The sequence below is a fragment of the Mchenga conophoros genome, linkage group LG14 (assembly GCF_057382185.1).
Source record: "Mchenga conophoros isolate Kocher_MC1m ecotype Shallow Benthic linkage group LG14, M_conophoros_male_GT1.1, whole genome shotgun sequence".
Lineage (NCBI taxonomy): Eukaryota > Metazoa > Chordata > Actinopteri > Cichliformes > Cichlidae > Mchenga > Mchenga conophoros.
The window spans coordinates 14,511,523-14,655,701 of NC_140539.1; the positions used below are offsets into that span (position 1 = coordinate 14,511,523).

At 39.6% G+C, this 144,179-nt stretch overlaps 2 protein-coding genes across 4 annotated transcripts; both read left to right on the forward strand.

Annotated features, from left to right (window-relative positions):
- Window positions 1-14,189: 14,189 nt before the first annotated feature.
- Window positions 14,190-23,455, forward strand: slitrk3a (SLIT and NTRK-like family, member 3a). 3 transcript variants are annotated; one of them, XM_085245442.1, is made up of 4 exons: window positions 14,190-15,784; window positions 16,097-16,158; window positions 16,407-16,493; window positions 18,340-23,455. In XM_085245442.1, the coding sequence occupies exon 4, from the start codon at window positions 18,398-18,400 to the stop codon at window positions 21,110-21,112; it is 2,715 nt and encodes a 904-aa protein (XP_085101568.1). In that variant the 5' UTR covers window positions 14,190-15,784; window positions 16,097-16,158; window positions 16,407-16,493; window positions 18,340-18,397; the 3' UTR covers window positions 21,113-23,455. The 3 variants fall into 3 exon arrangements, with proteins under 3 accessions (XP_085101568.1, XP_085101569.1, XP_085101567.1); XM_085245443.1 differs by lacking the exon at window positions 16,097-16,158; XM_085245441.1 differs by lacking the exons at window positions 16,097-16,158; window positions 16,407-16,493.
- A 24,015-nt stretch (window positions 23,456-47,470) lies between these two features.
- si (sucrase-isomaltase) lies at window positions 47,471-109,621 on the forward strand. The gene is made up of 48 exons (XM_085245444.1): window positions 47,471-47,619; window positions 49,020-49,140; window positions 49,330-49,415; window positions 49,602-49,722; window positions 50,341-50,450; window positions 51,021-51,172; window positions 56,325-56,496; window positions 56,767-56,866; window positions 57,539-57,651; window positions 57,775-57,900; window positions 59,907-60,038; window positions 60,298-60,417; window positions 63,432-63,545; window positions 63,747-63,831; window positions 66,318-66,435; window positions 68,747-68,918; window positions 71,480-71,596; window positions 72,929-73,083; window positions 74,514-74,598; window positions 79,457-79,513; window positions 81,497-81,621; window positions 81,788-81,876; window positions 82,154-82,203; window positions 82,561-82,743; window positions 84,603-84,737; window positions 85,182-85,388; window positions 85,488-85,642; window positions 86,312-86,480; window positions 89,773-89,869; window positions 90,499-90,611; window positions 90,901-91,026; window positions 93,461-93,589; window positions 93,792-93,908; window positions 94,052-94,114; window positions 94,249-94,365; window positions 94,477-94,567; window positions 94,714-94,852; window positions 95,532-95,665; window positions 95,835-95,869; window positions 96,489-96,605; window positions 100,151-100,299; window positions 101,071-101,155; window positions 101,251-101,307; window positions 101,735-101,859; window positions 102,194-102,282; window positions 104,451-104,500; window positions 106,640-106,804; window positions 108,206-109,621. Exons 2-48 carry the CDS (start codon window positions 49,020-49,022, stop codon window positions 108,281-108,283), a joined length of 5,445 nt encoding a protein of 1,814 aa, XP_085101570.1. The 5' UTR covers window positions 47,471-47,619; the 3' UTR covers window positions 108,284-109,621.
- Window positions 109,622-144,179: the final 34,558 nt, after the last annotated feature.

The following is a 144,179-nucleotide window of genomic DNA, read 5'->3' on the forward strand; positions in this document are numbered from 1 at the left end:
AGGCAGGCAGGCAACATGCTCAAATAGCGCAAAACTTCAGTTTTTTTATTTCTACATGATAATTCTACATTATTAAGCAATATGAACAAGTAGTCTGATGTCCTGTAATCATTATGAAGCTATATTATTACGATTACATAATACAATTATATATTGTATTATGAAATACAATGAAACATTAAGTTTTTGTACAGAGTATCGGTATCAGATCAGTATCGTCGATACCACTCTGAATTTTACTTGGTATTGGATAGGAAAGGAAATCAGTGGTATCACACATCACTAATGATGATCTGAGAGGGCGGGAAACAGTGGTGATATGGAGCAGGTCACACAAATATGAAGGAGCAGATTTATGGATACACTTGTATGTAAGAAGTAAGATTTTAAAATTTATCTTGGCTTCTATGGGCAACCAGTGAAGCTGCTGAAGAACTGGGTTAATATGAGCTCTTAACGGAGTACGGGTTGTGATCTGAGCTGCAGAATTTTGAAGAAGTTGGAGTTTATGAAGGGACCTTTTAGGGAGACGAAATAGGAGGGAATTGCAGTAATCAATACGGGACGTAATAAGACTATGGACAAGGATGGCAGCAGCATGGGGGGTATGGAAGGGACAGAGTCGGTTAACATTACGTAAGTGGAAGTAAGCAGACTGGGTTATGTAACTAATGTGAGACTGGAATGAAAGAGTATTATCAAGTAGGACACCCAAACTCTTAACCTGAGGGGAGGGAAGGGTAGGAGAATCTTCAATGTTAATGGAAAAACTGTAGGATTTAGTTAAGATAGATGGTGTACCAACAAGTAAAACTTCAGTTTTATTACTGTTAAGTTTGAGAAAATTGGAGGAGAACCAGGATCTAATCTCAATAAGACAGTTTGAGAGGGATGTAGGTGGGAGGGATGAATTGGTTTTAGAAGAAATGTAGAGCTGGGTGTCATCGGCATAACAGTGAAAATTTATATTATATTTTCGGTATATATGACCAAGATGGAGCATATAAATAATAAATAAAAGAGGCCCTAATACTGAACCCTGGGGCACACCAGCAGAAACGGGATAGAGACTTGAAGAATGGGATTTAAATTGGATAAACTGAGTGCGGTCTGAGAGATAGGAGGTGAACCAGGCAAGGGGGGTATGACTAATGCCAGTGGATGCTAACCGGTTCAGGAGGATATTGTGAGAAATGGTATCAAACACCGCACTAAGATCAAGAAGGATGAGGATTGATAGGAGACCAGAATCAGCTGCCATCAGAAGGTCATTGGTAATCCTTAACAGAGCAGTTTCTGTGCTATGATTGGGGTGGAAACCAGATTGAAATTGTTCATAGAGATTATGGTCATTGAGACGTAAATGAAGCGAGGAGGCAACAACTTTTTCAAGAATTTTTGAAATAAAGGGGAGATTTTATATAGGGCGAAGATTATCAAAGTTTTTGGGGTTTGCACCAGGCTTTTTGAGAATTGGAATAAAAGAAGTATTTTTCAGAGATGAAGGGACGATTCCAGTGTTAAGGGAGGAATGAATAATATTGGTTATGAGAGGTGCTAACGAGGGAAGACAGGCTTTAACTAACACAGTGGGGAGAGGGTCAAGTTGACAGGTGGATGACTTAGATTTTTTAATAAGATTAGATACATCAGTTATGGAGGGAAGAGTAAAGCTTGAAAATAACTTGTATGTTTTGGATACTTACTAAAACAATATATGAAAGTAATGAGAAAGTGGCCACTTTCATGAGTAAATCATATAAGCCTTATATGATTCACTGTATGAAGTAGGCCACATCTTATGCAAGTCTTTTATAAGTTTTTTCTATTTCTTTTCCATATGGGACACCTAACTCAGTATTTTTTTTTCAGTGCCATTAATGACACAATGTGGGAATGTGAAATCTGTAAATCTTTGGTTAGGGAGAATTTCTAAAGCTGTCTGGAGCACCCAAGGTCAGTTACTCAATGGTAATAGCTTACATACATATAATTTTGAATATTTGACTGTGTTTTGCTCTTTGTTGTGCCTTGACTTCTATCAAAGATGCATAAATCTGGGGAATAGCATTCAAGACTAATGAAAACCTAATGGAAAATGAAAGCCAAGATTCAGTCAAAAATGAGCTCTAATGAATTCCAATGCCAATTATCAAAAGGCTGCAAAAAGTTTTTGATTTACTGTTTTCCTTTTCATAAACTAAAGTTTAGTTTGGATTTTCCATCAATGAGATGGTTGTGCTATGATTTATGCTTACCAGGCTAAAGTAAAACCATTGGTCTTTTCCCTCGTTCTCTCTCTCTCTCTCTCTCTCTCTCTCTGTGGTTCCCCTGGGAGAGCAGCGTGCGAGAATTAGGTCTCTCAGCAGACATGTGGGTATTTTTGCTTCGACAGTTTTAGGCTATAGCCAGTAGAATGAGATGGGATAGTGGATGGTATGGTAGCCTCCTGGACTCTGTTTGTGTGTTTGTGGCTGTGTGTTTCTAAGACAGACACACACAAAGAGAGAGAGAGAGAAAGAGGCAGAGGTAGAGCAACAATGTGTGCCACAGCACACGCTTTTGGAGAGGGCACCATCTGGCCATGCGCTCAAAAAGTCATCTAGCACAAATGCTAGGAAATGGAAAATAGTGGTTGTGGTACATGTTCTTATAAATAAAATTTGTTCTTGAAATTCTGTTTATTTGCTTATTGTTAAGCAACCTGACCAACTTTTGTTAGCTGAATCAGAAAACTGCTCATGCCTTCTTTCCACACAGTGATGCGTTAAGTTAGCTTTACAAGATAATGCAATATAAACAACACTGCATAAAGGAACCTGGGCATTAAATTGCAGAACATACTTGCTCCAGAATGCCTGCCATATTGGACTTTTTAGATTCCCAGGCCAGACTGCTCTTTTGCCTGTGTGGTTTTGTCTAGGCTACTTAGCCTATGTGGCCTCGTTCAAGCTGTGGTGACTTATGCTGCTCTGCTGATGTGCTTAGGCCAGGCTACTTCACACATGCTGCATGGATTAAACCATTTTAACTGGTCTTCATTGGTCTTATACTGTGGGATTCTTAATTTATTATTTGTTCTTTGTTTTCTCTGATATCCCAAAAAGTTGATTAAGTTGAATAAGTTAATCTGGATGTTGCATTTTGAGTGGGAGAAATGTTTTGTTACTCATCCAAGTGACTTCTTCAGTCTCAGCTGACTGCAGGTTTCCCCAACCTTATAAACAGTACATATACATATTGACTGAAACTACCACCATTTACGAAAAAATAGGCTGTGAGGTCAGAGGCAGACAAGGGTAGGTGCACGGTTTTGCAAAAACTGTCATGGTCCTGGGTCGTGCGACCCGGTGTTTTGTGTTTAGTCTATTTTGATGTTTATTGATTGTTTAGGTTCATTAAGGTAGTCCAGCCATTTGTATATATCACCCTTGCATTACGTCTCCCTTGCCCTTCGTGTGTTTATGTCTGTGCGTCTTGTACTGTCAAGTTCATGCTGTCAGTATTGTCACCTCCCCCTGTACTACGTCTCCCCGGTTCATGTCTCATGTTTCCTGTTTTACTTTGAAGGCCTGCATTCACTGTCAGTGTATTCAGTTTCACCTCTCCTGTCCTGTCGTTAAGTTCATGTGTGTCAGCTGCGTTCCCATGTGTGGCCACTTCCCCTGATCATCCCTCATGTGTATTTAGTCTCTGTTTCTTACAGTCTGTGTCGCGTCGTCTGTGTTCCCACCCTCCTTGTTTCCATGCCCGGTCTGTTGTATTCTAAGTTTAGGTTTCTGTTTAGTTATTGCTTTTGTGCTGCCCTTATTCTTGTTTGTTTCTCTTACCAGCCACAATAAAAGGCTCGCCTTCTGTTAAAGCTCACTCCCGTCTGCTCACTTGTGTACGCACCTGGGTCCATTACACGCATTCTCCACTCGGTCCGTCACAGCGGACCGTGACAGTACGACACGACACAGACTGTAAGAAACACAGAGACTAAATACACATGAGGGATGATCAGGGGAAGTGGCCACACATGGGAACGCAGCTGACACACATGAACTTAACGACAGGACAGGAGGAGTGAAACTGAATACACTGACAGTGAATGCAGGCCTTCAAAGTAAAACAGGAAACATGAGACATGAACCGGGGAGACGTAGTACAGGGGGAGGTGACAATACTGACAGCATGAACTTGACAGTACAAGACGCACAGACATAAACACACGAAGGGCAAGGGAGACGTAATGCAAGGGTGATATATACAAATGGCTGGACTACCTTAATGAACCTAAACAATCAATAAACATCAAAATAGACTAAACACAAAACACCGGGTCGCACGACCCAGGACCATGACAAAAACAGAAAGACTGTCATGAGAATATTTTGTCACTGCTCAGTGACAAAAATACTTGAAATAAGACCCAGGAAGTGGTTACAGGAAGAGGGTGATAGATTGTCTTAAGCAGTTACAACAAGACAATGGTATTGACTGGACCTCATAAGACAGGCTATACCCAGTGGAAGCTACACCAAGTCTGTATCGTTTACCAAAGATACATAAACTTGGTTTACCTTTAAGATCATTTGTCTGAATGATCAACTTGGTCACCTATAACATCTCAAAGATGTTAGGCAGCTCTAAACACCATATCCAGAACACCACTGGATTTTGTTGAGAAGCTGAGAGATGGCATTATTGAGACAGATGAAACAATGGTCTTGTATGATGTTACATTTCTCTTCACTGACCAAGTGTGTTTGCTCTTGGAACTGTGTCTTCCTTCCACCTATTTCACATACAAGGGTCAGACCTACAGGCAGAAACATGGGTGTGCCTGTCATAAGCTGTGTGCGGCAGGCAGAAATGGAGGACCCAAAATGCAGACTCAAAGGCAGAACTAAACTCAAACCTCAGCTTTATTGCTGGAATCCAGGATAACAAAACAAACTGGAAAATATGTGAACTAAACAGGCAGGCAGGCAGAACACACACAGCGGGAAATGAGGGAGAACACAATGCTGAACAGAGGGACTAAACTAGGAACAAGTCACACAGAAAAAAATATCATGAATAAAGAAAAAAAGACTAAAAAACCATAAACACAACAACACTGAGTGAACGACCCAGGTACCCTAACAGTGTTATGGGTTCCCCATTTTCACTCATTGTGGCCAACTCGTACATGGAAGAAGTGAAAAAGAGGGCTGTGTTATCCTACCCAGGAACATCATCAAGTGATTGGTTCAGGGATGAAAATCCAATCTCAGGACGTACCAAAATTCACTGATCACGTCAGCGTGGTGAACCAACACATCAAGTTCACCAGAGAGAATATGAAAATTGACAGTTTAGCCTTCTTGGACTGGGAATTTTCCATCAGTAATGGGGGGCATTTAAAAAGTGATGTGTACTGTGTATAGGAATTTCTTTTATTTATGTATTAATCACATTATTTTATTGTATAATGCCTTGGTGCCACTGGATTTTAGCATGTCTCACACTCATACAGTTAAACAGATGGTGGGGGTCTGGTAAGGAAGTTGGGGGAAGCAGACAACTCCACAGGAAGAATCTTTTGTCTCTTTGAGGACTCTGGGGGTAGCAAGGGAATGTGAACCTTAAGGTGCGAAACAGCTGTGTACTGCCTTTTGTTCCTGAAGAAGGTATTTAACTGAGAGTCATGCTAGGCTCAGGGAGACTTTGCTGACTGTCTGCCCCGCAATCATGCAGGCTCTCCACCAAGCTGGGTTTTTCTGTTCTTTGTGTTTTGATTAAAGACTGTTAGCTACCGCTCACCGCTTGTCTGCAGGCTTTATTTAATGGAAAACTTCCACAACAACTTTAAAACAACACATTTGGATCGTTATTTAAGGTTTGACTTTATCATCCACTGGAGCACAAACGGTGTGTCATCAGGATGCTACAACACAGAGCGAACAACAGCCCCACAGACAGAGCATCGAGGGAAACAGAAGAACATCACATCAAGAAGGCTATGAGTAAATGTGATTATCCCATTTGTCAAAGCTGGGAAGGCACCTAAAGAAAGCTCCAGGAGAGAAGAAGGACAAATGCTGCCTAAGTGAAAACTCTTAGTGACTGCTTATATTTCAAGAGTACGGTAACAGCTGAGATGCATTTCCTTTAAACACAACATCTCTGTTGCTTTCAAACCCCAAAATATGTTCTCCCAAAATTTGGTCCACCCCAAGGATCAGGTCCCCTGGCACAGAGTAATATAGTGTATGCTGCTAAGTGCCAGTAGGATTGTCTTGAGTTATACGTCAGGGAAACCAAACAACTCCTGGCTAAGTGGATGGGCAACATAGAAGAGCTAACTCGTCAGGCCAGGACTCCGCAGTCTATTTACACCTACAGGCCAGTGGACACTCTTTCAATGATGAGGATGTATACATCCTGGACAGGGAGGAATGCTGGATTTAGTGGGAAGTTAAGGAGACTATTTACGTGAAAAGGGAAAGACCATCTCTGAATCAAGGAGGGGCCTAAGGGTACATCTTTCACCATCTTTCAATGCTGTGACTGCAATAATTCCTGAGCTCTCTGTGAATGCTACCCATGGCCATAGATCAATGGAAGTGAGAGTCTTTGATCAGTGGTTGTTGATCAGTGGTCATGACAATTTGCATATTAATGATCAAGAAACTGATCTCACGGTCCACTGTTCATTCAGTGGTCCTAGTTTCAGTCATTATGCAGATGAACTGTTTATAAGGTTTCTCATGGCCCCTTGCATGCAACACCATTGTGACTGAATGGTGGTGGGTACTTGACTCTTTTGACAGATTGTGGATCTTTGGGGTTGCACTGCAAGTTCATATGTGAACACACTGCAGGGAGAATAAAAATTAAAAAAAAAAAAAAAAAAAACCCCACACCATAAGTATCCTGCCTGTTTCTGCCTGAACAATGACAAAGGAATTCTATTTTACTCTATTATATTCTTTTCATCAAAGTTTTTTTTAAGTATTTAGCATTTAAATGATTGAATATACAATCTTTTTTTACATTAACGGTTTTGCTTTTTTGTAATGGTTTGAACATATGTGTTCTTATAATGATGAAGCTCATAATTTCTAAAGTATATGTGTGTCAAGGATTCTTCATCAACCGACGGTAATGGAACTGACGTTAATGTGAAATATGTCTATCTGACTTGTAAAAGGTTGAATCTCCTTGTACCTCCAGAACTGCCTTAGATCTTCATGGCACTGATGTAGCATTTGTACAAAGCTCAGGCAGACCTAAAGTGCCCAAAACAAACCAAGGAAATATCCCCACTCCATAACGTTTCTCCCACTGAAAACATTGCATCTAGATGTAAAGAGACAACTTTTTGGGAATTCCCAACATCATTAAATGACCACCAGGTTTTTTTTTTTAATCTAATGGTACAATGGACAGATAAAAATTCAAAAGTAGAAAATTACAGTGTGCACAAAGACAATACTGATAATGTGGATTATATAAGCTTAATTTCAGACAATACTTTAGACAGAAGACAGGTTGGCCTGACAAGATATTATACCAGGGCTGGATTAGACATGTAATCTGGCATACTGGGCATTTTGCTGGTGGGCCAACCCACCTTTGGGCGTATGGACCAGCCCAAAGGGCCAATCCTCACCTGCTGTACAAGCATTAATGTCAGCGGATTCATTTACTTTCGTTACTGACACTGGATTGGCCAATCACATCTCTTAATTCAACCGGTACCTTCCCTATTTTTGCTGTTCTCTCATGGAGCTTGTAGAAAAAAAGTTTAGTGTGGAAGAAGTGGTGAGAAGGTGGAGCTGAACAGCTGAGAGAAGACAATACAAAGAAAGTCAAAATAAATGCAGCAAAATGTGCCAAATTAATCAACATGTTAGATGTTGGAGCTGCTGCACCATAAGTAGTAGTACCATGACTCACAGTCACAAGAGGCTCCTGCTGCTAGCACCAGCTGTGAAGAAGTGAACAATAGATGGAGGGATATAATTAGGAAGGGAAAGATTCGGTGATTCAGGTAAAATGAAGGGCTATTTTCACCATGAGCCACTGCTAAAAGCTAAAGTAGGGGTGTCAAACCTCCACGGCAGCTGTGCAGGAATAAAATATAAATTGTAAGATGGCAGAAATAAATAACAAACGGGAGAAATATATACAATCAATAGGAATATATACAGAACAAGAGAAAAGCACACAATAGAAAAGCCTCACATTGCAGAGCAAAGTACTTGGAAGAAAGACTTGGTCTCAAGGACTTGAGAACTAGGAGTTAAGACTGACTGAAGCTAATGTGAAGCTAGTATGACAAGCAGCTGTTGACTACCAAACCAGACACAATAGTGGTTGACAAGGAGCAGAAGAGGGCTGTTGTGACAGCTTTGACAATCTCAGCTGACAGTAACATCCAAAACAAGGAGCATGAGAAGATGCACGGAAGCCTCCAACTCCCATGCCTCTGGTAGAGGAACTGAGCATCAGGGTGACACACACCACCCGTGGTTGTGAAATGGAAATCGAATTTACATAAGCCTGCCTTTTATGCACCATCGTGATCTCTGTGTTGATTTGTGGCTTCTGACATGACATGACATGAAGTGAGGACACAGTCTTCAGTAAACAGGGCTTTGATATCTTCTTTCTGTTATATTTTAAAGATCAGCTTTTTCTTTCTTTTTTTTTTTTACTCTTAAGACAGAGGTAGAGACTTTTAAAATTGGAGTGTTTGTTATTTTATTGTGAAACTACCCACATGTTCTGTGCTCTCTTCATCTGGTCTGTCCAGTTGCTTCTGTCAAAAGATATGGCCAGTCTCTTTTTATTTCTTGGATTTCTCTTAATACCATTTTGCCAAAGTACCTTTTCAGTTTACTCATGAAACTTAATCTCCTGGCAAACATGTCATTTATGCCACCAATCCCTACCCACCTTTTTTTTAAGACTTTGCAGACTCGTAAGCCTCTAAAATGGCACCACCAGTGTTGCTTTGGCCAGCAAGTCAAACCACTGAATCCAGCAAACATCTTGAGTGTAACAAGGACACACAAGTGACATCTCACAAAAAAGAAAAAAATATTGTATCATGCCCTGGGATGATAATGCATTCGCTTGACGTGTATTTTAGAGACACAGAGCAGAGGGTTTCTTCTGTGGAATCACAAGCACTGGCTTGAATGAGCACTAACCGTGCTGACAGCCACATTTAAGACAGAAATTGACGTAAACACCCCTGGTGGGATTCAGGCATCAATCTTTCTCAGGTCATTGTCTCTTTATTCTGGCATTCATACATTTTCCCCTGCTAGCAATCTGCCTTTGGTTAGTTCTGGTTCTGTTAGGTTTTTGTTAGCCTATTGGAATTATTTGACAACTATGTGGCATGATTGATTGTTTTCAGTGATACAGTTAAGTACCTTCTCCATTAACAGCCTGCCAGCTTGCCTCTGTTTTCAGCCACTTTATAAGTTGAAAATGTTACATGTACACTCTGTAGTGTAGAATACTGTATGTGTGGTTTTCTATATCTAGGAACGTGGAAGAAGCAGAAGCATAGACTAGCGAAATGTAGTGACAAGGGCAGACAAAACAGTGTCCAGTTAAATCATTATTCATTATCTAATTATGTAAGCACTTTACAATAAACTTTGAATTACCACAGGCAGGCTACTGGTTTCCTGTAATGCTGTCAGACGTTTCAGTAACAGTGACAATATTCATACTACGTTTTACAGTAAGAGCGCTATAAAGATGTTACAAAGCTGTAATGTTCTCGCCAGACAATGACACCTACACTTGCTCTGTTTCACTCAGATTGTGTGTGAGAGAACAAAATGTCGACATCTGTTTTATATTTGGATGCTCTTTTGTCCTGAACTTCATCCGCACTGTTGGGCCAATCACTCAGATGTGACCACATTAAAGTGCTGCTCAGTGGCCAGCACACACAAGCACACAAAGAGAGAGGGAGAGAGTTCATAAACTTAGAAAGAATTCATTGAAGCAAACCCCAATGTGACATTTAACTTCTTCTCTGGCCCTGTATATTTGCAGTGTCTAATCCTGTGAGAGTCCACTTTACAACAGAAACTTATAATCCTTATATCTTTAGCCTCTTACTGTAGGCAATCAAGACCTCTTATTATGTTCAATGGATCTGTGAGCCACTGCATAAAGTATTAATTTTCCATCCATCCGTCCGTCCATCCATTTGCAGGAGTCACCAGACTAATGAGAGATGCAAAGACCTCTCTCCCCTGCCAAAAGCTCCTCTAGGTCAATAACATAATCTGTATCCCACAATGGCCATTGACAATGGGTGCAATACACTGCACTCCTGGAGCACCCCCCACAGGATACTCTGAGGGAGTCAGTGAAATGCGCTCTCCAAGTCCACAAAATACATTTAGACTTGCTGGGAAAATATCACCTCAAGTATCCTTGAGGTCTAAACAGATTGTCCAGGGGTTCACAACCAGCCAGAAAGCAGCATTGTTCTTTCTGATTAACATGTGAACTTTCCTCTTTTGTGCCCCACCCTAGACTTTCCCGTGGAAGTTGAAGAGTGTGATTCAGTTGAGGCACCCCTTCTGGATTGCATTCTTAAAAAGGGGGACTTGAACCCCAGTTTACCAGCCAGAGCCATTGGTGCAGGGATGCCAGGAAAACCAGGATGATTCAACAAAATACAGAGCATTGTGAATATTATCCACCAATGGGATTGAATGCTATGAAGTGAATACTATACTATGAATAAATTAAAACGCTATGTACTATACAATATATATACATAGCTTTCTTTCCAAGTATTAATAACATGCATGTGGACTTTAAACAATGTCTGTTCTTTTCATAAAAAAAATTCAGTGCAAAGCATGCAGTACTTCTGCAAGTACTGAGCACGTGAAAAGATATAAAATATAGAACAACAGCTATTTTGTGTCTCTAGTACAGCGGAGAGTACATAGATGTACTACACAAAGCTAGATGGTAAATGGCCTGCATTTGTATAGCGCTTTTCTAGTCCATAGGACCCCAAAGCACTTTACACTACATTCAGTCATTCTCCCATTCACACACTGGCGATAGCAAGCTACATTGTAGCCACAGCTGCCCTGGGGCGCACTGACAGAGGCGAGGCTGCCAGACACAGTAGGCACCAGTAGGCAAACAAGGGGTTAGTATCTTGCCCAAGGATGCAGCCTGGGATCGAGCCACCGATGTTTAGTGGCTGACCTGCTCTGCCACCTGAGCTACAGCCACCCCAGTGTGTGAAACTTACAAAGAGTGTAGGTCTTTTTTATTATTTAATAATAAAAACCTACCATTAGAGAACACAATAGTTTAACAACGTTTGTCACTAAGAATATTTTGAACATAGGACATATTCTTAATGACAAACACTTCTGTGTAAAGTAAGCTGTTTTTCCCAGCCAACATCAGACTCAAACAGAAAACAAAAGAAAAATATACAGACTTCCATGGTAATGAATATTGTGCATACTGATTTTAGATTTTCTTATAGGTGATGATAATAATAAAGAAATACATTGTATGTTTGTATTGTATGATACAAAATATCAAACTAAATCATGCTATCGTGTGGCACATAAATCTCAGATGGGTTTTTTTTCCTCTCCATTTTTTACCCACATCTTCTTTTGTCAATCTGTCCTTGTTAGTAAGTATAAATATAAGACAAGATAGAACTTGTAGGTGCCTAAAGGAAATCTGTCAGTCATGTAGTAACACTGACAGGCTCATAGGCAAATGGGTATAGCGGCACGGAGACAGACGGACATGAAAGAATGCAGCAGGTTGGCCAAATAAGCAGGCTATCAGGTAGAAAGACTGGCAGGCGGGTGGTCTGGTTGGCAGGCTGCCAAGTTGTGGTGTATGTGGACAGTGAGAAAGGCAGACCAGTGACACATTGGACACACTGACTCCCAAGCAGTCAGGGAGACTGGCATGAGGAGAGACAGCTAGATAGATAGACAGACAGATAGATAGGGAATTATTTGACTGTGCCTTCCACCATCCCTTGTGGTTCACAAAGGACATGAGGTATGTCACTGAAACCCCTGATGACAAGCAGAGAAACGGTAATGGAAAGTTTCAAAAGGTGAAGGCTGAAAAAGAAGGAAAGTTTTTGATGGACACAAAACTTTTTTTAAAACTTTTCTTTTTTTAACAATGCAATAACCCATTAGCTTTTAAAACTGTCAGTTTAAATGCCCAACCATTATCTTAATTTCATGGATATTTTGCATATTTACATGTTATTTAAGCAGTCCTGCTAATCAACCCTTTGATAGGAATGTTTGGTTATAAGTTGCTAAAGCACTGAAAAAATACTTGACATATTATTATTGCTGTCATGTATTATTAAGCATTTATGAAATAAAGACACCCCTTTGCTGTTGTGGGTGCATCCTTTTGTCTATTCATTGGCAGCAGTTTACTACAATACTCTTTATTGTCTCTGATGATTGATGTTGTCGGTGAGGTCAGTTTATTATTCAGTGATAACCTTAATATGTTACCCGAATTCATACTCATATTTTTGCTTTCTCGATCAGCGTCCCTAGAGTGATTACATTGCTTGACAGTGCACTCACCCACTGACCTTTATAAACATTAACAGACCTACCATACCTTTCTAACTGAGAGAAAATATTTTTTTTAATAAATGGAGTTATAATACACCAAATAGATTTAATAGCAGTACACCAGGTAAAGAAACAAAAACCTCAACCAAAGCATTTTTTCTGGTAAATTTAAATCTTGTTTTCATATCTTAACTGATAGTTATGATTTAGCACTACAATACTTTTGCTTCAACATCCATAAACGTATGTCATGGTCCCCTGGTCTTCCTGTGCCAACTTTCTGTTTTCTAGTTGTTTCTCTTCCCTGTTCTTTCTCTCTATCTGTCTCCCTCCTTTCTCAGTATATGTGTACGCATGTGTGTCTGTTTCAGGGGCGAGTTTCCTCCAGGAGCACCTGCCCTCCTGATCTGTACAACGGGAGTTGTCATCAATGTTCTCACCTGCGCACAACTGTTCGTTTCCTGTCTGCTACTTGAGGCTGAAGAAATCCCTCAGTTGATGCCAGATGTTGTACTAACAGTGTTATCCCCCCAACAAACAAACAAACACACACAACCCTGACAAGGATAAGCGGAAGAGGATGGATGGATGAATGGATGGATGCTTCCAGTCTTTGGAGACTTTGAGAGATAAATATATGGACTTATCTGCCTGTTACCTCATTCCCCAAAACAGCTTTATGAACTTGTTTACTTCCAGTGCTCACATTAAACCTGTTGAGCATTTTTTTCATCTTAGCCTTGACATCGTGACCTCATGTCTTTGTGTTATACAGATTACATTTTTATTATTTACTGTCCTTCTTTGCCCTTCCTGTGACATGATACTTGTCAAACCCAAGCATATCAATGTTTTGCTGTAACATTCAAAGTGGAAGCTCTAACTAGTAGTCTCATTAGCACTGATCTCCAAAGTGTATGTTAGTGCAGCTGTACTGTGAAAAACTCTGGCCATCCATGTCCAGTGAGATGAATGAAGGGTTTGTAGTGGCCTTATGTCAGTCTTTTTGACAGTAGCTGACAGTCTGAAAGGGTGAATGATGGCTACTCATGAAGAAGAATGGCAGTTTTACAGTCCACCAGATGCTCTCACTTTTTTCTATTCTCCTATCTATTTTTGTGTGTCCAATATGTGTCTGTCTATGGGTGTGCACTGCCTAAGGCTTGTGTGTATTTTATTTATCGTTATAGAATGGTGACTGGTCTGGAAAACCAAGGGAAAACACATCAGGCAAAACATTTCCATCATGTCCCACTAACACGTCTGTAACTCCAGAAGTAACTCTTGATAGATGTTTTTTTCTTTGTTGACACCACTGTGTGTTGGTGTCAGTTATTTTAATATGACATGGCGTGAGACAGGCACTGAACTGTGCAGAAATTGGGAAACACATTTACAATATGAATAGGAAGGTTCTCTGTACTCCAAGATTCAACATTTTTTGCTATGAACATCACTATTTATTAACATTGCATATGTGCAGAAAGCATGAATGTCCCCAGAGCTCAGTTTAGCCTGGAGTAATCCACCATGACATGCGTGGTAAATCTCTACAGGATTGTCAAATGGGGAGGTTTGCTTGTCTAATACCATGACAGGACACTTTCAAAAATGACTAAAAAAATAAAAACAAAAAATACAGTTGCGCCTACACAAATAGACTTAATGATTATCAATTTTAGCTAACTTATCCTGCTTTACTCGGAGAGGTACTGAATAATTTTAATAAGACTTGCTACAGCCTTTAAAATACCTGCGCACATTTGAAGTATCCTTTCTCTAAAGTGACTTTAATGTATCATAAATATAATCAGCAGTCGTGTTATGAGAGAAGGATTCCAGCAACCCGATATCGTCGCTGATTTTAGTGACGTTTCATTGCGTAAACTTTTTTTTTTTTTGCCTTGTGCTGCAACCACAGCTACTGTAACGATAATTCAGCAGTCCGCAGCAATCATCCTTCTCCTTGCAGAGATACAAGAACTTTGCAAGTGCATCCCAGTCGTCTTCGTGAGCTGTGGCTTGGTTTGCCGCTCACAACACGGGCTTGTGTTGCCCGCTGGAGGCGAGGCGGGGGAAGGCACGCAAGTGGATGAGAAAAATGAAGCTTTCTGTGCTTCTCTGTCTCTCTCCCCCGCCTTCTGTAGATAGTCGTGGCCACCCTCTGCGTTTCCACAGCAGTGAGAGGAGGTATTGGCAGGGTGAGGGGCTGCAAACTCCACAATTTGCTCTCGCAACTAACGCCGAATAAATATGCTCAGCGAAAGAACTGAGTATCATTGTGATTATAATTAGATAAGCCTCATAAGGAGAGAGAGAGGGAGAGTCCTGACTGTCATCCACAGGTTTCGTAGTTTCACCCAGCCCGCACGGCTCTCGCTCCCAGACTCTCACTCATTTATTTATCTATTTATCCGTGACGCGCGTCCCCGCCGCGAAAGCCCGAGCGCTCCCCACTCTCTCTTCCCTTCCTCTTCTCCTCTCGGCAGCATCCAGAACCATAGAGCAGCCGTCCCCATCACTCGCTTTCCTCCCCTCCTCCTCTTTCTCTCGCCGCCAGATCGCTCTCTCTCTTTCTGCGTCTCTCACCCCCTCACCCCATCCACCTCCCCAGCTCTGTCCCTCATTCCTCTGACGCACGACAGGGAAACATACCCGAGGAAAAAAAGAAAGGGAAAGAAAAAAAGATAGCAGCTGACCCAGCCACAGTCGATATGATCCACAGATTCCTTCTACTGCTGAGCCGGAAAGAAACGCGGTCCTGAAACCGAGAGGAAAATACTTGCACCCAGCTATACCGTTGTTGAGCGCGCACCCGGGGGGCGGCTGTGGAGAAGGAGGGAGGGGGTAAAGTGGTGGAAGGGGAAGTGGACGGACACAAGCCGAGGACTTGCATTTTAAGCAAACTGCTTTGAGAGGGAAAAAATGTAGAGGAGAAAGAAGGGAAGAGAGTCAGAGTAACCGGAGAGTGAGAGTGGCAGAGATCGCATTCCTATCACGTCTTCATTTCTTCTCTCTTTTGCCTCAGCCACTGAGAGATCGAGAGAGAAGAAGAAGAAGAAGAAGAAGAAGAAGAAGAGAGGGCGAGAGATAGAGAGAGAGGGAAAAGGAGAGGAGGGGAGAAGGAGATCTAACAAGATTCAAACTAGTGGTCTTTCCCCGATGCTTTGCAATTGGTGAGTGGTTATAGGCTGTTTCCATGTGCATGTGCATCATATGGGGAGCCTTACGCAGATGTGTGCATGAATGTGTGTGTGTGTGTGTTGCCGTGCTTATCGGTGTCTGCATAGCCACAGACTTCAAAATGGGACAACAAGCGTTCTTCATATATCGAGGATAACGGATCACCGGCATCTAGTTAACTGATCAGTGGTGAACCGATTCGTTCTTTATTCGGAAATTTCCTGCCAATGTCACGACGAAAGCCTACTGCATTATGCTTGGCATGTATTTCAATAAGCGCTCTGCTCTCTGCTCTGTCTTGACAGCAACGGTTTCGTGTGTGTGCGCGCGCGCGCGAAGAGGGCATATTCTCTATTTTTTTTGGACTGTAAGTTGTGCAGTATAATAATTTCACCATAACTTAGTATGATTTAAATTCAAGTTTAATCCTTTTCCAGGTTGTACTGGAATTACCACGCAAGATAAGCAGTACTTTTAACTCATCCCCGGCTCATTTACATGCGCATCTCTTCCTCTTTCCATCCTCAATGCCCTCCTCTCTCTCTCTCTGTGTTTCCTCCTGTTCCTTTCTTACGCCTCGGTCACCCCCCCCATTTCTCTTTCTCGTCCTCACAGCCGGACATCGGACGCTAAGCGGGACGCACCGGCAACAACAGGACACACTGCAGGAGGATATGTGAAGTTGGAATCCTATTAAACTAAGTACGTATGTTAAACGATCTGATACACCCCAAGGGAATATAAAACGGCGTTTAGTATATACATATATTTTTTTAAAATTTTCTTTAAATTTTATTACTACCTTTTTGGCATCGCATCGGCGCTTTTTTGATCCCCACTACAGAAGTTGAAACGATAAATCGTGGAGGATTATGCACAGAGTTGGGAATGAAAACAGTGATTTTTTCAACGAGGGAATTGCATGAAGGATTTTTTCCCTACTTTTTTCCGTCACATCATTTTTGGGGATTACAAAACATGTTTTCCGTCTTTTTTTTCTTTCGTTTTTTTACCCTTGTCGCTGGGCTTTTGATTTCAGCACCACGGACAGCGTCTTCACTCCCACAGACAGTCGTAGGGCATCTCCCTGGATTTTTTAATGCCTTCGTTTGAACGGAGAGCGCTGTGCGTGCATGTATGAAAAGTCACAGCATTAAGACAAGACGTTCTGTGTGTGTGTGTGTGTGTGTGTGTGTGTGTGTGTGTGTGTGTGTTCGAAGGGAGAAGGATGGAGATACTTTATCCCTATTACCATAAAGATTTGGAAGAATCTTTGATAAGTTTTTTTTTATTATTCCTTTTAGATGACTGGCTCTATTATTTTTATATAACAAAACATTTTTTTTTGTTTTGCAACTGGACATTTTACAATATATATATATATATATATATATATATATATATATATATATATATATATATATATGATCTTATTAATCATATGACGGTTGGATCCACGAAGATACCGCCTTACATCTTAGCTTCTCGGAGCAGCAGATTCGGCCACTGCGTTATTTCGCTTTACTTTTTCCGATTCACATCCAGTCTTCAAATGTTTTCAGTAGCTGAAAAAAAAGTTCAATTGAGGGCATTTTAGGAAAAAAAATACAGGTTTAACTACGCTGGAATAGACACTAATGTTTCAGTTATACAGGGAATTAACCCCAGGCAAAGGGCTGTAATTTCTCGTTTTCTGCAGATCGGATTAACGAAACTATTTTACCTATTTCAACACGTTACTGACGTTTTTACATTTGACAGTGAAGCTGTAGTGGCGTTGTTTACGTATTTTTCAGGCGTATATATTTCTTCTGTCACATTTGCTTGAGTCATAATAGTGATATTTAATTGTGCTGATATTTAATTTTAAGGAGAAAAAAAAATAAGAAAGCGTCACAATAATCCGTATTTAGCCCCACTGTGGATACCAAGCGGGCACCTTATCCCGTCTTCATCCAGCGTTAGACCTTCAAAGCACCTGCTCCCATTTCCACCAAGCTTTTCTGGACTCTAGTTTATTGAAAGAGGGATTGATGTCCCTGTTATGCAATAAATACTGCGAAGGGGCAACTTATACTCACCACTAACCTCACCCTGCTGTGGTTACCTTCTTTATTCAATGTGATAAAAATATCTCAGGTGATTTTCTGCGTGCTTACCAGCATATTTGCTCCATAACAAATGACTTTTTCCATCCTATTTGGTAAAGTTAACTGTCTTAATGTAGAGATTTGTTTGTGCAGCATATTAGCCCTACAAAGATGCCTCACACATATTTTTTAAATACTCTTCAATATTGCAAAATTGAAAGTAGGGTTCCATGATTTTCTAATTCATTGGTATTATTTTCAAGATTTGCCTTGCATTCTACTGAAACTAATGTGACCTCCTCTTCTCTCCTCTCTTCTCTCTATCCCATCTGCCTGTCTTTTTTGACACAAACATTTCTTGGTTGAGGGCATGCGTGTACCTGTATGTGTAATTACGACACCCGCTTCCCTCCCCCACCCCCGCCCTTCCTCCGCTCCTTCTCTGTTTTCTGTTGCAGTGTTGTGAAGTGGCTCTGTCCCTGGAGCCAAGACTTCATCCCTTTGGTGTCAGCAAGGATGCTGTGGGTTACCTTGCTGAGCACCATAGCCTTAGGATGGACCACGCCGATCCCACTACTGGAGGACTCGGAGGAGATCGACGAGCCCTGCTTCGAGCCCTGCTACTGTGAGGTCAAAGAGGGCATCTTCCACGTCCACTGTGACAATAAAGGATTTACAAATATCAGCCAGATCTCCCAGATATGGAGCCGGCCCTTCAAGCTCAACCTGCAGAGAAACTCCATGAGGAAGCTTTACTTTAACAGCTTCCTCCACCTTAACAATGCCATATCCATTAATCTGGGCAACAACGCCTTGCAAGATATTCACGCCGGAGCGTTCAGTGGCTTAGGAATACTCAAACGGCTGTTCCTGCATGAAAACAAACTAGAAGTTTTCCGGAATGACACTTTCCTGGGCTTGGATAGTTTAGAGTATCTCCAGGCAGATTACAATGTTATCAAAAGGATTGAAAGTGGTGCATTCAGACACCTTCACAAATTGAGAGTACTTATATTAAATGACAATCTGATTCCTGTGCTCCCAAATTATCTTTTTAGGTCTGTGTCACTCACACATCTGGACTTGAGAGGAAACAGACTAAAGACATTGCCATACAAGGGCACACTGGAGTATATTGGGAGGAGCTTAATGGAAATCCAGCTAGAGGAGAACCCCTGGAACTGTGTCTGTGAAATTGTCCAGTTAAAAACATGGCTGGAGAGAATTCCCTACACAGCTTTAGTGGGTGAAATCACATGTGAATATCCTTTCCACTTACATGGGAAAGACTTAAGGGAAATCAAACGCAGTGAGCTCTGTCCTTTGCTCTCGGATGCAGAGATAGAGGCCAAGCTGGGAATTCCCAGGATTCCATTCAACAATGAGAACACATGGCCTACTAAACCTTCCTCAATGCTCTCCTCCTTTCACAACACAGCCTCTTCTGTGGAATACAAGGAAAGAGTTGTAAAACCCACCAAACGACCTCGACCCACAAAGAACCCCCCAACTCCTCGTAGCATCTACCCAGGCATCAACCAGCCCCCAATTGCAGGTTATCAAACAAGGCCCCCTATTCCAATAATTTGCCCTGCTGGATGTATTTGCAATCTTCATATCAATGACCTGGGGCTAACGGTAAACTGTAAAGAGAAAAGCTTTCATAACATCTCAGAGCTTCTTCCACGGCCCCTCAATGCCAAGAAATTGTATCTCAGTGGAAACCTAATACAGAAGATCTATCGTTCTGATTTCTGGAACTTCTCAAGTTTGGATTTACTGCATTTAGGTAACAATCGGATATCTTATGTCCAGGAAGGCGCCTTTATCAACCTACCGAACTTGAAAAGTTTATATTTGAATGGGAATGACATTGAGAGACTCACCCCTGGGATGTTTCGGGGGCTTCATATGTTGAGTTATCTTTACTTTGAGTATAATGTCATTCGTGAAATACAGCCTCATTCCTTTTCCCTGATGCCAAATCTCCAGCTGGTTTTTCTCAATGACAACTTGTTGCGTTCCCTCCCCACTGATGCCTTTGCTGGAACCAACCTTGCACGTCTCAACCTCCGCAACAATTACTTCCTTTCCTTGCCCGTGCATGGTGTACTGGAGCATCTGACCTCGATTGTCCAGATTGATCTCCATCAGAACCCCTGGGACTGCTCCTGTGATATCATTCCCCTCAAACAGTGGTTGGAAAAGCTCTCCTCTGTTATTGTAGTTGGAGATGTCATCTGTAAGACACCAGAGTTTGCTTTTGGGAAGGATCTGCGTTCACTTGAGGTTGAAGTCATCTGTCCCGAGCTTAAATATTCTTCAGGCCCATCCCCAGCTCTGCCTGGTGGGAATGACTTCACCACAGGGAGCTCTGACATGGGGGTGGCAGGTGGGAGAGGTGCTGTCCCACTGTCTGTCCTCATCCTTAGCCTATTAATCCTCTTCATATCTGCTGTGTTTGTGGCCGCTGGGCTTTTTGCTTTTGTTCTTCGTCGCCGGAAAAAGTTGCCCTTCCGGAAACGTTCTGAGGTAGATCTGACAGGGATCCAAATGCAATGCAGAATTTTTGAGGACCCACCAAGGCAAAGCAGTTCCGGGAACACTGGCACACCAGAGAAACCTACGCAGAGTATGCACACACACACCCATGCTAGTCACACACATGCTCATGGCCACGTCTATGATTACATCCCTCATCCTGTGACTCAGATGTGTAACAACCCCATTTATAAACCTAGAGAAGGGGAGATAGCAGAGGAGGAGAGAGCACAGTTTTCTGAGAAGAAAGACAATGGGAGCAGTAGCAACAGTAACTACAGAACCTTATTAGAGAAAGAGAGAGAGTGGACCCTGGCTGTCTCCAACTCTCAGCTCAACACCATTGTTACAGCCAACCACACCACGGCTGACATGGCAGGATTTCATGAGAATGGAGGGCTCTGCCCAACAGTGATTGACAGTCAGAGGCCCACACCTACTGTTGGTTTTGTAGACTGTTTGTATGGGACAGTACCCAAATTAAAGGACATGCATGTGGCGCATGCACACCCACCAGGCATGCAGTACCCTGATTTGCAGCAGGATGCACGGCTAAAGGAGACGTTGCTTTTCACAGCGGGAAAAGGTTGCTACCCCGACCCGTCCCAAAGTGATTACCTTGAGTTGAGGGCCAAACTTCAAACCAAGCCGGATTACCTCGAAGTCTTGGAAAAGTCTTATCGGTTTTAACATCTCTAGCCCATGGACAAAAAAAAAAAGACACAACGTCAACTTATTCACTTTGCCACCCTCAAAACAAACTCACCCAAAATCCATGTTAAAAAAATGAAACAAAACAAGCATAAAAAAACCAACTTGAAAATGCAGCATGATATAAAATAAAATATTATATTACAGTCACAATGTTTCCCCCCCAAATCACTTTGGAGGAGAGGCCATTCTCAGATAATTCAATTAAGTGCCTTTTTTTCAGAGTAGCCAGCAATGTCAACAGCCGTTATTTTTATAATATATAAATATCTCAATAAGTCCACGAGAGAGGAAAAGAGAAACAAGAGGGGCACTGGGGAATAAAACATACAAACCATCCTACATCTGTCACTAAAATCCATTTTTATGGAATTACACGATGCTGTACCAGATTCACTGAAGACGCACGGGAGCTGGACGTCTCCCTGATTTTGGGGTTTTTCTTTCTCTCTTTTTCCCCTGACTAGGATGTACAAACACCCGGAGGCCGTGCACATTAAGTTTGTAGGAAATGATCAAAAGAGAGAAAAAAAGAATATATATACATATATATATTAAAATGAACTGCAGTTTGCTGCATGCACTTGCTTCGGTGCAGGAAGTGAGAGGATTTTCTCAGAACTATCCAATGACATTATGAACAGAGATACTGCAACGCATTTACAGTTCAGTGTTCTATTTAATTTTTATATCTTATTAATATGGTTATTACTATTAATGAGGTCTTCTGTCTATATCAGGGTGCTTCTCGTAAAAAGGATGCGCCGACGCACGGATGGCAAAAACATTTGTGAATATTACTATAAGACAATGCCGAAGGTTTTCTGGATATTTCCACACACTTTGTTAAGACCCAACCCTTCTCCCCCTTCTCCCCAACCCCCCACCCCACCCCTCCATTACTTCTGGATTCCCCATCGCCACCCACTAACGGCTTTGTAGGAGGCACTTTTAATGTTTTCTCTCTCACAAAGATTTGAAGAAAAATGTGCATATATTTATTCTGTAATTTCAGTGAAGAATTTAATTGTAAAGGTAATGTTAAATCAGTGTATAGTGATTATGCGTCTGGTATAGCCTTCTTAATAAAAACAAACTCTTCAATCAAATGATGAAAGGCTGAATTGGGCAGGGACGTGTGTGTGGAGCACTACTGACAGGGACTATATTGGGTGTCCTGTTACAAAAAGGCATGATGAAGCTCTGGTCAGCCATCATGAGAAAATGCTGCTAGAGTCAGAATAACAGTGTGCTAGACAAGAATGTAGCGGGAAAAAACATTTAAACTAAGTTCAGCTTAGTGATATTTTTCAGATTAGTACTAAATTTATATACGTTTTAAGTTAAGTGTTGGTAAGATAACCAGATTTATTTATTTTTCCTAAAAATTTTTATGTCTATTCATAGTATTCCCTATGGTCTTTACCTGCTGAATGTCTTAGTGTACCGTTTTTTTCACCTCTACATTGCTGGTCTCAGTTGGATAATACCTGGAGCAAAAATCAAGTGCAATGCCACAACACGTCACGTGAATGCTGTGGGGTTTGAAGTGGATATAGCAGTTGATACCAAATCAGTGAGGCATGCTGCGATTGTCATTATCTAAACGGGTATTGCTGATGTAGGCTAATAAAGAGTAATTGAGAGGGTGAATGAAAACGTGATTGGAAGATGCTCTTTGAATTTGCACATCTAATTTCTGTGACTCCCTCCACAGTAGCAGTGTGGATTCGCTCCACTGGAGGGCGATAAAAAGGTGTTCAGATTCAGTTGGGCATTTATTAGATTTGATGCAGTTATGAGGTGATGCACAAATTGTTCATCCTAAAAGGTCATACAATCTCATATTCAGATGAATGGTCATATGAATTATTTTTAAAGTATATATATATATATAAAACAAAGAAATGTGAATAAAATGCAGTGACATAAATTTGATTAACTTCAGTTTCATAACCGCTTAATTTTTTTCACATTTGTTGCCCTTTTGCTCCACAAACATGTGCGTGTGTGTGCACATGCACATATACATATACATATATATTTATTTGTTGTTGACAACTAATAAATGGTTTAAGGTAAATTAACCTCCATTATTCTGCTCCACAGGACTCAACGTTTGATTAATTTAATGTTTTGTAATAATTCAAATGTCCATGTTTAAGCCTCATTCATTTCTGGGCCCATGGCAGACAAAAAAGAAAAATTAAGAAATATATGGTTGAACCTGCTACATTTGGGTGAAGATGCTATAGAACAGATGCTGTCATAGGATCTTGTGAAATTCTAATTATTAAAAGAAGAAGTTCTGTGTTTTTGATACATTTGTGATCATCTATGGAAGGAAGCCGTGTTTACATTGTTTTGAAAATGGGGATGATATGTACTGGGTTTTGTAGGAATGGTGAGAGTTGGTTCATATGTGTCAGCCTACATTAAGTGAAAGAAAAGTAGCGCACCTGATATTTTCCTGTTAAATAAGAATGCCCTTAGCTAGTCAAACAGTCATCTCCAATATCAGTGATCTGGTCTATAAACTCGCATAGTATGTAACATTTTACATTGTGTTGTATTCATTGTTTATTTTCAAATAATTATTGCTCAAATGTGTAGAAGCCACACTCACATAAAGCCTGTAGACGCATGGTTGCATAAAGTCAAGGGTCTTTGTTTTCTGCTTCAGAAAGCTTTTCACTGCTCCCTGATGAAATTTGCTCTTGCTTTAAATTGTATCACTTACACACATATGCAGATACATTTATGCACAAATGCAACTACACACACACACACACACACACACACACACACGTATATATATATATAGCAACACACATAAAAGCTTCCTTTATCTGACTGACCCTAAGGTCAAAATATATGATCAGCATTTTTAGTGTGCACTCAATTTGATTAAAAATATAATGCATTACATTGTCGACTCGCAAGTCACACCATCATTTCTTTTTTAATGATTCATAAAAAAAATGGGATCACTAATAATTTTGCTTTACCCCAGTATCTTGGCTACCTTTTATCCTAACCCACCCACCATAGTATTTCACAAATGAGTGCTGGGCTTTGTCCCATTATCTCATGCTGAGTGGTTTTATCCCAATAAATCCTCTTGTTATCCTGCGCTAATATCTCCAAGTGATTTCATACTTTAGTGGAATGCTAGATAAAGGCGACCAATAGGAGAACAGGATTGATGCATGTTTCTTTTCCATGTGGAAAATTGCTTTTACCTATTGATGTTGAAATTGGCATTTGAGTTAACCTATTCCTTCTCTCAAGGTTTCTACACCAGCAAGGCTAATGTGGGGTTTTTTGGTGCTGTTTTGGTTTGTTCTTTGCTTTCACTGTGTTACCGTATCTCTGTTTTATGGATTCTTTTCTCTACTTATGTTTTACTGCCTGCCTAAATGCTTCATTGTGATTCTGGGCTTTGGCTCCATTGGGTATTGGGATCACTGAAAATTCTGAAGACTTCCATCTAATTATTTAAACAAATTCGAAATCATATTGAAGGAGAAGATCTGTGCTGATATTGCAAGAGCTTTTGTTTGTTTCCACCTTAATTTTATCAGGCTATTGATGAAAACTGATTGGTAGTTTACTGGTAATTTTAGACTGACTGCCTTTTTTCATCATGCAGTTATCACAAAAATGTATGAAGTATAATATAATATAGGCAAATGCAAGCAAACGAACACAAATAACAGATAATTCTATTTTAATTGACTGATTTAATCCTTGACCATGGCCGTGCTGTTTCATATGAACTCATTTAAGCTATACCACAAGTTTATTAGATAAGCTTTTGTGGGCTCTCCAAACTACTGAGTTTATTCCAAGCATTTGATGTAAATGTAAGTGGAAAATCTTTATGTTGTATGGAATCAGTAACCCAAAAGTGACTGTGACATGCAGACTTTTATTTGATCTCAAATGGTGTTAGGTATGGTGTTATAGGTGGTATAGTTTGCCAGAGGAGAAGGCAGAGGACATAATGATAGGATGATGGAAGATAGATAGAAAGACACACAGTCAGCCTTGAAGAGCCTGAAATGAAAGAGTATAAAGTACAGAGACAGCGTGTTAGGAAGCAAGGGTTGTGACCATGTATATTTTGCATTTGTGTGTGTGTGTGTGTGTGTGTGTGTGTGTGTGTGTAATGCGTGATATGCTTTCTCCATTTGGGAAACAGAGAATTATCTCCAGTTTGCTGAAAAAGCCAATCTGTCTCTGACCATGGTGCTGAAGTTGCAGTCTATTGCAGGTGCTGTATACAAAGGCACGTTCTACTTTTTATGCATATGTGTGTTGGTGTGTGGTGGGAGACTTGGGTAACGCTCTCTCTAGCCTTTCTATATTTATTTTGTTTCTCAGAGCTTATCTAAGTTTTCTGTGATAATGCTGATGACTCAACTAACTTCTGGTTGTCTTTGTGGTGTCATGAAAGTGCTAAATTTAAATCTGCTGTAGGTTTGGCCATAGCACTAGCATCTGTGAACAGAAAGACTTTTCTTTTACATGATATAAGCACATTTCATTCAATAGTGATGAGCTTAAGTGATTTAAAATAAATCTGTTCTGTGTAGGAATAGAACCTTTAAATATTTATGCCCTCATTTAGAGCTTTGATGTCTGTAACGAAGCATGTTCTCTAATATATGAGCCCAAAATCTCCCATAAGCGTTCAAATGGGTGGAGCTCTGGTGATTGCAAAGCAAGTAGCATATCATTTTCATACTCACTGATGACCTCTTGTGCCTTGTGGATGTGGACATTATTGTCCTAGAAGACTACATTTTCATCTGCATAGAAACATTTCATCACAACAACTTTGTGATGATTTCCAGTGCCTCTGCAAATTAATATAAGCATTAATATAATTAATATAAGGTTTAAGATTGTCCTTTTCCATAAAAAGAGAATTTAAAAGCATAATGAAAAGCCCCCCCCCCCCCCAAAAAAAAAAAAAAAAAAGCTATAGTTTGCTTACTACTGAGATCATGAAAAACCCTTTAACACATCACTCATCTATGCTGCAGTGCAGGAGCTCAGCTGACCCAGTATGTTGGAGAGAAAGTGAGAGGTGGGGGAGAAAGAGAGAAGAAAGGGGTGCAGAAAATTGTACAGTGAGAGTGAGGGAGAGAAGGTGAATCTCAACCCTCTGCAAGTTCTGCTGCCTTTGCTCTAAAGCTCTGCATTCGTATTGTTTGCTAGTGAATTTCAGGTCCCCTGAGACCATGGCCCACTCTCCTTTCTGAAAATACTGCAAGTTTGGGAAAAGTTGCAGTCATTTGTGCTGCTCAGCAGTGTGCCACAGTTTTAGCTATTGTATGTAAGAAAGATTAACAAATCTGTGTCGTTGTCTCTTTTTTTTTCAGAAAAGAGGAGGGGAGGACAAGAGGCATAATTTCATAAAATAAAATATGGAGCATGGTGTCCCTGGCTGGTGTTCTGAACAGTCCATCTCTCTCTCTCTGTTCCGCAGTGTGGGGCCTACTTTGTGCTTTAGCGTGGAGTAAATTTACTATGGACTGCTGCAGTTGCCTTCTCGTTATTCTGCTCCCTCTTTCCCTCCTCCTTCTAATGAGATGACATTTGCACAAAGTCACTCATCTGTTTCCTCCCATGAGTCCTGATTTCACATGGTTTTCATTTTCCTCTGCCTCACTTTCAACCTGTTTGTTTTTCCATCTAATATTCTACCCTTCTGCCCCCTGGTACAGCTACCCATCCATGTATGTGTTATTTAGTACATATCTACACAAACAGCAAACGGTTTACCTACCGACCTTGATGGTTGTCTGTATGTCTTGGATGGGCAATATTTGACCAATATAAAATGAGTTCAGTTGTAGAGTTGCTTTTCTTTGTCTGACATGGTGGAAATACGTTTTCTAGTAATCTCCAGGGATGAGGCTAGATTACTGAGTGTTTCTGTCTATACAGTGCTAGCCAGGTGCATTGCATTTTAGGGGTTTACAAGTGACCCAACAAAATAGGCAACAATGCTTGAAATGAGAGCCTGCTACCTGAGTAGTTTATTTTGGACATCAAATACATGACTCTCTGCTGGGCTGCTGTGTTTCTTGATGTTGCAGACAACAAAAAAAAAGGTACATATGATTCCATGATGTTATTGGAACTTTAAATGGAATTCTTTCATCGACTATTTATACTTTTTTTAGAGAGAAATTAAGTTCAATATAAGGGAGACTAGTTTCTCTTGTGCTTCTGTGTAGTGGTTTGACATTCAGCTGCTCCACTCAGATCATGAATAGTTTAGTTGGCCAAGGTCACCCGCTGGTTGCTTGTTTAGCTGATGTGCCTGGTTGTTTAAGTGCATAATGTAAAAGCTGCCTTCAGGGGGTTGATTGCTGATGCAGATTTAGAGATGTTTGGCATTCAGAGATTTAGTGAAAGCGAAATGTAGCTGCTGATTTAAAGATAAAAGCATCAAAGCATGTGTTTAATTTCTGCCAGTACACCCAGCCTTGAATGGTGCAATGCCGACCTCTGTGCCAGCATACCGTGCTTATTTGAGTGACATTGCAATTGTGAATGAGGAGCAAAAGAAGTTAGAGGGAAGCAGAGATGATGACTGAAGAAGAAGCGAGAAATGGAAGAAAAAAGAGGGGAAGTAGAGATGAAGGGAGAGGGTCGGGTCTTTCTCTATCTGCTTTTTCCACAGTACAGATTATGGTGCACTTGCTGGCTGCTCAAGTTGTGTGACTATGGATGGAACATCCCACACTAATGCTTTAAATATGTACTGCAGAGTAAAGCAAATTAGATTTGCATGTGATATAAATGATTTATGTTTTTTCCAGGGTTACCGTCGAGCAAACCTGAATTTACGAGGTCAATTGATGTATACATTCAAATGTAATTATTCTACATGAATATTGCTTTTATACATATGAATAGAATTTATAGCTTATTTGTGTGTGTGTGTGTGTGTTTGTGTGTATGTTGTTGGCTTGGACTGTTCAATTGGCTTGCTTACTTCCATTAGTCTGAGGCTATGGCAATTGTACAGAGAGAGGGCAAGTGGTGGAGGAGGAGGCAAGTGAGCAGTAATAGGGGGAAAAGAGTGATGTAGGACATATGGCAGAAGACAGAAAGGGCAGAGGTATGCCTAACAGGCTGGCATAGAGGGAATAAATAACATGTGTGTTTTGATCTTTCACTGGAATATCTGGTATCTGTTATGTTTCCCCCATGAGGCACAGCACGTTGTTCATTTGCGTCTACTGCTAATGTCGTAATGTCTTAAGAAGCCTAATGGTAGTTAAGTTACTGTGTTACAGGTTGTGTTTTAGAGCCCCGGTAGAGCTGCAGATATTTTTATTTTATTTATTAATGTGGGTGTGTGTATGTGTTGATAGGGTGGGCTTGTCAGGGTGGGGGGTTCATTTGACTTACCAGTGAAGAAAACTGGTGTGTTCCCCACTGATCTAATGTTAGTCAAACATTTCTGCTTGGTTAGTGAGCATAATGATACTCATATATTATGTGTGTGTGAGTGTGTGTAATGATGTGGAGCTGTTATGCTTGTTAAAGTGCTCTGTAAAAACTACTACAGCAGAGAGAGAGAGGGGTTTGTGGAGAGTTTTGCCTAATGTGCAGGGATTGCTTGTGTTGTTAGTGTCATCTGAACAATGGAGGAGTTAGCTTAATTAAGGCCTGGCGGTTTGAGAGGATCAGCGCACCCTCACAAACACACTTCGATACACTTCAATAGGTTATAAGAGTAGTGTACCCCCTCCCCACCCCCCGCAATATCATCTTTGGAATTTATGGAGAAGCCTACAAGTGTGAACTCAGGAGAGCTTGTGTTTCGTATGGTCACTGTTAAGTGATTGTATCATTTCTGTGGTGGTGTAAATAGAGTCACACCAACAGGGTGAACTTGAAGGTAAGCGATTTTTTTTTTTCATTTAAAGGCATCACAGATGACTCTTGGTGAGGTTTCTGCTGCTGCTGTGTGTTGCTGGTGTGTTGCTGGTGTGTGTGTGTGTGTGTGTGTGTGTGTGTGTGTGTGTGTGTGTGTGTGTGTGTGTGTGTGTGTGTTTCTTTGAGCAATGTCTAGAGATTGTGTGGGTTGTGGAGAGAATCCATAATGCAGCCCTATAATTCAGGCAGAATGCTGATTCACAGTAACAGGTAGGACAAAGGCAGTATGCTTGCATGGGATGGAGTGGGAGGGGTGCAAATGCCTGCATGGGCTGCATGTTCCTTTGCTTACAAATGTAGAGCGTGCGTTTTTACAGATATTTTTTGTCAGTGTACATTCCTGTGTTTCCCTGCAGGTTTTATGTGAACAGTTGTATATAGGCAGGTGCGCATTCAAGGTATCCATTGTGTGTGCGCATGTCTGTGTGTGTGTGTGTTAGAGAAGCCGAGGACCCTTAGACATACAGAACTCGACAGAAAAGACCCTTGGATTACGTGTGTGTGTGTGTGTGTGTGTGTGTGTGTGTGTGTGTGTGTGTGTGTGTGTGTGTGTGTGTGAGAGAGAGAAAGAGACAGTTGGATAGTCAGATAAAAAAAAAAACACACATACACAGGAAAAAAGCCCCCATCCAATTCCCTGTAAGCTGCTGTCACTCTTCTTCCCACTATCTCTTCTTCCACCCTGGTCTGTTTTCCCTCTCCTTTCCTGCCTGGAGATGAGAGGGCAGGGTGTGATAAGAAACCAGGGGAAAAGAGGAAAGAGTGATGAGATGGAAGGAGGAGAGAAGAGAAGAAGGGAGATAAACAATGTAGACACTGCAGACAAGTGAAATTATCGACACCATACTAAAGGATGAAAGGGGAGATGGGGAGGGGGGTACTGTAAAGAGTATACAGTATTTCCCAATGTCCAATGTATATGCATGCTTAACTACTCTGAGTAATTTTTGGAGCTTCTTGGCTTCAAGAATGAGTGAACGGCGAAGAGAAGAGTTGAGCAGATGGACATGTAAATGAAGAGGTTGAACTGTAAAATGTAAGGCTGTATATTTTATCAATGCAATCTGAACTTGCACGGAAGGCAAAAGCTAGGGTAATTTATCACAATTTTCACTGGTCATTACACCAAATTATTTTGTTTTGAAAAAAAAAACGAGAGAGAGCGAGAGAGACATCACTTGGGATTTGCAGAGAAAGATTGCTGCTTCATTTAATTGGAGCATTTAGCATTTTTGCTTGCATCAGTTTTCTGAAAGTGAAAAGAAATGGAGGCAAATTAGTAGTTAGGCAAAGGGGAACAGGAGGTGCGGTTATACCAAAAATAATGAAAAACAGGGATGGACATATAAACATTTGTCAGTTCCTCAGTGGCCTCAGGCCCCTTCTTTTGGTCAGCCAGTCCATTGTCTTCTTGTATCTCAGAAGTAGCTTTGAAAGTGGACTCCCTCTTTCTGACCAGAGTCTCTTCGTCCTCTCTCACATCCTTATCCTTCCCTCCATCTCTTGGAGCAGCAGAAGCAGCATTTGATGGATCGTTTGGGTCGGTAGGGTTGACAGGCAGGTTGATGTAAGAGACAGAGAGAAGGAAAGACATGGTGTGCATTTGTGTATGTGTGTGCTTCTAAAAGACAGAAAGAAAAAGGTGGTGAGGTGGCCGCCCTCTTTCTCCCCTTCACCTGTTTTTCTTTTTCTTTTCATCTCCCTTTGAGGGCCTCATACTTTATGTCACTTCTATCAGATGCTAATACTTTGACCCCAACAAGCTTCTGCCCCACCCTTCTTTGTCTTTCTGTATCAGATTATTGTTTTATAGGTGAGATGACTGCTGCTAACCTGTGGGAAACATAACTTCTAATATATTTACTCACTGAACAGAACAAAAATAATTACTCACAACAATGGCAGCATTATGATTAAGAAAACAGTGCTGATCATCACTTTACAAATCCAATGTTGTGTTGGGGAATTTTCAATTGTGACGGTCGTGGTGGCCCACCCACCACGACACTGTTGCAAACCAAACACAAGCCAGTGGCAGGATCTTTGGCCGTAAACAAAAAGCCCATGCAATCCTGATACTGCAGAACACCCCCACATAGGTCCTGTTTCTGAGATCCAGTGGTTCAGCCGTGTCCTGGCAGCTGGTTTTAATGTTGTGGCTTATCTGTATTAATCCTATTTTCTCCTAAAATGCGTATAGCTTCAAGCCATTGTATTATCGTTGTATTATATACCACCCATTTGCAATATGAAGTGCCAGCCAGGCGATATCTATCTAGCTTAATTTAAATGTGATTACACTAATCACATTATAGCGCTTTTCCTTAAAGAAATGCTTTTCACCTTTAATTTAATCCAAGAGCACCCTGCCTTGCACAATTAACCCTTTGACACATATAATTTAATGCATGAGATGGAAGTGTAGTAGTCTCAGCAGAGCACACGTTTACATGAAATGGCAGAGAGCTGTTGATAGTGCTTTTATGTTACGCTTATCTATGGTGAGCCAAAACTCAGAGCAGAAAACTATTGATTACAGTCATGGATACCTAAACTGTGCTTTGTGTCTAAGAGATAAAACAGCGCTTTAATGTCATATACTTCCCTTAATGTCTTATACAAGCTCTTACCTTCACTTTACTATCATGACTCTGTCTGTGTTGTAACACAACACCCAGACTGATCACATATTGTTCAATTGTTGAGTTTAGAGAGAAACAAGAGGACATGGATATACCATCTTTATTTTCTGCATTTTGAACTCTTAAATGGGTGAATGAATGCTCAAGTATGCATGAGTACACAGATCCAGGGTCTTTAAGAGCTTGAAGTGGACTGACACCGAGATTGTGGCCAGGAGCTGTTGGTTATCTATGTATGTCAGAGGGAACTATTATGCCTCAGTGGGCCTCAGTGGGTCTCAGTAGGATATAAAGGACTGAGAATGACTTGCAAATGTATTGCACTTGTATCTTCCACGTTAAGACAGAAACACACACACACACACACACACACACACACACACACACACACACACACAGACACATATGACATTAGAGTCAGAGCGTATTGTTTTACATTCCTGAGAATGTTGTGTTCATGGGTTTATACTTTGACATCCTCAGCATCTTGTTCCTGTTTTGGTTGTTCAAAATACATGTGAAACACTCATGAAATGCGACTATCTATAGGTAAGCAGGTGAAGCTGTTTGCTGTTTTTTTGTTTTGTTTTGTTTGCCCAGATTTCGCTTAAAAATGTATGTGGGATCTTAAAGGTGACTATCACAGTGTAGGATGAGTTTCACTCATTTGTCTGACAGCACACACTTGAGAGAGCTAAATTTATGATTGAGTTCTCAAAAGACATTTAAAATTGAGAAGGGTGTTTTGTAATCTTTACCTTTACCACTATTGTCCTCTCCTATTTATATTCTGTGCTAACCCTGCTTAATTAGCTTTACTTCACTGTTTTTTTTAATGTCATTGTGAAAGAGTTACATGTCATCTATTCATGTGTTGTCACAATAACTAGCTTTTAAAAGTGTAGCCAAAAGTGAAAAGAAATAGTTCAGTCATTTGAACAAGATTCTTTTTTAAAAAATAGTAACAACAAGAGAAACAGAAAACTAATTTTGAGAAAAAGATGGAAAAAAATGTACTTTCTCATAACTTTGTGTCTGTGTTTGTGTTGATGTCTGTGTTTGTGTGTTTTCCTGTGTGTTCACATTGTAGATCTGAGTTTAGGCTGTTGCTTTGCAGACCTGATTGAATCACTCCCCTGGATTGGTCGACACATCAGTAAAGCCTGACATGGCAAAGGGCTGCTGCTGAGCTCGCACTGCTTTATTTATCACCCCAGTGTGTGTGTGTGTGTGTTTGCATGTGTGTGTGTGGGTGTGTGTTTGTGTGTGTGTGTGTGCGTTCTTGAATATCATGGTTTCTCACAAGGATATCTTTGGTATGGATGCATGTGTGTGTGAGAGAGGAGCTGGAGTAAGTTTGTGCGAATGTGAAAACATCCACATATATACACACGGGCATTCAGGACTTTGGACTCAGTTCAGCTTCTGTGTTCTTTGTTGTATATGTGATATTTATACCACAAGGACAATGGTGAAGTCAGGAACAAAATTCCAATGAAGTGTGCGTTTATTTGCATCTATGTGTGTGTCAGAGTGTGTGTGTGTATGTTTTTACAACACAAGGACAGTGATGTGGAGAGGAGCTGCATACTGATTAACTGAAGTCGAAGAGAGGGCCTTTGTGTTGGCAGGCAGATCCACACAGCAACAACAAGTCATTCACCTAATTTAGGACACACACACACACACGCGCACACACACTTCTGAATCACAGATCTCACCCCTGAATCTTTCTCAAAATGCTGCAGAAGCTGCATGACGAGACACTTTGAGAGGAACATTTTTTGTCACCAGCTGCTGTGCTGTACTTATGCTGTTTATCTTTCAGTAGTCTAATAGTTTTTTTCAGCTAATTATCGTTACAGCTATATAGATATGCCATAACTCTTCATTGTCTCTGAATCAGCAAAGAGGTCATTAGAAAAGAAGGAGGGGGATAGAGTTGAATGAAGGGAGGATAATGGATAGAGGGAGACATGGGGTGAATGAGAGGGAGGACAGAAAAGATCAATGCAGTCTGTACTTTGAGAGAATCTGCATATCATGGAACAATGCAAGGCGGGAGTGTAGTTACAGAAATACAGGAAAGCACACAGCAAGTTTTCTTGTTTTACTTTCATGGAAGGAAACAGGAAGACACCGGCAGGAGAGGAGTTGAGAGCAGAAGAGGTGATGAGAACGTAAAGTCTCTTTATGTCAACTTCAGGGAGGGTGAAAGCATGTGGCAAGGGTGTATCTGAATGAAAGATAATCGAAGCTACGGAAAGTGTGGCTGAGAAAGAAAGAGAGTCACGCTGCTGGAGGAGTGAGAGTGACAGACCGAAGGGGGATTTGCAGTCTTCTTCAAAGATAAGCACACTGTTTTCTTTCACACATACTCATGGTGACACCATGTGCAAGTGTGCACGTACATTAAGACACACAGACACATGCACACACAACCAACACTTTCTGTTGGAGCAAGCTCTTGGCATCTGACAAAAGTTCACCCTCTCACGTTTCCATAGCAACGAGGACATCGTTGTTGCTGCACATACGGCCCAACAGCCAGCCTGACGAGAGAAAAAGAGTGAGAGAGCAAAAGATAATTAAGGTTTAAATGAATATCCTAATTTGATTGGAAAAAAGAAATGATTGGAATGTCATGGAGGAAAAAGTGTGTGCTTTTTTAAAAACTGACATTTAACCAACATGTCATTTGGTAACAACAGAGATAGACAATAGAGATAGTGAAGTTAGCTGGGGTAAACCATCCAAAGCAAAGGTGCACAAGAGAAGTGAAGAAGAGAGTTTAGGTCAAAGTGGAGCAGGTGGAGACGAGTGTCACAGGTGATTTATGACAGAAGAATAGAAGCGAGGTTTAAATGGAAGGTTTGCAAGAAGGTGGGGGTTTGGAGACTGTGGCAATGACACAAAGACAGAAGGTGAAGCTGCAGGTGGCAGATTTGAAGATTTTTGTATGGAGTGACCAAGAGGGACAGGATTAGAATGAGTAGAAGCATAGTGGACATATTGGAGAAAACATGTTGAAGATGGAAAAGAAGAAACCCACAGAGAAAATTCATGAATGTAGTGAAGGAGGACATGAAAAGAGTTGGTGTGACAGAAGTGGATGCTGTGGATAGAACACAGTGGAAGCAGATGATGCACTGTGGTGACCTCAATGACTGTATAAAAGATGGACGACGCAACACCGCCTCCTCCCATTGTGCAAAAATGAAGCCAACATATCCCGCTTGTGGAGGCTGCCATCTTGCAAATTTGGAGCCAGAGTCTGTGCAGTAGTGACTTGAGGTGGAGCGACTGTGTAACGCTCCCGCTCACACACCCGCTGGACGTGACCGCAAACACGCCCCACTACACTTTTTACGTAGCCCGGCTCGAGTTTTTTGCTGGTTTACCGCGACTGACGACTCGTTTAATTAAGGTAAATACAACCATGTCACTGTTTTTAAAAAAAGACACACAGCTTATCGTCTTATAGTTCTGAAACATCTAAAATCATTCTGTTGTTAATTTGTTTGCTAGATTAGCCACTAGCATACGCATTGTGTTGGAGGCTTGTTGCTAGCTAGTTAGCGATGCTACACACCTGTTACTCTAATAGTCTGTGTTATTGAATGATTCAGCACTCCTTATGTTTTTTTTATCCATTTTTAGACAGCGATGAGATCAGCTGCACACTCCACAGATGCCCAGAGTTACTGTTAATATCAAAAATATAATGCTGTCCTTTGAGATTTTAACATAAGACTGTGAGTGTAATGGATCTAAAACTGTTTAAATCTTCAGAGCCCTCTACAGCCTGGTAAAAACATCAGCAGAACGTTTCAGTAGTGTAGTCTAATTTTTTTTTTTTCATTTAATAATATAATCCATATTATATCAACAGCTACATTCACTCTGGGGCGAAACTAGTGAGGGAGACCATCAGGACCAAGCTGGGTTTCTAGGTCCAGAGGTTTGGAGAAACTTCTTCCCTTTCTTTCATCACAGCTGTCCTGTGCCATAAGTTCTGTTGACCCACTGTAGGAGGCATCATTTAAGAAACACCAGGACCACTGAAGCTCATCACACTGATTAAGCAGGACTCATGATCTTTACCAGCAGCTCCCTCACAGGGAAATCTTCAGCACTCCTCTGTAGGCCCGCCCCAGGAGATGGATGAACCCAGCATTTCATGAACACTGTGATGGAGACCTTTGGTTTGTGTAATATTATAAATACTCGGATACTCCCCAGAGGCTCCAGTCTTTTACATAAAGATATTATATTCAGTCCTGTAGAAAGTTATATATTTAAAAATATATTATTCTCTCTGGTTACTCTGGTATGAATAACTCTGAATCACTTTATGGTAAATAACACACCATCTGCAAAAAACTGTGAAAGAATTCCAGATGACAAGTTTGTAGTTCAACATACAAGTGACGACCTTTGACCTTCATCAGGTTTTATTTAATTGTGTCAGAGAAACTCAAACGTGCTCTTCATGCAGCTGAGTACATCAAGTGTTTAAAACAGAAGCTTTGCAGGTCTGAGATTAGCAGCTCTGTGAAACACCAAACTGAGGTCCTGTTAATGCTAGTGACACAGTTACATGGATGATTAATCCTTTTATTTTTTTGTCCTTAACTTTATCAATAAAACAGCTGCAGCTTTCCCTACAGCACATGTGGTACTTTAACCTTTGTACTGTTTTCATCAGTTCATTTTGCAGTTAACATGTGAACATGTTGGATGATCTGTCTGCTGTCATTGGGTGGTGCTGAGGTCTGAATCTGAGGGCAGCCCTTGTAATTACAAAGAGAACAGAACCATCAAACTTAAATATAAATTTTATCCCTCAAAGTTTAAATAAAGCTGATTCTTCTGTCCTCACACACTCAGGATCTGAAGTTCTTTTACATTTTTTCAGTATTACAGTACACTACAGTACTTTAATCCATAGTTCCTGATTAATGAGTTACTGAAGTACAAGCTTTTAAAAAAATGTTACTGTCTTTACAGATGTGGCAAGAGACTGAAAACATGCCGTGTTTTGCACATCTTTAATATTCAGCTCTGCACAGGAACTGAAGCAGGGTGCAGCCTGTTGCTTTTACAGTATAATACTTGTAATAAAAGTACAGTAACAGTAATTAGTGACTGAGTAGCCCGGAGCGTTTCTCTTGATTTCTTTAGTCAGGGTAAATTCATTCACCTGCACGGGTTAGCTAAACGAACCACCACAGCCGAGTGCTCATTTTAGCTAGCTAGGTCTCAGGACCTAGCTAAGGACGGTAGTTACAGATTAGCTTACAAACACGTTTAACTTACCAAAAAAGTGCAGCGGGGCCTCGGGTCCTTCTGTCGGGTAGTCCAGTTTACTGAAGAACACCTCAGGCTGTCAGGTTAAAACACTCGGTCGTGTTTTCGTAGAGTAAATGCTGGCCCTCCTCTCAGAGCCTACGTTCTATCTGCTATTCCCGAACAGAGATACGCAAGTTTCTCCGTGACTGCAGCTGTCAGTCAAAGCTGTTATGATGACGTTTCACCCCAATTTAACATCACCGCGGTAGGAATTAGAATCAAACTTATGGGAAAGGAGACCCCTTTGGACATCAATCAGCATGATGAGAACTATTGAAAACAAAAGAAAGAATCTTTGGAAAAATATTATCTGAGGAGAATAAATTTATTTTAGTCGGACCCCGACTAACATGGAGGAGGCGGGGTTTATGACCTATACTGCAGCCAGACACCAGGGAGCGATAGAGACGTTTCAGCTTCATTTTTGGGGATATATACCAAGTATCAGACTGTTATAAAAATATTGTAAAATTGGACTGTTAACAAGGGAAACTTGCATTTGATTATTTTTTTTATTTTTATTTTTTACAAAAATCTATACAGGCTGAACTTTTGTAAAGCATATACAGAACCAGAAACACCTTGTCTCAGCAACATGTCAGCTAGTTTCTTGATGTTTAGATTTCCTTTGATCTCTTCTTCTTTGAGTTTGTTTCGCAGGCAGAGAAGATGAGTGAGTGAAGCTGTGGGTGTTTTATAAGGCTGAAGCTGCCAAAAGTAACTGTTCTACAAGTCTCTCTGTACTTGGCAAGATCACACACAAATATAGTATTACATGTATTATTACGTGCCGTATTACATCTTCTGAAGAAAACTGTATGCAAGAAAGCATAATTAGTTTTAACATATAAATATATTAGATAAAAGCAATTTACTGTATATGTAAAATTCCCTTTCTTCAGTTTAATCAAATATGTGTTTGTCCAAACCTACTTTCAAACTCTTTCATTTGCATTCCAACTACACACATGTAAAGTTTTGCTAATCTTTGCTTGTCTACCACATTAGCAAAATCATCCATAAAGGATTTCAAAAGTACTTCTCCCTACATTAGATGTCTTTAAGACCTGCATTTTGGCAGAATGACAGATTTCAGTCATAGAGTGAATACAATACCAGCCTTACAGTTGCAGTTAATGGTTATAACCATCATTCTCTATCACCAATGAAGATATGCTTTCATCTTTTTACAGGCGAGTTGAAGGACAGGATCAACAGCACAGCCACACCTCCAGATGAATGATTTTTACAGGGAGTCATGTATGTTATTCCAGTAAAGGTATCTCAAGTGAATGGTGGTCTTTTGTAACAACCACTATAGGCAATGTGCATTCTTCGTATTACACTCATTTCAGATGTTTAAGTTTTGATTACACCAAATATCAACTCACACTGATTAACTGATTTCATGATGCATAAAACAAGCTTTATTTAAATTTAGCGTTATTTAATTTTGGGTGCCAAAATAGCGCTCTTTAGATATTATTGAAAACCTCATAGATGAAGAATTTTGATGTGAGATTAAGTATGCTAAGGATGCATGCTCAATTTAGGTTAGTATAACGATTATACTATCTTCTGGTATCTGACAACTAAACTGGGGAAACTGACAGAGCAGTCTAAGCCCTAAAGAGTATTTTATATGCACATACATAGGAGCCATAAATATACACAACACTTTCCTCCTCTCCTGAAGAAAACAGATATGAAATAATGAAACTCTGCTGATACTCCACAGAAGAGCAGTGTATCAGCAGTAAATAAATCTCAGCAGAGAACACAAACTTTTTCTGTATTTTTCAACTTTTCTAGTTTCTGTATAATATCCTTATATTCCACTGAACCTCAGGTCTCCTCAACTTTATAAAGTCACTAGCAGGTTTTATAGGACTGTATAAGACTTACAGGGAGAGGAAGGATATTCACACTTTGACCATTTTCATACTCGATACCAGCATCTGGTGATCTTTCCATCCAACCATCAGTCACACAAACATCCACACCAAGATAGCGGTTAATCATTATGCAGCAGTTAAAATAACTGTCACGCTGCACACTGACAGCTGCTGTCATACTCTTGTTTTATAAGCACGGGTGTCTACACGTGGACAAAACACCCCTGCTGTTTTAGAGAAATGGCACATATTAGCCTAAGATATGATGCAGCCGAAGCTTGGCTTGTGTGTGTGTGCATGTGCGTGTGCACACACTCATATATAGTTAAAGTCACACATATGGGTTGTTCTCCTCATTTACTTTGCTGTTTGTTCCCCCACAGGGGTGTAACATCTGTGCCATGCTTATGGGGGAAAACGGCATAATGGGAGCACTTAGATAGGCCACCTGCATATTACGGCTTGTGCGGCCATTTGTGGAATAACAGCTACAGACATATGCACGCCGACAATCACACAGTGAGAACAACCACAACACCACAGTCTAATTGCTTGATGACTTTGTCTCCCAGGAGGTTGAATAACTATATCAACATGGGCAGTTCTTTGTCATGCCACAATTTAGTGGGCCTGATTTCAGTGAGACAAACAAAACAAAACAATATAAAGATTTCTTTTCGATCACTAAAAACAAATGCGTTATCCCTTTGGCAAAGGAACACAACATAGTGTGGGTAAGGTAGATGTTTTGGGAAACACGGCACAGATTATCACAGTCAATTGCGTTTATTGTTTATTAGAAAAGTTTAGCTATTTTGACCAGGATTCATAATTTTTTCTATTTAATTAGCCTGTTGTAACTCAGCAGCACATGGGATCTATAAGACTGTTGCCACTATTTAACAAACAAGCTGAGTTGTATTGGAAAATTACATTATTGCTTTGTGCCATAGTTGACTTCAGCACCTTGGAGACATTCTAGTTATGCAACAGTGGGATTACTCAACAATGGAAAAAGACAGAGAAACTGTGGCACCAACAACATTATGAGTCCAATACATATAATTAGCTGTGTTGGTAAACTTTTATCTGCCTGCTATTGACACTTTTTTTCTTAAATGACAGTAGGGATAACATAACTACTGGAGTGAGTGTGACTCAGGAGGTAGCACAGGTCATCTAATAATCTGAAAGGTTGGTGGCTTGATGCCTGTCTGCTGCAGTGTGCATGCCAAATATCAAATGTAGTGCTAAGCAGAATAATAATGCACTATAATAATATTTTATTACAAAAAAGTAAAAATGGTACTTTGAAAGGTTTCTGTTGGGTTTTACCAACACTATCTTCCACCTGACTTAGGTATCACTAAGACTTTCATTTTAAATGCAAAAATCTAGGACAACAGGTTAATTATTGGTGCTGCTGTCTGAGTGCTCAGTACCATGTTTGCATGGACTGTGATTATATCGCACCTTTAAGCTACCAACTGAATGTAGGTACTTGTTAGGGAGGCAGACCCACATTAAAGTAAGCAAAGTGGTAAACTGTGGAGTCCTTAAGAGCTTCTGTGTCACAGGAGTTACGTTGAGTGTGAATGTATAAAGGTACTTGTTGAAAACATTAAAACAATGGTTATATTATAGTAAGCATAATGATGGTAAGTAGCAGGATCATAAAAAGGTGTTCACAAAGGCCACTCTGCACTCAGTGGAATATTATTTTTACCACCTGGTATTAATAATACCCAACACTACAACAAGGTATTTTGCCAATTGTACATATGCGTGTAAGAGTATGTTGTAATAGCATATACAAAATGCAACTGGCTATGAAGACTGAGAAAATTCATGACTGTTTAGAAAATCTCTCAATCTAAGAAACTCCACAGAAGGATTTTGACAAATGGAACCCTGCTAAGAAGAATCAACAACCACATCCACTCTCACAACAAAACTTAACAACATTCAACCCATGTGCACATACTACATGACAATATTTGGAGAGAGCTCATTTGGTAGAAGCAGAGATACAGAATTCAGTTAAGCTATTTGGCAGAAAGAAATCCGAATTTGATAAGAATTAGGACATGACTCCCAGGAATCTAGATGTTGGTGGTGGTGAATATGAAGATGGAAGCTAGAATGGAGCTCTGAGTGACTGGGATCAGGCAGAGATGCAGGGGAGGCAGGCAACTTTATAAAGTCACTAGCAGGCTGCCTGAAAGGAAGAATTACAGAAGGGCACTGAGATTTAAACTACGCAGAATGAAGGCTGATTGGCTCAGGAGGTAAGAAAAAGATTAGACTAGAACAGGGGTCGGCAAACCTGGGCACGTGTACCACAGCTGGCACACGAAGGGTTAACTGGCACAACATTAGCTGGACTGGCTATCTGGGCCGATGGTGATTTTTCGTTTTTATGGGCCGAAGATTTTTATTTATTTATTTTAAATTTAGTAACGGTATAAACAATGAAAGGTGGTGGATTGGCCAGATGCTGGCAGATGTGTAAAAATAACTCTGTTGTTTGGTGGTGACTATGGCGGAGCTTCCACAGAGGCCAGCAGGTGGATGAGGGAAAGAGGAGGCAGGAGGCAGAGACTCGAGGCAGCTGTCAGTCCGAGTGTCAGGTGAACTGAACTTCAGGTAAGAAGTTATGACCTGCAGTCTATCTGGGTCAGATATAAACCAAGTTTAGGTGGAGTTTATTTTTGTTGTGCTGACTTTTTACAATCAGTTACAATAACTTGTCCTGCTTACTAGCTAGCATGACAGAGTTTCTATACAGCTGGGTGGGTGCTGTGATGTTACTGATAGTGAACTTTATTTTATTCATAAGCTTAGTTAGTAGAGTTGCCAACCGCCCCTTAAAAAATGGAATGGTCCCGTATTCAGAGAAAATATGTGTTTTGTTTTGAGCTGAAAAGGAAAGCAGTTTATCCCTTACTTCAGCTAGAATGGAAAAAGACACAAAGCTGGAGATATTGTGCATCTTAAGCTGCACAGCTGTCTCTTCTTCTCTCATTCTCTCCCCCTCCCTCTCCTGTTGCTAGAGGAGATCATAAAACTGATCAATGATCAGCTGATCGGCTTTTCTCTCTTGTTTGTTTATCGCCCACTTTGCGCCAGAAAGAGGAAATGCTAAACAACAGCAGCACGTTTAAGCTTAATTAGCTGTTTGAAAAAACAGCGGCCGACAGCGCTGTAAACAACGGTAGACTTGTGTGTAACAAGCAAGCGAATAATGCAGAAAACAGATTTTTAGACGAGAAACTGTTCTTGAAGTACACAGAGAATGCGAGAGAGAGAGAGAGAGCTGTGCATGAAGTGTGGTGGAAGCAAAACAGCAAAGTAAGAGGGAATTCGTGACGATGTTTTTGTGAAGCGTAGTTTGGATCTTCTTTTGCTGCTGGTTCGGTCAATAATGTTTGGAGAGAGATAAAACTAACAGCTTTAGAATCAGCGCAAAAAGGGCGTAAACACAAAGCGCAGACCGGTGAAACATCGGAATCAGTGAGCTGTCGGCTTTCAGCCCCGACCGTGTCCGTGCCGTCGGGTGAGAAAGGCGACATCTAACTGATTCTGATCCGTCGGTGGGTCTGAGCTTTGTGTTTACATCTTTGTGCAGAATCTGTGTATCTGCTCTCATTTACTGTTTTAGCTGTTTGGTGGTTCTTGAAATTTTCTAAGGTTTAACCTGAGATTCTGGCGTTTCCGGCAAAATTAATTAATATTAAAAAAATCGAGTCAGGATTTTAATGAATCGATATCATGTTATCCAAGCCAGAATCGATTTTAATCGATAAATCGATTATCAAAACCCACCCCTATTTTCGAAGTAGCTGAAAGCTGGTAACTGTGAAGGGGCGGGTCTAGCAAAGTTTTGCCAGGGGGCCAGGTAGGGCATTAACAGGGAAAGGGGGGCACAAAGAAATACCTTTCTTTCTTGTTCTCATTTAAAATGTCTAGCTTTTAATAAATAATTATCTGAAGCTTATAACCAAAGTTTTTATCTGATGTAAAATGTATAGAAATCATGCATATACCAACAAGACTGTACATCACTGTCACAACAGCATTTGTTTTCATTCAAAGGCTTTATGGCTTTTCCTATAATACCTGGTGGGCCGGTCCCTAGTCAAAATGCCCGGGTCGATTTTTTGTCCCAGTCCAGCTCTGGGCACGACACGCAGTGAATTAATCTAAGGAGGTGCATTAAAAAATAAATGGCCGGGCCAGCGGTGCACATCGCAAATTAGCTCGCATAGACACATTAGTTGTGCCGCTTCTTAATGACGGTTCAACTTGTAATTGGCTAAAAATCACTGAGAGGGATGTTGCTAGCTGGCAGTTTTTTCAAGCGATGTTGAAATTTCCACATTCCAACTCTTCAAATGCTTCAGGAGCTCTCCGCTCAGCGCAGCATCAGCACCGCGGAAATACACGGATGCATCCATAGACTCGAGACAGAATTCACTATGCGTCTTCGGGACTTTCTGTCACGGTCCGCTGTGACGGACTGAGTGGAGAATGCGTGTAATGGACCCAGGTGCGTACACAAGTGAACAGACGGGAGTGAGCTTTAACAGAAGGCGAGCCTTTAATATAGCTGAAAACAAGGTGTGCAAATACAGCAGGGATGGCGTGGCTAAACAAAAACCTAAACTGGGAACAAACTATGGTGAGGCTATGGCTTGGAAGACACCAGACCAGGCATGGAAACACGGAGGGTGGGAACACAGACGACGCGACACAGACTGTAAGAAACACAGAGACTAAATACACATGAGGGATGATCAGGGGAAGTGGCCACACATGGGAACGCAGCTGACACACATGAACTTAACAACAGGACAGGAGGAGTGAGCTGAATACACTGACAGTGAATGCAGGCCTTCAAAGTAAAACAGGAAACATGAGACATGAACCGGGGAGACGTAGTACAGGGGGAGGTGACATAACTGACAGCATGAACTTGACAGTACAAGACACACAGACATAAACACACGAAGGGCAAGGGAGACGTAATGCAAGGGTAATATAATTACAAAAAGGACTGGACTACCTTAAAGAACCTAAGCAAACAATAAACATCAAAATAGGTTAAGCATAACACACTGGGTCACACGACCCAGGACCATGACACTTTCAGGTGTATGGACCAATGTATTCTTTTCTGATCAAACCAGAAAGCTTTAATGAGCAGCTGGATTTGTCTCGCATTAACTGGCTGGACACAGATGACATCGAAATGCAGCTGATTGAACTGAAAAGCTCGACTCTGTGGGGGTCAAAGTTTGCAGAACTATGAACGCAGCTGGAATCCACAGCTGTGCGTGTTCATGGAGCTTGCATTTTCACCTGCTGGACATCACTACCTGACAAGTTTAACTGCTTTCAGAACATTGCAGAGACCTTATTGACAGTTGGCTCTACATATCTGTGTGAGCAGATTTTCTCTCACACAAAGAGTGTCCTCAGGTAGCCGTCTGAATGCTGGACACTCGGAGACCTGTGTCTCTGAGTGGGAGACCAGAGATCACATTAACGTGTATCTCTGTATTAACAAACATGCCATATTGGCCCAGTTTATTTTTCTTATCATTGCTGTGAGGAGACAATAAATAGCATTTGGATTTTCTGTTGTACAGTTTATTTGCTGTTATGGAGTTCTTGTTATGAATAAAAAAAATGTCTTTTTTTGTTTCAAAATAGCTGAAAACTATTCGCTGATAGCTGCCAACATCTGCGAACAAATATAATTCGATAAAGTTGTTCTATATAGTGTGTAACTGTTAATATAGAGCGTTATTAAATTTATTGCTAATGCAATCATATGGCACATTGACTTCTGATGAAATTTTAGATGGCACTCATCATCAGAAAGGTTGCCTACCCCTGGACTAGAGCAATGACATCATCATTGAGTTTGTCAGTGTTGTAAGGAGTAAGCAATGTAAAGAATACACTAATAGGTAATTAAGTAAAGTTACCTCCAAATGTGGTGCCATGATAACTAATAAAAATACACAATAATACACAATAAAATAAAGAGGTGGTTTAAAAAAAAATAAAACTATGCCACAGAGTCCACAGAGTCAGTTAAATGTAGTTGTAGTGGTAAACTGTTCCACAGCTTTGGTGCCACAGACCGACAGAGGTTCTGTCCCTCTTAGTCTTTAGTACAAGGAACAACTAACAAAAACAGCTTTCTTGGTGTATAAGAAAGTAAATACAAGAATTTAAAAATGAATCCTAAATCTGTTGGGAGTACCTGTTAAGAGTACAAAATTGAACTGATGAGAACTCACTTGCTAGCAGCCAAACAGCCCGGAAAACAGGCAGATGAGTGATTAAAGATCTTGCTTGATGAACTTGTGCGATCAGTGCATGAAAACTCCATACAGCTCCTCGTCTGCTTTGTACTTTTTATATTGTCAGTACTGCCGTTGTTTCACTGCATAACACAGCAGCATGTGAACACAGCCATGGTTAGCAAGTACAATACAGAAGAAAACATCAAAGGAATACTGAAATAAAAATGTATAAATAAGTTAGATAAGAAATGGCACATTGTGCACATGAAAAAATACAAAACTTTATCCTCATGAAAAAGTAAATTAAAAAAAAAGATGTAACACACCAGTTACAGGAGTTTTTACATTTCAGCAACAGTCCATATGGTGTCATGCAATATATGTAACAGACAGTTTCTGGTATATGAAAGTGTTCCAGTTCTTCTGTTGATCATTATGCTCCTGGGGATGAGTTGAGTCATTGTATTAGAACAGCAAAATCAAATCAAATGAAGACTATAACAGCACACATTAAACAGAAAAAACATATTAGTCTGAGTGGTATATTATTTCGGTCAATTAATTTTAACTGGAATTTATTGTTGGTGAGAATACCTTATTATAGAAACATTATCAGAGAACTGATGCCGTATCTGAAACCGTATTACTGTGTTTATAATATTGAGACCTTGAGTGTTTTATTGTGTCCTGAGAAAACAGGTTGGCTGCGAAATATCAACAGCAAAATGTACAAGCACACACGTTCATATCTACACACGCACACAAGGTCTTGGTCGTCAGATATGCTGTACAGGTTTCCTTTCTAGACCCACAAGCAAACAAAAAGAAACACAGGTATACATGAACCCCATATATAACTTGGTTGGTTGGCAGCTCTCAATGTTGAGTGCCTAGTTTTAAAGTGACTGGATCAATACAGGGGAGTGAATTGCCAATTTCAGTTTGTTCTATTGAAATTGGCTGGCAGTGCATTCTTGAGGGAGAGCACCAGATATTGGCAGTGACAGAGTGGAATTGGATTTGTAAGGAGAGAAAGACCAAGAGGGAGCATAATGATCAACAGAAGAACTTGAACACTTTCATCCCCCAGCATGTACTACATGCAAGCTAAATATGCTCTTATGTATTTGCTGGACAGTTAAATTATGGCGACAGGGATAGAAGCCTCTCCTGCTTGAATGATTACACACAGAATGGCTCATTGCATTGTTTATTACCATCGAGCTCTATGTTGGAAGACTACTGTGCCACTACGTGATAAATACCTCATGTTCTTCCTCACTATTCTGCTTTGCAATGGTATAGAATAAATTTACTACTAAAGTATAACATGAAATGGCATAGATTATGTCTTGGATGTCACGTTTGGGATGAGCTAAATCAAGCAGCACTTGATCATGGAATAACTTTTCTTGGTCTCATGAATACGAGACCAGGGAAACTTCATAGTCATGAAATTATGTGGAAAGGAAGCCCCCTGTCAAAAACGGGACTGCATCTTAACAAGGAAAATCATGAAACTCATCAACAAGGAGTGCATCATACAACTCCTTAGGATAATACTTAGGAAGTGCTTTTATAATGCCAAGATAAAAATGAGCAATGCTGGCAACATGTAGCTCTCTTATTTCAAGTAGAGCTCTGTAGTATGTTGACATAATTCAGAAATTCTCATCCTCGAATGTAAATATCCACTTGCAGCCAGCTGTGGGGGGTTCTCCAAATTGAATTATTGGATTTGTTGACCCTTTATTTGCTAAACTGATATAACCTGAGAGTAATGTCCTCACATTTACACAAACAATTATTTCCCAATAAATTAAAATTTTTTACATAATATTCTATGTTCTAAAAGTTCCTAAAAAGTTTCTTTTTCCTGGTATAAAAATTCAGTTTTCTACTACCAACTGAGTGAATTTGAATCTGTACATGTGTTGACTACTGCGTTGAAGTGCTACAGCAACAACGGTGTAAAGATTGCTCTCTCTAAGTCACATCTTACGTAAACCATTGAAAATGCACAGTAATCTTTAGTTAAACTATAACCATACAAGCATAAACATGCAGACACACCCATACAGACTCCGTGACTGTGGTAAATGAATGATTTTAACACCCAGATGAGGGGATTTTGGGTTTCACTTCTTCTCTCAAACAGTAGAGACACAGCCCTGCACACACACAACCATTCATGGAACAGTAAAGGGGGCTGAGCCTCCTTGTCCATGTGCAACACTTCCACATTCTGTGGATTGAAAAGCTGTTATCTCTCTTGAACGGGGCACACTTTGCTCCAATCTCCAAAGAGAGCCAAGGTAAGATTACAGAGGCAGGCAGTTTCAGTCAAAAACTAATAACAATACCTTACAGTGTATATTACAGTCTTTTGATTGTACTGCACGAATTATGATTTTGCTGAATAATGATATATAAACAGAAAAGACAATTTTACATTCAAAGATCTTTCTTGTTATGACTACATACCTACAAGAAGCTGATGTTCAGTGGGAATTTTCTTCATTTTTTAACATTTTGTAGATTGTAGGCGCTTAAATTATATAATTATACTCACATTAATGTGGACAAAGAAAGACTGCATTAATGATTATGTTGGTTATATGAAGCTCTTTGCCAGTGGCATAAAAGCATAGTGTAAACTATATTGCGGTTCCATTGAACAGATATCTTATGAGGGTTCTTTGATGCTGATTTTCTTTTCTTTTTTTTGTTGTTGTTGTTACGATGCACATCACATATGCAATTTTTATGCTAGTCTTAAACTTAATTACAGGTAGCTAACTGCCTCCTGGTCTGTCATTGAGTTTAATAAAAGTTCTATTTAAATATAATATTTTAAACTTGCTGTACTCAGGGAACCTCAAAAGTGCAGCTGTAAAACAGTGTTAGTTTCAGGATTTCTGTGTGTTGGAAGATTTAGTGAAACCTACTTTTATGTATTCAGTGGAAGCCAAAAGGAGGAGTAGAGAGCCTAAAGAATTTGTACTTTAAACATACACTATGTTTGTGTATTTTTTTCTCTGTGCCTTACATTGCATGTTTGCAGGTGCTTTTCAGTGTTTCTCTATAATGTGCAGCTGATTGCTAACACACAGGGGCATGCAGACATTTGGCTCTCTGTCTCTCTCTACGCCCTCACCTGCTCTTCACAGCACATTAAACAGGATAGCTATAAGCTTCTCACACACCCAAACAGACACATAGCCACACACACACACACACACACACACCCAGATATTCACCTTGTTTTTGTCTACAAGAGTAGACTATACTGGAGTGAAGCCTAATTGCTTGAGCTGTATGTTGGGTGCCTTTGCAAAGAGTAGGCTAAGCCTGTTGGACAGCTTTCCTTTCCAGATTCTTTTTCAGTCTCACTCCACTCTCCTTCTCGTTTATAGTTTTATTTTACTGAATTTAATACCTATCCCACCTTTGTAAGACTTGTTGCCAAAAAATCAAGGTTAATGGAAGGAAAATGTATGTGTGTGTTAAATATGTTTTTATTTATTTTTATTTTTTTGCACGTCTGTGAGTGTGCCTCCTGCCAATGGGCATCATTACGCAGCTAAAGGTTTTTGTACCTCTGAGACCTTGCCTGTAGTAAACTTGCTATCATTAACGAGTGTTAATGATGCTGGCCTTTGTAATCACTGTGTACGTATGAATATTTTGTTCTTGTGCATTTTTTCTCTGTTAGATGGCGAAAAAACGCTTCTCTAAGTTGGAGGTGATGTTAATGGTGATGTTTACGATTATGAGTGTTATATCAATCGCATTCATAGTTCTTTTTGCCACGGGACAATCTGGTGTGAAAGAAGGTAGGTGGACCACAGAGAAATACACATCTAAGTTTTAAGCAACATAAAATCACTTCCTCCTTTACTTTTCTTTTGCTCACATGATTATCATTTCTAAACCAGAGAATAATCTGCACACTAATGTCAGTTTGTAAAATTACAAGGTTTACCCTTTATAATTGTGACTTAGTTGTATTGTTCTTTTCTCAGAAATTACAGATACATTTGTGCCAACATGTCCCAGCATGCCTCTGGGTGAGAGAGTAGATTGCTTCCCTGATTCTGGAGCATCACAGGTAAACTAATTTCCTAAAGTGTAAAGTGTATGTATGGGGATTTTGTTTATTTATTAATTTATGAATAATTAAATAAATAAATATTATTTACACAATTTAAGCATTTGCTATTGTGACAAAAATCACTTCTAATAGTAACAGTAATGACACTACAAATAATTATATTGGCAACAATACTCTTAACAGGAGATATGTCAGGAACGTGGCTGTTGTTGGAGTCCACGGGATGAGAGTAATGTTCCCTGGTGTTTCTTCCCAACCAACTATGGATATACTGTGGAATCACAGGAGACACCAAATTCTTATGGTAAAACCTTAAACCCCCTCTGTATTCTTTAATTCAGAGTCATGTGCTCACTAACTGATAAAAATATGCACATAAATAGAAAGAAGTCTGTATGTGCTTGGACTCAGTAGAATATTCAAAAACAGTCATGAATATATATATATATATAAGCCCAGCCTGAGATTTGTATGTGTTGGGAATTGAACCAACACATAAAAATGAAAGCATTCCTTTTTTTTTATCCATATCTAATTTAAAATGTAATACCATTTGGCAAAGGTATTGCTTAAGGATACTATGCAAATTAGTACAACAGAGCCAACTAAGTACTCTGTAACCTTTTATCATGGAGGTAAAAGAAGTTGGCAATACATATTGTTTAAATAAAGTCCAGTCTAAGTTCACCTGAAGATTTTAATGTGGTGCTACACCTGAATTGAACGACTGACCCTGACGAATGTTTGCTCACACAGTTTCTCTTTATAATAAAATATAACAAAACTGAATTGTTGTTTTGTTTTCATTTTTTAAACTTATGTTTCTTATGTAACTGATTTCTACATTATGTAAATATATTGTATTATGTGGATGATATATTAAACTTCTTGCCATCTTACTGTCATCTGTTTATTTTTGCAGCTATAAAGGCAAAACTGACAAGAATGGAATCTCCACCTCTATTTGGTCAACACATAAAGGAACTGGCAATTGACGCAGAAATGCAGACAAAGAATCGACTCAGATTTAAGGTGAACATTGACACCATTCTGGGTTTATATTCTTGTATGCATGTTTGCAGGGCCAGATTTTACAGCAAAGTAATAAATTATGAGATACACTATTCATTTCAGAAGCAGTTTAATCAAAGTATCTTTAATATAAAAGATCGTGGCTCAAGAGTTGGCAGTTCATCTTGTAATCGGAAGGTTGCCGTTTCGAGCCCCGGCTCGGACAGTCTCGGTCGTTGTGTCCTTGGGCAAGACACTTCACCCGTTGCCTACTGGTGGTGGTCAGAGGGCCCGGTGGCGCCAGTGTCCGGCAGCCTCGCCTCTGTCAGTGCGCCCCAGGGCAGCCGTGGCTACAATGTAGCTTGCCATGACCAGTGTGTGAATGTGTGTGTGAATGGGTGAATGACTGAATGTAGTGTAAAGCGCTTTGGGGTCCTTAGGGACTAAGTACAGCGCTATACAAATACAGGCCATTTACCATTTACCATAAAAGCTGTTGAGAATGAAGAATAGAAATATACACAACTGAGTATTACTGAGACAGCGAGAGTTCTGTCTAACTGCCTAAAATGACTGTTTCCTTTCCCTCAGATTTATGATCCCAACAATAAGAGGTTTGAAGTCCCCCATGAGCACATCCTTAGCCTCAACCCTACACCATCCAGTCCCATCAACAACACACTGCAGATCACACAGAAACCCTTTGGCCTTACTGTACGCAGAGAGGAGAACCAAAACGTTGTGTAAGTGCTCATTGTGTGTATATACCATGTATATTTGCTGTTTCAGATTGGATATACAAAAGATATCAGACTATTCAAACTGTGTGTATTCATTAAAAAAAAACACGATTCACATGAAGGTAATTGTTATTATAATTTCTTATGTACTTTATACATTTTTTTTTATATACTATGGTTGCGCTAGTAAAGAGGGATGAGGGCATTTCTGAGTTAAAGCATGTATAGCAGCAGAGGATTGCGTAGTGTGGAGGAGATTTTCCATAATAATGCTAAGATGCCATGGTACTGAAATTTTAATATAAGATAAATTGACTTATTAAATATTTATTTAGAATTACAAGTATTACTTATCAGAACTGTCCCCTTAAACATTTGACACTGGAAATTCGGAACCACAGGTTATGTGCATCACTTGAAGCAGATGTGTAAGGAAGCCACAAAGGTGGTCTCAGCAGCACACCAACTCGCTGTCATGCAAAACTGGCAGGTGACACCATTCCATGTTACAAGACAGTTTCTCAAACAATAAGTCATTATTTTCGTGTTGATTCAGTGCATGCTTTGTTGGCCCTGTGTGACATTGCAGTGACAAACTCCTCCACAGAACACACAAACACAGATAAATAGAGCAAAACAACAATTGCATACATTAGTGCTAATGGTGTTTTGTACATCATTATTGGCTTTTATGGTGCATGACAAATTTCCCTACTAGGTAAATGTGGATTTATTTACAGGAAAGGTGAAAGCCAAAGCAACCTTTGAAAATGTTTAATTTATAGTAGGGGTGCAAATTGTGTGGATGTCATTGATATAGGTATCACTGCGGCTTATCAGTCTTCCTGGATGTAACGATAATGAAATTTACAACCAGGCGCCAGTCAATGCGCCCTTTGTGCAGTTGTTTGACAAAAAACTAATTATTATTATCATTGGTGGGGAAAGGTTAAAAGGAGGTTTTTATCATTTCATTCAATGTAGGAAAATATATTTATTTTTAATAAATTCCATTGGTATAAAAAATAGCTTGTAGACAGAGGTCCACAATTATTTCATGAAAAAAATAGGATGTCCATTTTTCTGATTCAAACTCTCTACAGTGTACGGGGATTTCTTTGGTTGATTGCAAATGTTCAATACTTAGAATAATCTCTGTGCTCTAAAATACTGATAACGATAGTTTACACTCCTGTAGTTGATCTTTGCTCTTGGCAGAAAGTGGTGAAACAAAAGTTACACTGCCAATAGAGAATTCATATTGCTCAGACATGCCAACACATTTCAAAATGACAAAACATGTACAACAGTCATTTTATCTAATCCTTTGCTTTTAGTGTTTTGTCTTTTATTGGCTTTCTTTCATTGTTGAGTTATGTTTCTATAAGAAAAAAAAGAGTCAGTTAATTATTTTCTTCAACACTCTTTACTTACAAAAAACAAATAATGAAAGACAAAGTTAAAGTCACAGTTACATAAAATGAAAGCTGTTGGTTTGACCTGCTTTTAAAAGTTGCATTTATCTTTCTCAACACTGCACACAACTTTTAGTCACAGGCCTTTAAAATTATTTTCAAGATAAATTTTAAGATAAGCAGATGAAGATTATTTGTGATTTAGCAACCAAACTGATCCTTTTTGGCACTGTGGGTGAAGCATAGCTACAGAGACAACCATTGTGGGATTTTTAAGCACATGGAATGTTTACCAAGATCTAAATTGTTATAATGTAATTATAGTTTGATAAGAATATGAGAATAAGCAGGCCATGAACTGTAAAAAGTCCATAAAATACAGTGATAACAATATTTACATATTTACTTTTAAATCATAAAAATTGCAGGAGGTTACCCCAGGTATTTATTATGGCATTAAATTCCACTGACATCTGTTATTTATTTACTATATAGATAAATGGACAATGTTGCTCATAATCATTCTATTAAGCCTGTGTGCCTGTCATGTGGAAATGATCTTTTTGAACAGAATTAGGGTTAAGATGTTAAATGAAAATAATATCATATATTTACAGCATTTAAAACCTTTACTTGTAATATCTGACAGCTGTTTGAAAGTTCAGCAGGCTTGGTATTTCAGTAACCAGTGTATGTCTTGTTTTGAAGACTACAGAAATGTTACCCAGAGGGCTTATTACAGCTTGATGGGATGGCCTGTCTACTCGCTGTTTTTTTTTTCCTGCAACTCAATTTGTCAAAATGCTCCAGAAGCTCCAGAAGCTAGGTGAGGCTAGACTCTGAGTAGGCAGGACTTGGGAGAGGGTTGGTAGAATTTTAGTTAATGGTTGTCTTGATACAACACATTTTATTTCGCCTGTTTTTGGTTGTGTAGTGAAGGTGTTGTGTGGCCCTTGAGTGGTTAGCTTGTGTTTTGCGGGCCGTTATGAGTTTCATGGCCACTTTTGATATTGCTGGATTTATGGCAAAGCCGTCGCTTGCCCTGCTGGATGTTTGTAGGAAGAGGGATATGCATGAGGTGGCAACATATTACGGGATCAGTGTCTCCACTGGTCTACGCAAAGCGGAGCTGAAGGCCGCTCTGGTGTCTGGGCTGTTGGAGAAGGGGGTGGTTGTAATGCAAGAACCCCCGAGCACACCCAGTCTGGTTGGACTTAGTACCTACAGCGCCTCATGTTCCAGGCCAGGTCGTAGAACCTCCAGTGTCTACACCTGTGGGCCAATGACACTGCCCCATTTTGATCCGCTCTCCACCCAGTCATCGGAGGGTTCTAAGCAGAATGCTAGGCTCAGAGTCCGTCTGGCTCATCTCCAACTGGGAAAGGAGGAGCGTGAGTTCCAGCTGAAAAAGGAGTTAGAGCTTAGGCGTTTGGAGGCGGAGCTGGGTAGCGCTAGGGAGGTCGAGCTGAAGAAGGTGGAGTTGGAGGCGGAGACTAAGGTCAAGCTGCGACAGCTGGAACTCCAGCAGGCCTCCTCCCCTCCTGTGGCGGCCTTGCTGTCACAGACAGAGGTACAGTTTGATGTAGGCAGTAATAGTCATCTGGTCCCTGTGTTTCGTGACACTGAGGTGGAGGTTTACTTTGAATCATTTGAACGGATAGTGACAGCCTTGCGTTGGCCGCGGGATGCGTGGGCCATCCTGCTGCAGTGCAAGCTGGTGGGCAAGGCACAGGAAGTTTGTTCCTCGTTGTCCGCTGAGTGCAGTTTGGATTACGACAAACTGAAAAGTACTGTTAGCCTACGAACTAGTCCCCGAGGCTTATAGGCAGCGATTTCGGGGGTTGAAAAAGGTGCAGGGTCAATCCTTCCTGGATTTTGCGAGGGAAAAGAGTGTCCTCTTTGACCGATGGTGTATGGCCTGTAAAGCTGCAGACCTAGTTTCGGTATGGGAGTTAATTCTCATTGAGGAATTTAAAAACTGCATGTCCGAGCGGATGGCAGTACATCTGAACGAACAGAAGGTCTCCACGTTGCAGCAGGGCCGCGACACTGGCTGACGAGTTAAGCATGAGCGACGCGGCACCCTAGCGAAGGCTAGCGGTGCTAGTGGTGAGCAAGACACAAGGGGAGAGGTACCTGTGCCTCGTCCCAGGTAAGACCGGAAATGTTTTTACTGTTTTAAATCTGGCCATTTAATAGAGGACTGCGAGGCCTACAGACAGCCAGCCTCAACACCACGTAAGCCAAAAGGGATGGGGCTGTTTAAAATCGCTTCTCCTGTTAACAGGTGGACCTCAAAGCCAGGGGAGGACTGGAGTGTAGTCCAACAGATAGTGGTCCCATCTAGTTTGCGTCAGCATGTGCTACAATTAGCCCATGATCATTCATGGTCAGGACATTTGGGGGTAACTAAAACGTATGACCGTATTCTGCAGCACTTCTTCTGGCCAGCAATGAAGGCAGATGTTACAAGGTATTGTAATACCTGTCGCTGGGTTTCGGGCAGGTTCACCCGGTAGAGGCAAAAGTCGAGGCTGTCCTCAGCTACCCAGCCCCAGCCACTAGGCGGGAGCTAAAGCGGTTCCTGGGCATGAGTGGATACTATCGCTGTTTTTGTAAGAACTTTGCGGTAGTTGTGGCCCCTTTGACAAAGCTATGTAGCCCCAAAATCGCTTTTGAGTGGTCAGGGGAATGCCAGCATGCATTTGAGTCTGCAAAATCTCTCCTTTGCAGCGCCCCGGTTCTGGCAGCCCCCAACTTCTCTCAGCCTTTCAAACTGGAAGTTGACGCCAGTGCCACCGGAGCTGGTGTGGTACTGTTACAGGACGACACAGAGGGTGTGTGTCACCCAGTCTGCTGCTATTCTACAAAGTTCAAGCGTCATCAGCTAAACTATTCCACCATAGAAAAAGAAGCTCTAGCGCTGCTGATGGCCTTGCAGCACTTCACTGTGTATGTGGGCTCTAGCTCCTTTCCAGTTACGTTGTATACAGATCACAATCCCCTTACATTCCTCCAACGTATGTACAACCACAACCAGCAACTAATGCGCTGGGCATTGCTGGTGCAGGATTATGATCTGGTTATCCAACACAAGAAAAGGACTGAGAATCTGGTGGCTGATGCACTCTCGCGCAGCGCATAGTGATGGGTTTGCTCTGTGTTTTGTATAGTGTGAATGTAAGGTCTAGGTGTGGAAAAGGCCTGCTGCGTGCGTGCGTGCGTGCAACTGGGCAGTGGTTTTGCTTAAATGACGGCAGCCTCCATTTCTTGGCCTGCCTGGTTATTCCTAATAGCAGCGTTGCTGTCTTATTCTATTGAAGCCTTATAGTTGTTTTCTTAGTTGAAGCGGTCGCCATCTCTTTGGGTTGGCCTGTCAGATTTGTCATTAAAGCAGCGTTGCTGTCTCTTTCTGTTGTTACTGCTTATATGATTATTGGGTTAATTAATTATAATAAAGATTTATTTTGTGTTAAACACCTCTGCCTGGCATCCTTTTCATTTCAACCCGGATCCAACTGTTACTGTCCCCCTCCCTCTTCGTCTAGCTTTCATGTGGGGACGTAACAGTCTCTGTCTCATTCCCACTCTCTTCTTGCTCCATCTCATGCTCATTTTCTTTATTTTTGTGTCTCACACAAATTCACTCTTATCTGCTCTCCCTTATTCCACATCCCAGTGCATCAGTGTGTCTCTTCACTTCCTACTTAACTTTACTTTTTTTCTGGTTTGACATTCAGGTTTGACACTAGAATGGCTCCAATTGTGTTTGAAGACCAGTACATACAGCTGTCTGCTAAGCTCCCATCCCATAATATTTATGGCCTGGGGGAGCATGTCCATAGGCAATATCGGCATGACACAAACTGGAGAACCTGGCCAATTTTCACAAGAGATGCTTTTCCTAATGGGGTAAACACAGCACACACACACAAACACAAAGAGACATATGTGCTTAAAATAAGGCCTGCTCAAATCAGGCCTGCTTAGTTGTGCGTGTGTGGCATGTTTACATGTGTGTCTTACATGTGCATTTGCCTTCGCAAAAGGCTTATAATTGAATGCCTTGTAAGCTGATTATGCCGTGTAGGCACCCCCTCAGTTTCAGTAAGTCTCCCACATGGTGGTCTCACAAGGCACCAATGCCCTATATTCATTTGTATCCTCCTTTCTTCTCTACAGGGAACACATAACCTCTATGGACACTATCCCTTTTTCCTCTGTCTGGAAGATAATAGTGGGAAGTCATTTGGGGTGTTTCTCCTGAACAGCAATGCTATGGGTAAAGTTACGCTAACACAAATGCAAGAACACTTGTTGGTACTTGGATAAAAGCAAATACACATGGGTTCGAGCACGCAAACAAATGCACACGTACGCATAAAAAAACATTTGAGCAGCACTGTGTTTAAAAACTACAGAATGTATGTGCACAAGCACTCTCATACATACTGCCAAAAAAGTACAAACATATCGTATGTTTACACTGATACATGTAACATCGGGACAAGAAAATCATCTCTAAATGGTTCAAGGGCATACGAACCGCCAGTTAATCCTCATCCCCCAACACAAAAGGAGCTACTGTTGCATCAATCAAAGAATTGTGCTGACAAATCAAAGAGAATATTTCATGACTGCTTTATTCTGAGAAGGAGATGACTGAAAGCATTAGTGATTCCCACTGACATGTTTCTGTCGCTTATGCTTACAGTTGCTTCATGTAAGTTTTTTTAATATATTGATTTCCATAGAAATTGACGGATACGTCCTCCTTATACAATTGTGTTTAGGTCTAAAGTAATAATTCTCTGAAGAATTAAAACAACAAGAAAGTTGGTTTATCAAAACAGAGGACCGGTGGTACACAATGGTTTACAATCAATTTGGGGTTGTAATTTATTTTTAAACATAATACTGATACTTTTACGTTTTGTCTCTGTGTTTTCACCAGATGTGACACTGCAGCCCGCCCCAGCTGTGACCTACAGGACAATTGGAGGGGTGCTTGACTTCTACATTTTCTTTGGTGACACACCAGAACAAGTGGTGCATGAATTCCTCGAGGTGATTTTCTAAATTCAGAAATATGTCTGGCAGGTTTTCTGGTTAATACTGTTGGGTGAAGTGGGTTTTGTGTTGCCTTGACGTGGTAATTACATTAAAAGTATTTCCAATCATGCTATTCAGCTCATTGGCAAGCCTGTCATTCCTGCCTACTGGTCACTGGGATTCCAGCTTTCTCGGTGGAACTATGGCAACCTCAGTATAGTCAAGGAAACAGTGGAGAGGAACCGTGCTGTGGATCTTCCATATGTAAGATTCTGTCTGCTTGGTTTTTATTCCTTATTTGTCTTTCATAACATGCATATTTTAGAAAAACATTTTCTTCAGACTATCTAAAATTGCTGTCAGAGCTACTGCCGCCCCCTTAAACATCTGTGATTTTGTCCTTATGATATTTTGATAACATGTTGAAAAACTTTGCTTACATATTTTACCTCCATTATATCACAATATCATGCATTGTATGTAATAAATGTAGGTTCCATTTACATACCACTGTTACTGACCATGTGGCCATGATGAACATTCTGGAAATGGAAAACATGTGACTTGGTGTCACTGACATCACCTAGCCTTTTACTTCTTCCTAGTTCTTTGTTTCTTCCTTAGAAAACATGCATTTTAAAACTCGAGTGTGTGAAATGTAGTGGCAATGCATGGTTTTTATAGAGAGGGAATCCTTTGACTACTACCACAATTGTAAAGCTTTCAGAGGTCGGGGAATGTGGGGAATCAATACTTCACCTTGTGCACCCCTTGTTAAATTTGAAGCACTCATGCACCACTGTGTGGTTCCGGAGGCAAGAGCCTTAACCACTACACTATCTGTGGAGACGTGATACGAAGGTGGAAACAGGAATTCGACAGACAGACACAATGATAGGGATGGCCTTTAACTTACACAGGGTAACCCAGCTTTCTGTCAAATAATGGCGAGTCTGCTGGGCTATATAGGTTCAATCCTGGGATCACTATTTTTCATATGTCACTGAATGTTAGTGGTGATCAAAGATCAATCAATCGACTTCCTTTCATTATCTCATTCACGCTGAACTGAATGCTAAAACTACTCCCGTGCCTATTCCTTTCTGAGACATTTGGTAAATATCAATTCTAGTTGGCATTTTCTTTGGAATGAGCCCTACTGCTTATCTTTGTCGAGCCATGAGAGGTAACTGCTAAGAGTCTTTTCGATACCGAGTCTTTTGCAATGCTGTACATTTTTGTCTTTAATTACTAAGGTAGACTCCTATCCATGTTCTTTATGTGTCCCAATAAAACATTTTAACTCTATCACAACTCAGCAGTGATGGCAACAGTCGAGGATGTCATTTGAACTCTGTTTTATCTAACGCTCAAATGCAAACAAATTTCCAACCCATCTCAATATTTCACTCTTATAATCTCCAATCTCTTTTTTCATATCCAAAGACATTAGGATGCAGCTGCTTTCTCTCCGGCTGTACTCAGGGACATGTTTGATAACCATTAGATAGACCACAGAGGGTATTATCACATTCTCCCTAATATGTCTGGAGCTGATTACCATTAGAGGAAGGATCTGGCAGAGCCTTCCAAACCATCTGCTCCATCGATATGAAGTAGATTTTGGCAGGCAACAGACAGAGAGCAAGCATAAAGTCACACCCTGGCAAAAAAGGAAGACTGTGTTAACATTGCTATTGTCCTCCCAAGGTTTAGCAGCACATTACAAAAGTTGTTTGCACTCACATTAGGTCTCCAAAAGTCCATCAGAGGTCTTTCTGTTAGTAAGACTCTATGCAAATGTTCAATATTTCTTTTGCTAGCTATGTTAAGATGAAAATATACAGTGTGAAAGACACATTTAAGTAATGCTGAAAATGATGATTCTTTTTAGCAGATGTGCCAAAATTAAGCACAAAAAGAAAAAAAAACACGAGTGGGTACATTTAGGAGGCATTATGAGACATTTGGAATCTATTACACTGCAATCCAAGATGCAAATTTAATTTTAATAAATAGAAGCCATGCCAAAAGTTTTGTATTTCAAAAGAAGCTTTGAATAACTAATGCCCATTTCTAAAACTCATTTGAAATTAACTCACAAGGGTCAATGCATATATAAAACTTGGTAAATTAACTTCATATGCTATTAGATTTAGAGCTTTTTTTGAAAGACAAAGATTTTGGCTATGCTAGCCTATATAATTTCTGAAGTAAAAAAATGCATGCACATCACATACCAATGCAGCATTTTTCTTTACCCTATGCAGGACATTCAATATACTGACATAGACTACATGGAGGATAAAAAGGATTTCACCTATGACAAGGTGAAGTTTGCAGAACTTCCACAGTTTGCTGAATTCCTCCATGAGAAGGGGCAGAAATATATCCTTATCCTGGTAAGAAATACTTTGCTGTTCACAAAATAATTTGTGTAATGGACATGTTAACAAATATTACTACATGAACTTATTCTTGTATTACAAGCAATTTTGTGATATGAGTTCTGTATATAATGTGTGATGATACAATAATACAGTACACAGTAACATCTTTGTAACATCAGATACAACAAATAACAATTGAAACTCATGCCAATGGTGCTGTGTAATTTTTATGTATTTACTGATTTGTTTTCAACTTATATTATTATGACAGGATCCAGCAATAGCCACCAGTAAGAGGGTTGGGGATGCTCTGTATGAGTCCTATGACCGTGGAACTGCGAAAAATGCTTGGGTCACTGAATCAGATGGAGTGACTCCTCTAATAGGAGAGGTGAGCCACATTTGTGCACAAACCTAATTTAAATAATTACATGCACACAACAAACAAGAGGAAACTCACTTAAAAAGAAAATTACTTAATTAACTTTGAAACTTCAGCTGTGCTTTCAATCAAACTTAAACACAGGAATGAATGGGAACTATTTTCAAACAGTTTAGAGTCCGCTACTTTTAAGGCTTGTGAAATTAGAGGTTATATATTAGCATATTCTTTCAGTTATCAAATTTGGCTTTTTAAGATAAAGCCTTTCAAACCTTTTAGCTGCTTAACCCAAAACATAAAAAAGCATAACAGATTTTGATCAAATCAGACAGTCAAACAGTTTGACTGGCATCCAAATGACTCATCATGGTCTGTTATTTATTTAACCTTGGGGGACTCATAAAGGGTTAACTAATAATAAAATTAACAAAACTATGTGAACTATAACTATATAAACTTTTATTTTACTATATAAACTTTTATGAACAATTTAAAACAGTTGTAAAAAATAAAGGACTTTATGCAGCCATGTGAAAAACTAAATATAAGCATCAGTAGATATACCAGTAGGGTTGTGTGTGGTATGGTTCCCACTATATAGATTCAGTCTGGTTTAATTCCTGAAAGGCACGCAATGATGCAAAATAATCGATACCCCCCCCCCCCCCCTAGAGGTAATGAATCTTTTTTGAAAATGTAAGCAGTACAAATATCTTTACTTCATCTACAGTTTGTAGCTCTGTTGACTAGTAGCTCCTTCCTGCTACTTATCCTCTTAATTTCTATTGAAGCAATAATAGCACACATAGCTCTTTACAGGACTGCTTATATTACTGACACAATCAGCTGATATTTGATGCAAGGTCACAGGTTTGTTCTCATGGAAAATAATTTTCGATAGAACAATCATAGAACATAAATATATTCATTGAGAGATCTTTTTCCCCGTTGAGAACATTTTTTAAAAAAGAGAGTGGAAGTGCAGAGTAAAATGTCTTGCTCAATACTTTCTTTAGTGTTGCTTTTGATTATGCACACAGCGAGACCCTGCCCCACTGTTAATAGTTTTTCCATCCTGTTTATAACAGGTCAAACATATGCATTGATTCTGCATTAGTGCTTAATCTTAAAAAGTTCTGCATCACCACATCACACATTAGCCATGGGTCTGTGCGTGTGTGTGTGTGTGTAGGCCTGTGTGTGAATGTGTAATGGCGAGAAATACAGAGAAAGGTAGAAAGAAAAGACCCATAGTCCCCGCGTTCATTTATATGCATCCAGCTGTGTGGGTTAAAAAAAACTTTTTTGTAATTTGTGGTTTGTTTCTGCACACAAGTGTGGCCATACTTGTGTGCAGTTTATTTACATATGCAGTTCTATGTATTCTCATTGTGAACATTCAAGTGTCTCTGCCAACAACCTCTGCTGTTGCTGCCTCTGTAATCAGGTAGGCACTGAAACAGACCTGGTATATATTCTGCTTTTAAAATAGAGAATAATTGCTGAGAAATATGTAGATAAAAGCTTTTCCTGGCACCCATGTTGGAGTGCCTGAGTAAAATCATAGCAGGACCTCATTCAAACAGGTGGACATTTCTGTTCATACCACAAAAGTAAAGCTAGATGAGAGTTAAAATAAAGGGCAGTGGGGAGAGCTAAAAGAAACCTATGTGGATTTAAAGGAAGGTTTAACTGTTGACAGAAACATGCACAGAGAAAGGGGTATGTGCAGACAGTCAGAGAAACACAAATAATGGATTAGATGAAAATGTAAAGGGAAACAGACTGGCTGTCTTACTGTGGCATGGTGACAGAGACATGCACAAGAAGCAAAGAGACAGAAGAGACAAAATAGATAGGTTATCAGATACAGACAAAAAAGGAGGGGGTAGACGATATGCGAGGTAGAAAGAGACTTTGGAAAGAAGGTAGGCAGAGGGACTGATACCGGTAGAAGAGAAGAGAGACAGGTGGATAACAACTTCGAGAGACAGACTGGCAGACAAAAGACCATAAAAACAGTAAAAGAAACAGTGAGATATGCAGCTACAAATGACAGCACATTCCATATCCTGTTGTCAGAATTACTACGCAGCTGGAGATGACAAAATCTGGCCTTGAAGGAAGGAAGGGCTCAAAAAAAGATGCAAGGGAAAGCATCTGCAAGGGACTATCAATGAGCTTTGACCTTGGATTTCTGACCATCTGCCAAAAACATCTGCCTATAAATCTTTGTGTTTGTGTGTGTGTGGGGGGGGTGTCTGTGTGCGTGTCTGCAAGCACATGAGCGTACATAAGTATGATTCATGTCTTTGCTGAAAACGAGGTTGTAATGTTATTGCCCATGGAAGTAAAGGTAAAAGATAGCTAGAGTGGAGCAACCTTGAGATTTAATATCTAGTGTGCTCTTCAAGAGTGTTCACATACAGAAATACAGCCACATACACACACACAAACATACACACACAAACGCACAAAAACTCTGTCTTTCTCAGTGGATTAATCATTTTTCTCAATACATGTCATTAAGGATGACTTCTAACACACAGTCACGTCTGGAGATTTCTATTGCATTATCGATTTCTCCTCTCCTTTCTACTCTTCCTCAACTCATTTGTCTCTTTATCCCTTTTCTCCTTAGCCATCTCTCTCTCATCAATCCCTCTTCTCCTGTATTTCATCTGTCCTCTATTTTCTGTCATTGCCACTTCCCTAAACTGGTCCTGCAACATCTACATAGGAACATTTATATTTTTCCTGCAGAGCTCATAATTTTGACTGATCGTGCCCTGTTATGTTGATTGGTGATGTTGTGTTATGTTGATATAGATTATTTTGCAGACTAAATTGCTGCTTTGTTTCAGACATGTTTCACATCCATATATGTTAAGTGCATAAAAAATGAGCACATAAATAAAAAAATTTGTACTTACACCTACACAGAACCAGAATTGTAAACTGTGAGTGATGATAACTAATGTAGACTAGTCAAGGTTTTTTTTCTCACATTCTCTCCCTCAAAGGTGTGGCCAGGAGAGGCTGTATTTCCAGATTACACCAGCCAAGCCTGCATAGATTGGTGGGTGGATGAGTATGAGCGATTCTACAGGGAGGTCAAACATGATGCACTGTGGATTGTAAGTCAGTTTTGAATACAGAAAACGGAGGTATGAATAGTTGTGGCCTGACCGAAAATTGTCAAAATGGCCAAGGGCCAAGAAAGAGCATTAATAATAAGAATTGTGTTAACTTAACAAACATGGAAAAAAATTTACTTCATAACCGTCTTTAAACAAAACAAGAGTCCTCTCACTGAAATCTACTGTATGTCCTTGCAGGACATGAATGAGGTCTCTAATTTCAAGCAAGGATCAGCAAAGGGCTGTGCTTCAAACAACCTCAACTACCCTCCATTCATTCCAAGTAAGAGATGTTGTTTTTTATCTTCTGAGCCATGATCATGCTAATCATTTGACGTACATGGCTGTTCTTATAGCTGTAAATTGTGGCTTTTAGAAGAAAAAAAAGAAAAAAAGAAATCCAGAAAAAGCTGGGCAGTCATTTAAAATGCAAACTGAATATTATGCTACTAAAATACCAAAGAAGAGGCCCTGAACTATAGAAATTATATTTCAATAAAGAGTAGAAAATGATTTACTATGGCAACTACAGGGAGAACAGAATTATTAGGCAAGTTGTATTTTTGAGGAATAATTTTATTATTGAACAACAACCATGTTCTCAATGAACCCAAAAAACTCATTAATATCAAAGCTGAATGTTTCTGGAAGTAGTTTTTAGTTTGTTTTTAGTTTTAGCCATTTTAGGGGGATATCTGTGTGTGCAGGTGACTATTACTGTGCATAATTATTAGGCAACTTAACAAAAAACAAATATATACCCATTTCAATTATTTATTTTTACCAGTGAAACCAATATAACATCTCCACATTCACAAATATACATTTCTGACATTCAAAAACAAAACAAAAACAAATCAGCGACCAATATAGCCACCTTTCTTTGCAAGGACACTCAAAAGCCTGCCATCCATGGATTCAGTCAGTGTTTTGATCTGTTCACCATCAACATTGCGTGCAGCAGCAACCACAGCCTCCCAGACACTGTTCAGAGAGGTGTACTGTTTTCCCTCCTTGTAAATCTCACATTTGATGATGGACCACAGGTTCTCAATGGGGTTCAGATCAGGTGAACAAGGTGGCCATGTCATTAGTTTTTCTTCTTTTATACCCTTTCTTGCCAGCCACGCTGTGGAGTACTTGGACGCGTGTGATGGAGCATTGTCCTGCATGAAAATCATGTTTTTCTTGAAGGATGCAGACTTCTTCCTGTACCACTGCTTGAAGAAGGTGTCTTCCAGAAACTGGCAGTAGGACTGGGAGTTGAGCTTGACTCCATCCTCAACCCGAAAAGGCCCCACAAGCTCATCTTTGATGATACCAGCCCAAACCAGTACTCCACCTCCACCTTGCTGGTGTCTGAGTCGGACTGGGCCCATCCATCTGGCCCATCAAGACTCACTCTCATTTCATCAGTCCATAAAACCTTAGAAAAACCAGTCTTGAGATATTTCTTGGCCCAGTCTTGACGTTTCAGCTTGTGTGTCTTGTTCAGTGGTGGTCGTCTTTCAGCCTTTCTTACCTTGGCCATGTCTCTGAGTATTGCACACCTTGTGCTTTTGGGCACTCCAGTGATATTGCAGCTCTGAAATATGGCCAAACTGGTGGCAAGTGGCATCTTGGCAGCTGCACGCTTGACTTTTCTCAGTTCATGGGCAGTTATTTTGCACCTTGGTTTTTCCACACGCTTCTTGCGACCCTGTTGACTATTTTGAATGAAACGCTTGATTGTTCGATGATCACGCTTCAGAAGCTTTGCAATTTTGAGACTGCTGCATCCCTCTGCAAGATATCTCACAATTTTTGACTTTTCTGAGCCTGTCAAGTCCTTCTTTTGACCCATTTTGCCAAAGGAAAGGAAGTTGCCTACTAATTATGCACACCTGATATAGGGTGTTGATGTCATTAGACCACACCCCTTCTCATTACAGAGATGCACATCACCTAATATGCTTACTACCAAGGCTTTCGAGCCTATACAGCTTGGAGTAAGACAACATGCATGAAGAGGATGATGTGGACAAAATACTCATTTGTCTAATAATTCTGCACTCCCTATAAACTCTGCAGTTATAATTAATTATAATAATTTTTAATTAGTAATCTATTAAATATTAGTATTATTATTAATTAAGTTAATTATTTATTTATTTTGTGGCTACCTAATTCAAAATGGGCACCTGTCAGTAAAAGATGCAAGTTTTAATGATTTTCATTTTTTCCCCATTTTCTGCCTTTTCTGTGAAAACTAGTCATACTGGTATGCATTTAATACAAAGAAACAAAGGATACCATAGAAATGCAGGTCATCGCCCAAATATTGTACACAACTTGATAAATTAGCTACACTAGCACACATAATAATAGAAAAGCCCTTTATTGTCATCGTACATGCACAGTGTATCCTAGATGGTTTTCTAGAAAACTCATCTAGAATCATAGATCCCTTAAGAAGAATTTTGAAAATGACTCTTCTGCCATGTCTTTTATTCTGACTGTGTCCCAGATAGGATGATCATAACTGGAAAAGGCACGCTCCCCTGATGCCATCCTTGTTATTGCCCTCCTCCTTAGTCATCTTCCTGCATTGCTCTCTTTTCTGTCATTTCCTCATTGCTCTGACATCCTATAGGAGTATACATCAATGTCTATCTCATTCTTTCTGTCCTTTTACTTCATCGCAACACCATCACTGTTTTTTCGTATTCTCTTCATGCCTCCTCACCCCTTGTTCCAGCTCTTCACTCCTTTATCTTTTCTCTCCCTCAGACATTCTCGACAACTTGATGTACAGTAAGACTCTGTGTATGGATGCCAAGCAGTCTTGGGGAAACCATTATGATGTCCACAGTCTGTACGGGTACTCTATGGTGCTGGCTAGTGAAAAGTGAGTACATCAATAATCAATGACAGGAAGAGTTCAGGTTGTGCTACGAAGGCCAACTTTCTGCCACCCATTCAGTATATTGAGACTCTGGGAAACTCAAAATACACAATGTAATATACATACTGGTGGTGGTCAGAGGGCCCGGTGGCACCTGTGTCCGGCAGCCTCGCCTCTGTCAGTGCGCCCCAGGGCAGCTGTGGCTACAATGTAGCTTGCTATCGCCAGTGTGTGAATGTGTGTGTGAATGGGTGAATGACTGAATGTAGTGTAAAGCGCTTTGGGGTCCTTAAGGACTAGAAAAGCGCTATACAAATGCAGGCCATTTACCATTACCATTTACATAATTTTCTAAATGAATAGTTGTAGAATCAGATGTTACTGACCCATTGTGCTAAAGTCCAGAGCAGTTGACTTGACTTCAATGTGTTAAATCCGAAAACTTGTTTTAATGAGTCTAGCTTCCAGTGTGTTTGAATGAATTTCTTATTGGAGTCTGGCGCTGAAACAGTTTAGTGACCCATTATGTGCACAAACTTAGAAAGGAGTATTAAATATATTGTCGGTGCCAGCAATCTGTTGAGGAGGGATAAAAAAGTGCTTCACCATACTCAGGTTTATTATTATTAATGTTTTATACTTGCTAACCAGTTAGCATTGGTTCATCTTATTTCCTTATCTGAATGCTGTTGAAGGGCTCCAATTCCATTGTCTTGAACTACAGTAGTCCTTGTTCTCAGCAACCTTGCTGAATTTGGCATAGATGTGTATGAGCCATTTTTTGGCCTACTGCAATTTCTTATTACAGTGGCCTCTGAGCCCATTGCTGATCCTCCAGAGAGCATAACAAGGCCTACCATCACTACCTGCAGTCCAACGCAATGCAGTGGGAGTTCTTCTTAGAGACAACATACTCAGCAAATCCCGGTAGCTCTGCAACCAAGTAAGCTAGCGCAATAATTTTTTTTGCATATGAAACTGGAGGAGTTGTACTTACATCTTATGCCATCAGCTTGTCCTAGGTCACAGTTTCCTTCCACATATAGCTTTGCAAAAACTGCATAAAAATCACTTGCAGCAACAAAAACATGATATTCCAGAAACACGCTTCGCCGATCCATCAGCTGTTTGTAACACTTCCTACGTCCATCAGCGCGAACTATCACATGACCGCATGACCTGCCCGAAACCGGAAGTGACGTCATTTTGCGGAAATGTAGTTTTTTACGATCGGGGCCTTATGAGCTTGTGTTTTACTTGTTATGTGTTTTAAAAAGTTATGTTTGACTTTATGACTTTTTGTGTCGTTTCTGGGATGCTTAAGACTCATATTGCACTGCTGGAAATAGTTTATTTTGATGCATATGCTGTTATTTTGCAAATTTGCACTATAATATTTATTTTCGTTTTTCCTGCAGTATATAAAAATTGGTGTATTTCAAAAATAAAACTATGAAGACACTCAAAATAAATTTCCTGTGGTGGGAAACTAGTTTGTGTAACTTTTTTGTATTTACAGTTTTGAGGGATAAGCCTCTTAAATTTCTCTAACTAGAAATATATGTTAAAAAAACAAAAACGATTTTCAATTTTTTTGTAGTTTATTGCACTTTTTGCAATTTATGTAATTATTATGCACCTAATGCAGACATATTATTAAAGTTTGGGCTATAATGGTTGTATTGATGTATAGCAACTTGAAATGCTCCCAAAAATGGCTCCACAGCATGTAAAAATATAATATAAGCTCTGGCGAACTTGGTTCTATGGTAGGTCTTAAAGGGTTAATGTTTAAACTCTGCTCATGTCAATTCTCCGAAGTTACATCACTACCCTCGTAACCACATTTACACTCGAAAGAAACAATCTGCCTATATATGGTAACACACACATACACAGACACAGCCCACTCAAGACCATGAAATACAAGCTCCCTGAAGTGAGCTTGCTGACGCACTGTTTTGGTATTAAAGCTAGCTCATCATTCTTTTGTCAGCTTTCCTACTCATTTCTTTTCTTCTTTCTTAGTCTACTAATTAAAATGTATTACTGGCAGGAGACACATTTTGTAAACATCATCAGGGCTTTATATTGTCGTGGAGATTGATAATGCTTCGATTTTGTTTGAATAAAATATTAATGTGTAGTGGTAAATCAATTCAATCTTTCTCTCTGATCATTTGTGTTTGTGCATATGCATGCGATATCTGTTTCTCCCTTGTGCTCTCTCTGGCTCTCTTTTTTGTCCCATTGTCCTTTTATCTTAATGACCCTGTATCATCTGCTTGTCTTCTTGTTGAATTCTCTGCCACAGAGCTCTGCAGCGTGTTTTTGGAGCAAACCGTACCCTGTTGCTGACCCGCTCCTCCTTTCCAGGTGTGGGAAAATATTCAGGTCACTGGCTGGGGGACAATGGTGCCAACTGGAATGACATAAAATGGGCTATCCCTGGCATGCTAGAGTTTGGCCTCTTTGGAATACCCTATGTGAGTAGCAAACATTCAGAGAAGGTCATGTAATGGTCATATAATTTTTAGAGATGGCACGATACCACTTTTTTATGTCCGATACCGATACCGATATCATAAATTTGGATATCTGCCGATACCGATATGAATCCGATATAGTGTTTTTTAATCAACAAAACTGTTTTTTTAAATATCTTGCTGCATTTTGTATAAGTTCATACTCAAGTTTAAAACAACAACTACACTAAAGCTATTCTGTTATACCTGTATGCAAAAAAAAATATTTCATAGTTCAGCAATACTGATCAATCTAATAAACTTAAACCTACACCATCCTCCCTATTCTGGTATTTTAAAGAGTACTTAGCATAAATATTAAGCAACCTAACTAACAGGGTTCCAACTCAGGGCAACAACAAAAATAAATAAATAAAAAATAGGGAACCACCCCTCACGCTCCACCTCATGATGCTTAATCGACGTAATCAACCTTAATTTGATGCAGTGTGAAAAAAAATGCACAGAAATCAATTATTTTTTTCAATATATTAAAATATTAAATAGATTCAACATCTTTCTTCAACAAAATTGCAGACTGCACAGATGGTACCTTCCCAAAGGAAAAAGTACTATAGCTTACTAGGGTATATTAGACTTAATAGTCACTATATACAGTAATTGACTTCTATTCATTTTACATCAAATTAAAACTTTGGGTGTCAGATAATTATTTATTAAAAGCTCGACATTTTAAATGAGAATAAGAAAGAAAAGTATGTCTTTGTGCCCCTTTTCCCTGTTCATGCCCTATCGGCCCCCCTGGCTAAACTTTGCTAGATCCGCCCCTGCACAGTTACCAGCGTCAGCTACGTAGAAAAAGATCCTCGAGTAGAAAGTAATATTAAATAAATTCTAACAGCAGCTGATCAAGCTTAAACGTGCTGCTGTTGTTCAACCGCTGGTTTGGTCTTTCTGGTGCAAAGTGGGCCAAAAACAAACAAGAGACACGGACTCGCGACAGAAAAGCCGATCAGCTGATCATTAAGCAGTTTCATGATTGAAGTAGCAGCAAGAGGAGGAAGTCGCCCCATATATCGCTTGTTAAGCTTAACGCAGGAATGCTTTACAAACATTCAGAGATGGACTTACACACTTGCTTTACTTCTCTCGGGGAGATGAAATGCCGGGTTGCTAGCGAAGCTCCAAATGCTATCCAGACCACTGACAGGTCCCGCACGCCACAGCCGCTCTATCACGTGATGCATACTGCTCCGACGTGCTAACGTTCTGAGGTGAGTTACGGTGTGTTGCAAGTTTTGTGAGGTGCTTTCGTGATATTTAATGGATCGGATTACATTTTTTATTTTTCTCCGATATCCGATCCAGTAATTTAGGTCAGTATCGGACCGATACCGATACGTAATATCGGATCGGTCCATCTCTAATAATTTTTAAAATAGCTAAAATCATTTGATAAGACAAATAAATATGACCATTCAAGTTTTTATTTTCACTTCAGCAAAGCATTGAAGAATGAAAACATATATATCTATATCTATATCTATATATATCTATATATATATATATATATATATATATATATATCATTTGTACTCTACAGAAAGCTCCAGAACCAGGCATAGAACTTAATCTGTTTGTTAGCGTGTGTTTCTGGCACTTGGATGGTTCTCTCTTTTGCTTTTTTTAAAGAAGATTTAGTTGTCATTGGGATGTATGCTCCGTCATAATTTCAAACAGCAGACAAGAAGAAGTGTGTCTTGAATAAGATCCATTAAAATGTCTGCACCAACAGCAGTTTTCTTTCCTGGAACAACACCACGTTCAGAAAACACACTCCTAGCCAGTAACCGAGTGGACCTTGTACTTGCTTGTGTGTATCGCTAGTTTGCAGATTTCAAACAGCAGTAAGAAAACGACAGGGAGTCCAGTGCACATGCAAACACACACATGCACACTCCTCCAGCTGTGCACAGCAGGTAGTCATATATACATGCCAACTTCTCCTGCTGGGACTGTGTCAAGCAGATTTTGGGTTCCTCAGTAGACACACGCTCACACGAACGCAGAGAGAAAGACGGAAAGAAAGCAGGAGAAATAGGATTTGGATCGATTCCCTCCCATTGAGGCTGTTGTAAAATGTGGCCGGTAGTAAACAATAGAAAGCAAACAGTCTCTGCAGACTGGCCTTTGACTGAAGTCTCTTTCTTGGACTCCATGAAAGCAATTAATGTAAATAAAGATTACAACCCACATCTACTGTTTGCCAGTAAATCCTCACTAAATGGAGCCAGCATGAAGAGAGGCATTTTAGAAGATAAATATAAAGGCAGTTATCACACTGGTGCTACAAGAGATTTGTTAACCTTACAGTTGGACCATTTTTTAACCAGGCCATAATGAAACATTAGTAATCTAGAGATCTTTTGTTTTCAAGTTCAAGTTTTCTCAGAGTTTGTCAAATGTTATTCCAGTTTGATTTTTCCGATATAACAATATTAGGATGTTGTTAGAATTGAACCTGTAGGTTTTGGCTAAATGTCATTGTAAATGTTTTTCAGATTGGAGCTGACATCTGCGGTTTCTTTGATGACTCCACTGAGGAGTTGTGTCGTCGCTGGATGCAGGTCGGGGCTTTCTACCCCTTCAGTCGGAACCACAACGCTGAGGGGTACAAGGTACTCCCAGATTTATTATATTAGATTGTCAATCTATATATTACAACTTTGCTGTTTGGTGCAAAGTACTGCAGGGTATACACATTATTCTATAACATTGTATAGGTGCTATGAAATCCGAGCAGTTAAAAACTTTTTGTAGCCGTGGAGATTATCACCTCACTGGTGCAAGTACAGCTGAATCTGTGTTTAACACTGAGGATGCAAGCTGCTGAAAAACACAACATTTGAGTCTGAAATAAAATATTACTCACAATCTCAATGGTGCAATGAAATTTAAAGGAATTGATATTGATATACATAAAGTTATTGCAATATGGTGGATTCTCCACATCAGCTGCAGTATTGCACTGACTGCCTTTCTTAACTTTCTGACTGGACAATCGCTCTTCAAGAAGAGAGTCAGTATTCATTTTCAGTGACAATGATTTTCAACAGGTGGTAATATTAACAGAGTAAAAATTATGTTTATATTTAACAAGCAGGCTAAAACGTTAAATGTCACAGGTCAGATCAGTGGCTTAATGTCACTGAGAAACACAGGGAAGGCGCCTGCTGAGCCTAGAAGAGTGCTTATATTGCCACTGAGCTATTTATACAGATGAACACAAATGGCTTATGCGAAAAATCATTCTACACTATTGAACCGCATGAAAACTGATGCTCCCACAACATTTTCCGTTTGGGGTGGGGGTTGGTGATAGTACTTGCTTGAAGACAGGGACACGATGATGATGAATCTGATGTACAATTTCCACTAAACAAGACAGCTAAAGTGTGACCTTTGCTTTGCCCTAATCATGGCGCTCATCACATCCCATACAGATAGTCCAAACACACACACAGACACAAATGAGTTTTCATCAGACTGTCAGAGTTGCTGGAGGCATAAATGATTAGCCAGATGAGAGGACCACGGCCTGTAAGCAGCTAATCACCCTCACACTTACCACACTTACCACTGTCATCAAATTAACATCATACCTCTGTTTCTTTCTCTCACTTTTTCATTTATTTTTTTCTTTTGCTCTTTGTCTTTATAAACTGTACTTTTAGATTGCTCCAATGTAAAGGTAATTTTGTGGTTATTCATTGTGATTAAGGTTAATGTGTATTTGCTCATGGTAATTTTCCACTTTCTCATCCCTCCTCTTTACTGCTTTATCGTCACTCACTTCCTTTAATTTCAGCGATTTTCTTTCCTTCTCTTGCTCAAACATATTCCCTCGTTCCCATTGTTTTTCAGTAACTAATGGACAAATATGTGTTTTATTTTCTCTATTATTTCTTGTTCATTAACACCATTCCCTTACTCCATCTTTCTGTCTCCAGCCTCAGGATCCAGCTGTATATGGTGCTGACTCAGCACTGGTCCGGAGTTCCAAACATTACCTGAACATACGTTATACACTTCTGCCTTACCTCTACACGCTATTCTACAAAGCCCACACTGCAGGAGAGACTGTTGTACGTCCTGTTCTGCATGAGTAAGTCCCATCTACTATTGAGTTAAGTCATTATGCTACCAATTCAAACAGCGACACAAATAAACTGCAGTTGCTTCGATTCACCTGTGGACATAACTCACAAATACCTATTCCTAACCACCAAAACCTTAAATCTTCCAAAAGTATTTCTCATGTACTTCATACTGTGTATTGCTGGAGACCTCAGTAAGTGCAGTACTAAACCGGGGCGTTCTGAGGAGTGGATGTCTTTTCATCTCAGCTAGGTCACTTTGGCATCATCTGACAGATCACAGATGATATTACACTGCTGTGACCTCCTAATGACCAGATCACACAACATAGTTGATAAATCAACCTCCAACGATGGTGACATCCATATTTGTTGATGTCCTTGTGATTCCTGTGACAGTGGGCACTGTGCTAGTTGCATACAAGCAAAGTAATTTATTCAATAATAGGGCATTTGTCTTGGTCACTACCATCATTCTGATGCCACAGAAGAGTGTGACATTATCATCTGCAAGGTCATAGGTGATGTCACAGTACCTCTGAAGGTGTATCTAGGAGCAAAGAGAAGACTAGCATCATGTTGTTTGGATAACTCCCTGGTTATCCAAACAACCTGATGCTATACTATACCATAACTCTGTCCACAAATACTCCCACCAAGACGGAAATAGACAGTACAAACAACTGTCAAGGCAGGCAAAAACAAAAATTCCTTGATTTCCTTTTTTTCCTAAAGAAAGAAAATGAGCAATTTTACATAGTGAAAAGCTCTGTTCCAAGTGCCTGAAAGCTAGTAGCTGAAACCTGGCAACCCTGGCCTATAAACTAAAAAGTGATGTCACTGGCAATGAATGAAAGGACAACATGCCAACAGAAACTAAGACCATGGCAAGACAGCAATTCCAAATCGAGTGAATACACTCCTGTTTGAGTGGTTTTATTTTTAAAAAGCACAAGAAAAATTAAATGTTTTGGCAATCAGACAACTAGCAAACCACATGATAAACAGATAGCGAGAAGCACAAGGACCGTGTTGCAGTACAACTGTTCATCCCTTTCACCATTCAAAAAGACACCAAGGGCATTAACAAAACATAATGGCATCCAAGTGACAAGTTGTAAAGTATATGCATGACTCTACGAAAGAAAGAAACGGATTGGAGATTAGTAGCCACACAGCTTAAATGAGCCAACCAGGGTAAAACATGGAAAATGTGATCTAGTAAGACATGAACTAATAAATTGGAAAAATCAAAGGGTGAACATTAATTTAATGTTAAGATAAAGTTTAGAATTGTAACAAAGCATAGACATCCTAAAGCTTTTCTAAACCATAAACTGGAAAATAAAATGTACGGTCTGTAGTTTAATTACATTTTGGCTGGACACAACATAATGACAAAGATGCCTAATTTAATATATATTCTTCCTTGCCCAAGGTTCTATTCTGACAGCGCAACCTGGACAGTAGATCGCCAGTTCCTCTGGGGAAAATACCTGCTCATCACACCTGTATTGGATCCAGTAAGTTAAAACACAGAGAGAGAGACATATCAGAAACAGAATACATATACATATGAAGATACTTTGGTCAAAATGACATCATACACATTACTTAAAGAAATGTACATAGAAAATGGAGAAACATGTCTTGCAGCTGAACAGCTACTCACTCACACAGTCACACACACGCACACAGCGTGACCTCCACTGGGAAAACATGACATGGGATTTTCTTTGTTGCCCTCCCCTACTCTCATCCCTCTTTCTTCTCTCTTCCATACCCTCCCTCTTTTCTCTGAGCTCTAATGAGAGCACTGACCTCATTACGAGCAGATTAGAAGTGTAGATAGAGTGTGTACTCTTGTGTTTGTTTCAGTGTGTGTGTGTGTGTGTGTCTGTGCGCTTGGGTTTTGGTGTGTGCGTGTGTGTGTGTGTGTGTGTGTGTGTGTGTGTGTGTGTGTGTGTGTGTGTGCATGCGTGCAGCTGCCTGCATATGTAAATGTGCGTGCCTGTAGGCACATATGTATGTGTGCATATGCAGTGATTGCGGTCATGTCAAAGTGGCCTGAATAATAAGCAATTTAGTGCGGCCTCTCGTGAATTACAGAATAGTGGAAAGCGAATTGGATTCATTGTCGGGCTGAGGATGAAGTAACTTCAATCAGTGTAATTGTGAAAAAAGTTTCTAATACAAGAACTGTGTGTGTGTGTGTGGGGGGGGGGGGGGGGGGGGGGCTTTGTGATGCTTTAGAGTTTACGTCTTACAGAGTATAGGGAAAGGAAAGGAAGAAGCATGAGGAAACTGTGCTGGATGTTATTTTTGTGAACCAAGACAAATGCACCTATTTGGGATGCCTTCACAGCCAGAGACACAATTCAACTGCTGTTGTGCAGTTGGAAACAGGATAGGATAAAAAGACATCCATTATCAGTGGGTGTGTTGGGGCATCAATTATGACTCACTGCTCATTTCCCTTCTCTTTAAAAGCAATGTGCTTTCCATCAAAGTGCCCTGATAATTGAACAGAGAGAAATGTTTAGAAGTCTTCCAAGGAGGGGAAAAAATGACCTTCCTTGTGATGGTGAAGACATGCCCTTGAATAAATTTACAGTAGGTAAAGTTATTCAGGAGTTGGATTAAACATTTGCTTTACAATGTTGTCTTTGTCTGTAGGTGGCATTGGGAAGAACTGCAGGGTTACTTTGGGTAAATAGGGTCATCTTCCAGAGCCTGACCTATAGAGGTCATGCGTTTAAACGTACACGCTATACCAGCGGTCCCCAACCTTTTTTGCGCCACGGACCGGTTTATGCCCGACAATATTTTCATGGACCAGCCTTTAAGGTGTCGCGGATTAATACAAAAAAAAAACTATTACCGGTACCGAAAAAAAGAAAATTTATTCATAACATGCGTGAAAAGACCCAGGAAAACCGAGTAAACAATAAAAACGGCAACAAAATAACGCTGAAAACCGATAAAAACCCTGAAAACTATACATTTCACACCTGAGCCTCAACTGTGAGCCCGGTACCAAACGACTCACGGACCGGCACCGGTCCGAGGCCCGGGGGTTGGGGGCCACTGCTCTATACCCAAACGTATTTGCTTATCTGGCTTCATATGTATATGTATTTGAGTGATGTCGCATCTTAATCCATAGGGTTTAATATGATGTCGGCCCACCCTTTGCAGTTATAACAGCTTCAACTCTTCTGGGGGGGCTTTCCACAAGGTTTGAGAGCTTACCATTATTCCAGGAGAGCATTTGGGAGGTCAGACACTGATGTTGGAGGCCTGGTTCACAGTCTGTGCTCTAATTCATCCCAAAGGTGTTCTATTAGGTTGAGGTCAGGACTCTGTGGAGACCAGTCAAGATCTTCAACACCAAACCTGCTCATCTATGTCTTTATGGACCTTGCTTTGTGCAATGGTGAGCAATCATGTTGGCACAATGCAGTTAGACAAGTATTGGTCTCTGACAACCACCAAATCCAGACTCAGAAGTGTGACTCGTTACTCCAAAGAACACTTCTCAATGCGCCCTAGTCCAGTGGCAGCATGCTTTACACCACAGCATCTGATATGTTGCATGGCGCTTGGTGATATAAGGCTTGGCTGTAGCTGCTCAGCCATGGAAATCCATTCCACTGTTCTTTAGATCAGCGGTCCCCAACCTTTTTTGCGCCACGGACCGGTTTATGCCCGACAATATTTTCACAGACCGGCCTTTAAGGCGTTGCGGAAAAATACAACAAAATAAAACCAGTACCGGTAACGAAAAAAAGATTTATTCATAACACATGTGAAAAGACCCATGAAGACCGAGTTAAAGATAAAAACGATAACAAAATAACGCTGAAAACCGATAAACACCCTGAAAACCATACATTTCACACCTGAGCCTCAACTCTCGCGGCCCGGTACCAAATGACTCACGGACCGGTACCGGTCCGAGGCCCGGGAGTTGGGGACCGCTGCTTTAGATAATCTGAAGGCCACATGAAGTCTGGAGGTCGGTAGCGATTTACTCTACAGAAAGTTGGTGACCTCTGCACACTGTGCACCTCAGCATCTGTGATTCTACATGGCCTACCGCTTCATGGTTGAATTGCTGTAGTTCCCATTTGGTTCCACTTTGTTTTAAATCCATTAACAGTTGACTGTGTAATATTTTATAGTGAGTGAAATTTCACTACAGGACTTGCTGTACAGGTGGCATCCTTTCACAGTACGCTGGAATTTACTGAGCTTCTTAGAGCAACCCATCCTTTCACAAATATTTGTAGAGTTAGTCAGCATGCATAGGTGGCCACTTGTGGCCATGGAGGGGATTGGAGCACCTGAATTCAGTCATTTGGATGTGTAAGTGAAAACATTTGGCAATATAGTGTATGATCCTGACCAGTCTGCATAGTTATTTATGCATACATGGACATTAAAACTTTTGTACTATCATTTATGTAAGGTTATGACTTTTACAAAAGGGTCTAAATTTTCGTTTCACCATTTTGGAAAACAATGCCATGCAAATAATGTTCAGGTACAGAGCCCGGCGCCTTAATGGATGCCCCTGTTTCTGTCTGTTTAGACAAAAACAGTAAATTTTCTTTTACCATGAAAATTGTTTTCATGTGATTAATCAGCTTAAGAAGGGTTATATTGCAGTGTCGTCGAAGTGTTTTTGTCCTCTTGTATGCAATTTCAAAAGGATTCGGGTGGCAAGAGTATGCTCACTATATGTGACGGCTGTGTCATGCTCTGAAGGGCAATATAAAGAGATATCATCAAGGGTCAAAGGATGATCTTTAACAACCCTTGATATTCTACACTCACCTTTTTAACTATTCTCTACTATACTCTATCTGTTCTTTATTTATTCCTTTGTCTACTTGCCTATCCATTTCTCTAATGATGCTTTCTCCATCATGCAGATCAATCAATGCTTTAACCTTGATCTCTGTGATAAACTGAAGAGATCTCCTGCACTCTATCTCTGTCATCCCCTCTGGTCTTCATCCATACTTCTACTCTCATGCCCGTTTCTCCCTTTTTCTTTTCAGCTCATCCTTTCATCAAACGTTGGCTCCCTCGTCTCATCTGCATTCTCTTAATCAGCTGCTGTCTACTCACCCTTGTGATCCCATTTCATTTCATCCCACTTCTCTTTCACTCTGTGTCTCATACTCTCCCTCTCTTTCTCTCTCTCTCTCTCTGCTGCTCTCATTTAATTCAGCTGCCATCTGATCATTCTGCCAGCATGAATCTTTGGCTCACCTGATCAAATCTTACCTTATAGCTAACTGAGATTCAGTGCTCCAAATAAGGATACAGGCTTCGTGCTGTTTCCCTATCAAACGCAGTTAGCAACCATGCTAAGTCCTGCAGTCCCTTCCCGTTAGTCAGTGGTGTGAGTGATAGGAGCCGCGAGCAAATCCGACACCAGAAAACGAGGTATAGGGGGAGCATCCATTTCCCCAGGCTGTCATCCTACAGGCTGTGCAGCAGTTGTGGCTGGTGATTTACGTCAAAGTGTGAATCTGTGGCCCTTAAGGGGGTGTTAAGTCATTTAATTTGGTTAGCAGGCCATTATTTTTATATATTTGATCATATTTTAGTCTTTCTTCTTTTACTATGTCCTGTTTTTTTCTTTTACTTCTCAAATTTAATAATTTGGTGTTATTTGTCATTGTTTAAATATGCCTCGCCACTATTCTTCTTGTCCTCCTGAATCCCCTATTTCATGTTCCTAATGACAGACCTTAACAGTCCACAAAAAGGACAGCGTGAGAGAGACAGAGAGAGAGAGAGAGGAGGTGAGAGAGTAATTGGAAGGGAGATGCTTTTGCCATCAGTGCCTGTGACAGGCCTTGGCCTGTGCAGTTGTCACACTGTATTTCACAATATAGAATTTTTTTGAGAAGGACCTGTAGTTTGCGCTTTCTTTAGCTGTGCCCCCTGTGAATGTCTCTCTCTCTCTCCCTCTGTTCTGCACTGTCACAAAGAACAGGGAAGTGACAATGCTATCAAAGGCTTGGTGCTCGTCTATTGATTGCCCCCGTCTGTCCACCACCTTAAGCCATCAAAGGCTGTCACCTATCAGTTGTTGCTTGATGCCGTCTTTCCCATCGTCTCTTACATCATAGTATTGTAGACTGAAATGTCACAAGGCCTGTGTGGAAACTTTGTATTGGATGATAGGCAATTTAAGAACATGTTTACTTGATGGGGACATTTTATCTTCATTTTTACAATTAAGTTGCAGTTATATATAGCAGAAAGGGCTATCCTCACTTTATCCTCACTTTATTCGAGGCACTTTCTCTGGAGATGCAAATAGATAGTCATGCAAGTGTTGTGTTCTTGTGTTTTTTGTAGGGTGTGGATAAGGTGTCGGCATATCTACCTGATGCTCGGTGGTACGACTACGAGACGGTAAGGATATTTTTTCCTCATTGGAAATGTTTCCTCTAAAGTAGCACAACTATCTGTTAGATGTATGGGTCTGTAACTGTATTTGTAAAGTAGCACAACTACTGCCTTTAATGGAGTTGTATACATTAATTTACACACTTGTAGAAACCACAATTCTTTAAATTCTTGCTGAAATGTTCACTTTACTTAATAGCAAAGGTAACTACCAGAGGCTTACTGGAGGTTGTCCAAGTTAAGTGCAAATTCATAAATTGCACTCTTTTTATGGTTTGATGGTCATAAAACTGTGTATAACCCACAATGCAGGAAAGCTGGGTTTTAACTTCAGACATCACAGTATAGGCAGTTTTTAAATCCCATTTAGGGAAGCAAAATAATAGAATATCTTCAATATAATACACTCTCAATCAAAAACAGCTTCCTTAAAAATCTCATTGAGCTGAATTAACATAATAAGCCTTGTAATCAAAATAAATCAGATAGATTGGGGGGGGGGGGGGCTTATCACTATCATGTTATATTTGTCACAAAAACATGTAAAGCACAACCTGTCACATGAAAGTTGATGCCTCAAGTTGTTGTTTGAGACTGAGAGACTAAAGTGATAAGACAGAGTAGGAATGAGGACAAAGAGTGAGAGAGGGGACAAGGAAGAAAAGAGAGAGACTATCTCCCTGACAGAGAGATAAAAGAGGTGTTAAGTTCCTTTGGGACCTTATTTAGCCGTCACAGTGGCGATGTAAAGCGCCCACTGATCAGATGAACGATTAGATTGGCTGTCTTACTGCCGGCCCCTTGTCCTGGTTGGTCCCCTGTGATTATCTGGGTAGGAGGATAGAAGGGTGGGGGAGCAATGATGTAGTGAAAATGACCATGAAAAACAAGTTACAGAGCAAAGAAATACTGGAGAAGCACTCGGATGAGAACAAAACAGATGGGATGGGAGTTGAATGAAAAGAAAGGGGAAAGGATGGCTAGCGCAATTACACAGAGATAGAGGAAAGCATAAACAATAGAGAGGATGAGAAAGAGGCAACAGAAATGAAAATTACAGTATGCAGAAAAGAGGAAGATTGCAAGACTAAGAGGAGAAAGAGAAGAGAGGGCTAGAGAAGACCTCCTTAAGGCAGACAGTGAGGGGGAGATAAGATCTGAAATTGCTTATAGATGCTCCACTAACTCTAGCCCACACACACGCCCATATTGTACTGCATAAAATGACACACACGCACACACAGAAACTGACACATGCACACCCGGACACACCCTCACATAGAGCTCAGTGGGAATGGAGGAAACAGGATAAAAAAAAAAGAATTAGAGCATCACAAGAGAAAAAACAGGACACGGTGAAGGAAGGAAGTAAAAAGGAGAAAAGGAAGAGATTTTTGTTGTTAAATAGTTTTAGGCTGCTCTGAGGATTTAGTCCTCAGGGGATCAAACAGCTGAGCTCTAACTGGACCAGAGATGAATGGAGGGACACGTTTAAAAAGAGAGAGACAGAGAGAAATGTGAAGTTTATCATTATAATATTTTGAAAGCCAGTTTAACATCCAGATTTCATAAGGCCTGTTGTCAAGGGTGAGACAGGAGAACACCCTCACAAAAGGCCCAGTGTTAGTTTGTTTCCAAATCAGTTGTCTTTTATAAATTACAGGGTGGTCACCTCATAATTGTTGTTTACATACTCATTTGTGAATACCCCCCCCCCCCCCCCCCCCCCCCGCGCTCTGCTTATAGTATGAGACTAGAGTTTGATTAACAATTACTGATGATGACTAACTGATTTAAAAGATCGGTGAACTCTGATTAAATACGATGAAGTAAAAAGTGATTAAAATTACATACCCTACATATGTATGGTATAAAAATAATTATATTTTTTCAGTAAAAAGGAAAAACAGTCTGCATCGCATAGATTCTTTTGCCCACAAGAGGGAATTCAGTTAAATTAATATTTTATTCTGCTATCCTTCTGATCAGATGGAACAAGTGGGAGACCGCAAAAGGCATGTTGAAATGTACCTACCAGCAGAGAAGCTTGGATTACACATCAGGGGTGGAGCAATCCTCCCAACACAGAAGCCTAATGTCACCACAACATACAGGTACACACACACACACACACACACACACACACACACACACACACAGAGAGAGATTATCACAAACATGTACATAATGGCAAACGTTGTATTCTTACATTTGGTGCATTTGTTTTATTCATGTGAACGCTATTTGTAATTTTATGTGTGTTTATGTATATTTAACTAGTCGGCGTAATCCCATGGGTTTGATCATTGCTCTTGATGACCATGACAGCGCAGCTGGAGAGCTATTTTGGGATGACGGTGATTCCCGAGGTATTGTCTCCTTTTTTCTTTTTTTCTTTTTTTTTTGTCTGTTTGCTAGTATGTTGTGTATTGCTATTACCACTGACTGGATTCTGGATACGTTTTTTTTTCATCAAATGAAAGTTCTTATCTTTTTGAGTACAAAAAAAGGATATTAGCCAATCACTTTCAGTTAGCTCATACGTATCAACAAGCTGAAGCTGTTACACTTTGCTGTGTAACTATGCATCATTTGTGTTCAAGTGCTGTGTCAAAGATAAAGCTCTGTGTGTGCTTCTCTTTACAGACACAGTTAAGAATAGCAACTACATCCACTACAAGTTCACTGTTACCCAGGTAACTTTTCCACACAAGTTCATACATCCTTTCTTTCAAATTGAGCCAAAATATTTCTTTCTTTCTTTTAAGTCTAAAGTTCAAAACCACCCAAGAATTTTGACTTTTTCATTCCACTTTACCACTCATGGTTGACCAATGTTGGGATGCTAAAGTATTGCTGGATCAAACGTTTTTTATGCTTTAAACTGCACTGAGGACTAAATTGGATGTTTAATGTATACATTACGTTACATTACATTACTCTGGGGTGCATGGCACTAAACTTAGTGTGTGTTTTCAATTTGCAAATCTGGGATCATTTTTAGAAGGTCAAATTATGTGACTGTGTCATAATCATAGTCTGCTGTCTTGTAGGGAACACTGACGATGCAGGTGACCAACAATGGTTACAATGACCCAAACAACCTTAAGTTTGACAACATTATTATCCTTGGGGTACCTACTGTCCCCGCATCCGTCTCTGTGACTGATGTTGATGCTACAAACACTACTACAATATTAGATAACAACAATATAGACTACGATGGAGCCAAGAAGGTAAATACAAGCATGTTTCTAGACATAATTATGCAAAAAAAGAAGCAACCTTTATTTTTATGTTTTTTTTCTTGTTTGTGTTTGTCACACAGTCTTTATTTATAACACACGTGAATGTAGATTTTGTCAGACTATAGGTGATCTGCAGCAGCAGAAACCATTTTTTGAGTAAAAAAATCAAATATAGGAATAATAAAAAGAAAATCTCTAATCTAATATCGACAAACAAGCAACATATATGACAGATATATTTAGTGAGTAGTTAATGGAAACAATCAATATCAATATTATCAATCAATGAATTAATATAATAATAATAAGAAGAAAGCACAGACTCTAGTATTGCATGACTGATGCAGAATGGATGACTTCTACAGCAGCCACACTTCTGTCATTTGTTTCAGTTTGACCAGGAATGAAACCATTATTGTTCACTTCAAGGTTAGCCTCTAAGTGTAACAAATGTTAACAATTTACATTGGGTGAAAATCATAAAAAAAAAACCATCTGTGAGAGTGTGTGGGGGCATGTCATTACGAGAAAGAGAAAAAAAGAGTGAAAATGAACAACTAAGAGCAATGATTCTACAATAAGTGCCCAGGATTAGGAGCAAAAAGGCAAGAGTCTGTAAAGTGTCGAGAGACGCTTTAAGCAGTACTTTTTAGATTTGTTGTGTGTGTGTGTGTGTGTGTGTGTGTGAGAGAGTGTGTGTAAGTAACTGCATGTACATACACTATGTTACGTTCCCCTGGGGGGGGGGTCTAGGCGTTAAGGGGGAAGCAACAAAAGTGACCGGGTCAGAAAAAGGAGTCAGGGAGGCAAAACAGTTAAATAAAACAGTTTTATTGAAGTTATTCAACTAAAAGAGACGGACAAGCCGTTATCACCATAAAACACCAACAAAACACAAACAAAACTCAGGCGTTGGTCAAATAAAGCAAAAAGTCAAAAGGAAAGCGCAGCTCACTAGCTGGAAACCACACTACACAGCTCACTAGCTGGACAACACACTACACAGCTCACTAGCTGGACAACACACTACACAGCTCACTAGCTGGAAACTACCGCAGAAACACTCAGCTCACTAGCTGTACCCACACAAAATGGCACTCTGGCCCAGAGCTCACCCTGCTCTGGGCTTAAATACCTTTAATTGCTGATGGGAGTCAGCTGTACAGGAGGGAAAGGTGGCATCTCAGGTAGGAGGTAGTGGGACACGCCCACACAGGCACCTTCAGGAGGAGGCCCTGCTAGGGCCGTAACAACTATCAAGTATATGTAGCTGTGGCAGTGTTTGTGTAAATCCTTGAGGTCTCCTTGGTCACGGGCACAACCTTACATTTATCACAAGACACTGAGTTGTAATAATTTTCTGCGTGTTAAAGGCATCTGTGCTGTTAAACCTAAATTCTGGTTTGTCATGTTCATCAGTCTCCTTTTGCCTAGTCTGACCAATGAACATAGCTCACAGCTGCTAAAGATCATTAGTTTCATACACACTAAAATATAAATCAATATTAAACAAGTCAGCCTGGAAGCTAAAATGTGTTTTATTTGATTACTTTATTTGATTTTTAAACAATTCATTCTTACTGTATGTTAGGGATGTTCTTGGTGACTAACTTGTTAGTGATGTAAAGAAGAGAAAAAAATAGACATAACTGACAAAAATTAGAAAAAAAAAAGTGTGGACACTTTGGCTAACCTTAGCAATGCTAGCAGCGGTGATGCTGTCCACATCCCGATGTGTCATAAAGATGACACAGTCACATCGCCAGGCAGATCTGGGCTTTGTTCTCAATGGCTTCTGTAATCCCTGCACAAACACTTTCCTTCCTTAAAATTTATCCAATCCACAGGTGCTGACCCTGCAGAACCTTGACTTGATCTTGGGGGAGACGTATGTGGTAGAGTGGAAAGTACTACGTATTAACTGTCATCCAGAGGACAATGCAGATCAGGCTAAGTGCGAGGCCAGAGGCTGTATCTGGGATGTAAGTAGCCTACTGAATTTCTCATGTCGTAGGCTAACATACACATATCATTTAATTTTTCTATCAAATAGTTGGAATTCTGTGTTAAAGTTAAATGATGAAAAGTGCAAATGCTTTCATTATATGGCAAATACTACTATGCAGACCAGCAGAAATCCAAATGAAGCATATTTGGATAAACATTTTGCTTTCAAAACTGCAGTAAATGAGCATCATCAATGCCCAAACACTTACACTTACCCAGCTTCTTTGAAACCTGTTGCTGGCATCAAATTCAAAGTTAGCACATATTAGAAATGCAATGACAATATCTCAGTTTGAACATTTGATTTGTTGCCTTCCTAACAATTGACACTTAAACATAGCCTTTTGGTGATTTGATGGTGTCAGTCTTGAAACTTTATTTCATAGTGCTCCGTTATGTTTTCTTTTTTCCCTACATAGCCAATTGCCATTGAAGGTGCCCCAAATTGCATCTATCCAGAAAACTATGGTTACAATGTCACATCATTAAGGGAAAGTAATGAGGGGATGACAATTGATATCATTCGGAACACAAAGTACAGGAGCAGTGGCCGTCCACAGTCCCGTGATATTGACACACTCCGTGTTGACATTAAATATCACAGCAGTGACATGCTGCAATTCAAGGTGTGTGCCTATTTTTTTGTTTTGTTCACGTAGTGGGGCAATAATTGATTCATGATTGATGTGCATAAATTGATGCAATAACAATTCCTCCACATGCAGATCTATGACCCAAATGATGATCGCTATGAGGTACCAGTGGAGTTGTCGGTTCCTACAACTCCTGAGACTGAAGAGAGCAATAGGCTTTACAGGGTCGCTATTGTCAAGTACCCATTCGGCATCCAGATTATTAGGAATAGCACCGGGACTATAATGTGAGTATCCAAAAGTTTTAGGTATGTTGAGGCTTTTCTTTAATGGAATTTTTTTTTCATGTGTTAAAATGGGTTTTCAACACTTGTATTTATTTGTTAAATAAAGCATAAATAGATAAAGCATAGATAGATAGATCGATATTCTCAGTTTTTCTTAAATAATACTAAATTGTCCCACCAAGTAATAAAGTCAAAAATAGGTTAAAATTTCCATTTCAACTATTTCAACTAGAAACTCTTTTATCCTAAAAGATTAAAGTAACAATGCTGAGTCAAACCCTCTGGTGCAGTTACGCAGTCACATGAGATATGCTCAGGAAAGTTTCTCAGTCCATCAGTGCCTGAAGTTGTTTCCGCTTGTTCAGCATTCATGATGATGTCACATGAAGCAGCACAGGTTTGGAGTCTATTCAAAGAATATTTCAAAGCAAGGGTGACATTATTTTGTAGTTAAACCTCCAATGTTTTTTTTTGGAACCGTCAGCTGAAATTTTACTAATTAAAATTTATGTTGAAGGGGTGCCTGCAGTTGCCCATGGGTCTTTATGCCTATTTATTTAAACATAATGTGAATTACTACCTTTGACTACTCCTTACCTCAACCACCACACGCCTTCTCTTTTCTTTCTCTCGTCTCTCATTGGTTTAATTCCCTGTCTTTTCTCCTAGTTGGGATTCATCTGTGCCAGGTTTTACCTTCTCAGACATGTTCATCCAAGTGACAACTAGACTGCCATCTCATTATGTTTATGGTTTTGGGGAAACAGAGCATAAAACTTTTAAGCACGATCTAAACTATCATACCTGGGGTATGTTCTCCAAGGACCAGCCTCCTGGTGTAAGTATACCATAAACACGTAATGTTTGTTTCATTGTTTCATTGAAACCATTTTTATGCTTGCTATGACATATGTAAAAGTTATGCAGTGAGTCTCTTTAACCTCCTAAGACCCCAAATCTTCCACGGCATGCATTTTTAATTTCTCTTTGATATTTGGGCACATTGGGGAGCGATGAATGTAAAAACAAAGAATTACCAGATTTTTTTTTACCTTATTTTTGTTTTTAAAAAAATAAGAGCCACATATGAGGATATTCGTTCAAAATTTTGATAGAACAGTAGCAGTATAATGTCCTCGTAAGTGGATATCAGGCCCATGTAGAGCAAAATTGAGTATTTTGGTCTAAATAACCCAAAATGTGATGTCCACATATGTGGACGCCAGGTCCTAGGGGGTTATATGACTTGTAGAAATTGGGAAGAGTAAACCACTTTCTAGACTATGTAAAGTTCTCTCTTTTTCTTATTAATGATATTTGTGTTTCTATTGACATGACCATTTGTCATCAGGTTTGTCATCACAATTTCAAGGTCAGTTAGGATATAGTTCACATCACCATTATCAAGGGTAATTTTTTTTTTTTTTTTTTTCTTTCTTGCCTGTCCCGTTTGGCTCTTTTGCCCTCAGAATTGTTGTCTAAAGGCAAAGAAAGATGCCCAACGGATTTACTTTACCAAACTGACCATCCCAGCCTTGCCGTAATGTTCCATTTGATTCACCTTTTATTGTTTATTTTAGTTTCACTTACTGAATACGGGACAGACTTGACTGGGGGAAAGAAGGGGAGAAAGAAAGAGGGAAAGAGAAACAGCTGAGAAGAGGGACGGGGGAGAAGGACAAAAGACAAAAACCAACAGAACGGGCAGAGAAAAAAAATGCATATATCAATCACCTGGGTCACCTGCTGAGAAAGACAAAAGAAAGCAAGCAGAAGAGAACAAGAGTAATAGAATAAACAACATCACAATGATATATGGGAATATGACAGTAAATACTAAATATTAAACATTATTGTGCAGCACATAAGATCAACAGAACACAGTGTGCTTTGAGGTAGGAGCCAAAAAGGGTGTAGTTTGTGGGTGTGATCACCCGTGTGTACACCTGTGAGCATGGACGCGCTTGTTTTTTGTTTTTTAAAAGGTTCCTTCATGTAATAATCTGCTAGAGGGTGTGGGGGGGCCACAGCCCCGTCCTCCAGGGCATGAAGCAGGTGTGGAGGAGATCAAAACTCCAGACATCCAGAGGCCCCCAGAACACAAGAGACCAAGGAAGACCAACAGAGGGGCAGCTGCGCCACTGTCCCGGAAAGAGCTGAGGAGAGTCCCAGATGAGGGCTCACTCAGCAGCCGCGGAGCAGAAGCCAGGGGGAGTTGCAGTGACGCGCCCGTGAGCTCCGCCGGCAGCCAGCTGCGCCTGAGTGACCGAGCCCCAGGCCGAGAGGCCGGGGGCACCCCACCTCCGAAGTGGCCCGAGCGAGCCCCAGGCTCCAGGCCCCGATAAGCGGCCGCCAAGGAGTGAGCCGGTGTGTACCTGGATGCCCATCCCCGGACACAAAGAACCACCAACGCACCGATGTCTGAGGGGGTCCGCCACTGGCAGGGGAAGTGGTGGTGGGGGGAGATAGGCCTCCAAACCTTGGAGGGCCTGAGATGTCCCCAGAGAGGTGGCACCTGACACCCAACCTGACATATAGACACAGACATACAGGCACACACAGATACAAACATCCATTCCCACCCTCATGCTCTCATATGCACTTACTCCACACTCAACCAACGTGGAGACAGACATAAAGAGACGTTGTACACACGATCACACTCCCCAAGCGTACTCTACAAACCGGGTCTAGGTGCCCCCGCCCCTGGAGGGGGGAACTGCACCCAGACCCAGGTGGTGTTTCCCTTTTCCCTGCGGTGGGGGGAGGCAGACCGCCCCGACTCCGCAGCAGCAGGAAGGCTCCACACTCCAGACCGCAGTCGGACGGCCAACTCCTCCTCCTAGCCCCCCTGCTCCAGCAGGTCGCAGAGAATGGGGGTGAGAGAAGACTCCAAACCTCCCTCCACCCGCTCATTGTAGTGTTGATGCATGTGTGTTTTAAGGTGCATTTAAAACAAACAACCATTATCAAGGGTAATTGCTGAGCTTTTAAGATTACACCACAGGGTTCAGATAACTGTTATGGGACTTCTTGGAGAGGAAGAAAATTTAAGTTGGGGAGGAGGCCAAATAATTTAAAGATGGATAATGAAACACTTAAAAAATAATAGCTGAATCCTTGGTATATCAGAGCTAAAATATACTGTGGAGAGGGCATCTTCAGTCATTAAGCATGTAGAAATCCAGAGTATTTGAAGGAAAGGTTTTGTAAGGCACCTGAAAAACTGGTTAACCCAAATTTTGCTTTATTTTGAAGAGTGTCCATGGTTGAACTATTAGAGTCCATGTAAATGTTTCCAGAATGAAAATCCGTGTCTGCACATTTGTTATGACAGAGTAGTCGAGAGAGACCACAAGGCTTCAACTCTGTTGTTAGTGAATTATCTAATGACCTTTCTCCCTCTTAAGCCACAGCCATCACACTATGTACCAGGGCCATAAGGACACACTCACACTTATCAAGAAGAGGCACACATCTAAACACAAGTGACACAAAGGCAGAGCAGGTCCTCAGCGACACTGTATTACAATTCAACAACTTCTTATGTACCAGAAGTGCAAGAGGCTGATAGAGTGTAACGTGCCCATGAGTCTCAGGATAGTGACATCTGAAAGTGGCAGATTCCCTGTCCCCCACCACCTTTCTGTCTGTCTTTGCCATGTCTGACTAGTTCTATTCTAATCTAAGCACTGAAGACAAGAGAACCTCTTGGATTTTTACTAAAGGAACACTAACTTGGCATTGAATAGTATGGTAGCAAACAAGCTACAGTCTTCTCATAATTAACTGGGTCCTTTACTTAGCATTCAAACTTTATATTTAAAACTTTTATTATGTGCACGTTAATTTACATAGAAGATAGCTGTAGGAATATGTTTCTCTTACTCACTCTGGGGAAAACTTCAGAATACAGAGAGTGCTGGGAGCAAGCCCATTATAGCTGGGTTGCTGTCATATCCATAAATAAAATTAGAAATGTACTGTCAGGTGAAAAGAAATGTGCTAAAAAAAACAAAGCTGTGCAGAACTCAGCATTAGCACAAACCACACAGGGAAATTCCTTAACCAGCATTCACCCATTTCACACTGTGAACTTGATACTTACTTTTTTTGTCTCTCTCCTACAGTACAAGATGAATTGCTATGGAGTCCATCCCTTCTATATGGGTCTTGAGAATACAGCTGATGCTCACGGTGTGCTGCTGCTAAACAGCAATGCTATGGGTGAGAGAAGCACACACACACACAGAGTCCCACGGAACTTGCGCATGAACACTATTGCCAGGTCATGCGTATACACAGATTTAAGTGCATCCATTCACTTTCACATGTACACACAGTCATGCTCAATTATGTATGCAAGTAAGCATTTAATAATTAATGATGAATTGCATCTTATAAGGTTTGAGAACAATTGCTTTGATATTTGCATAATGTAGTAAGCGCATCGCTGCCTCTGTATATTGTATTCATCCCATGAAACACAAATGGACATGCATCACACAAACTGTCCTCACATTTCTCATGAGGATAGTTATGCCTTCTGTGACATCGTGCTTGTAACCTATTGGATTATTAGACTGAATATTGTAGTCTAAATGTCTTCACTAAAAGTTTTTGTCGGCATTACTGTACACTGCTATTTATGCTAGTACACACTGTACCAAAATGAAATAAAATGTTTCATTTGTTACTTTTACTTCTCCCTCCTTTCTTGAATGCATGCTTTAAACACTAAAATATATAGTGGAAACACACACACACATACACACACACTCCTAGGCTTCATGTAAATTTCTAAGTAACATATAAATTTTTAAGTAACAAAAATCTCTTTTATGCTTTGTTTGCAGATGTGACTTTACTGCCTAGTCCAGCTTTAACCTACCGAACTCTGGGAGGCATCCTGGATTTCTACGTGTTCATGGGTCCGACGCCTGAGATGGTGGTGCAGGAGTACACTCAAGTAAGTCTTCTTGGACTTGTGGTTTGTTTGTGCCTGTGTGCACCTGTGTGTTTTGTGTCTGGCCCTGGGCCGCTGTTGATGGACTGCAGCAGCTGTGACTTCTTCGCTTCATTGCGCTCTCTCATTTAGCCAATCTAAACACACATATGCACACACACACACAGTGATACACACACACAGACACAAATAGTCAAACAAACACTTTATGGACACTGTCCCGTTTTCCTGCAAAACAACTTTTGCCTGTGCTTAACTGTTTTGGTTTCCTTGTTTGCTTTCTTCTGAACAGTTGATTGGACGACCTGTTCTACCTGCCTATTGGTCCCTTGGGTTCCAGCTCTGTCGCTATGGTTACGCGAATGACAAGGAAATAGAAACGCTATACACAGAAATGAAGACAGCTGGTATCCCCTATGTAAGTTCCTGGTGAAAGATTTTTTTTTTTCGAGATGTCTGAAATCACCATAAGAACAGCACCAAACCAGCAAACTAAATGCAGTTCAGAAAATATCATTCAAAGAAAGTTCGCACATGTATAGTTTTATATTTGTTTATATTAAACACTTTTTTTTATTTATTTAACATAACATGTGAGAAACAGAAAAAGTATGTTTGTAAGATCCTTCCAAAGGAACCAAGATAGGTTGACACGTAGAATTTTCCTCAGGAAATAAATTATGAAAATAATCTTATTATACACCAAAAAACACATACAAAATAATAACAAAAAAGCAGAAGAAGGAGAATAAATTAAGAAAGCTATTTAAAAAACTGATCTGTTCCAGATGTCCACTAAACAGTAGGCAAAATACCTACATCACTTGAATACTGCTAGCACTGTGGGTTTGCTACACCATAGTATCATTTTACCTCATTTTGGTCCCCTTACATACACTGATGTGGTTCTGTAATTTGGATTTATTGGTAAATATAACTTCTTTCCAATTACACAGTGCAACTTCAGTATGATTTAGTCCATCTTGAGTGTTTGACCTTTTTTCTCTCTTGAGAAATGGTTGGAGATTGCTACTTATCCTCTGAGACCATTACTAGACCGCGTTCGTTTGACAGTAGCGCTGCTGATTGAAGTTCTGCCTTCTTTATCTAGCAAATCCTTTATCTGTGGTGAAGATGCTTTTTTTGTTTCTTATAGAACAAACCTGCCTAATGCTTTGGATCCAAGTGATCCTGTTTCTTCAAAGAGTGCTTTGCCCCTTTCTCTACAGTCAAACTATTATGTTCTGACAATATTTGACATTATATTTTGAAATCTAAGACAATCCCATATTTATTTATTTAGATTGGTGAACAATAATTGTACGTTTCTTAACTTCTTTCTCTGATAAATTAAAAAATTCACCTGCCAACCAAACACCACCTTCTGAGCAAGTGAAACAACTTAAGGAACTCTGTCTGCAGGACACAATGCTTATACTCTCTATAAAACATGTGGCTCAATTACATAGCAGTATATTTGTCTGCTTTTGTCTGATTTCATTCAGTCAGTGCAACTGCACAAGGAATTATTTCATTGGCTTCATCTGGACAAATGCAACCTGAAAGCTTATCCATTGTAGGTTGTATAGTGCAGAGCCATACACTCAGTGGAACAGACAGAACTAAACCCAACACAGTATCTATGTTTTTGCAGTATAATGATTGTATGTGGCCTGTAACTGAATTACATGAAATTGGGTTTTCGGGAGAAGAAAAATGGAGACGTGGACTTTGTGGATTACACTGGGTACATCCAGTTTAACCTAATCAAATGTGACCTATAATTTTATTTGAAATTCAATCAATTGTATGTTTCACAGCCTCTAGACATTTCCAGTTTGTACTACACATTTCCTCACAGTGAAAACTGAAGTGCATATTAGGGTAACATTTTGGCCAAAGATGTCCTATGAGGAAACAGGCCAGAACCGAATCCTCTTCATTATGCAGAACAGAACACAAGACTTTCCATCAATAATCAAGTGATCCCCAGAATATGCTTTCACAAAGCCCTAACCTGCAAGAAGCTGACACCAACCAAAAAGATTCCTGCATCATTAGGTGGAATGAAGGATTGCAGAAAATTCAGATACTTAAAAATGCTACACATCAGCTAGCTTTATACACGAGCCAGCTTTAATCTTCCACAGACATTTTAGGCAACCAAAGCAGATCAAGTGTTATTTTCATTGGAAGAAATGAGACCCAGAAACAAATAAAACTCTCACGTCTCCTACATCCCATGTGTAGCATGCATTATAAGAATAGAGCAGCCGATTTGACATATTTATCCGCTACAGCCCAGCATATGACACCTGTGTATGAAAAGTTATCAGTTGTTATTATCATTAATTATTAATTAATTATAATTGAAATGTGCAATCCACTTGTATTTTAATTTTTATTCCTATTTTTTATTCTATTTATCCCCTTCGTATATTTTATTTTATTTATATATGTCTCTGCATTTATGTGTGTGTGTGTGTGTGTGTGTGTGTGTGTGTGTGTATATATATATATATATATATATATATATATATATATATATATATATATATATATATATATATATAATATTCTGTAACTCTGTAACTTCTGTCGGTGCTGTGCTTTTGGAGACCGAATTTCCCAGAGGAACCCACCCGAGGGATTATCTTATCTTATCTTAATTATTATTATTATCATTTGTATCCAAAGTGTTTTAGCTGTTTAGAGGTTTAGTAAGAAATGTGTTTTTAAAAACAGCTTTAATTTAAACGTAATTGTATCTACTAACTCTGTACACAAAAATGAACATGCAACAAAATGTTAGTTTAAATTTTCTTTTAAGCTTCAATTGGCATCTTTTGCAGGATGTGCAGTATGCAGACATTGACTACATGGAGCGTCAGCTTAACTTTGTCCTGGACAAAGACTTTCAAGGACTGCCTGCCCTGGTTGATAGCATGAGAGACGAGGGCATGAGGTTCATCTTCATTCTGGTAATAAGATATTGAGATCTTTACATTGAAGTAAAGCTTAATCATTAGCAAACACAAGGCAGATGTAAATATAATAAAATAAAATTGATTGACTCTAATGTCAAATGTAGTGTAATTTCCATTTTATAAAGGATACATCTTACTGAAAATCTGCATTCTCTCATGTACTGAATACACAACACTTGTGCATTTCCAATTCCAGGATCCCGCCATCTCAGGTAATGAGACCCAGCCCTATCCAGCTTTTGAGAGAGGGATAGCAGCAGATGTTTTCATCAAATGGCCCCAAACCATCAGTGATGGCATTGTGTGGGGGAAGGTAAGAAGGAATGAATGTTCACAAAAAGTTAAACAATATATACTTCAGGATTTGCTGTGTTGAAAAAGAGAGATTGTGCATGTTGTGTAGCAATCATTTGTGCTATCATTATTTTTATTATATTTATATTATAACTGTTACAGGTGTGGCCTGATTATCCCAATGTCACTGTAGATGAAAGTCTGGACTGGGATACTCAAGTAGAGGTACAATATTTTCTGTATTCCATATATATGTGTGTGTATATATTTGTGTGTATGTGTAGAGAGACAGAGAGAGAGACATTAATCATTACTGGGCTCTTTCAGTTTTCATAATTTCATTTTCTTCTAATCTCCAGCTCTATAGGTCATACACCGCATTTCCAGACTTTTTCCGGAACCAAACGGCAGATTGGTGGCACACAGAAATTAAAGATTTCTATGAGAATACCATGAAGTTTGATGGTATTTGGATCGTGAGTGTCCTGAAATAGAAAATCCAATAAAGGCACCTTGTTTCTGTTTACCACTGATTCTACCTGATTTTCTTTTCAGTTCCATCATCTATACTTTATGTTTTTTTGAAGGACATGAATGAGCCTGCAAGTTTTGTCCATGGCACAGTTGGAGGAAAGTGTCTTGGTGATCCAGTTCTGGAAAATCCGCCATATATGCCACGTAAGACAGACTACAGTATTCGTTTACCATGAGAAATAATTAGGTTATTTAACAATATCAACATAAGCTGTGTGTGTGTGTGTGTGTGTGTGTGTGTGTGTGTGTGTGTGTGTGTGTGTGTGTGTGTGTGTGTGTGCATTTTGCAGCCTTGGAGTCAAAACATCTTGGTTTAAACCATAAGACTCTGTGTATGAACAGTGAACAGATACTCAGTGATGGAAGAAGAGTCAGACACTATGATGTCCATAGCCTCTACGGCTGGTCCCACTCCAAGCCTACCTATGAGTAAGTATATATGCATTTGTATGTGTGCCGTATGTGCCTGTTTGTGCGTGTGGTTTTATGTGTATTTTATATATGTGCTTTTGTGTATTGCTGTTTTCTTTCCTGCCAGCTTCAGAAGCTGCTATACGGTATTGTTTTATATATAACAAGTGCATTTTTCGCCTACAAAAACACAGTTCTTTTCATTTTATTTTAACATGAAAGCATAAGCTATCCATGTAACTCAACAAATATGAGAGCTGCTCAAGTTTTATGACATAATAATCACAACATCCAGGCCATTTCACCCGAGAAATGTAAATCATCCCAAAGAAATGCTGATGTTGATGATGAATCTAAATCAGAAACCCAGACATGGAAGGTAAAACACTGATATCTTAAAGCTAGAAAAGTATTTAAAAAGACACTACTAATTTACATGTAAATACATATTAGTCACCCAGCTTAATCATTTCCAGCGATTAAGAACCCCGGAATATACTTTCTATGTGTTTGGTTCACGAGCGACTTTTTGTCTTTAAATATATTATCACCCCCTGCTGGTAATGCAGCTTCTGCAGAGGCAAAGTGTGAAATCGACATGCAGAATTGGTGTTTCTATGACACGTTTTGTGATATTGGGTTGTTTATTTCCATATCCATTTATTTCCAAATTTCTGTGTCCTTCTTCTTTCCACAGTGCCCTTCTGGATGTGACAGGTAAAAGAGGCATAGTGGTCACCAGGTCCACCTACCCCTCTAGTGGAAAATGGGTTGGACATTGGCTTGGAGACAACAATTCTGGTTGGGATCAGCTTTACAAATCCATTATAGGTACATACAGATATAATTGTTTTCTTTAAGATAAAACTTGTTATTCATAATTAATGGTATTCAACAATAATTATTTGGGTCTTTTTTACTTAGAGAAAAAAGTGACAAAAAACCCAAAACAAAAGAAAAAATACAAATCCACAACTTTCCATATTCCTTTCTTCTACAGGTATGATGGAGTTCAGTCTGTTTGGCATCTCTTACGTAAGTATCATCATCTGTCCGGCTTTTGACAAGATGTAATCTTATTGAGCGATCTTGCCCTCGCTAAATAGATTACAGTAGCTTGAATTATGTTATTTTGTTTGCTTGACCCATTTGATCAGAGGACATTGTGAAATACAACGCGAAGCATGCGACTAGAACCCCCACCTCACTAAAATTCCCATGTATTACTCCGTCAGGACATGTTATTAAATTAGCAGTCCTGAATGAATCGTACATTTTATATTCTTGTCCTGGCTCTCTCTGTCTTTACTTGTTTGCTTTTTTCTCTTTGCGCCTCCTCTCCCCTCGCATATTGTCTTTCTGTCTTTTCTCCCTTCTGTCCGTCCAATAATAGTTATAAACTGACACCTTATTGATTCTTAATTGAAGACTCATTTGCATGTGTCCAGCCCAGCTGCAAGGTTATACGATGGAAAGACATCTCAGAAACACGATGATTGCAAAATAAATAAACTAAAATACCATGACCCCAGTTCCTGTAGATCAGAAGTTCTTTGTAGATACACCTGCTCTTTGATACACATGTTTCTTCTTTCTGTCTATCTCCATCTCCTCACACACACATTGATAAACTCAGACTCTTTGTCTCTTTCAGACCGGGGCAGACATATGCGGGTTCTTTAATCCAGCTGAATATGAGATGTGTCTTCGTTGGTCACAGCTGGGTGCCTTCTATCCATACTCACGCAACCACAATGGCAAGGGTAACCCGGTGAGTGAATTAAAAATAAACTTTTGTAGACTCAAGAGAATATATAAAAAATGTTTATATATGGACTTGGTGTCTTTCTTACGGAAGAGGATTAGGGTCACAGAAAAAAAAGTGTGTATGTTTTTTTTTCCTTCTTTTCCAGAATTCTGAGGAAAAAAGTCAGAATTCTGACTTTAATCTCTGAATTTGGACTTTTTTTCTCAGAATTCTGGAAAAGAAGAAAAAGAAAGACGTACCCACTGTTTTTTTTTTGGAAGGCGCCCTAATCCTCTTCCGTACTTTCTTCCTCACGGTCTTTGTTTTTTTTTTTTAATCATACTTTTCGTTTCGTAAAGTGAAGTTATGCCCAGGAGTCCAGGAACAATTTTTTTTAAACCACTGAATAAAAGCACATAAAATGTCCTTAAACACACTTCAGAAGATACAGCATCGGCTACTTACATGAGTATATAAGAGCAAAAACAAGATTAAATGTCACCAGTGCAGTGTATATGTAAAATATAATGTTGTTGTAATGATTTAAATATACATTAATACATTTTTGTTCAACTTTTAAATTGCATTTGTAAAAATTAAATATCAATCATCTGGGGGAAAAAATATCAGCAATTCCACGAAAACTATGACATTGTATATCCAAAAGTAGTCATGTTTTTATATTCATGAAATCTTGTAACTTGCATTTGCCTAAGATTAAACTTTACAACATTCAGCTCCGAATGTTGGATGAAGGGTATATGAGCTGCTTCTTCTGGCCTTAAATGACACAAATCAAGGTGCTCACTACATCTGAATTCTCCTATAGCTAGCATGTGTTTGTGTTCTGAAAATATGGGGTCAAATTCTACTGATATATTACGAACACATACCAGCTTTTGTGCAAACTAAGTTACTTCCTATTTCCTTTGCCATCTCTTTCTTAATCTCTGTTTGACATACGTGCACACCCACACAAACACACAGAAGGATAGACCTGTTCGGCGGTGTTGTGTTGGTGGCATTCATTCAAGCGCTGACCTTTAAAAGCGTTGGAACACATCTGAGAAATCCAATAACGCCCGTCCGGAGATCGATCCCACCAGGCGAAATTTCTCTGCTCTACAGTCTGCAATACTAGACAGGACACAGTTGTGTATGTATATGTGGGCGTGTGTTTGTGTGTGTGGGTCAGTGCCTGTGCTTTTTAACAACATGGAGTGGGGATATAATTGAATTCTCAAGGTGATCTGGGCACCACTGCACACCACCTAACCTCCACACACACATGCACGCCATGATACCAATCGTTTAATAATGGGTTGCAAATGGATGTTTAAACATGGGTAAAACTGGCAGAAAAAAAGTACTCACACGGCAGGAGAGGGTAGCTCAAAATGACAATTTCAGAGGAAGCTGTGAAGTCAGAGAGAGAAAAAGTCAGAGGTATTAGGAGAGAACTGATGAGCATGCACACTGTGTATTTATAGCAACCTGGAGAAAAAAAACACACAAAAAAACAGAAGACCTGTCAGGGAAAATACTGACATGCAAAAAAAAAGAGAAGGAAGAGCTGAGGAAGTCATATGCTTTGAGAGAAAGCAAGACAAACTACGGATAAATCAGTGGCGATGTACACAAGATGACAATTGAGTAAGTTAAATGGCCTTGACACAGGCTAGTAATAATGATGTGAGAGGTGGGAAAAGATAAAAAAAAGAAAAGAAACTATTTACCACTTTTGAAGCACAAATCTGAAAAGGAATGTATTGAATGAGAGTAAAATGTGGCTTTTATCTAGCACAGCCAGATAAAAGCTATGCAATCATCAGGCAGTTAGTGACTGCAACATCTAGTCTGCTTAACAAGCCATTTGACAACGAAGTATGTAACAGCACAAACCAGACTGGAGGGTATCCAAGGTCAGAAACAGGGGAGACGGAAAGAGAGAGGAGAGTTTTTGCAGAGTCATTCCCAGAGCTCCGTCACGCCTAGTGTCTCTTTGCCCTCAGACAACTTTCAGTGTTGACCTCTAGATAATTTTCACCGCACTAGCAATATACTGCCGTGTCCACAGTGATATCAGAACAAAATTAATTAAACAAGAGACCTTCTCGACCAAGCCTTGCTTCAGCAGGGCAGTTATATTGGAGTCATGTATATTGTTATTCACCCAAAGGGACATATTACTCTTCATCTAAATATATTTTCTTTTTCTGATATGAGCTATGCAAAACAGAAACTCAGATGTTTATTAGATAAGGTGAGGGGGTAGATTCGAGACAGATAAAATGAAAAGAATGACCATATACTGAGGAGGATATAAGAATGGGTAATGCAGCCAAACAGATGGCATCTTTATTTTCTTTGAAGGAGCGAATGTCTTGCCTTTTTCCTTTTGCATTTTGCCACTATAAATTATATGAATTCATAGCATATGGACCCCACTTTTCTTGCACATCTCCATCAATCCCATCTCTCGCTTTCTATGAATGAAAATTCTACCTTGAAGGTTTTGCAGAAAGTGGTATAACTGTCAGGCCATGCAATATATGTGTGGTGTTTTAGATTGTATGAAACAAGTTTGGGGATATTTTATGTTGGTTATTGTAATTCTTATGTGCTTTTGTTTAAAATTGTTTGGCCTTTTTTTTTTACGAATTGTGTTTCAATATTGGCATCCCCTAAATTCATTATCAGAGAGTTTGGGTGGCTTTAGGTACAAGTGTAAGAGCTTTAGAAAAAGATGACTGAACCATGTTTTTGAAATTGTTTCACCTTGCATCCTAGAGCCTTCTCCAGTTCTACAACCAAAAGGTGGAGAGTCCCAGGTATTTAAACCCAAACTAGGGTTTAAATATCTAGGACTGCTATTTGGTAACTGTTAACCTGAATATATTGTGATGATGTTTAGACAGATTAACACATGCTGATAAGCTTCTAAAGTACTTAGAGTAATATAATGTATACACATACATACACAGCACACTGTAACAGAGAGCAGGAAAACAGCATAAGAATCACCAACCAAACTAAGTTTCTTTATCTTTTTGAGTCTTCCAGTGCACGACCCAGACACACAGCCATATAAGCTTCTAGATAATCCAGACAGCAAAAATTCACACAACTGTGAAACACTGTAGCCAGTGATTGATGGGGTGCTGTGTCTCTTTGTCAATGTTTGCCAGTGGTTAACAACTCATTGCTGTACTAGATCAATAGGCTAATTCAACACTGCATTTGTGTTTTTAATTTCTTTCAAAAGGCGACGCATATCGACTTGCTAAGCGCAAAAACAATATATTTGTCTGTTTGCCGTAGACAAACATAGACACAGACAGTTACATTTAAGAAAATGAAAAAAAAAAAAATCAGATCAGATCCAACTTGATCCTAAAAGTTTATTAAAAAAGGGAAAAAAATCCCTTGAAAATTTGGTAAATGGTGATTGGTGTATTCATTCATGTGCTGTTAGGTTCTGTATTTAGTTTCCACTGTCCAACAGTTTTTTTAAAAAAATACAAATTTTGTTAATATCATGTTTAATGGTTTGTTTGTTTTTCTTTTAGAGGCAAGATCCTGTTTCTTGGGATGCGGCATTCGCCACTGCAACCCGGGATGTTCTGAACATCCGTTACACCCTCCTGCCCTATCTATACACTCTGATGTTTGAGGCACATACGAAAGGAAGCACAGTGATCAGACCACTTTTACACGAGTAAGTGTAAACCGACAAAACACAAGGCTCTTATCTTTGATGATAATTTTTGGGGCGATTTAGCATTACATTTAGTCACTTTATCAAATAATTGAGCTATTACCAGCATGGATCTTTCATCCTGATCACTGGCAAGATGACCTGATTTTATACTACACTGCTTCTCATTAGAGAGCAGTGTGCAACGTAACATGAAGAAGTTTCTGAATTTAAAAAAAGGAAACTTTCTCTTTAGTGTACAACATGTTTTCAACCCCAGTATCTTTTAATGACTGATAACACAAGTTATATCATGTTTCTAAAAGAAGGCTTTCACAATTGGCTACAAATGCTAAGTTAAATGGGAGATAAAACTGACTTTAACTGAGTGTCCATGAATTTTGTAGTGAGGTAAGGTTGCTTTGAGAAATGGGCTCTTGAAAATAACTTGAACTGGTAAGAAAATTAGAGTTGTATTCCTTGCCACAACAGCTGCCTTTAAAAAACCCTCTGCACAAGGCAATGTGACTGTGTAGTGTAGAGGCCAAGCATAGATGACTGTGGCTGCAGAAGAAGAAGACATATTTATTCATTTTAAGAGACTCTTATAAAGTCACAGATGGTATTTAAGGAGCTGGCACGGTGAGTCTGCAGGGTTAATTGGCTTGCATCTGCAAACCGTTGAATTCTGAATGAGTACTTGAATAGTCATCTGGGTTGAGGATGCATAAGAGAGCAGTGGTAACATTTCTTTCAGTCATGTTTAATGGCCTCTGTGGTTGTATGTTGTAGGTTTGTGGATGATAAAACTACATGGGAAATCTACAGACAGTTCCTGTGGGGACCTGCCCTGCTCATCAGCCCTGCACTGGACCCAGTATGGTGCAACATGTGCACACGTTTTGTATTGTTTTTATTTTTTTTATAGCTTTAAGGTTGGCTCTGATTTTCTTTAACTGATTTTTTTGACAGGGAGTCACAACTGTAAGAGGATATATTCCTAAAGACCGCTGGTATGACTTTCACACTGTAAGTACTTGTTCGTAACAACAGTAAAGTATTTAGTGTCAAAGTTCTTGCAGAATGCTGAGAACTAAAAGGTGCCTCTGTTTTACTGACTTAACAATTTTAACAGGCTAAAATAAAAACTACAACAAACATTCACCTGACAGTAAATACAGTATGACAACACCATCACGGAGCTAGAGCTTAGCCACTACAGAGAGCACCTTAATAACAAAAACCTACTCTGTGGGGCTAAGGGAGTCCCATCTGTTAAACAGCATTACAACCCCTTGTCACTATGCACACATACTAACACATTTCCACATATGCTAGTCTGTGCTTTTAGTCTCTACCCTACCGATGCAAAGGACCTGTTGAATTAAATTAATCAAAGATAATAACCTGTAGTATTTCTAGTACTTTAATAGTATGTAATTATTTCTTTCATCAGGCCAAAGCTGTTGGAGTGCATAGCACAATGGTTGACATGCCAACACCCTTGAATCATATTAACCTTCACGTCAGAGGAGGATATATCTTACCCTGGCAGAAACCAGAGAACACTACATATTACAGGTAAGTGAGCATACATTATGACTGATACATCTTGAGAGTTTGCAGCTACAGGTCAGCATCCTGTGTGTTGTATGACTTGTGTGTGCACGCTCGCGTGTGTGTATGTGGGGCTTAGTGCCTGTGCAGAAATGCAGAACGGAGCATATATCACTTGTGTGTTTGAATGAGAATGAAAGAGAGAGAGACAGTCAGAGGGCGATGACTGTTCCAGCAGGAAAGAGGTCAGATGGATCCCCTCAGCAGGAATATATTTGTTCTCAGCAGCAGGTATAAATAGACATTGTCCTCTATTACAACAAATCTATTACAACCCTTTCTGCCCCTTTTGTTTTAGTCGGAAGAATCCTTTAGGACTGATCGTTGCCCTGAGTGATGCTGGAACTGCCAAGGGATCATTCTTCTGGGACGATGGTGAAGGAATAGGTAAGCAAAAGGTTACTTTTGAACACGTACAGCCACCAAAACAGCAAATACTGTATGTGTTCATGGAGTCATTATTCCTGAATAGTAAAATGACTCACTAATTTCGTTGTTCTCATGACAATGACAATAAAGTTTCTGATTCTGACTAGAACTACATTTTTTTTCTCTCTCTTGTTTCCTTTTGTTTTTTGTGGAGTGGCCATTAATAATAGCCATAAATAAGAGTTAGCATAAGAAATGCAATCACCAGACAGTTTTTTTCTAGGCATTAATAGCTTCACTGTCTAGTGAGGCTGTGCCAGGCCTGAAGTGGACCCAAATGCAGAAACTCGTGCACGGAAAAAGAAACTTTATTAGCAGCTTTTTCTAGCAAATAAAGCTGCTAAACTTTATTTAGTATAACTTACAGAAAACAAATTAAAAATCTAGAACATAAAACTATGAACAAAATTCTGGGACACTAGAAGCACGGAAAAACCAAAACCAGAAACACAGGGAGACTTACAACACATGAGGGGGTATGATATGACAAAGGAAAACACAGGGCTTAAATATACAAGGGACTAATGCAGGGATGAGAAACAGGAGGGAAATACAGCTAGGACTAATAAGACATAAGGAGACAACAGGGTGCAAAGGTAGATACACTGACATAGGACATGGGACTGTCAAAATAAAACAGGAAATGACATGAACATTGAACCAGGACACAAAACACAACACCAGGAACACAAGGCAGGCACAGAGACTAAAAATCACAGAGGTGCTAAAGAATAACTAAGGAACACGAAATACAAACGACTAAACCACAAAAAAGCCCACAAAATCCCAGAACATAGAATAAACAAAACCTGACTCCAGACTATGACATTCACATGAATATCATGGTACAGGAAGAGCAGTAGAACATTTTAGGTATTTGTATCACAGTTTCTAATCTTACTTACAACCCTGTAACCAGATACGTTTTCAAACAGGAAAATCCTTTTTTCATTCTTATCTTGAAATTTACATTTTCTGTTTTTTTTTATTTATGGGTTTAAATCACCTATTTCAAAAACTGATATCATTACCACAAAAGACAGAAGTGGATCAATGGCCAGAACTTGATGCTTTTTAGTGGACGAAAGCTGCTAAGTTGGTGTGCAAACAAAAGAGATCAAGCTTGTTGACGTTGTATGATAAGAATAACAGGCTTGCTGTTTAAATTACAAGATGTGCACTGATTAATGAAAGATACAGAACATTTTGGAAAATTAGAAAATCAGAATCCACTAATGGCTTTTCATCCCAGTGTGTGTTAAGCTCCTGCGCAGTTAGTTATTCAGTGAAAGTAATTCTGCTACTTTCACTGAATATGAAATTCAGTATGGATTTTATCAGAAAGACACAGTGAGCTACAACACGTCTATCTCTACTTCCTCGCTTATTCTCAGACATGCATATTTACACATACACGAACAGAATCAGTCTCAGAAGTGCTTCTGTGAGAAGATGCACTCGTCTGTGGACGGTCTGTTTGTGTTGGGACAAAGGAGAGAAAGGCAGATAGTAAGCAAGTGAGGAATGCATAGAAGGGGAGTGACAGAAACCATTACAGTAATTCCCTGTGTCACAGCCTAGAGATATGCTCTCCATCACTCCTCTTTTATCTGGTCCCTTGCTTCTCTCTTCTGCGTCTCCCTGTCTGTCTGCCATGTAGCCTTCCTATGTCTTGCTTGCTTGCTTTGCCTCTCAGCGTATCGCTTTCTTACCTGTACTATCTACTTTTCTGCTTGTTTCAGCTTCCGCATTTTTAAGTTTTACCTCAGAGGTTTTGCTATTCTCTCCGCTGTCTGTCAGGTCGGTCCAGCTGCAGCACTCATTGTGCTACTCTGTCATTCACTGGTGTTCTCTCGTGCATTCAACTGGTTTTACTTTCAAGCATTAATACCACCTATGTATATTTAAGTGGCATAGCCAACTGTTTATTTTACTTAATTGGGTTTTCTAAGGTGATTATTTACTTGCTCTTTAGGTAATATTAATATGAACTTAAACCTTGATCAACACAAATTTTTATGCATCCCTTATTTGTCGCTGCGTCGCTCATTGCATAGTCACATACTCCTTTGCATACCCTCCATGCCTCTGCTCTGAATGTAATTCACCCCTGTTTCTCTCCTCAGACACAGTGGAGAACAAAAAATATCTTCATGTCACATTTTCAGTGACGTCGGTGAGTTCAATGGCCAAATACAAGCCATACTTCTCCCCCCCCCCTCCCCCCCCCATTATCATCATTATTACTATTAATGCAGCAAGACAAGCGGATCAGCTGATACCTTATCATTTAAAAAGGCTGTGGTGGTGTGTGTGGCTGTGGTCAACATAATTTTGATCAGGTGCAAAGCTTTTGTTGTGCATGAACCCTAATCAGAATTCTGTGGCCTAAAATTAACATGCTTAGACAGAAGAGCCTGAAGTTGAGTGGATATGTTAATGCAGATTTCGGTGTGTTTCTGGCATTACAAATGATTTAATAATCCTGCCTTTTTAAGGCAACCTCTAATGTAGAACAAAACATTTTTTAGGGATTTATGTGGAAAGAAACTAACTAACTAAAAGAAACAAACAAAAAAAATCCCAAATAATCAGACAAATAGTTCCCAAAGGTATTATGACAAACCTATTATCTACCTTGTATAAAACCTCTAACCAGTAAGTACATTGTCTCCAGGCTCACAAATCAGAATTATGTTGAAATGCAAACCTTGTGACTCACCACTCAATCCAGTTTTGAAGTGCATTTTAAACAGGTTTTCTGACTCTCTATTAGCTCTCATGTTTCTTGAGACTTTCTGTTTTAAAGTCTATATGCTGATGAACATGAACAGCTATATGCTTTCTGTTTGATTTCCTCTTGCTGGTTTGGGGAAATCAGAAAGGAACATGCAATACTCCAGAAAGGTCACATACAGTCCTTTAGTTTATACACTTTAAATACTTTGTCTACCTAAAGTCCAGGATCAACCAGGATCATGAAGGATAACAGAGTAAAGTCATGCAGGTGCAGGAAGAGCGTGTAAGGACTTATTCCTTGAATTTTGGTCTGAGACAACAGTGCCAACCCTGGCAACACCATGCCACCATGCATAAACAACTATCAAGCTTATTGAGTGAAGTGGATGAACGAGTTTTGTCCACTGACATGAAGACATTCTTAAATCAAAACATAACCCTAAAGGATGTGTTATCTATAAGGAACAAGATAGTAAAGGATTCACTTGTGATTCTAATGAAGTTTTACAAAATTGAATTCAAATTTGGCACCAGCAACAGAGTTGCCTCATTGGTGTCTTTTGGGGTAAATTTTAAAATATTGCTACTACGTAAGGATCATATCCTTCTGCAAAAGGTATTTAAGTTCGTTGAAAAAAAGAAAGAAAGGTGGCCTATGTGTTATGGCAAAGTTTGTTTGGTAACAACTTGATAGTAGTTCAGGTCGGACATGTTAAAAACTCCCGAATAGCTAGGACCAGTGGGAATAACCCAGCCACATTTGCCTCTTTGCCAGGCAAAAACCCAAAGGCACACATTAATACACACATCTAAACCCAAACACACACATATATGCAAACCCCTACAACATACACTTAAAGCTACCGTGGCCAAACATCTGTGGCTGTCCTCTGCCTACAATCAGGCTCAATTCAAAGCAATTTCACACAGCGATAAAACAGGCACTGCCTGACAGCCAAAGAGGGAGAGAGAGGAAGTATGTGTGTGTGTGTGTGTGTGTGTGTGCACGTATTTTGTGTGTGCACGCATGCGTATGTAAGTGACTGTGGGGATGTATGTATGTGCGAACAGGCAGATGTGAGAAGATGAGGATAAGTTGAGCAGAAGCAGCCTGGCAGATTAGCAGATCGTATGCCACTTTGGATGTCTATCTGAATGTAGGTGCGTATGTGTGTGTATTCGTATATGTGTGTTCTCTTAGCTCTGTATGAGTGTTGGACCTCAGTACAGCTAAAAGGAATCAGAGTAAACAACATTACCTGTTGGATATAAAACTAAAGGACTAAAAATAGAACTATATAAGGAAGAGATTCAAATAGTAAATCTCACTCACTGAAAAGATGAACCAAAAAATAAACAATAATGCATGACTGGGTAAATTTCATGACTCAGCTTAAACATTTTTCCAGCAAAGTGAATATGAAGTTCATGATTGTTGTTATCTGTCCTGTCATGCAATTCCTATAACAATACATATATTCCCATAACACAACAAAATGACATTGTGTTTTGTACATATACATATATATGATTCCCCTTAACGCCTCCTCTTTGTCTTCATCACTTTCAATTTTAGAACACTTTGACCAATGATGTGGGAACATCTGGCCTGGATGCTGTAGATTATTTGAAGCTGGGTGTGGTGAGGATTTGGGGCGTGGGAACTGAGATCACAGAGGTTACCATAACTTTAAATGAAGGCCCTCAGCCACTAACCCCACAGCACAACCTTGAATCACAGGTCAGTACATTTCTGGAACACTTAATTCAATTATGGTTAATGCCAATGTCTAAATATTGTGTATATCCACATTAAAATAAAATTAATCAAGTATTATTCATTAAACTACAGATGACCGTATAAAACCTAAACTGCATATAGGAAATGGTCTATCACCACAAAAGCTCCTAACATAAATTAAATGTTGAAATGAATGTTGTGATGTTCAAAAATGAGCGTTGGTGCTCTGTAGGCAAGCCAGAGGTTCATGGTCAATAAAGTTCAGCCGCAGAAGGAGGGTGTGTACCAAAACATGACATGAAACACAGATTTTTAAAGCCTTAAGATACTCAAAATAAAAGTATAAATAATAGCAATAAAATTCTCAGAATCCAAATACCCAAATTGTAAATAAGAAAGAAGAGTTTGGGTCATGTGTAAAGATCTAAAGCTGTTTTGCAGTGCTACATTGGTTTGAGGTGGGAAATGAAAAAAAGGAATTAACAGTCCAAGAGGATAGCATGTATTCCCTCTCCTCATTTGGCTTATGATAAAATATTCCTGTCAAGGTTGTGTACTGTACTCAGTGCACTTATCAGAAGCATGAAAATGATAGCAGCTCCATAAATAATGGTAGATGAAAAAGCTGTACATTTATACTGTTCTTGAGAAGATGGACAGGGAGAAGCCAGACGAGAGGGCAAGAATTGCAGATGAAGAAAGTCAGAATGACAGAGGACTCAGTGTTTGTGTGTGTTGGGGATGCAAGGATGGGTTACGAATACTGAAAAGACAGAAAGATGGTTCATCTGTAGAAAGAAGGGAAGGACAGGCAGTACTGGTGGAGAGAGGGAGAATGCATCACTGTAACTAGATGGAGGGAAAAAATAGAGGTGAAAGAGATAAACGTGAAGAATGAAGGATGTGTGGGGGTGGGGGAGAAAAAGGGCAGTGAGGAACAAGAGAAACGGAATAAGGATGACACAGTATGTGCATGGTAATAAGTAGTTTTTCAGCATGAGACAATCCATTTATCTTCTTAAGTATTGTCTGATGGGGTAACAACTTGAAAGAAATAGTAAGCAGCTGGTGCTGTGTCAGTTAAATACAGTGAGGTGGGAGAGCTATTTCTGTCTGGCACAGGACGAGATGTTTCATCCTGAAGACGTATAGGCCTGCTCTTACTGTCATGCACAAAACACGTCTCAGCGTCAGCTTGTTTAACTTTACTGGAAAGATGTACTGTGTATATATTAGAAAAACTGAATTATTAGCCTTTAGATCAGATCCAATTTATAGAACAGAACAGAAGGCAAGTGCTGTACATTCAACTCTTAAGTCCTGGATGATGTTTATTTAAAAAATAGTAAACGTGAGCCACCAATGAAGAAGTAAAACTGATGTTTCCTCTTGCTTTTACAGGAGCTGACCATAGATATTACTGATCTGAATGTGAATGTGCAACAGCCTTTTCAGTTAACATGGAAGACCAAGGCTTGAGTGCAGTATTTGTGTTCACTTGTAAAAAAAAAAAAAAGATATCTTAAAATAAGGGTTCATTAATTTAAACAAAGATGTGAAGAATACATTTTGTTTTTGAACATGAAATGTGAAACCTCAGTGCCTCCCATCAACCTATAAAACCGAATAATGTTTTCCTTTTTACCGTTAGACTGTGCCTTTAAAACAAATGTTTGATTTACTCTAAATAACTTCAGAACTTTATTGTCATTCAATATCCCAAAATGTGTGATACCGTAGACAAAATAATGACTGCCAATCATGTCTATGGTAGGAATATTTTTTCTTGCAATCATGTATACATGCTGATTACTTTTAAGAAAATGAGAATAAGGTAATGTTAGGATCCAACTGCAATGAACTCTGTGCATCATATGCATGTCGTTCCTGCAAATAAGATATGAATAAATCAGTGAACTAAAAACTGTGTTTGGTCTTCTTCTCCAGTTGGGGTGGCTGTAGCTCAGGTGGCATTGAGGTTTTGTAGGCACTAAGAATTTAGTAATAGTAAATTAAGTTTCATTAACTCCAGTTTGTACTTTGCGCTTGTGTTATTGTCATTTAGTGCTGTGCTTTTGCCACTTGTATTTTTCACAGTAGATATGCGCAGACTTGTGCATGTATGGGTGTTTGTGTGGGTGTGCCAGCATCTATTTATAGCTCTCACCTGCAGCAAGCTGTCTACCTGTGCTTTGTCTCATCCCATTATTTTCCCATATAATGATACAGCCATCCATTATTCAGCCTGCAGTAAACCTAATGATGTCAATTTAGCCATGGGCACCTCAAATTGATTTCCACTCTAATCGCCACTCCACGGGAAGCAATGTGTTTGGGGGTTGCTGTAGAACGTTGTGTTTATGCGCTCATGTCCAAAAAGTTTAGAACTGTGATGAATCATTCTAAGCCCTGTGTTCAGGTTAGCTATTGTTTTGAAAAGAGAATTTTTACACTTTGACTGTGAAAACATCCTTACCTTCAGTGCCTCTGGGACTAATTGAGCTGATGATCTGAAGAGGCATTCTTCCTGGATTCATACTGAAGTCATTACTGGTGTAAGAAAGAGATAAAGACTGTAGACTGTGAATGAATTCGAAGTTTTGTATTCTTCACATTCCTGGTGGTTACTGGTTCCTTTTTTTACACATATATATTTTCTCTCTCATTTTGTCAAAGAAAGAAAGTTAATAATGAATTACCCCTGACACTACCATGTTTTGAATTTGTTGTGAATGAGACTTAAATGCTTTCTTTCTGTCAAACATTTGTAAAAATTGACAACAGCATTGGCTCAGATTTTTCTTTTCATCATTTCTGCTTTCCTGTAATTTCCAGCTCAATTTTGTTCTCATCATTCTGGTCAAATCTCTTGCCTGTCTTCTGTGAATCAATTAACCTCACTCCAGTTCCACATGGATGTAGCCCAAACTACATGTTTTGGAAGGGTGACTGGTTTGCAATTAGTTGGCCACCAAAGTTTTCTGCTCTGTACCACACAGAGGCTTGTCGAATCAGTGTAGGTTAGAAAGATTTGGGGTTTTTTGCTCAATGTTAAAATTTCTAATGCTCAGAAAAAATCACTGCTCTCGCTTTTCTTTTGTTTTAATATAATCCCCGTAGTCAACCCATGTCAAATACGGGTCTACTCAGTACTTTAAAGAAGTGTTCCTTAGGCTTGAACGTCTCTCTCTGGGCCTGACCCACTAGATAAACACGGCAGGTTTCCTGTTCTCAAATATGTCATCATGCCTCTGGCCCAGTCATTTTTACCCATCTTCTGTCTGCCAATCAGCCTCTGTTCTGTGCTCTTTAAATCTCAGTGCTTAGTGCTGTATTTATGCAAGATACAATATACTCCAATAAAATCCTATTAGAATGTTCCAGATTCCTGAAATTTGAAAAAAAAGGGGGAAATCTGATATAAATTCAAAATACCTAAATTTATCTTTAAAAAAAGCTATTGAAAGAGAGCTGTAACATAAGAAAATGTGCATAATCATGTTCATTTATTCCTCATTGTTGGAGATAGTCGATACAGCTAACCACGAGCCTGCTATAAGAGCAGTTAGTTATCAAGGTAACTGCCAGCCAAGATTAGGCTTAAGGGTCCTAAAAATTATAGTTTGCCTGTGATAAATAGTTGGATTACATTCACATTCAGACTCAAGTCAGTAAGTCTGACAATATTAGATGCCCTTCAGAGAAAGTTTAGGTAACACTGCCAAAACAGCGGTGCTTACACTGCCAACAGAAAACTTCAGGATATCTTTGACAACTCACCTGAATATCACTGCCATCAGTCATAAGTGAGCTTCACTGACTTATCGACCCGTATTGGAGCCCTTTCACAAATTTCTACATCTTCCTCTGGAGTAAATAGACAACGAATACTTCAGACACCCACCATTTTGAGAGCTGAGGTAAACAGTGGACTGACAAGCTACACTTACTACAGATGAAAAGTTGGAAGTGACTCAGATAAAAACACTAAATATTTATTTGACACATATCTGGGATTTTTGTTGTTGTTGTTTTTTTTTTTAATCCCTGAGTTATTTCTATATAAATATGGTGTGTAAAAAGTGTTTTCTTATTTTATACACAAACAGTAAAAGAAACTTGCTGGCTGTCTATGGGTGTATAGCAGGGCTCTCCAACTCCAGGCCTCGAGGGCCCGTGTCCTGCAGTTTTTAGATGTGTTCTTGATCCAACACAGCTGATTCAAAGGGCTAAATTACCTCCTCAGCATGTCTTGAAGTTCTGCAGAGGCCTGGTAATGAACTAATCTTTTGTGACCCAGGGCAAGATCTAAAACCTGCAGGACACCAGCCCTCGAGGCCTGGAGTTGGAGACCCCTGGTGTATAGGGTACAGAGGGCTAAATGTCAAGCAGATATTAGGTAAACAAAAAACTAGAGCTTATAGTATTTAATGAACCACGAGGATTTAAATTTAAGGATTTAGAAATTTAAAAAAAATCTACATACAAATAAATAAAATAATTAAAACGCACTGCAATAAAAATTAATCTTTAAAATGTATACAAAAAATATATACATAATATATATTTAGGATATTTTTAACAAAAAAAACATAAATAGCATTCTCCATCAGTGTTCAAATAATTCAATTCTAGTTCCAGATTGTCAAAACATGATTTTCGCATGATTTTTCTAAATTAATGAGGTCCAACGCTTCTTATGGATAGTTGTCTTTTTCTCTGACTTTCTAAAAGAGAAGCCATCTTAGCAGAAAGCATGCCTTCAAGTAAGTTGCAGTAACAGTAATGTGTCTTTGTTCCCGGGGTGAATGACAGATACAACAGAGGCACAGATGGGTGATGGGGGTGGGGAAATGAAACAACATAAAAGACAGAGAGAAAACACTGTGGCAAAATCAAAGTCTGTCAAATGTGACAGGCGCGTGGGTGCGTACACGTGTGCTATTAACATGTTAGCAAATGGTGTGAATTATATATTTCATATCTTTATGCATATGCCATATTTGAACTATTAAGAGCTCGGCAAAATCACCTGTGAGGTGTTACAAAACCAGTAATAATGAAAGTCAAATCCATGAGCACATTTCTGTGACAGTCACATCAGAAAAACAGCAAGGTGCGTAAAATGTCACCTGTCACAATAAATTCATATGCTAATTTTTCAGGACAAGCTGAATCTTGAAAATATGCATCATTTTAAAATTAGAAATAGTTCATCTCTCATGGATTCGCAACGCCTTCCCCCCACAATCATATACACAGGCCTTAAAATGCAAATATAGAATATAGACTTGACCTCGTCTCCCTTTCTTTCTTTCTTTCTTTCTTTTTTTTTCTCCCACACGGTTTTTTCTGTCATATTTTCATCTGATGAAGACAAATAGTTTAGAGACAATGAAGCAGAACCCTACTGAACCAGGTCCTTACAGCCAGGCTCACCATTTGACACACACAAGCACTCTCACTTACACACAAACACATAAAAATGTCACCTGTTTGACATGAGTAGTTTCACCCCTCACATTTGCTGATCTGTTGCTCATTTAGGGAAGTCATCTGCCCAGTGAGAGCTAACAGTGCAACTTTTATAGACGCATGAATGGTTCCTGACCCTGTCTGAAACACACAAGAAAACGCTTTCACAAAACCTTCTGTTGTAAATAAATAAATAAATAAGAGGGGGAAAATCAAAAAAGCAACTCTGGATAACAAAAACTGAAAGGGAATGGGGAGGTGGGTTTTAAGGTTGGGATGCAGGGGGTTGTGAAAACATTAAAAACTAATAAACATAATGAAAAAATTAAGTAATTTATGGTATTTGTTAGTGTAACATAGCTTGATTTTTATGCATGTTCTTCTAATAATCTATTATTGAGAAATATCTGGCTAAAATGCCATTTTTGTCTGTGATAAAAACTTTTAAGCTGGCAGTTTTAAAACTGAATGAAGAACCTGCATCACTTTTTTCCCACTTTTTCCACTTCGCTGATCATTTGAATGTAGGTACAAGTCACATTGAGAATATTGATATTTCACATGGACAGCCTGCTAGCAAGTTGTTGTAGCACTTCTAACACGATTGTCTGTATAAACCAAGTGCAACCAAATACGAAACAAGCAGAAGAGCTGCGTATTAAATATAGCTAATGCTTCCTTTGATGTTGTGCAGACACAAAGTAAACATGTTTGTTTTCTTGCTAGAACTGATTTGATTCCATTCACTGATTCTGATTGGCTTGTCAGGGCAAAAATGAACTGTCCCATTTTATGGCACTGAAAGAGATTATGTTGAAGACAGACAAAAAAACAAGACCGAATGTGGAAACCTGTTTATATTTGCTGAAAAACCTGGTAGAAAATGTAATTCAGAGGCGTTAGCGTTTCTTTTGTACTGGAATGTAAATTGTTTCGTTTTAGACCTACGAACAACATGGCCTGTCAGTCGCACTGTGCTGCAGACTGAAAAATCTGCTACAAAGCTACAACTGTTGAATTGGTTGTGACATTCATGGTATCCATAATGCTCTTCTGACATGTTTTTCCTCTGTTGAATCAGCATGTCAAACTTTGTATTTATTGTGAAACCATCTCCGACATGGATAGCCATAGAATTCCAGACAATGAATCCTTATGACTTTAAGCCTTTCTTAGATTCTGTCTTAGATTTTTTACATTCTTAGCCATAGAATTTAGCAACTAATGACATGCCTATCATTTCAGTAAACATGGAGGAAACACTATAGCATCAGCCAGCATCTCAAAATAATATTAATTCTGTAGCTGAATATTGTACATTGTACACGAGGAAAAATTATGTTGATTTAAACATATGTGTGACTAACTTTAATCAGTAAAGATAAAAATTTGATCCATAACATTGTTTGTTTTTTCCAACATAAAAACGAGGATTAATTTAAAAACATGACTGAAGGGACCTTTTCCTTCAAAAGGGACATTTAAAGATGAAGGATACAAACTGTGGAGAGCACTAGACAGCCATTTTGTTTAATATAAATAATAAATGTCATTAAAGCACATCTGTCCACACTTGTTCGCTTCCCCTTCAGGTATCATGGCAATCATAATTGCACCATTACCATCATCATTTTGATCACTATTGTCATTATTCTTAACATGTCTCATTCAAGAGAAAAAGCCCATTCCACTACCAAAAGACAAAGGACACTTTTCTTTAATTGTGGAATTTAATTAGGCATGAAACTAAGTATTAATATTATGTTGAATAAAATATGTGCATTATATAGTACTGTGCCACACCATTGCTATAAAAACATGTTGGGAAATATTGAATAATTTCTAGACAATGTTTTTTTTTTTTTTTACTCTCCTTGTGTGTCTGTTTGCTTAGAAAGAACCTACTGATCAGTGGTGCACAAAGATCACTTTAAACCTAAGGTGGACACAAGAGTTCACTGTGTTAAGCTGAGAGAAACTAGAAGGTTAATTATGAGTCAGTGCAAACTGGAACAAAAATATTTCTCTCTTTTACTGGATAGAGCACTGAGAAGAAAAAAAATATTTATTTCTGCAGATAGTGGATTAAGCACCAAAGGATGGCCACATGCATGCAAATTTATAAATCACATCAAATGGCACAACCGCACACCCACACACTTACACACTCATATAAATATCCCTTACAAATCAAATCAAAACAAGGCAAACACAGAGGGGGAACCATTTTTGAACTAGCCAAACCATCCATGCAGAAAAGGATTTAAATATCCTCGTGATTGCATCACTTCCGGTTCAACAGAGCTAGTCAAATGCCTCTGGTGGCCAAGTAATTCAGTGCAGTAAAGTGTGCACAAAAGCCTGCAAATTATCCAACTTGCATGATCACCAACAAACTCAAAGTGCAAGTTAAGATCACATGGTAGGGTATTCAAAGAAACAAAAGAAAAAAAAAACTCAATTGCCCTCAACACATGGGTATCATTCTATTTATCTATTTAGCAGCGCTTACGTAGCCATCGGCTAATAAAATAAGGACACCACAAAAGACGACCAATGAATGAATAAATAATCCATGTTCAAAATATACACTGTCAAGGCAGTGAAGTCTCCTCTAAGCTTATTCAGTTTATTCTGGGCGCTGCCATAGAGACGCAAGGACTGAAGAATCTAACTCTAGCTTCATTGTGGATTGCAATCACCAGCTTAAGGACACATACGTGAGTTACCTGCATACTTCACACACTTGTGTTGGCTCAATTAATGAATGTTTGTGGGAGAGACATGTTACATTCTCAGCACAAGAAGATGAATATAGCAAAAGATGGCAGTCATGCATGGTAGTAATTGCAAAGCTAAAAACAGGGATGTGTTTTTTTTAGATAGTTTACGAGTAAATGTTGCCATGACAACACGCATTGCCTGATTGACATTTAGAAAGGACATACTGGGATTACGCTCATCTTTGTGTGTGTGTGTGTGTGTGTGTTTGCATTTCAAAGCATCTGATTCTTTCAAATTTCAAGAAATCCAGAGCATTTCCATTTCTTAAAAAGCATACTTTTTTTGTAAATGTGATGCTTTTTGCATACAACTGATGACAGCAAACTTGAGAGTTCCTGAGAAAAAGAGATTACCATCACAGAACAATACAGCGGTTGATGACAAATTGAGAGTGATCACTAAAAGTGGATAGGGGAAGATGAAAAAGGAGAGTAGAACACAAGAGAGGGATGATGAGCGATGGAGAGCACTGGCATGGTGAGGGATCAGGTCAGGAAGAATAAAGGATGGTGGATGATAGTCATGGAAATACAGAGTAGAAGGGATAGATGGTAGGAAACAGAGAGGGGGGGTGTCCTCTTGGTAGAATAGTTCTGATTGAGGTCAGTTTTCCTACCAGATGAGATACCACTTTAATCACCCTCTGCCTGTCTCATCACCATTGAGGGGATGGCCTCATCAGGGAAAGAAGAAAGACACTGCTTAGAGACAGAAAGAGAGACAGACAGAGAGAACAAGACATATCAAGAGAAAGAGAAAATACAAACGGAGAAAAACATACAAAACATGAGTGAGATATGGAGAATAAGAGACTAGGGGCTGATTTCCAGAGAGAGAAGGGAAGTGAGAGAAAGAAAACATATACTGCATGAGTTACAATGCGAAAGTCGTTTCCAAAAGTTGAACTTACATTTAGTAGCTATTCACTAAATCGCTCAACATGAGGTTCAAAGAGATGTCGATGCAAGTGAACGAGGCCATTATTAAGCTGAAAAACCAAACAGGAGCAGTCTGGTACATAAAAGGCCCTGCACAGATCCAGAAAAAAGAAGGAAAAAAACACTCTTTGGACAGATAAAACTTGCTCTAGAAGGATGGGAAAATAAACACTGGAGAATGACAGGAACATGAGCTCTTCTTTTCATTTTCATACCACATGATCTGAGGCATGATGGAGTATATTTTATGACATTGGCATGTACTGGTATCATTGGTGTTTACTGATGATGTGTTTGCTGATAGAAGCAGTGGGATGAATTTTGAAGTGTACAGGGCTGTACTCTCTGCTCAGATTTAGCCAAAAATCTGTAAATCAGATTGAAAAGCACATCTCAGTGCACATGGACACTGATCTAAAGCATATTGCCTGAATTATACCAGAGTCAAACCTCCCTTTATTGCTTTAATTTAGATAGCTGGTCTGCAGTGTTGGCACATGGCATTGAAGAAAACAATGGAATGAATCAATCACGTCCCTAAATTTAATTTAGCACTTTCAGATAGATATCTACAGTAAGAACTTTTCCCTAGTGCTGTGTAGACCATTATGCTAAAATGGTCAAGCTAAAGAGAATTTTCAGGAAATATTGGTAAATGTTCAGTTTCTATGCCATATGTCAAGACAAGGTTGAGGGTGCCTTAACCGTTTTGGGTTTTTTTTCTCTTTTCCCCTGTCTCGGCCAAGTTTTGAGGATTGATTAGAAACATGAATGGGTTGGTGGTGTGTTGAGGGCTGCTTTGGATTATTATCCCCACAGTCACCCAGCTAGCTTGGCTTCCAGGCTGCTTGGGGATTTTTGCTGAGTTTTGAGACCCACGAGCTATGTCTATGTTTTAATAGTTTAGATCATGCCTATTCAACTACGAAGTTAGTTGGGCCAGATTTTCAAACCGAGGAATTTATCTGGGCCAGATATTTTTTTTGAAGCCAGTAAGCAGCAGATCATGATCAATTTCAAACCCACACAACTGTACTGAAAAACAAGTATTTTTTTTATTCCTATTCCCCTGTAAATCTGGTGACCTCTCACAAATGCACACCAAAAGGTCCATTTAAAAAAAGGGAGCTATAACTAAACTATTTTTTGCACATTTGAAATAATAATAATAATAATAATAACAAAAAACATTTTGATAATTCCCTTTCAAATTAAAATAAATATTTCGCTGACCACTCACTTTTCCTGCCATGGATGGAGCCCCATCGTTCACAAGTATACAGACACGCTTCATATCCAGACCATTTTCCTCAAAAAGAGCTTAAATCTTCTCAAACATCATTTCGCCAGCTGTGTGTCCCTCTAACGGTAGTAAACCGAGCAATTTCCCATCCAAAAAACGGACATATACGCATAACTGTGCATTATCAGTTCTGTCTGTGATCTCCTGCTATAGACATTACATCAGTTTTCTTCAGGTCATCTAACAGCATTTCAAACTCGTCTGACGCCAGAACTTCAATTCTACAAATATTTGAACTGTCCTACAGGGGTACGTTTTTAATAGCAGATGTCACACTCACTTTTCACCGCATCCACCACGGCCAGCATGCAGTATTTCATTGTTTCAGAATCTGTGAAAGGCCTTTTCTTCTTCGCCAAGAAGCAAACACGAAGGGAAGATGCTGCAGCTCTCTCTTGGGCTGTACAGGACCCTCACCATGGTAGTACAACTCCGGTTGTAAGATTATTAAACTCGGTAAAATGAATAAGTATTTGTCAGTCCAGGCAGGGTTAAACCGACAGTTTTCATTGTCAATTTTGCGCTTTTGGAGTGAGAAAGACATGCTGTTGTCGCATCATATATTACGATGATTGTTTAATATGTTTACATCACGGTGCATTGTGGGTTAAATATTGCTAGGCTACTAGGAGTGTTGCATTCACAGTCTACACTACGCTGTAGGAATTTTAAATTTTTTTTAAATTAATTAATGAATTCATTTTTTGCGTTTTTCTGTGTTTCTGCCAGGCCCACAGGCAGGGCCACTCGCAGGTTGCTTCTGGGCCGCATTTGGCCCGCGGGCCGCCATTTGAATAGGCTTGGTTTAGATAGAACTTAAATCAAGCTAGCAGACCTGAAAAGTTTGATGAATGAAAGCTACAATTTGCAAGTGATTAAACAGAATCAGTGCTTTGATAAGGCATGCATAGTTTATAATATAAAATTGATTGCTATGTAAGAGACTGCAAGTTATCAAGCTAGAGAGATCAGCTAGCAGAACACGACTCTTTGTTACAACAGACAGAACAGGAACAGGAAGTGATACAATAGCACATCAGAGCCAGCACCAAGTGGGAGAACCACCAAGTCTTACAGCCAGGCAGAATAATCAGCCTGTATGGAGACAAAGATAAAAATAAAGAAACAGGCAAACAGAGAGAGATCAGAGAAAAAGATGAATAGATAGGATTCTGGTTTCAGCATGAGGTTTCCCATCTGTCTGTAGCCAGAGTGACACCTGCTCAGCTTTGATTCAAAACTGCACACTGAGCTTTAACAGGAGGCACACATCATGAACAAAAAGAGCAGCGTGCACATATGTTTGTTCTCACATATGCCAACAAAAAAACTGAAAATCAGAGTTCACAAGGCCCTCAAAGATACAAAATTCTGAGAAAGCATAAAATATATGGAAACTATAAGAGAACAACACGTTTTCTTGGTGAGGATCTAATCCTATGGAAAGTAGAAACTTTAGAAACTATTGGGTAACTAGTAGTCTATGAATTATTTCCTTCCTTACTTAAAACGATGTAATGATTCCACCCAGCCTGTGGAAAGGGTTCGGAAGAAGGACAAAACATGTTTACAATCACAGGAGTCTTTCTTACACAATCACCCTCAAGGCGGAGAAATATATCACATTTGTTGAATAAATGAGGACTGATGGAAAACCTCTTTGCAATTCTCTTCATTTACAGCTTGTTTGGAATCAGCTTTCCTTTGGTATTAAGGGGATGATTATCTTGGGTGGGAAAAAAAAACCATCAGGAAAAGAGATCATCATGCCTGCTTATACACAAAAGACATGCATCCCTTAGTTTAGACATCATAAAGAAGTACTTGTCAAACAGAGGACTGTTCTACTTACTTGTTACACACATTTGCTTGGTCTGATCATCTCTTAGTTTCAATTGCTCTTCAGTAAGATTTATGCAATAAAACATGGATTTGAATAATCTGCACCATGCAGCTTCATTTTGTTATGATTCTGGCAATCATGTCAAAAAGACAGTTTTAAATGGACTCTGCACCTTTAAGAACACCCTTACTGCTTCCACAAGAATTAAGAGTCCAACAGCTAAAAGCTGACTGAAATTGGCTCATGGAACAGTAATTTTTTTGATACTAAGCACACCAAAAGATCTATAACACAATGGCTGATAAAGAACATGATGGCTGATAAAGAAAAGAAGTTGTTGCAATGACCCAGGTCCAGACCGCAACCCAATTCAATTTCTCTGGCAAGACCTTAAGAGAGCTACGCCTGTAAGGCGAGAGACTGATTTCTGAAAACACTTACCTACCTACGCTCCCATTCACATTCCTTGGCAAGTTTATTGGATATTGCTACAATATCCTACCTCATTATATATACCTCTGGTTGTTTGTAATAAATATTCTAAACGTATCATCTGTCTCTGGGTTTGCATCTGAGTCCATAAAACAGCAAATGGTGATTTTCTTTTTTCTCTTTTCTTTTTTTTTACACACAGGCAAGTTTTGTGTCAGTGACAGGGCCAGCAGAAAACATTTGGCTAGGGACCTACGGTGCCTTTTTAAGCAACCGAGGGACTCCTAGTGAAGTCTGGCAAGCTACCCTGCATGTTAAAAAATTATGCTAAAGGGTTACCTGGTGTGTTATAATGTGACGGTAATAGGTCCTGACCAAGTGTCTTTGGAAATGAGACAGCTCTCCTTTAAAAAAAAGACCAAAACCAACAATGTGTTAACCTCTCTCTCTGTGGCTCTTACCCCCAAGCCTATGAATTCTCACTGAAAAACATGCTTTAACTTTCAGTAAAGGCTAAGTTATTACTAAAGTTAAGTCCCGTATCCGTTAAAAATAATAGATTTGAATGTTTCCAGTCATGTGTTTCGTGCATTAGTGAGTAAATGTTAAATGGAATGGTACTAGAAAACTAGTTCATGCATTTATTACTTCTAGGCTGGAATACTGTAATTTGTTATTATCAGGATGTCCTAAAAACTCCCTGAAAAACCTTCAGTTAATCCAAAATGCAGCACCAAGAGTACTGACAGGGACTAGAAAGAGGGAGCATATTTATCCTAAATTTGCTTCGCTCTCAGACTGCAGGCCTACTTGTTGTTCCTACAGTATTTAAAAGTAGAATGGGAGGCAGAGCCTTCAGTTTTCAAGCCCCTCTTCTGTGGAACCAGCTTCCAGTTTGAATTCGGGAAACAGACACTATCTCTACTTTTTTTTGCTAAAGCATATAGTTAGGGCTGGATCAGGTGACCCTGAATCTTCCCTTAGTTATGCTGCGATAGGTGTAGGCTGGTGGGGGATGATTCGTTGAGCATTTCTTCCTCAGTCACCTTTCTCACTCACTATGTGTTGTACAAGTTTCAATCACACATTAATACAGTGCTTAAGCACTTTCTAACCTATCCGAACACATGGATAAACTAGGTAGAACTTGCCTGATATGTAGGAACATAGACTGGGTTTGTCAGAGTTCGATCCACTGCGTTTCCAACTAGGAGAAAGCCCACTCTGCTACTGGAGTCACAGTCACCCTATAGTGAGTATAAAGTCAGTTTATGAAGAATTGTGGCCAAATGTTTTGACAGAGTTTGTTTTTTCATGCATTTTGATGCTTCAGTTTTCATTTTGATTAATTTTTACACAATTCTATGATATAGTAAAAACAATGACAAAGATTCAAACACACACAAACAAAGAAAAAATGGGGCACAACTGCAAGGAACAAATCCACATGATGTTTTGACAGCTCATATTTGTTAGAATAATCCTTACTGTACTTAAGGTATTGCTAGTAGAACTTTGCTTTTACTCGGTTGGCTTTAAGACAAAGGATATCTCCATAAGTTAATGGATGACCACATGCATATCAATAACTTGATGAGTATGGAAAATGCTGTGTTTCTCTATATGACCGTTCATTCTGATTTAGAGTTTTTTCTTAGAGTATAAAACTTCATAAACCACTGAATGTCAAATATTTGTTTTAGTTTGATCCTAAAATCTCAAGGAAATATGTGTACCATTAAGTGAAATCAGTGCTATCAAAGAACTGGGAATACATGTGCACAGGTGTGTGCAGTGTGTGTAGTGTGAGCACTCTCAAGCTGTGTATACAGCTTGAGTGTGACCCTGGTTTAATGCTTGTGTCTGATGTCATCCCAGAGATATATTGGTTTGGGAGTAATCTAAGCCTCAACACATTAAGGGAGTGTAGCTTCACTGAAGGATTACTCTGCACAGCAGGAGCCTGCCTTTAAATGTGTTAGCATAATGCTGGAGACAGCTAGGAGTAGAGGAAGGAGGCAGACAAAGGATAAATAGAGCGAGAGAGTTTGTGAAAAGGAATAGAAAATCAGACAGGAACCCTACTGAACTGAAATGTTCAGTTCAGTAGGGTTCCTGTGTACTCACAAAATGTACTAAAGTCAGTTGTAATCTTGTCCATATAAAGAACAAGATTGTTATTGTAATACAGTGTAATATACAAAGTAGACATTTTGGGTGATTATTGCATTAGCCTTCTTGAGAAATACTGTCCAGCTTTAGCCTATAATTGTCTCACAATTAACCTAAGTAGAAAATTACATGGTGTGTTGTAATCTTGCTCTCTTTTAACTCTTCTGCACCTTCAGTACTAAATTTTTGCAGTCATTAATTTTTGACTGGTGAGTACAAGTATTCATTCAGTTTATTGTGCTTGAAAAATTATTGTATTGGGAAAAATCTGAATGTTTTAAGATGTTTTTAACTGAAGCTGAATAACCATTGATAAGCATTTTGGAAACTTATTTCACCACTATCTACAGTATAAATAGCATTTATAAAATATCACAGCATTATGACACTGTGGTGTTTGAATCACCACAGTGTCATAATGTGTATTTTGTGTCTTTGGCTGACAATTTAGCATATCTGTTATATTTACATTAAAGCCTATTTTGCTTTATTTATGTGTCTGGCATTCATATGACTCATCATGCTTTCACCATCTGCCCAACATTTTTGATGTCTGCTTGCACAAATTAAGCTGGAAAATCTGGTGAACCCAGTTAGTGCTTTAGACTCGAGGAATGTCTATTGCTATATAAAGAATGAATTCGTTTTAGGGTAAAAAACGAACAAAAAAAATTATGACAAAGGGTTTTATATAATTGCGGATATCAAAGAAATTTTTAACATATATTACTGCACATTAAGATAGACAGGCTTCTGAATGTATGAATATGTCTTATTTGGATGAACCAGATAGGGTAAAATTCACTGGCAACAAGGTGGCAAATGTTCGTGTACATTAAGCATGAAGAATCACAGTGGATGTGACATATGTAATCTTATTTGAAATTTGGCCATGCATGCACCCGTGGTATATGCGAGAGAAATGAATGTGTGAATGTTGCTGTGTGTGGGAAGCAAGGGTAAACAGCTAAAGCAAATGCCAGTTTAGATTATGCATGAATAAGAGATGAAAATATAAAGCTGCATGTGATGGAATCTGTGCTTAACATGCATGTTTAGATGGATACATGTAATACGAAGAGCATCCATGTTTATTGGTTGCAAAAAGCAAAATCAGTTCTGGGTTCACCATTTTTGATTTTGTGGTTAAGAAGACGCCAGAAAGTGAGGGTGGCGTATTTGGACTCGTGTTGCTTTTGGTTTACACATTTTTTGACCTTTGAAAGTCATTTGAAAAATGTGCTACTTTGTTGAAAATACAGCATAGATATAAACAGGGTATGTGGACAGTGATGTTGACAATAAAGACGTCAGTCAAATATCTATCTATTCATATATGTGTGTGTGTATAAAAAAAAAACACCCAGCACGCCCCTGCGGGCGGTTTTTTATCCTTCAAGCTCGGGTCCTCTACCAGAGGCCTGGGAGCTTGAGGGTCCTGCGCAGTATCTTAGCTGTTCCCAGGACTGCGCTCTTCTGGACAGAGATCTCTGATGTTGTTCCCGGGATCTGCTGGAGCCACTCGCCTAGCTTGGGAGTCACCGCACCTAGTGCTCCGATTACCACGGGGACCACTGTTACCTTCACCCTCCACATCCTCTCGAGCTCTTCTCTGAGCCCTTGGTATTTCTCCAGCTTCTCGTGTTCCTTCTTCCTGATGTTGCTGTCATTTGGAACCGCTACATCGATCACTACGGCCGTCTTCTTCTGTTTGTCTACCACCACTATGTCCGGTTGGTTAGCCACCACCATTTTGTCCGTCTGTATCTGGAAGTCCCACAGGATCTTAGCTCGGTCATTCTCCACCACCCTTGGGGGCATCTCCCATTTTGACCTCGGGACTTCCAGGTTATACTCGGCACAGATGTTCCTGTACACTATGCCAGCCACTTGGTTATGGCGTTCCATGTATGCCTTGCCTGTTAGCATCTTGCACCCTGCTGTTATGTGCTGGATTGTCTCTGGGGCATCTTTACACAGCCTACACCTGGTGTCTTGCCTGGTGTGATAGACCCCAGCCTCTATGGATCTTGTGCTCAGAGCTTGTTCCTGTGCTGCCATGATTAGTGCCTCTGTGCTGTCTTTCAGTCCAGCTTTGTCCAGCCACTGGTAGGATTTCTGGATATCAGCCACCCCCTCTATCTGCCGGTGGTACATACCGTGCAGGGGCCTGTCCTTCCATGATGGTTCCTCGTCTCCCTCCTCTTTCTTGGGTTTCTGCTGCCTGAGGTATTCACTGAGCACTCTGTCAGTTGGGGCCATCTTCCCAATGTATTCTTGGATGTTCGTTGTCTCATCCTGGACTGTGGTTCTGACACTCACCAGTCCCCGGCCCCCTTCCTTGCACTTAGCGTACAGCCTCAGGGTGCTGGACTTGGGGTGAAACCCTCCATGCATGGTAAGGAGCTTTCTTGTCTTTATGTCAGTGGCTTCTATCTCCTCCTTTGGCCAGCCTATTACCCCAGCAGGGTACCTGATCACGGGCAGGGCGTACGTGTTGATGGCCCGGATCTTGTTCTTACCATTCAGCTGACTCCTCAGGACTTGCCTGACCCTCTGCAGGTACTTGGTGGTTGCAGCTTTTCTAGCGGCCTCTTCATGGTTCCCATTCGCCTGCGGGATCCCCAGGTACTTGTAACTGTCCTCTACGTCTGCAATGTTGCCTTCTGGTAGTTCAATCCCCTCAGTTCTGACTACCTTCCCTCTCTTTGTTACCATCCGACTACACTTCTCCAGTCCAAACTACATTCCAATGTCATTGCTGTATAGCCTGGTAGTGTGGATCAGTGAATCGATGTCTCGTTCATTCTTGGCATACAGCTTGATGTCATCCATGTACAGGAGGTGGCTGACAACTGCTCCGTTCTGTAGTCGGTATCCGTAGCCAGTCTTGTTAATGATCTCACTGAGGGGGTTCAGGCCTATGCAGAACAGCAGTGGGGACAGAGCATCTCCTTGGTAGATCCCGCACTTGATGGTGACTTGTGCTATGGGCTTGGAGTTGGCCTCTAGATTTGTGCGCCACATCCCCATTGAGTTCCTGATGAAGGCTCTTAGGGTCCCATTGATCTTGTACAATTCTAGGCATTCCAGTATCCAGCTGTGGGGCATTGAGTCATAGGCCTTCTTGTAATCAATCCAGGCAGTGCACAGGTTGGTCAGTCTGGTCTTGCAGTCTCGGCTGACTGTTCTGTCTACCAGTAGCTGGTGTTTTGCGCCTCTGGTATTCTTGCCAATTCCTTTCTGTGTCCCGCTCATGTATTGACCCATGTGCCTGTTCATCTTAGCCGATATGATGCCTGACAGGAGCTTCCATGTAGTACTGAGGCAGGTTATTGGTCGGTAGTTGGAGGGGACCGGTCCCTTCTTGGGGTCCTTGGGGATCAGGACCGTCCGACCTTCGGTTAGCCATTCCGGGTGTCTCTCGTTAACTAGCAGCTGGTTCATTTGTGCTGCCAGACGCTCGTGGAGTGCAGTCAGCTTCTTTAGCCAGTAGGCGTGAACCATGTCGGGCCCTGGTGCTGTCCAACTCTTCATACTGGAGACCCTTTCTTGGATATCTGCCACTGTGATGGTTACTGGACCCTGTTCAGGGAGGTCGCTGTGGTCTGCCCTCAGATCCTCTCAGAGATTTACAGTTAACAAACAGTCAGGTGAATAAACAACAATGAGAGACTTGTGTAGGTTAACGTGCTGCACGGGTGAAAAGCTCAGAGCAAATCACACCGAACTGCAGTATTCGTTTATTTTTATAGGTTACATCGTCAATATGCAAATATAATCACATTTCCTGTCACGCAGGTCCTGATGTCTGTCTGCATGCAAGCTGTGTGTGTGTGTGTGTCACAGAGTATGTGTGTTGCAGGTCAATTTCTAAGAATAATATAATGCAAGTCAACTTCTGCGGATATGTATTTCTGTGCTGGTCTCTTGTCAGTGTCACAGGGTCAGCTTCCTGTTTCAACAGAAAACTGTCTGGTGAAATATGTATAACATAACTTTTGAAGCATAAGCAAATAAAAAAATAAAAACTCCCTAACAGATCCACTAGCCACTGAGCATTGCCGTTATGGGTTGCGTCCTTCTCCCATATGCTCTTCCAGTATTGCTCCGTCTCCAGCCTTGGTGGTGCTGTTCTCTTATTATTATTGTTCCCTTGCCACTGAGAGTACACCTTTGCTGGTTCTGTGGAGAACAGCTGGTTTATTCTCCTGCCTTCGATCTCTCTGGTGTATCGAAGTGCTATATATATATATATATATATATATATATATATATATATTAGGGGTGCAACGATATTCGTATCGATATTGAACCGTTCGATACAGTGCTTTCGGTTCGGTACGCATATGTATCGAACAATACAACATTTGTAATTTATTTTATCAATTTTCCTTCTGACGATGCTGTCTGTGTTGAGCGCTCAGTGAATCTGTGTTCGACTACTCCGCCTAGGCTGCACTGTCGAGCGCAGATCCACTGAGCGCTCAACACAGACAGCATAGTCAGAAGGAAGAGCGCAGGGCAAGCTAGCGAGACAGAAGTTAAGCTCTCCTTGCAACAGGCAAATTGAACGTCATTCAGATCTGGCGTTTGGAATTATTTTGGTTTTCATGTGACGTATGACCCTGAAGGTAAGCGAGTCATGGACTAAAGTAAAACAGTATGTTGAATGTGCCATGCAATGCTCAATTACATTGGTGTGAACTAGTGTGTTAGCGCAGTTAGCTCGTTAACGTGTTGGCCGTCTAGCCCCATGCACGGAGTGATCGGCGGTAGCTCGTTAACGGAGATTTGCCGTGTTGTGGCGTTAAGGTCATTTCAACGAGATTAACCTGAAAGCACTAGTGGGAACACAACGAATATGACTGCACATTTACGCCGACATCATCGTAGTGCAAAGACAAGTGGAAGTGGAAGACAAAAAAAAGCAAGCATGCTACTAACTTTAGCCGAGTCATTTAGACAGCTGTTAGCACATGATTCTCCCTATGCTGCTGAGAATATAGCCCAGAAGAAGCGGATAGTATAGCTTTTATTTTGGAAAGAGACATTTCTCTGTAATAAACTCTCTTTTCCAAAGATGAGTGATTCCTCAATCAGATACAGGGCTTGCAATATCGCTAGCCCGACGTCCCGGAGCTAGCGATTTTTTCAGTCGGGCTACCAAAATCTATTTCTTCCCTGCCCGTCGGGCTATTGTAGGAAAAATATATGTCAATGCTTTTGCATTCTTTCAGAAATGTAGCTGGGTAATTATGTCATTGGCATCGGTGAGCCACTGTCAATATGTGACATATTGAAGTCGCGTTTGAATTTGCGCTTGTTTTTTTGCTTTCACTTTGCAATCGTGCGAACTGTGTATAGAGAGCGACAGCACTGATCTGTGAGTGATGATAATTTGTGCACCAATTCCTCTGACATCGTCTTATTAATCGTTAGCTTACTATGCAAACATGACAAGTGAAATCTCCCGCAGCTTAAACATGTGAGAGGTTGATCGCGCAGAGAATCGCTGAGCTTATGTGAGTGCGTGTGTAAAAGCATTTCAGTTCTGCTGAGCCAAATAAGACAGGTCAGGGTGAAGAAGTGACAGCCAAAGAAAAGCTTACCACAAAACGGAGAAGTTATGACAAATCAGACTATGAGGCTAAAAGAAAGTGCAGCTTTATGGTTTCATGGACAAAATAATTTCTGTGGCTGCAATATGATGAGCTAAATAACCAGGGCTGCACATAAGTGGTCCGCAGGTGCGTATTCGCTGTCAAAATAAAAAACACGCACAAGGGTTAGGGTTAAATTTAAAAACTGTACTTTTGAGTTAAAATATATATTTATAATTTTAATAAATGACAAATTAAAAATGCATGAACATTTTTTTGTATCGAAAAAATATCGAACCGTGACACCAAAGTATCGAACCGAACCGAACCGTGAATTTTGTGTATCGTTGCACCCCTAATATATATATATATATACATACATATACTAGGGGTGCAACAATACTCGTGTTAATATTGAACCGTTCGATACAGTGCTTTTGGTTCGGTATGCATATGTATCGAACAATACAAAATTTTTAATTTATTTTATCAACTTTTCTTCTGACGATGCTGTCTGTGTTGAGAGCTCAGTGGATCTGCGCTCGACAGTGCCGCCTAGGCTGCACTGTCCAGCGCAGATCCACTGAGCGCAGCACAAGCTAGCAAGACAGAAGCTAAGCTCGTTGCAACATGGCAAATTGAACCTCCCCCACCCTCATTCAGATCTGGCATTTGGAACTATTTTGGTTTTCATGTGACGTATGACCCCGAAGGTAAGCGCATCATGGACAAAAGTAAAACAGTATGTCGAATGTGCCACGCAAAGCTCAATTACATGGGTGGGAACTACTGAGTTAGCGCAGTTAGCTCGTTAACATGTTGGCCATCCAGCCCCACGCATGGGGCGATCCGCGGTAGCTCGTTAACGGAGATTTGCCGTGTTGTGGCTTTAACGTCATTTCAGATTAACGCTGACAGCACTAGTGGGAACAAAATGAATATGACTGCACATTTACGCCGACATCATCCTAGTGCAAAGACAAGTGGAAGCAGACAAAAACAACAAGCAGGCATGCTACAAACTTTACCCGAGTCATTTAGACAGCCGTTAGCACATGATTCTCCTTATGGGGACCTGATATGTTTAATATGCTGCTGAGAATATAGCCCAGAAGAAGCGTATAGTATAGCTTTTATTTTGGAAAGAGCCATTTCTGTCATAAACTCTCTTTTCCAAAGATGAGTGTTTTCTCAATCAGATTAATTTTTTTATCCCTTTGTTGTTTCAGCAACATTAAATTTAAAAACTGTACGTTTGAGTTAAAATATATATTTATAATTTTAATAAATGACAAATTAAAAAAGCCTGAACATTTTTTTGTATCGAAAAAATATCGAACCGTGACACCAAAGTATTGAACCGAACCGAACCGTGAATTTTGTAATGCATACTAATAGAGAATCACAGACATATTATTTTTAAATGGGAAGGGAAAAACAATACTAAGAAGTGCTTCATAGTTTGAAAAATGTGCCATAAAGCAGGGGACATCTGAATAGAAGTGTTTTCAAATAATTCAGCTCTGTCGAAAGTTTGAAGGGCATGATTCATAGAGAAGGCTGCTTTATTACAGAATCTGTTATATTAACTAGAAATGTGTGCGTAACAGCTGACCTGTGGGATGTAGGATGCAGCTCTTTCTAATAACAGATTCAGTGTGTCATGTGCATTATATGTTTGTTACTGGCTTCCAAATAAGTCATCACTCATAGTGACAACTATGCATGCTTATGTTTGCTGTTACCTTATCCATGATGCTCTCAAAATGTTGCTCCTACAGTTATATGAATGTGCCCATGCTTTCAGTCGCAAAACTGACAACGTTCTACTTTGGTAAATACTGACAGTAGTCATTTTTTTGGCAAAAACAGCTCATGCTGAAAGACAGAACACTCTGTCAGAATAAGTGTCTCTTAAAATAAACCAAAAGTTACTTCTTATCATTAGCATTTCAGTGGGTGTTTTTGTCCGCACTTAATGGGAGACCATTCAAACAGCTCTCTCGGTTCCCATAGTCGGACCATGATTTTCAAACATCAGCACAAATATGTGTGTCATGGTAAATAAACTGAATGTTTTCTCTTGAAAAAAGTTCTGCGTTTGGGTCCACTTCATACCCACCCGCCTTGACAGTATGGTGTCATTTTTCACATGTCTGGTCCTCTTTGAAGTAATCATGGACAGAAAACTTTTTAGCATAATCAAAATGATTGTTTAAAATAATTTATTTTCCTGAACTGTAGGACAGTTACAGTGAGCGATTGTTGCTTTTTTACTCACAAATTTTACAATTCATTTTAAGATTATTAACAACACAGAAAGAAAGTGAAAGTGTCTTTTCAATTTTGTTTTCTTTATTGTTTTGTGAATGAAAATGTAATCATATCTTTTGCAAACTGAAGGTGGAGAAAAAAAAACTTTACGGCATCATGCTGACTTAAAATTAATTCCTGGATTATTTTACAAAAATCAATGGAATGATTGAAGAATGTCAAGTTAGACTATAGTTAGACAATCAGTTAAAGCAGACCAAGCCATGAGAGCATTTATGTTACCACTTACTGACAGGAATACTTGAGCCTCTGACACAAGATCCAGGTAATGGTTACAGTAAAGAGGTAGCAGATTGTCTAAAGCATTTAGAATGCGACAACAGCATTGACAAGTACAGATTATACTTCGTGAAGGCTTCATCAAATATATATTGTTGACCTAAGCTCTTTAAATAGGAAATACTTTGAATTATATATATATCTCAATATTATCAGTTCTGTTATGTACAACATCTCCAGGTTTCTGGCTTTGGTCCACAACCCAATGGCAGAGGTAGCAAAAGTACAGGCATTCTGTACTTCAGTAGATGTACAGATACTTGTGTTAAAAACTCTTTCAAGGACATTTCTATCATTTATTTTTATGCACACGCCACTGAACATTTTGTTATATTAATATAGTACAAAAAATAATATTAGGATGTGAGAATACAAATGTTATTTGAATCTAAATTCTAATCCTAATACTTCAGATTCAATACGTGATAACTTAGACCACTGACAATGTCATTATCAATTTGTAAGACTTTGAGAAAACATGGTAGAATATTTAAATATGTTATTTACAGTTTTGGGTAAGTTACTTAGTACTTAAATTAGTAACTTAGTTACATTACTAGTTACTTCTATCAAAAGTAACTCAGTTACTTCAAGTTACTCGTTATTTTCAGAGTAACTAGTTACTAGGGAAAGTAACTTTGGTTTTACTCAGAATTCTCTTGTTAATGTGTTTCTTCCGTAACTGGATACCCAGCAAGATTGGCAGTCTTCTAGCTTGCTTACTTGCCACAAGTGCACTGTGCCACCTACCAATAGAAAGGAAAAAATAATGTGCACATTTCCACGAGAGAAATCCCACGCCTGATTCTATTCTAGCCTGCTTTTTACATCCAACACAAAAACTGCAGTCGTGGTGCTTTCGATTGTCCTCAGAACTCGGAAATTCTGCCTTCTGAATAGGAAGATGTAGGTAACACCAGACTGCAGCTGAGCTGCATACAGGGCTGGACTGGGACAAAAAAATCATCTTGGGCATTTTGACTAGAGACCGGCCCACCATTATAGGAAAAATCATAAAGCCTTTGAATGAAAATAAACACTGTTGTGACAGTGATGTACACTATTCTGATGGTATATATGTATCAATCTATCAATCGTTTGTTGCAAGACTCAGATAATTATTTTTTTTTTAAGTGAGACATTTTAAATGAGAATAAGAAAGTATTTCCTTGTGCCCCCCTTTCCCTTTTAATGCCCTACATGGACCCCTGGCAACACTTTCCTAGATCCACCCCTGCACAGTTACCAGCTGTCAGCTACTTAAAAAAGGATCCTGGTGTTATTTGTCTCTCAGAAACAGTTCATAACTTCCCTTCAACTCATTCATGTTAACTAAAAGGTAAACCTTTTTCTCCATCACAGCTCTGATGATTCAGTAAGGACATCTCCTGGTTTCATCTTCATGTTTCCCTCTCACCAGATAACCAAACCGATATCATGACCAGCAGGTTTACAGCTGTGGCTCCAGCGAACATCAGCTGATACTAGAAATTAATATTAAATAAATTCTAACAACAGCTGATCAAGCTTAAAAGTGCTGCTGTTGTTTACCGCAACATCCGCTGGTTTCCTCTTTCTGGCGCAAAGTGGGCGATAAATAAACAAGAGAGAAAAGCCGATCAGCTGATCATTGATCAGTTTCATGATTGAAGTAGAAACAGGAGAGCGATGGTGAGAGAATGAGAGGAGAAGAGGCAGCTGTGCAGCGTAAACACAGAATAAATCCAGCTTTGTGTCTTTTTCATTGTAGCTGAAGTACGAGACAAACTGTGTTCCTTTTTACCTCAATACGAAACGCGCAGTATTTTCTCTGAATACGAGACGATTCTGTTTTTTACGGGATGGTTGGCAACTCTAATAATTAACCTTATGAACAAAATAAAGTTCAACATCAGTAACATAGCACCACCCAGCTGTATAGAAACTCCGTCATGCTAGCTAGCACGCAGTACGAAAAAGTCAGCATAACGAAAATAAACTCCACCTAAACTTGGTTCATATCTGACCCAGATAGACTGCAGGTTATAACTTCTTACCTGAAGTTCAGTTCACCTGACACTCTCGGACCAGTGGCTGCTTCGGGTCTCTCCTCTTGCCTCCCTTAATCCTTCATCCACCTGCTGGCTTCCACCACTTGCTAATGTTATTGAATCTGTGGAAGCTCCGCGATAGCCACCACACGAAGTAACGAATAACGAGCCTATCTAAATCCCAGTAACGAGTAACGCGTTCCCGGTTTTGGCATAATAACTAGTTACCGTGCTCGTTACCACAATAATAACGTAGTTACTGTAACGCGTTACTTAATAACGCGTTAGTCCCAACACTGGTTATTTATGACACAAGCACTACAAGCGTTTAAAAAAGCATAGGGAAAATACTAACAACTCACAAAAACTTCTAATGTGAGCTCCAGTAGACTTTCTTAGTGGACAAGCTGTGATCAGTTGGCCTGTTACTATTTGTGGATTTACACATAAAACAAGATGTAAGTAGCTGTTTCACAGCTATTTCAGTTGAGTTCAATTTCCTACACTAATATTATACTGTGCATAATACAGTATACTATTAGTAATACTATTATAGCATAATGATTGAATTAAATGAATGAATGAATCTAAGTCTCATCAACTTAAATGTAAATTAATCTCTGCTACACTTGATGTAACCTAAGACTGACCACAACAGCCATTGTGTAGAAGTCCAACGCAGTGCTTTACTGCAAATTCACCACATTAATGGAGCTGACCTGTTTATCCTGCACAAAGTTACCCAGAAATTTAATCTGAATAACACAAAATTGGTATACCTAGCTTGTTTTCCAAAATGAAAATGCATGATTTGTCAAAAAACATCATATACTAATCCAATATGTGATTACAAATTATGACATTGCGTGTAATTTTAAATCTGCAGTTTATCAAGCTTCACTGAGTAGTCTTACCTTTAAATATAATCTCTCTTCTTCCTTCCTTCTCCTGTCTTTTCTTACACATTTCTCCATCTCTCAGTGAAGTTAGCTCTCTTTCTTTCCTCTCAGCAGCTGGACCTTTTGCTAGTAACATACCAACTGCACATTAACAATTTGTGTGTTTGCTGATGTTTGTTGAGCTGAATGGCACCTATTTGTTGAGTAAAAATGTTACTCCTTTTTCGCTCATTCCTTTTCTGTAGAGCTAGCATGTCCGTATGCTATACGGACATCTGCAGAACAAGTATACTGGCCTATGTTTACCGCGTGTACAAATGCCATAAATGATACCACTGAACCTAAAGTCTGTTTTAAAATGTAGAAGAGTAATAAGATTAGAAAGTACATTTGTGTTAAAATGTAGCGAGTAAAATGTAATGCAGCACGGTGACACGGTGGTTAGCACTGTTGCCGCACAGCAAGAAGGTCCTGAGTTCAATTCCAACATCAGTCTGGAGTCTTTCTGTGTGGAGTTTGCATGTTCTCCCCGTGTTTGTGTGGGTTCCCTCCGGGTACTCCGGCTTCCTCCCACCGTCCAAAGGCATGCACCGACATGTGAGGATAGTTTAATTGGAAAATCCAAATTGCCATTAGGTGTGAATGTGCGAGTGAATGTGAGTGCGAATGGTTGTCTGTCCCTGTGTGTTGGCCCTGCGACAGACTGACCTGTCCAGGGTGTACCCCGCCTCTCGCCCTATGACAGCTGGGATAGGCTCCAGCGCCCCCCGCGACCCTGAAAAGGAGAAGCGGAAGCGAGTGGATGGATGTAGCGAGTAAAAGTCAAAAGATGTCAGAAGAAAAATAACTCAAGTAAACTATGGATACCTAAGAATTCTACTTAAGTACAGTAACAACTTATTTGTACTTAGTTATTTCCCGCCTCTTCCCATTGGTAGTTAGCACAAAACATCACATGCATAACACTGAATTTTGTGGAAAAGGTGAGGGACGATGTCACACAGAAACAACATTACCAGTGAATTCGTGGCTGTCACATAATTATGTTACATCTCTCTTCAAGTGTTCCACGTACTGAAGCACTGGAAGTAATTACAAAAAATTACAGGATGACCCCACCCTTAACAACAGCAAGTGTTACTGACCAAGTGTGTCCTTTCACTCTAAATATTTCACATCTAAGGGGCAGTACTAGAGACAGAAACATGGATACACAATATTTTTCCCTGTCGCCCATTCTAACTTGTACATAGAGAAAGTGGAAAACAGGGTTGTCATATTCTATGCTAAAACACCACTGATCGATTGGTTCAGGTATGTGGATGTGTAGGGTTTTTTATGAGAGAGAAGACAAATATGCTTAAATTATGAGTTTTCACAATCTATTATTAAACGGTTAGAATTTAAAAGTTGTTTCACATTGCACCATGGACCTCCTCTCTGTGGCTCAGAGACAAAAGGCTGCTGCACCCAGGCAGTAAACACTTTTTTATTGCATGTCTCAAAAACACACTGTTAACACGGTGGGTTGAAACTGCTTAGGGTGGCCTTAGGTCTGATGTTGGCTCACATTTCTTCTGCAACTTTCTGGGCATCTCCTTATTTGGAGACGCCACTTCACCCATCACCATAGCAACCACCTCTTGCCCACCGACTTGCATAAAGAGGTTGGAGAAAGAGAGCTTCTCCAACCTCAGAAATTTACGACCATGTTTACTTTCTGGTGACTTCAATAGTGAGACAGACCCTTCCCCTCAAATTCCTTAGAGAAGGGGGCTCATCTCTGTTTATGTCTGTTAGTATTTGAGTACAGGAATCTACTTCTAATACTACTCTACAATGCTTAACTTTGTGCAGTAAAGTATAAAACACAAATATGTGTGCTAATTATGAGATATTAGCCTTAAAGATAAAAATTAATCCCAACAGATGATACCTGGGTGATTATCAAACCTCAGGATGTACCATAATTCATCAATTACATTAATTCAGTACACAAACACACTGGGAGGGAATATATGAAAAATGACATGCTAAGATTCTGAGACAGTGAAAGTATCATCAGGAATGAGGGGCATTTGAAAGTTGATGTATACTGTGATATATAAACTAACGAAGGTCAGATCAGTGTTTAAGGTTTGGCTTTCATCATCCAGTGGAGCCCAAATTAGCTGTCATAAGGATACTGCAACACAGAGCAAACACCATCCCTACAGACACAACGGCCAACAAAGCAGGGGAACATTATATCAAAGAGGCCCTGAGTAAATGCAGTTATCCCACCTGACAATTTCTCAAGCAGAGAAGACACCTGAGGAATGTTTCAGGTTATCCAAAAAAGAAGTAGGACAATTCATGTTTAAGCAAAAACCACTAGTGATTCCATATTTGTCAAGAATACTGGAACAGCTGATATGCATATTTTCATTATTTTCATCAAACATAGCTTTCAAACCCTAAAACACAACGATCCACCCGAAGGATCGTTGGGTGTTCACAGTTAAGTGCTAGGAAGATTGCCATGAATTATACATCGGGGTAATCAAAAAACAATTGGCTGAGTTGATGGCACAGAACAAAAAAGAGCAACTTCAGAGGCCAGGGCTCTGCAGTCTATTTGTACCTACAGGCCAGTGGCCACTCTCAGTGATACCAATGTACACATCCTGGACAGGGAGCATCTCACAATGCCGTGATTGCAGCCATTTCCCAATTCTGTGCGAATAGTGCTCATGGCCATCGACTAATGGTATGACAATTTGTATATCAATGACCATGAAACTAATCTTGTGGCTCATTGTTATGTGCTGGTACTGGGTGTGATCGTCATGCAACTGTACTGTTAATAAGGTTGGGGAAATCTGCAGTCAGTTGAGACTGAATGAGTCACTAGGATTTAAAGCTTCCCCACAAATAGTCGAACAGAAGTTAGCAGATTTAATCGGCTACACCTACCCGTGTTAGCACACTTGTCAATCAAATCAGCCATCTAAATTTAAGGCTTACTAGTATTACCCCATTAATGTGCTCTCACACACACACACACACACATACATACATACATACATACATACATTCATATATATATATATATATATATATATATATATATATATATATATATATATATACTACTGTAAGATTGGGTGTTTTAATTTGGGAGTCACTAAGGGCTAATTTTCTTTTGGAAGCAGCCATCAGAAAAATGGAGTTTTTAACAGTTCACTGTGGCTGTCATTTATTTAAAGTCATTTTGAGATTCTTATTTTTTTAATCCCTTGCCTGACTTAAAGGGAATGACAGTTTATTATCTATTGTAGGATAAAGTTCTCACACAAGGATGCACCTGCCCACAAGCTGAGTGAGAGCTGTCCAAGGTCCTGAAAGTTAAGCTCCTTTCTTGGCATTGGCTGCATAATGAAGCTGCCGCTGGCCATGGTGCTAAAGTGGCTAGGTGCTCTGGTGCTCTTGTGTTTGTTTAGTGTGTGTACTTTGCAGCTTTTGTAACAGGTATGTGGCATTCCTGTGAATCAGGTCCCAACTACATTGGATTCAGCACTGCCAATCCCAAACAGCTTATCTCTCAAAGAGACTAAGAATAGAAAAAGAATAATCTCTCTCAAAGTAGGACTTTCCAGACATTTTCAAGCAGCAAACTGTGGATCTAAAACATACACAAAAATCCCCCATCTTCTTCTTTATACACACTTTGTCAGTGGCCCTTGATGAATTGGAGTTCACCCTTTGCCTGGTTAAAAGCCGCGTAAGCCTAATGATGACAGGCATCTGGGGAAGAGAGATAAAGACAAGATGTCCTCAGACTTCATGACCCTAAGAATTTCTTTCCTTTCATATGCCCCCTCTAATCACTACAGTTCCACTCAATCACCTTGTATAGGCATCACTCAGATCTTTGACAATAAATCTGGATAAATGGCAGGCTTGGCCTGTCCATTCATTTTCCTTTGGTATCCTATAGACATCTTCAGCTAGTGGAGAGAGGAAAACAAAATAAAAGATTTGCATCTGAATAATGCAATAGCCTAGTGGGAGTTAGGAAGAAACAGTGTGGAGAGAAGTGGGAGGCAGATAGAGAGATGATTGACAGAGGGAGGAGAAAGATAAAAACAAAGAAAGAAGAGTAAGAGTTGAAAACAGGGTTGCAGGAAAGGGGGGTGGAAATAGATATAAGAGGGAATGTAGAAGAGGAATGAGGGGATATATAGGAGACAGTCGAAAACCAGGATCACAGAATTGAAAATGCTGCGTAAAGATGCAAGACAAATCAAAGAAATAAGAGCAGAATGAGAAAGCAAGACCAATAGTGGAAGTGGGAAACAGAAAGAATTTGGTAGACAACAACTCTGTGCCACTTTTGGAAACAAGAACTGCAGAGCAGAGAAAGAACAGAGTGCAGTGCTATTCTCTTCTCCGACTATGTTGTCTTCTTTCATCATCGTAGCGTATTGTCATTCTTGATGTGCCTTCTTTTTTTGTGGTTGTTCAATTGTTTGTGGCTTTTCAATCACACCTGTTTCAATACCTTGCTCTCCTGTAACATTCCTTACCTCTTGGGATGTCTTTGACCTTTCTCACTCCACATTTCTCCTCTGTTTCTATGACCCTCTTCTTATCCTGCATTCCTGTATTGCTAATCATTTGTTGCACTGTTTTGTTTGCCAACTACTGCAGTGGCACCTAATATGACAAACCTATCAATGATGTATGTTGTCGGATCAGGGTTTGATTAATGCATTTCTGTGTCAGATAGTTTCTTATTATCTGTGCCTTTCTATTTTTTGTGACTCCTACTATATTGCCTGTTGTGTTTCATATGTCATATATGAATAATAATAGCAAACTCATTGTCTGATAATTCATATGGCCTACTGAAGCCTACTTTAAAAAAAAAGGAAAGAAATTAAGAAATTGTAACCTTACCTTGAGGAAGCTTTAAAAAAATGATTTCAGTGGCATTTCCACATTTACCATATATAAGACACAGAAGACATCTGCCTTCTATGGAGGCATCCTTAATGCTAAATCATATCTACAACCTTTGGAGCAACATGTGCTGCCATCCCCATGACGGATTCTTTAAAGGAAAAATCCTGCTCATTTCAACAACACAAAGTTAATCAAATCAGCTGTTCTACTTTCTATGACACTACATATGACAGGACGACACTGTACTACAAAAGTCCAGGTGCTACAATAGTCTCATTGCAGTCAAATATGCCATTATGTCAGTTTGCATTGGCTGATTTAAGTTATTCTCTGTTAGGTTGCAATTGTTAAATGTTGTCATTGTTTTACTTAAATTTGTAAACTGTGCCTTAAACTGCATGGTTAGATATTCTTCTGTTCCTCCCCTACACATCTATAATGCTGGAGGAGGTAAGTAGGTGTAGCTGTTTAACTGCAGACACATTCCATGTGAGATTCTGGTTTCCTTATCTTGTGAAGGATGTCCACTCCCAGCCATTTCGGGGCTCGCCTATGCTTGCATATGGTGAACCATTAAAGTTAAGCCATATACGGGTAATACAGGAAATGTGGTTAAACAGTTGTAAGCATATATTGTGTGGCAGGAAGTCATGTACACACACACATGACATGGCTGGTTCCGACCAGCCTCCCTTGCTAGTAAGTAAAACCCGGTTACGTTGTTGTCTTGCTTTCCTCATGGGTGATAAGGCTCTGAACTAGCGGGCCTACTGAAGTGCAGACCCAACATTCTCTCTAGGTGTGCGGGACTCCATTAACTTTAAACTTCATTTATTTATTTTTAAAATTTACGGGATACCACTGAACAATTTTGAAAAGTCTGACAGTCTCTTTTTCTTTCAGTCCTGTTTTGTGTTATCATTCACTAAATTAAGAGTTTAAAATGTTTGAAGTGTTGATTTCTATGCTAAAATATGATAAAAAGAAAGATGGGAAACAACCGGGGGGATGTAGAGTGAGGGGACATCTCACTGAATAATGCAATAATAGACACCATGGGCTTCTCGTTATCATTACCTATTTATTTATTTTCTCAGAAGAACAGTACATCCACTCCTCCTCTCAAGCAATTACTTTTAATTGGATAACCTTTTCGTTTGCTGAAGAGCACTATTTTTAACTTAGAAAGCACAAGGTGTTGAAGCGCCATGCTTTCCCTTAGGAATAGTGACTACATAGAAGGGTAGAATGAAGTGGAGAAAGTCTGTTAATATGGAAAGGAGATGCAAAACTGGGAGGGAGACAGGAAGAAGCACACACATCAAAAAGATTGAGATGCCTTGTTTAGGACGATTTCACATAGAAGGAAAAGTAAAATAGACTTTTGAAGGAAAGCAATAACAAATAGATCTTACCTCTTAATACATATGGACATGCTGAATTAATTATATATGAAGTATATATTGTATAGGGGACTTTGTTTCCTTGACAAAAAAGGAACCAAATGGGAATCTGGAGTCTGATAGAGTATTTATTAGTAGTAAGTCTTAATTAGGATTTGTCACAGTACAAGCAGTTCTGGGTTTTCTTACCTTTTATTTTCTCTCTCTTTTCTATCTGTCTCCTCTCTTGCTTTCTTTTTCTCAGATGGAGATTGGCTCCGTGGTTGCCCTAACTGTGGGCGGAGCCTTTCAGTTCCCTGGCTCCAGCAGTCACAACTGTTGCCAATTTCCTCATTAACCACGTTGTTTAAGGACTAGACTGAGCAACTTTGCTCCATGCATTTATTGTTGCTCTATTGGTGGTAATCAGGGCTTCTTGCTTTTTGAGCCTGTACTTACCTTTTCTAATCCTGTTTTCCTGCCTACTCCCAGTGAAACTTTCTATTTAGAGATAGCTGGATTTCTCCAAAAAAACATGCAAAATTACCAAGACTTTCACACATGTAACTACTTACTTGACTTCTAACCTGGACTCCTTCCTCAAAAGGGAAAAACTGTAAAACTAAAAATATCAATCTATCTAAAATACAGGTAAAGTTCAAAATCTATATGCATTCTTCACATTTGTCTGGTGGGCTGCATTTGAGTCTTTGCCAGGCTGATTCTGGCCCCTGGGCCTTATGTTTGGCACCCCTACACTTACCTGCATTCCCCTTTCTGGATATTTCCATCACCAATCCAGGCTCACTAGCCTGTTGTTTGAACCCACAACTGAGATTCCACTCAAAAATTCTTTTACATATTTTAAAAATCAGTAAGTTGTCATCTGTCTCCAGATCTGCTATTTGAAGCTTGTCAGTATCTGATGTTTAGTAGTTATCACTGCTGTCAATGTAATATTTATAGAGTAATTTTGAGCTTCAACGAACTTTGTACTGTCACATGTAAGGTTCAGTTTAATTCGCTTTTATATTAACTATATGTAAATCAGAGCAGCAGTCACCTCAAGGAGCTTTATCTAGTAAGACAAAGACCCTACAATAATACTGAGAAAATGCCAAGAATCAGATGACCCTCTTTGAGCACGTACTTTCGTTAAACTCCCTTTTAGTGCAAAAAAGCCTCTTGCAGAACTAAACTCATGGAGGGGTGGTCATCTGCCATGACTAGTTTAGTGTGAGGGGAGTAAGACAAGACAACAGACGAGATGTGGCTAAGATAAGGGACTTCCTGTGGAGAGGTCATCTGTGGTTCAGCTCTCCTCTTTTACTGAGACTTGCAAGAGAATTGCAAGACAGTGGAGGAAGCAATCCTTTTCCATTTCTCTGAGTTGAACACTAGATCAGGTGACTGACTTGACCATTAAAGAATATCCTTGAGAAACACTCCAGTTCCTTTTGCAGTTTGTTTTATGTTATTATCCATTTGTGCCTGAATCTGAGCAGAGCGTACAGCCCTGTACATTTTAGAATTAATTCAGCTGCTTTGATCGGTAGTCACAACATCAATAAACCCTAAAGACCTAAATATCTATTGGCAGCCTTACCAGAACATTAGCTCTGTTTAACAGATTGCGTGGTATCCTTCGGATTATAAACCATTCCTGGCCTTCTCTATATTTTGATTAAATATTGGAATGATGAGAATCTTAGTTTCAAGACACTAAAGATTTTCTTTTTTCTTGATTGTAGGCCCTGACAATGACAAGCTTTATCACTTGACAATGGATCTGCTTTTCAGGATGTCAGTTTTACTTTTTGGTCCCTGAATGATTTTAACTGAATTAAAGGTGGAAATGTGATGGTAAATCACATCTTAATTGTTTGGTTGAAAATCCATATTGGTCCTGTACAGAAGCAACCTAAATTTTATCATAATGGAATATTTTTAATTTGACAATCACATAGACTTTTTTTCTTTCTCATGTCACTACATGAGAGTCATGATATTATTGTTAAACCAAAACAAATCTCAAATAAATAAATACATACATAAATAATAAATACATCTCTCCCAGTTAAGATTACAAATCGCTTCCTACATTATGTAGATGTACATCTACAGTGGTATGAAAAAATCTTTGCCCCCTGCTTGATTTGCTATTTTTTTTGTGGTTTTGTTACACAAATGCAGTTTTTTAAATGCAGGTGTTTATTATTAAGGGGGGGGAATAATCCAAACCTACCTGGCCCTGTGTGAAAAAGGGCGATCTTGATGATCCCCAAGACTTTTGGGAGAATACTCTGTGAGCTGATGAGACGTTTTGGAAGGTGTCTGTCCCATTACATCTGACATAAAACTAACACAGCGCTTCAGATAAGGAACATCATACCAACAATAAAATATGATAAAAGTGTTTTTCACACCAGTGCATGTTTGTTTAGCATGAAATGTCATGTTGCCTTTCATAATGTTTGATTAAAGATAACAGCATCATTATAGACTTCCCTGATTTCTATTGTGCTCATCAAGCCACTCACTCAGGTTCACAGAAAGACAATGAAAGAGAGTCTTCAGGTACGCAATTAAATGTCAGCATCACTTCTTAATTTAAACAATAAAATTGTGTATACTTGGAAGGTTACACACAATAAACAGGGAACGGGGATGTATATGGCAATGGTAAAAAATATGTTTGTTCAGATGTGGCTCATCATCACTGGGTGTTTGTTTGTTTGTTTGTTTGTTTGGTGGGTTGGTGGGTGTTTTGTATTGTTTTGTTTCATTTTTGTTTGTTTTTTTATCGTGGCTTTTGGCCCCAATTTCAAAACTGTCCCAACTTTTTTAGACAAGTTACTTTCATCAAATTCAAAATGAGCTAATATTTTTCATGAAACAATAAAATGTAGCATTTGAAAACCAATTTTTGTTCTCTGGGTTTCAAATCAGAATGAATTCAGAGTACTTTAATTTGTTGTTTTTACTCAGGTTTTCTCATTTTATGTATTCCTTTCTTCAACTCTGGCATTTTATCCTATTTTTGTTAATTGATTATTTTAGAAATACAGCACTTGGCTTCACTAGCATGTCTCTATGTTCTACTGTGAATGAAATATGGGTTTGTCAGATTTGCAAATCATTGCAGTCTATTGTTATTTGCATTTTACACTGTCTCCTGACTATCTTAGCATTGAATTTGTAAAAATCAAACAAAAATAAAATACACTGCCTTCTCAGTTAATTGCCCATAATGTAACAAATCTGTATGTTACAAAGCATCTTTTTCATGTGAGATCACTTTTTTATCTATTTATTTTTTGACTGTATGCCATGCTGTATGTGGATTAAAGACTTCCTGTCTGATCACTCCCAGTGGGTGAGAGTAAGCTGCTAGATCTCCTCAGTCCTCAGTCTCAGCACTGGCTCCCCACAGAGCTGTGTGCTGAGCCCCCTACTCTTCACCCTCTACACCCACAACTGCACCACCACTCACTCCAGCAACAATGTCATCTAATTTGCCAATAACACCACCATAGTGGGGCTCACCTTAGGGGGCGATGAGTCTGCTTATCAGGATGAGGTGGAGCAGTTTTTCTGGGCGATGCAGGGATAACAACTTGATCCTTAAGATCCCCAATACCAAGGAGCTGATTATTAACTACAGGAGGAAGAAAACAGACATTCACCTTTTCATCAGTGGTGACTGTGTGGAGAGGGAACTTCTGGGTCCTGAACACACATGAGGACCTGGCCTTGGATTTAAAAACAGCAGCACTGGTAAAGAACGCACAGCAGCATCTTTGTTTCCTGAGGGTTCTCGGGGAGAACTACCTCACCCAAAAGCTTCTTGTGTCCTTCTATCACTGCTCCTTAGAGAGCACATTGACATACTGCATCTGTGTCTGGTTTGCCAGCTGCACAGGAGCAGAGAGGAAAGCACTCCAGAGCATTGCTACCACCACCCAGAAGATCACTGGATGCCCTCTTCCACCCCTGGAAGATCTTTACATTTCCCGCTGCCTCAAAAAAGCCCAGAGCATCCCGAAAGATCCATCTCACCACGGACACTTTCTGTTTCAACTGCTGCCCTCAGGCAGATGTTTCAGGACATTAAAAACAAGGACAAACAGATAAAAAAAAATAGCTTTCATCCAAAAACAAAAACTGTACTAAATGCTGTTAGAACTGTGGAGTTTTGTTCAGGGAATGAATCATGGAGTGAATGCCTATTAACCTATTGCCTGTTGCTTCATTTATTTTATTGTATACCTGTACATATCATGATGGTTTTTAATAAGCACACATTTTCATGAACAGTTTTTCTAACAATCTTTGATTTGATTTGATCATGTTCATATCACAGTTATTTTAGTAAAAACACTGATACCTAGCTAGGGCTGCCACAAACGATTATTTTGATAGTCAACTAGTCACCGATTATTTTTGCGATTAGTCGATTAATCAGATCATCATCCATCGGACGTAAAACGTACAGCTTATTGCACCAGCAGCATCTGCTCTTATATAACTATCATTAGCTTACAGCTTTAAGTGTTTAAGGTCTGTGCTAACTAAAAATAAAGACAAGATGATAGTTTATTAAATTTTAATGAAATTTGCAGATTGTTTCGGTGGAGTTGAGTAAACAGATTTACTAAGGAACAAATAAAATACTTAAAAAAGCCAAACAATAACATTTTGAAGTTATCTAAGTGACTTATGTATCATGTTTAACCTGAGTAGCGAAAGACGGCGGTGGGTTTGAAAACGATTAGCCGGGAGTCCGGTGTTCTCACGGCTTTAGTGAGCCTAGCCCCCGGCTAGCTAACGAGCTAGTGGGTAACGGACGTCTCCGAAAACGTCGGAGCGCTTTTGAAAATATGTGGTGTCTTGATAAACTGAGCAGATATTTGAGGTTTACACAGCTACATTCTCGCCTGAAAATATGTTAAAC

What these genes read in the sequence shown, in the direction of transcription:
- si (XM_085245444.1), top strand. Translation starts at nt 49,020, where the DNA reads ATGGCGAAAAAACGCTTCTCTAAGTTGGAGGTGATGTTAATGGTGATG. An exon ending in AACATGATGCACTGTGGATT is followed by an intron (nt 63,546 to 63,746) that starts GTAAGTCAGTTT and finishes ATGTCCTTGCAG; the next exon opens with GACATGAATGAGGTCTCTAA. An exon ending in GCTAAACAGCAATGCTATGG is followed by an intron (nt 89,870 to 90,498) that starts GTGAGAGAAGCA and finishes CTTTGTTTGCAG; the next exon opens with ATGTGACTTTACTGCCTAGT.